This window comes from Littorina saxatilis, linkage group LG7 (genome assembly GCF_037325665.1).
Source record: "Littorina saxatilis isolate snail1 linkage group LG7, US_GU_Lsax_2.0, whole genome shotgun sequence".
NCBI classification, from domain to species: domain Eukaryota; kingdom Metazoa; phylum Mollusca; class Gastropoda; order Littorinimorpha; family Littorinidae; genus Littorina; species Littorina saxatilis.
Window position 1 is genome coordinate 37,273,025 of NC_090251.1, and position 123,882 is coordinate 37,396,906.

The 123,882-nt window shown below is 41.9% G+C and overlaps 8 protein-coding genes, 2 long non-coding RNA genes and 1 other non-coding gene across 14 annotated transcripts in view; 3 read left to right on the top strand and 8 right to left on the bottom strand.

The window, feature by feature from the left end:
• LOC138971373 (uncharacterized) overlaps positions 1-702 on the bottom strand; it is a 24,773-nt gene extending 24,071 nt beyond the window's left edge. For both annotated transcript variants that reach the window (XM_070344104.1, XM_070344103.1), the window contains exon 1: positions 612-702. The gene's annotated coding sequence lies outside the window, so the exon portion shown is untranslated. The remainder of the gene's footprint in view (positions 1-611) is intronic.
• A 364-nt stretch (positions 703-1,066) lies between these two features.
• On the top strand, positions 1,067-9,581 carry LOC138971349 (uncharacterized protein F35H12.5-like). Of its 2 annotated transcripts, XM_070344070.1 has the most exons (7): positions 1,067-1,779; positions 2,254-2,362; positions 3,112-3,228; positions 3,693-3,799; positions 4,509-4,582; positions 7,067-7,262; positions 7,756-9,581. In XM_070344070.1, the coding sequence occupies exons 1-7, from the start codon at positions 1,425-1,427 to the stop codon at positions 7,887-7,889; spliced, it is 1,092 nt and encodes a 363-aa protein (XP_070200171.1). In that variant the 5' UTR covers positions 1,067-1,424; the 3' UTR covers positions 7,890-9,581. The 2 variants fall into 2 exon arrangements, with proteins under 2 accessions (XP_070200171.1, XP_070200172.1); XM_070344071.1 differs by lacking the exons at positions 1,067-1,779; positions 2,254-2,362 and adding an exon at positions 2,407-2,521.
• Positions 9,582-9,804: 223 nt separating this feature from the next.
• On the bottom strand, positions 9,805-36,477 carry LOC138971385 (uncharacterized). Its single transcript, XR_011457234.1, has 2 exons — positions 36,259-36,477; positions 9,805-10,809 (listed from the first exon to the last, which is right to left on the bottom strand). It is a non-coding gene; the product is annotated as an uncharacterized lncRNA (long non-coding RNA).
• LOC138971362 (glutamic acid-rich protein-like) lies at positions 14,958-28,333 on the bottom strand. Its single transcript, XM_070344088.1, has 3 exons — positions 28,183-28,333; positions 19,631-20,543; positions 14,958-18,511 (listed from the first exon to the last, which is right to left on the bottom strand). The coding sequence occupies exons 2-3, from the start codon at positions 20,391-20,393 to the stop codon at positions 16,122-16,124; spliced, it is 3,153 nt and encodes a 1,050-aa protein (XP_070200189.1). The 5' UTR covers positions 20,394-20,543; positions 28,183-28,333; the 3' UTR covers positions 14,958-16,121.
• LOC138971376 (testis-expressed protein 52-like) lies at positions 28,349-31,154 on the top strand. The gene is made up of 3 exons (XM_070344108.1): positions 28,349-28,429; positions 29,212-29,785; positions 30,573-31,154. Exons 2-3 carry the CDS (start codon positions 29,233-29,235, stop codon positions 30,869-30,871), a joined length of 852 nt encoding a protein of 283 aa, XP_070200209.1. The 5' UTR covers positions 28,349-28,429; positions 29,212-29,232; the 3' UTR covers positions 30,872-31,154.
• A 4,556-nt stretch (positions 36,478-41,033) lies between the features above and the next one.
• LOC138971377 (syntaxin-7-like) lies at positions 41,034-52,050 on the bottom strand. The gene is made up of 11 exons (XM_070344109.1): positions 51,934-52,050; positions 51,147-51,331; positions 50,523-50,588; positions 50,129-50,198; positions 49,413-49,497; positions 47,966-48,040; positions 47,166-47,252; positions 45,855-45,980; positions 45,485-45,557; positions 44,483-44,565; positions 41,034-43,507 (listed from the first exon to the last, which is right to left on the bottom strand). Exons 2-11 carry the CDS (start codon positions 51,223-51,225, stop codon positions 43,412-43,414), a joined length of 840 nt encoding a protein of 279 aa, XP_070200210.1. The 5' UTR covers positions 51,226-51,331; positions 51,934-52,050; the 3' UTR covers positions 41,034-43,411.
• An 11,251-nt stretch (positions 52,051-63,301) lies between these two features.
• LOC138972072 (5S ribosomal RNA) lies at positions 63,302-63,420 on the bottom strand. Its single transcript, XR_011457450.1, has one exon. It is a non-coding gene; the product is annotated as a 5S ribosomal RNA (ribosomal RNA).
• Positions 63,421-64,416: 996 nt separating this feature from the next.
• Positions 64,417-80,450, bottom strand: LOC138971365 (glycogen [starch] synthase-like). The gene is made up of 15 exons (XM_070344091.1): positions 80,273-80,450; positions 76,562-76,743; positions 75,892-76,083; positions 74,973-75,158; positions 74,423-74,567; positions 74,003-74,120; positions 72,728-72,848; positions 72,123-72,289; positions 71,073-71,151; positions 70,611-70,724; positions 69,886-70,012; positions 69,323-69,480; positions 68,626-68,727; positions 66,663-66,737; positions 64,417-65,721 (listed from the first exon to the last, which is right to left on the bottom strand). Exons 1-15 carry the CDS (start codon positions 80,415-80,417, stop codon positions 65,554-65,556), a joined length of 2,079 nt encoding a protein of 692 aa, XP_070200192.1. The 5' UTR covers positions 80,418-80,450; the 3' UTR covers positions 64,417-65,553.
• A 1,886-nt stretch (positions 80,451-82,336) lies between these two features.
• LOC138971352 (uncharacterized) lies at positions 82,337-84,163 on the bottom strand. Its single transcript, XR_011457227.1, has 2 exons — positions 83,516-84,163; positions 82,337-82,964 (listed from the first exon to the last, which is right to left on the bottom strand). It is a non-coding gene; the product is annotated as an uncharacterized lncRNA (long non-coding RNA).
• Positions 84,164-85,687: 1,524 nt separating this feature from the next.
• On the bottom strand, positions 85,688-103,197 carry LOC138971351 (SPRY domain-containing protein 3-like). 2 transcript variants are annotated; one of them, XR_011457226.1, is made up of 12 exons: positions 103,059-103,197; positions 102,352-102,608; positions 101,844-101,959; positions 99,245-99,332; positions 97,893-98,028; positions 96,283-96,468; positions 95,777-95,926; positions 94,863-94,920; positions 93,794-93,856; positions 89,674-89,912; positions 87,745-88,324; positions 85,688-87,671 (listed from the first exon to the last, which is right to left on the bottom strand). XR_011457226.1 is itself a non-coding variant. In XM_070344072.1 (11 exons), the coding sequence occupies exons 2-11, from the start codon at positions 102,516-102,518 to the stop codon at positions 88,190-88,192; spliced, it is 1,338 nt and encodes a 445-aa protein (XP_070200173.1). In that variant the 5' UTR covers positions 102,519-102,608; positions 103,059-103,197; the 3' UTR covers positions 85,688-88,189. The 2 variants fall into 2 exon arrangements, 1 of the variants encoding a protein (XP_070200173.1); XM_070344072.1 differs by having other exon boundaries at positions 85,688-88,324.
• Positions 103,198-104,916: 1,719 nt separating this feature from the next.
• Positions 104,917-121,393, top strand: LOC138971353 (neuroligin-4, X-linked-like). Its single transcript, XM_070344073.1, has 10 exons — positions 104,917-105,517; positions 106,285-106,451; positions 107,288-107,438; positions 108,746-108,931; positions 111,430-111,635; positions 113,946-114,117; positions 116,050-116,231; positions 117,781-117,913; positions 119,496-119,646; positions 121,122-121,393. The coding sequence occupies exons 1-10, from the start codon at positions 105,325-105,327 to the stop codon at positions 121,303-121,305; spliced, it is 1,725 nt and encodes a 574-aa protein (XP_070200174.1). The 5' UTR covers positions 104,917-105,324; the 3' UTR covers positions 121,306-121,393.
• The last annotated feature ends 2,489 nt before the right edge of the window (positions 121,394-123,882 follow it).

Below are 123,882 nucleotides of genomic sequence, written 5' to 3' on the forward strand. Positions count from 1 at the left end.
GGTTGGGTTCTTCATAGCATTAGCACAAGACTTTCGTGAGAAACAAAAGATAGCCGATAACACAGCATGTCTAGTCTGTAAGTTTTGCTGCATGCCAAATAACACAGTTAGTTTAATACGGAAACTCACAGAAACTTTCGTGGCCTTGACAGCAATTTGAGCAAAACTGTAATTTTTCCACTTCGTCAGCTGATATGTGTTTGCACTGCTGACCGATCTTTGAAACGGGCTTTGTTGAGGTCCAACTCCAAGGTGCACCGCTGAATTCTTACGTTTTCTTTCGGGCAGCCCCAAAAATAAAAGTCGACAATCTACACGGAACGCTTAATTTTATTCATCAGAACAAAAATAACAATGACTTTGTGTGCTTTCTAAAAATAAGTTGCCGGTCCCAGTTTTATGCCCGATTTCTCCAGCGACACAACGTAATTTACGGATTTCTGTCAACCTCCACCAAAACACAGGAAACACTGAAACGCACTTAGAGCAATGTGTCCGGGCATACAGTTACACAAGCATATCATTCCAAAAGCACGCAATATAGCATGTGAGTCAACACAAAAATTGAACAATAACATAACCTAGAATTATCACTTATCAGTCGCCTTTACCTTGTCTTTCGAGCACCTGAATCTGAATGGCTGAAAATCTCGGTCACATAGTCATGTGACTTTCAGTCCAACCTTGGTTATTTCTCTGATTATAATAAAAAAATATTTGGGGAAAAAGAAACGACAGTCGTGGTAAGTATTGCAAGACGGTGGCACTTAATTTATCGTGCTTATTGATGTACTGTTCAGAAATAAGAGCAACTCAATTCGCTATAAGTTCGAAACTAATGATAAAAACCGAAAGTAGGATTCTTTGTGCCAGGAACTTTAATCTTTTGATTGGTCATTATGTAAGAATAAAAGCATGAAATAAATCTGTTTGTAAGAAAACTAACTAAAATTAGCACTGTTATGCTGACGAGGCACAGAGTTTATGGTAACAACTGAAAAGGGCAAATCCCAAATGAATAAATTAATAGTCTTGGCCAACCCACAAAATAGCACGAGATCTTGACAGAGTCGTCTGCTATAGCCAAGATGTCTGCGCCCATGGGAGAGTGCGCTCCTTGATCAAAGGTCACATTGTTCTGTCGTCGAAGAGTGCCAGTTGCGTTGAACCACATCGTATGATGCATAGTTCTCAGCTGAAATATCGTACATTGATTGAATTGTGTTTTTTTCCGGCTGACGCTTGCTACGAAGAGCAGATGTGACGTTATATTATATAAGAACTTTGTTGCACAGGTTTGTTGACTTGAGAGCTTATAATTAAAAACGAAAGAAACACTTGGTACTAAAGTGAGACGGTGCTCCATTACAAATTACTTTGTGTGTTTTTTGTCGGCTGACATTCTTTCGTATTTTTTCCATAATATGACCACTGTCGTACCTGTTGCGTCGAAATGTTTTCATCTTTCTTTGAGAAATCCAAGACTCTTTCCACAAAGAAGTGGTAGACCTTTGTTGAAGGAAAAATTGCAACATCATGCTCTTGGTGTTGCAAACCTATCACATACTTTACACAGAGTGAGGACAACTCAGGAAAGCATAAAAAATCCCGGACAGACAGTTGACTTGGAACTGTCCGTTATCGATACTCATCCAAATGACAAGGATCGACCCACAGTGGTAGGCATTCACGGAAACCCTGGCTCTTCGGTTGATTTTGAACCCCTCATTCAACAGTTATCCGAGAAAAATATTCGTTTTGTCTCTCCGACATTTCCTGGTAAGCTTACAGTATAAATTCTTTCTCTCTGTCTCTTTTTGTCTTTGTGTCTCTCTTGTATTTAAATTTTAATAGAAAAATATAATAGCAGCACCATATATTATATAAGTAAGGGATGAATTATCATAGTGGGTAATGGCATTTTCTCAATTTCTCCTCTCTAAAACAAACAATATACATAAAATAGTGGGTTTTTTTAAATGTTGGGATGAGCTTCTCCCAATTTCCCCTTTGCATGTTCCTTTTATTCGCCTCCCATCCTTGTTGTTGTCGGAGAAGACAAGCTCAGGGCCTGATTTTGTGGTTATCAGAGTGACATTCATTCTTCTGACAGCGACAACTAATAATTGTCTTCTTTTTTCTGTTTGTGTGTGTGTGTGTGTGTGGGGGGGGGGTTGTGAATCATGCACATGGCCGTCTCTCTTTGAGGGCTTCATTTTGTTTCAATAATTTTATGTTTGTTTTTAATGTCAGGATTTGAATCCAGTGAAGTGGAGCCATGGAAGTTATATCATCTAGATTATACAACAAGTGCACGGATGTCCCTGTTGGAGCAAGTTCTGCAACAAAGACAAGTCAACAGGTGAAAATGGAAATTAATAAGGGCATTTACTTGATACTTTTTTCATGGACTTTGGAGAAGCATGAGATGATAGTTCTTGAACAGTGGTTCCTGCGATGATAGGACACCCTTTGGACCAGCCGAAAGTGTCCATACATTGCAGGTGGCCTGTCATGACAGGTATGTTTTAGTCAAGATAATGAGGATAAATATAAGGTGTCAGTACCCTCATAGAAAGTTTGGATGCTTTCTCCCTGTGGAAAGCGAGCTGCCATACGGTTGGGCACTACCCATTATTTTTTCTGTTTACTGCATGCGTGTGTTCATTTTTGAAAGCAATGAGACTTTCGCTGTGAACTTGTGATTTTTTTTATATATGCGCATGGGTGCACACATGGGTCGTGGGACACCGAAGAGAGTCTGCACAAAGTTGACTCAGGGAAATAACTCCCTCGCCGAATCCGGGATTCGAACCTACACCGAAAGGGACAACTGCATGGTTTTGAAGCCACCGCTGCTACCTACTTATAGCTATCTCGATCCCTGGACAAAGGAACTACAGAAGGTGCATGCCCTTTATTGGGAGGTTCCCTCTAATCACAGGGTTTTCACATTGCAGGTATCGCGCTGTAGTGCAAATCAGTCTTGCACATTTGAATGAAAATAACATGAGTGTTATAACTTATATATAACTGACCCTGTATGTGCTAATTTCTCAGCAGTTTGGAGTGCTTGTAAAAATGGTTTGTATTTTTACTGACATGTTTCAGAGTCAGTGTGTTGATGTGCCACAGTGCAGGCAGCTGGGTTGGTTACAAGATGGCAGCTGAATCTGAGCTGGTCAATTCACTGTGTCTACTCAACCCAACATGTGCTCGACCTCACAAGTACGACCAAGCTGAGCTGAATACTCATTTCAGCTCCTAATTTTTTTCTGATGGGTGGGGGGAGGGGGGGTTATATGTTTGATGTTTGTGTTTGATGTGGATATTATATGACCTGGTATTTCTTGGTGCAGTTTTATATGTGTGTCTGAACGATTTCAACACAACTGGAAATCTTTAACTGGATATAACTATTACAAAGAAAAAGTTTGAGACCATGATTGTCTACAGGTATAAATGCATGTGCACACGCAACCACACAGACAGGCACACACACACACATACACACACACACACACACACACACTCACACACACAACACACGTCTCATTTTGCTTTTATAGAAAATCAACTTTCAGTGTGCATTTTGTTTCTACAGGGAATAGAAAAGAACGTAAATACATGAATTGCAATTTAATATTTCGGGCGCTCATAACATGTCAGATTAATTATGACTGTTGTTGCAGATCCGTACGACCACAGTTTGTGATACATTTTGTTGCATGGCTAATGCGTCAACAAAGCCTTCATTTTGCACTCATGCCCTTATTGGAGAAAGCGTATGCTCAGATTGGTCAGTATTTTTTTTTAATGTAATCAAATATAACCGTTTGCTAGCTGTGCTCTTGCCTCGCTTATCTTTGCTGATTTGATGCTGTGATTAATTAAGAGTTCTGTCTTGGGTAGTTGGATAATACAAAAGATCTTATTTTTAATACATATAACTATGTGGATGATGACAGAAGGGAGGCAACTCTTCTTTAGTTCATTCAATCTTAAAGTATATCTGTACCCTCCCTTGGACTGAAATCCCAATGGAGAGGAGAGACATTTTTAAGTTTTGATGGGGGTAGAGTTGAGGGAACAGGGTGTTTTCTTGAGCTTCTTACATAATGCTTTGCGAGTCTAAGGGGTGGGGAGGGGGTCGGGACAACAGAGTGGATGCCGATGAGGAATCCAGAGATAATAAAAGCTATATATTATTTTGATTCATGACAGATATGGTGATTTTGGACTAGCTGCAATGAACACTTTTTCATAAAGCTTTTTTTTTTAGTTATCAAAACCTATAGATAGTCAATGAGTTAAACAGCGAATGTTTTCCCTTTTTCTTTGAACTTATTTCTCTCTTTTTTTCTTTTCTTTCTTTTTTGTTCCTTCTGTGAAAAGGGTAAGATGAATGACTAAAGTGAGTGAATTCAAAGATTACACATACCACTCTTTGACAGTCACAAAGTTTTTTTTAATTGTTAATACAAATATTGATTTCATTTTTTGGGCAGGCTTCAGTGGTGTAAAAGCAGGCGATCATCTCATGGTGGCACAACAGATTATATCCAACCAGAATTTTGAAGATGTAAGTCAGCTTTTCAATCAATCAATCAATATGAGGCTTATATCGCGCGTATTCCGTGGGTACAGTTCGAAGCGCAGTGATTTTTTTTAAAAAAAATTTTTTAATGCAATGTATATCGCGCACATATTCAAGGCGCAGGGATTTATTTATGCCGTGTGAGATGGATTTTTTTTACACAATACATCACGCATTCACATCGGCCAGCAGATCGCAGCCATTTCGGCGCATATCCTACTTTTCACGGCCTATTATTCCAAGTCACACGGGTATTTTGGTGGACATTTTTATCTATGCCTATACAATTTTGCCAGGAAAGACCCTTTTGTCAATCGTGGGATCTTTAACGTGCACACCCCCAATGTAGTGTACACAAAGGGACCTCGGTTTTTTGTCTCATCCGAAAGACTAGCACTTGAACCCACCACCTAAGGTTAGGAAAGGGGGGAGAAAATTGCTAACGCCCTGACCCAGGGTCGAACTCGCAACCTCTCGCTTCCGAGCACAAGTGCGTTACCACTCGGCCACCCAGGTTGTCACAACCTAACGTGTAGGTGAAAGGGCTAGCTATGCTGGAATGAATCCTTAAAGGCGGTCCTTCATTGAGCTCCAAGTCAACCTCACAAAGACTTCGCAAAGTCTTTTTTACCAAAAACCAGTGCTAAAACTTTGTGTGGCCAGCTTCTCCAAGTATACTTCGCTAAGTTAACTTCACCCAGTTAAGGACAGGCTTTATGGATCTTCATTTTTTATCTCTCGTATTTTCTTTCTTTTCTTTCAACAGAATTCTACACACTAAAAATTTCTCTTTGAGACCCCCCTATTTAACACTATTGTGACCAGCATTGCCACGGCGTTAACGTCCTGCCTGCCCAAGCTTGCCACCAAGAAACGTCCCAAAAAACAGTAACTGTAAAGAAATCTGTCTAGCAAGCTTGAATTAAGTCCAATCACCACCAAATTTTGTGTACTAATTAAAAAATGGATGCCCAGTTCAGTCGTGCTATTTATAAGTTTGTCACGCGATTTGTTTTAGCAAAGGGGGGGTGAAAGGGGGATAATTTGTGTTTTTTAACGGTTTTTTGTGTGTGTTTTCTTTTCTACTGCTTTTTTAAAAGTTATTTTTTAACAGAAAGTATTATAAATAATTTTATAACCAAACAAGGTGTAAAACCTATGAATTAGCTGAAATATTGTTAAAATTCTACACAGAAATAAGGAGACAGTACAAAGAAAAAAACAAGCAAATCCCGCATTCACTCACAGCATCCTGACTCAAATGAAACAAAACTGTGACACTCACCAAATGATGTCTAGGTAATCCATATTGAATATAAGTCACATTTTCACAACAAAGTCCCAACTGTACACCTATGAACATTTCCAAAAGGATTAGGAGGCTCCAGCCATCCATTGTTATCAGTGCTGCCACGCCCCCCTTGCAACTACACGGTTCCAAGATCCATGCAGTACCACCCTACCACGTGTAGTTTGCCGACTCATACTAGCAACAACAGGACTGTTTCTTCCTCAATATCACTGCTATTATCGCTTTCTTGAGGCGAAAACAACACGTCGGAATCATGATCTACAGGATCCTCAAGATCCAACATCCGGAGAATCTCCTCCCGTGACAAGGCTCGCCTTCGATTCATTTTTTTTGTTCGAAAAAACCACTCAAATCTTCTCTAATTTGCACATGGCGGAAGAGCAAGTCACGTGTATCAAGGGAAACAACTCAATTTATTGCAAGCTTCAAAAACCGGGAAGCAATCACGAGTCGTGTACCTTGTATGTCTGTTACTCAAATAGTCACTTCCCGTCCGTGGGCGTGTCAGCGCTGTTACTAATTTAGTCACCTCCCGTCGCGAAAGTGTTAAGACTTTCCCACATTCTGATGCTACCGAAGGTGCCCCTGGAGCAATTTTTTGATTAGTGCTTTTGTGAACAAGAAACAATTAACAAGTGGCTCTATCCCTTCTCCCCCCCTTTCCCCGTCACGATATAACCTTCGTGGTTGAAAACGACGTTAAACACCAAATAAAGAAAGAAAGAATGCTACCGAAGGTCAGTGCAGTCCCAGAATGGTGATGTGGGATGGGGTGGTTTCCCTGGAATAAAGCAGCTGCTAGCTAGGGTTCTTCATTCAACTAAGACAGGAAAAATGTTTGCTTTGATCTTCTTTCAGGTCATTACAGATGTTTCTTTCAGACTATAGTGTTGTTGTTACTGTAGTAGTGGTGCTGCTGTCCTGCTGCCTTTGTCATCTATCATCTGTCATCTATCATCTGTTATCTATCATCTATTATCTGCATCACACCTCACAAAACACAAATGGGAGATACATGAAAGACATGCAGCTGCATTCTTCAAGATAAAATACATACATGTATTTACTTTCTGAGATTGTGTTCACTGCACCAGATATCTCCAAGGAGATATTTTCTTATGTCTTATGCATGTCTTTTTATTCATTATTTTTTTTAGACTGCACAACATGCAAAACAGATCCTTGAAAAGCAGTTACCATTGCTGTTTGCCTACGCACTGAATGACAAGATCATCGAGGCCCCTGTATCAGAGGACATGCTGTTTGACCATCTGTGTGTGCCCAAAGACTCTGTCATGGCTGTGGACACGGAGGGAAACCAGACACCACTCTCCACTGTACCATCAGGTCAAGGTAAATGTACTGGATATTTGAGAAAGATAGACAAGACAAGCTGTAAATTAAGCCACACGCATACATACACACACACGCACACACACACACACACACACACACACACACACACACACACACACACACGTGCAAATACACACGCACACACACAACGCATGCACATATGTTCACACACACACTCGTGCAAACACACACACACACACGCAAATGCGCGCACATAATTATGCTCACACAGATGCTATGCTGTTGCTTTACAAGGTACATGTTGAAAGTCTCCTTAGTGGGGTGATGCTCATCAGTTGCTTGTCAGACACAAGACTTAATAAATTAGTACGTTCCATTGAAAAGTGCTTGTTTATATCAGACTTTTTATTTCAAAGTACAGCATGGTGAAAATGAGCACAAGAATTAAAGATGCAAGACAGGATAATGTATCTGCAGTAATTCATGGATGGGACTCCTTAATTTGTCATGTTCAAACTTATTTTTTCAGATGATGAGAACAGAAGATTTGCCCAAGGCTTGCAGTTTGCACGAGGCGGCCATATTGTGCACAAACCACACTCTCACATCATTCTTGACCGTGTTCTGAAACTTCTAGCGCATGTTGAGGGAACACATGTTTGATGACATAATGACAAGTTGACAAATTTAATTTGGTACACAGACTTTAGATGCTTGATTTTATACAGTAAAACCTGTCTCTAAAGGACACCCTTGGGGTATGGTAATGGTGTCCCTATTAGACAGGTGTCCTTTCTTCACAGGTGGAGGGGCCGGGGCAATATTTTACAAAGAGCACGTAAAATGTACCAGACACTTTTTTGTCAATCCTGGAGTATGTATTTATTTTTCAACACAAAACACAAGATAAAACCTTAAATAAAATTACTTAAATAAAATAAACTTAAATAAAATTACCAGATCATTGTACAAGGCACAGATTGAGGGCGGTGACAGGAAGAGAGAGAGAGAGAGAGAGAGAATTGAGCTATTGAATACATTTGGGCCAACAGCCCCTTTCAATGTGAACATGAGACTCACTGAAAATGTGAGTAAACAAATGATACATGTAGCAAACAACAACAACAACATCCCCCCCCCCCCACCCTCCACCTACCCCGTTCACTACACACACTGTGCATTCAAACTTACGCAAGTCGGACGTCACAAAGCTAAAAAAAATACCTGACTCTTCATCGGTTGTTCAATGGGAAATTAATTTTTTCAAGGCAGCGACACGCTGCTCTAAAGTCAACGCTTTTCTTTTTCCTGCTGGAGATTCCATTTTCAAACACAGTACTGTTGCTTTTGGTTGTGACTGTATCCACAATGCGGAAAAGCGAAAGTGAGCGAAGCGAAAGTGAACGAAGCGAAAGTGAGTCTCCATCTAAACAAGCCACTGATTGGTCAGAGAAGGGACAGGACAACCAATCAACAACCATTTGTTGAGTAACAGTCGAGTTTTCGAAGTTGCGTTTTCATGTACGTAGTGTCCGTTTGTGACAGTGTTTACACTTCCTACGGTCCGAAAAATCGTGTCCGCGTCCGTAAGTGGCAGGTGTCCGTCCGTTAATGGTTAGTTATTGTTGAAATCGTGTTCGTTCCATGATAATCTGTCCGTATGTAGCAGGTGGCCGTTAAAACATTAAGGGTCCGCTAGACTCAGGTTTTACTGTATTGTACAAGAATGCGTCCATGTAGCATTCACTAAATATGATCTTGTTTAGATCTGTATCCACCATTAAACATTTTATTTTGTTGGGAATGCTTTACAATAGTTTTCGTGTATTGGTATTTTCAATAGTATCTTTACTTGCTGGAATAAGGTGAGAACTAGCACAAAATAAAGCATGTGCCTGATTCATCATAAAATTCATGTATTTGTCCAGTCCATTCCACTGTTTACTGGTATGTCAGAGTTTTAATGATTCGCTTGACCAAGTGCCAAATTACATTACTCTGGTCGATATACCCTTATTAATATTTGCCACATTTTTGGTCTTGTTGTGTATGTGTTTGTTCCTTGTTTTGCGTTTTGCAGGTATCAAAATCATCTGTGATAAACATTTAGTTACTTTCACGTCAGCTCAGTGATTTTGTTGTTGTTGCAGATGTCAAATCTCAGACTGTTTCCGGTGTCTTTGTGTTTTTATTGCATGTGTATGCATTTGTCAACTAATGCAGCTCAGGATTTTAGCTTGGTCAGACTGTCAACTTTGACATTTTTTGTTATTGTTTTTTCTCTCTTTTAAGTGAAGGAATGAGTGAATGAAGAATGGACTTACTGAATAAAATGATTTTTATTGCAGAAAAGCATTGAAGTATACTTTGTTATTAAAGGGTGAGAATGCACTTGTTGATCTGATCCAGCTCTCATCATACACATGTACACACACACACACACACACACACACTTGCACACACACACATGCATTTTCACACATACATTCAACAAACACACACACACACTATTAACACACACACACACACACACACACACGTATGGAGTAGAGTACTTAAACAAAACAAATTCTCAACAGTAAGTCATAATATTTATTCAAATATAATGACAATAAAATTGCACAGGTTTCTAACCCATGCAAGAACTATAACCTAATAAAAGAATAACCAATACAAAAAAAGAATAGCATAACTATCTTATACAATTGCAACGCACTGAATTAATTTGCACTTGTTTATGTGTGTTACATCAAAACATATTGTGTTCCATGTACATGTTGTAAACTTTTGAGAATAATTTCATTCTAAATTAAAAACAGACCCTACCAAGAAAGGCATGACATTCATTGTTTTCTTAACGAATACTGTTAGTCTAGTTAGTCTATCAACAGATTTAATGGGAGAAGTAGCTACATACATAAGTTCCAACTAGTTATTCTAAACATTAACCATATGCGAATTTTAGTTTACTTGACGCTACTCAAAAAATACTTTCTTTCTTTCTTTATTTGGTGTTTAACGTCGTTTTCAACCGTTCAAGGTTATATCGCGACGGGGAAAGGGGGGGGATGGGATAGAGCCACTTGCTTTCCCAAAAACCCGCCCTGATATGGCCCTTCGTGGTCGGCTGGGCGTTAAGCAAACAAACAAACAAACAAGCTTTCCCATAAAAGTACCGAGTAATAAAACCTAAATAAGGATAGTAGTTCTTATAGGTTTTTTTAAATTGCAAACATGCAGTTATAAAGGCAGACTCCTTCTCGTGTTCACAATGAGACTCACCATCTTTGTCTGGCCAGCGCTTTTACATGCGGTAATTAAGACCATTAATCCCTCCACTTGGTCACATACCAAAAATCAACAGCCTGCGCGGTTGTTTTCTGTGCACAGTGAGAATGTAAATCATGAATTAAGAAATCCTTCTTTATTTGGTGTTTAACGTCGTTTTCAACCACGAAGGTTATATCGCGACGGGGAAAGGGGGGAGATGGGATAGAGCCACTTGTCAATTGTTTCTTGTTCACAAAAGCACTAATGAAAAATTTGCTCCAGGGGCTTGCAACAACGTAGTACAATATATTATCTTACTGGGAGACTGCAAGTTTCCAGTACAAATTGACTATATTCTATACAAGAAACACTTAACAAGGGTAAAAGGAGAAACAGAATCCGTTAGTCGCCTCTTACAACATGCTGGGCAGCATCGGGTAAATTCTTCCCCCTAACCCGCGGGGGGTTGCAGTGAGAATGTAAATCATGAATTAAGAAATGAATTCATAAAAAAAAATGCCATCTCATTACAGGAAGCAGTCATGGTGTTGATTTTTGGTATGTGTCCAAGTGAAGTGACATGATATTATCTCATTTATTAAACCTTGCCTGATCAGAGACTGTGAGTTGAACTCACATTTACATGGAAAGTGTGCCTTAAATATCAAAAACAACAAAATGTATTTTCACACAGATATCACACCTTCTACATGACAAACACATCTGCTCACAATAAAACATCATCACAATAAAATGCATGCAAAAGCGCAATCACATTTGTGCACATTATTTGTATCTTTACAGGCATTCACAAACATCAATTTTGATAAACAGCTTCCATACATATAAGAACAAAATGTACAGCTTGTTGAAGAGATCAAGTTTCAGTATCAGAGACACAAGTCTGATAAAAGTGGACGGATAACAACTATCACAATTTAAGGGAAATACTTGGTACGGAATATAGGGACAAAATATGAGAATTCATAAGAACTAGTATCATCTTCAATATGACGCCTATAAATCTACATGGGTTTTTAAGAATACATATATGATACAAAACATTCATCATCAGGGGCCAGTTTCATAAGATACCAGTGAACCGACTGACCGACTGTGGTTGATCGCCGGGTCACCGAAAAGCGCGTTTCATGAGCGAATCACCGTCACCTGCGGACAACCGCAGTCGACCGACTGTACAGTAATCCGAATGGCCAAGTCGAAGGCTAAATTTAGCAACATTACCACTTCCGTTTGCTCATTCGCATGTGGAAATGGCCGATTTCGAAGAAAAAACTAGTCTCGGCCCGCTCAAAATAACAATGACCGAGACTTTCAGTAATTCCTTCGCGTGACGTCTAACCCTCTTACGCCATAATGTGACGTCTTCAAGACATAACCCTGACTTGTCTCCTGGATTACTGCGTCATGATATAAATATATTTCGAAGAACAATCACAATCCAAAAAAGTGTGAGCATTCTGCCATTGACCGTGTGGATAATTACATTTATTTTCGGTTTACCGCAGTAAACCGAACACAGTGTTGGGGGGAGAGCATCACCGTTTGGCCGACTTCCGGTGAGACGACCCGCAGTCGGCCGACTGAAATTTTGTTCGTGAAACCCGATAACGTCGGATTACTGTGGTTCTCTCGGACAACTGCAGTTGGTCGACTGTGTTTCTGGCTTATGAAACTGGTCCCTGGACTTCAGCCTACAAAAAACACTACCTGCCATCAACTGTATTTAAACTAAAAAATACCCTCTAGTCAACATTTTATTGAGATAATTATTCAACGCAGCTCTGAACAGCTTTTTACTAGTCTGATGATGTAACAGCAAAGAAAAATTAAGATGCAAGATCAACACAGTTAAGTCAGACAATAAAGATTAACTACACACATGCGCAAAACTTACTTGAAACAAGATTCATCTCAGTCATAGTCAAATGCACACAAAAAAGAACCATGTCAAAATCATGATCTGCAGGCTACAGAAGGCAGAGGCTATGAAACTATGTTTTGTTTCGTTGCAAAAGGAATTATTAGTCAAATATAAATGGGAAGGGAACTTATACAAACAAACAAACAAACAAACAAAACATCAATTAAGAGCACCTGATACCAACTACAAGAAGTCAATGAAAATTTAAACCTATACTGCATGAATTTTACGAACAATGTGTATCTCATTAATATACAATAAAACTCTCCTGAATACATGTACTCAAGTGAGTAAAAAAAATAATGACAGGTTTAAATTAAGGTACTGAACTTGTCAAATCCAGGTGCACGGAGCCCCTGGGGCTTTTAGTCATACCTCAGGCAGCTATCCGTTAGAAGAACTACCAAGTTAAGTTTCATGGACTTGCACCCAAAGAGTCAAGAACTGCGATTTTTTTACGAATTAATTTCGTACTCGGACCCTGCTGGTCTTGACCTATTTTTAGATCTAAATTTAGATCAGGTAGATCACATCATCATGCTCAAAAAGACACGTCACTGGCAAACTATGTCAGACGTCATCATGAGTTTGTGTAAAACAAAATGGAGGCCGGAATCACTCAGTTGAATCGAACTCCGACCAAACACCACGTAATAACAAGAAACGTGAACAAGAAACTGTCGAGCTTCACAGATGTCGTCGTTGGGTAGTTTTGGGTTTGTTTTACTACCATAGGAGGATTTTTGAACTGTAAATGCACTCAGCTGCAACAAAAACTCAAAACGAAGGCTGTGAGCTGTGCCTTTAAATGTATGCAATACAAAAATCACATTACATTTGAGTGTCAAAAAGAAACTTTAAATACCAGCAACAATTAAATTGTTATACTACACCCATCAGCTGAGTTATCACAACGGTTTCAAAAATCTCAAAGATAATTGACAAAAGTTCAGGCAAATGTATATGCCCCTGCCAGAAACAAATACAATAAAAGCAAGCAAGGGAGTTAAAATCTGTTATTCTCCTCTTAATGGGGAACATGAAACATGTCGGTGACACCACAGCTGTAAAACAGAATCATTCCTATAGTGATTCAACTTACTGGTACAGAAAATGTAGTCACCACATTCACTTTGAAAAACAAAACAGAAACAACAAATAACACAACCTAGCTCTCTACTATTCTCAATAATAATTTTTTTGGTCCATATTTTCATGTTCAATTATAGAGTTTAGCATTTACAAGTCAACTGTAAGGTTTGGCTTGTTAAATCAAATAATAGAAGGCACTAATGACGCTTTGTAAACTTAACCTACCCAACAAATAAAACCTAACATTTTCACACACTGAGATTCTGAATCCAATCTTTGGGTGCATTTTGAAACCGCAGCTCCATGAGTTTGTATTTTTCTTTCAATCACAAAGAGTGCTCATCAGAAACCAGGAGCTTGCAAAGTAACAGAGCAAGACAAATTCAATTGAGGAAAAACAAGTCGCGTAAGGCGAAAATACAACATTTAGTCAAGCTGTCGAACTCACAGAATGAAACTGAACGCAATGCAATTTTTCAGCAAGACCGTATACTCGTAGCATCGTCAGTCCACCGCTCGTGGCAAAGGCAGTGAAATTGACAAGAAGAGTGGAGTAGTAGATGCGCTGAGAAGGATAGCACGCTTGTCTGTACCTCTCTTCGTTTTAACTTTCTGAGCGTGTTTTTCATCCAAACATATCATATCTATATATTTTTGGAATCAGGAACCGACAAGGACTAAGATGAAAGTGTTTTTAAATTGATTTCAAAAATTTAATTTTGATCATAATTTTTATATTTTTAATTTGCAATAATGTATCACATAATGAAGAGAAAAATTCATGTGTGCATAACATGATACAGTACCATATCACATATCATAAACAGAACATAGTGTGTGTATAACATGCAATATCACGTCACATGATAAACAGAACAATTTGTGTATAACGTTCTAAAATATGGCATCACATATATAATAAACAGAACATAATACACAAAACAAAGTATGCAAAACATATACCAGCTAGGTCACATAATAAACAGAACAAATAATTTGTGTAAAACATCTTACATTGCCCCAAAAAGAAATGATTTGACGAACATTTGTTAAGTGTAGTATAATTATTCAGTAATGAAAAATAGTACATTGTATTGTTCTTATCATCAAAATAATTTATTAGCATCTGAGGAAAGGCAGTGCGAAACCTTATGGTGAGGCAGTATAAATGTAATACTGGTGCAATCCCATGCCAATAGCTAGATCAAACTGAATTCATGCTTCTTCTTCTTTCTTTAGACTGCCGCCTTCATCAAAGTGAAGATTCTGCAGACTTTGGAGAGAGTTGCGAAGATGATTTGCAGCTGGTGTTATCAGATCTGCCCGGGGGTTCAGTGATAGCTAGTGGGGGGTAGAAATAGAGGAGGGAGGTGGGGAGGATCAGGGGCTGGGGGCTGGGGGGGGTGGGGGTGGGGGTGGGGAGGGGTGGCTAGATCCGGGATTTGAAGGCTTCCAGAGAACAGGACAGGCAAAGAATAGAACGTACAATCAGAGCCCTGAAAATATGAAATAACAGTTCAAACTACAAAGCTTAATTGCGAGCACGGTTCAAATACTTTCATTCTGAGATTCAAGAGGATGCTCATGCATTTAGCCATTATTTTCACACCCTATTTGCAACCCACAAACCACCAGGCAATATTATTCTATTAAGCATACTTTTTTTTATTATATTAGCGAGGGGAGACATTTTGTCCTTTTATGATTAAAAATGTCACATACAAGTACAGGGGACAACCCACACACTATTACTGAAAAGGTTGCTGTTGGTTCATTAATGTGTTTTGTTCAAGTTACGCAAACAGTGCATTTGAAAAGTGATCAGAAAATAAAAATTGTTTGATGATGAACACAGGAATTGCGAGTGTGTAGGATTAAATGATTTCAACATCTTGAAGACATTCTGAAAAACGTAGATGTTGCAATATCCATGCCAATCTTCATCTTTTCCATTCAACAAAAATTATCTGGATTTCACATGCACAAAGATCTCACTCTCTTTAGATACAGAAAAACAATAACGTTTTTCAAGACAGTATAAAATGGCAAAATGTGTGATTTATACTATTTGCCAGAATTCAGTCATTAAACAAGTCGCTAATATAATTGAGAGATTTAATAAGAACAACATTTAGATTGTTCAGCATTTAAAAATAATTGTCTGTGGTTTTGGTTTTTAGCAACATTTTCATTATCCCACAATGAAGTAACTATATATGCAACTTGCAAGAATAGTGTTTACATATATCTTCAAATATGAGCTGAGAACGTTTCTAGTTCCCGAGCACATCATTTCAGTCAGTCAATATTGATTAACTATCAAAAATGTGAACTAAGACTCTCAGGTTTGTCAGAGGAGAGTCAGAAACAATTTAACATGCATATACACATTAACAAGGAAACAGACAGAAAAAAACAAAAATTATTGTTCTTGGTTTCTCTTTTGACAGAACCTTAAGATTTAGAGCAAGACATTTATTGCAAACTCACTATCAAAAGGGAATAGTCCTTTTCTCAAAACCATTTCGTGAAAGAGAAGGCACAAGTGAGAGAAAGTAGAGAATTCCTGTTAGTCTTTTATACATTTATCAGGGTTCCGGAGCATCATCTAAGGACACGTACTCTGATTCGCCTTGCGTCTCATCGTCCCCCCTTTCATCTTCAAAGTTGGAGGAATTTTCCACCGAAACAGACTCAAAGACCTCTGTCAGATCGGCAGAAAAAGATACGCGCTTCAAAGACCGTCTAGGGGTGTCGTCTGCTTCAGTTTCCTGACCTTCCTTTTCTGCTGCTGCATCCTCTCCAGCATTTTCATTGTCCTCTGGCTGAGAGGAACTCTTTTCTTCTGCTCCGCCTTCGTCAGGCGCCTGTGCGATTTCTGCATGACTTTCAACCACTTGTTCCTCTGCAGTGACAGACTCTGGTTCAGGTTCTTCTTCTTGGTTTGAACCTTCTCCTGCTCGTTCACTTCTGCCATCTTCATCTTTTTCCTCGCCTTCTTTTTCTTCTTGCTGTTCCTCTTGTTGGTTTTCTACCTCTTCATTTTGATCTTGCACCTCCTCCTGCACTTCTTCTTCTATCTCCTCTTCAGCTTCCTCTTCTTCCATCTCTTCTTCTTCTCCAGCCTCCTTTTCCTCTTGCTCCTCTTCTTTCTGCTCGTCATCAGCATCGTCTGTTTTTTCCTCTGCTTCCATTGCTCCATCAGCCTTTTGTTCTGTGTTGTCCACCTGCTCTTCAGCACGTTGTTCGGGTTCCTCTTTGCCTTCGTCAGTCCCTGCAGCAGGTGCTTCTTCAGCGGAGGCATCTCCTGATTCTTTGATTGCGTTTAGCGCTGCCTGCTCCGCTTCTTGCACAGCTGCTGCTTCAATCTCCTGCAGGAGAGCCATGCTGGCACGAGGGTTTGCGTTGGACTTAGAAGAAGCGTCTACACCTTTTGGGCAGGATGCAATCTCCATGGAGGCACAGCCCTGAGGTTCTGGACGTTCGCTGTCGTTGTCGGACTGTGTGGTCAAGTCGTTGGAGAAGATTCTTTCCTGAACTCGTCTTATGTGGTCGGGGCAGCCTTTGTCGTCAGGGAAAGGCAGCTTGAAGGGGTTGGGTTCTGTGGATCGGTCGACGTCCATGACCTCCCTGACCTTGGGGCTCTTAGATCTGGCTTTGGCAGACTGGGGTCGTCTGGGGGAGAACGCTTTCTGCGGGATGGGCATGCGAGCCTTGGCCGTGGCTGGTCTGGAGCGTGAGTTCAGCTCCACCAAGGTGGCGCCCTCTCCTGTGATCTCTAGGTTGTAGGATGAAGGTTTTGGTGTCTGACCTTGACCTTGCTCCCCGTTTTGCTGACCCTCTCCCTCCTCGCCAAACTCTCCACCCCCAAAGCTGTTGTTGGCGCTTCTGTCGATCTGACTGATGCCCGTGTCGATGCTCTTCTTGCCGTTCTTGATCCTATCGATCCTGCGTTTTGCTAACTCTGGGATGATCCTCTCCATCTCGGGGTCCGACTTGGCCAGCTCTTTCTGTCGCTTGGACTCCTTTCGCTTCTCGATGTCCTCCTTTCTCTTGGTTAGCAGCCAGGCATCGTACGACGTCCTTGCCTTCTGCTCCTTCTCTTCTGCTGTCAGCTCTTCCGTTCTTTTCTGTTCCGCTTCCCGTACCTGGGAGTTGCGGACACTCTGCAGCTTCATCAGACGGACTCTTCCTGACACTGGTCGTTTGTAGACAAATTTCGTGTCGGGAGGTTTCGGGGCAGAGCCATCTCCAGGGTCGAGCCTGGATCTCGCTTCCACTGCTGAATCAGGACGCTGGACCGGAATGTATTTTTTAGTATCACGAGGTGGTGCTGACTGAGGTCTGCCGACACCGCTTCCACTGACCCCAGATTGGCTTCTGGCTCGCAGTTTGGCCTCTTCCTGAGCGTCCTGTTTCCTCCGCTTGCGTTCCTCCTTCTCTCTCCGGGCCGCTTCTTTACGCTTGACGTCCATCCACTGCTTGACCCTTTCGGAGGATTTCTCCCTGCGTGCAATTTTCAGCTCCTGCTCCACCATCTTGTCGTTGCGTTCCTCTCGTTTCTTGGTCCTCTCCGCCTTACGGGCTCGGCGGTGCTCAGCATTTTTGCGTTTGAGCCAATCCTTCAGCTTGGGGTTGTCCGAGTTTTTGATGTGCATGTCTGTCTGTTTGACTTTGCGTGGAGTGTCGTCATCATCTTTACCCTCCTCCTCGTCACTGCTGAAATAGCGATGAAAACCGTTCTCTTTGCGATCACTACCACTTTCATTTTTGTGCTGAGATGCCCCTGAACTGCTAGTGGGGGAGCTGTCTACGGATCCTTTGCGGCGTCGTGGCATAGGGGGCTTGGCTGTGATTCTGGAGTTCCTGGGCGATCTGCCTTGTGCGCCGTTTTCGTAAGAGACCTGCATCTGAACGCTGGGCCCGGCCACCTGCAGTACACGGATGGCGGAGTAGGCCTGGCTTTCTTCTCGCCCTTCTGCAAACAAAAAAGGAATTATTTAGAACACTTAGCTGGAAAATAAATTTAGGACTGATCTACAGAGATCTCCATGATTCATCCATCCCAAATCCTTACTGTGAATACAGAGTCATACTGGCTTTAGGTCTCGCTTAAAAATATTTCAGGAAAAGACCTCTATACTGAAAATAAAAATAGTCTGAAAATGGAATAGCATTATACAGTCTGCATAAACCAGCATGCTAGCTCTGAATCACCAATATCCTTGACAGAAAGAAAAGAAAGATTCGGTCATTACCTTGCAGTTAGTGTACACTTTACAATGTTGTTGGTCCTGTATAGTTTTCAAATTCTCCAGCAACACCTGATATATGCAGGGGCGGATCCGGGGGGTGGGGGGGGGGGGGCCCGGGGCCCGGGGGGGGGGGGGGGGGGGGGCCCGGTCCCATGCCTAAAACATTAGGTTTTTTTAAAAAATTAAATAGAAAAAACAAAATAGAAGAAATAATACAAATTTGAGAATAAAGAAAAACTGATGCTCAGATTGCACCAGATTGCTCCATTTTCCATGATTTTTATCGACATTTTCCGGACCCCCTAGGAGCCCCCATGTAACCCACATGTAGCTACAGGGATCCTGCTGATATGCAAAGCAACATCACTGAAATTCTTGGGTGTGGGGAACAAATTGTACAATTTACATTCAAAATGGTATCCTTTGGTCCAAATCTCTGCACATTTATAGGCTGCTCATATTGTACATTTCTCAAAAATCCACGGAAAAGAGGGATCTATCAGAAAACTTCTTCCTTGTTCATGTTTTTGTACAAGTGGTTTTTTTTTACGCATATGACCGTTTTTACTTCGCCATTTAAGCAGCCATACGCAGTTTTCGGAGAATGCATGGTTGGTACGTTCGTGTTTATATAACCTACCAAACTCTGACATGAATTACAGGATCTTTTCCGTGCACACTTGGTATTGTGCGTGCATGTACACACGAAGGGAGATAAGGCACTAGCAGGTGTGCACATGAGTTGACCTGGGCGATCGAAAAAAATCTCCACCCTTAACCCACCAGGCGTGGGCCGGGATTCAAACCCATAGCAGAAAACAGAAACATATCTCATGACCCACCTTCTTCTTGCACTGTGCCCTCCATCCAGGCTCCCACCCTGCGTCGAGACGAGCTGACCTCCCCGTGACCTAACTCGCCATGCTGGTGATGCAGAGTAACCATCTTCTGCAGCCGCTTGTGAGGGATTTTCACCCCCCTGGTGTCCGTCAGCGGTCGGGCCATAAGATCCTCCAGTTCCTCAAACTTCTGTTCCAGACGGTCGCGCCCAGCTTCTTCGATGGCTTGCTCCATGGAGTGGTACTTCTTCATCTGAGTGCGGCGGTTTAGTTTCCGGCCCCTGCGTCTCCCCATCTCCTGGTCGCTCATGGTGTCGTGGGAAGGCCGCACTCTGGGTCGGGAATTGTTGAGTCTCTCTCTGACGTGGTCCTGGTACAGGTTGAGTGGGGGAGGTTTTGTGTTCGGGTGGTGCGTCTTTGGTTTTTTGCTTTTCTTTTTCTTTGACTTTTTACTTGACTCTGCCTGGCTCAGATTTTCTGTGGAGTCGTGTCTACCCTGTGAAGTTTCTGTGTTTTCGCTTTTCCCGTGTGAATTTTGGATTGACATTTCCTCAGACTTGTCTTGCACAGTTTCTGTCCCCTCTTCCTCAGAACCTTCAAAATCATCTTCGTAGGTTGCTCCATTTCCTGTTTTGGTCGACTTCTCCTGCTCCCCATTCTCCTGTTGCTTTTCCTTGTCATCACCATAAAAGTCTTTCCATGGATCAGCTCCGTCGGAACCCTGAGTCCGCAGGCCCTCGAGGGCGGTGATTTTAAGCCCTGACATTGCAAAATATATGAGTGCGAATCCAGTGAATGGCTGATGGCAGAGGCTTGAGTACACATGTACTTCACACTGATTTCCCCACAGTCCAGCAATTGCCGTTGTGATGAAGACTGACAGCTGCTCTGGTCCTGGGAAACACCCAGTTGCTGTCTGGAGAAGAAAAGAAAAACATTCAGTCATTTGCACTGAATAGATAAATCATTTTACGATTTCTTGAAACAGTAGTTTTCATGTGTTTTTACAGACTTTGATTTTTTTTTTATAAATACACCAGGTTTTTTTCTTCTTTTCAACATGAATACCGAGAACAATGTTGCCAACACTAATCCACTCCTTTCCTTGTGAATTCTAATTCAAAACAGCATGCGCGAGTTGTATTTGCCCTAAACGGTTCGGCTTTCAGGCAAATCAGAATAATATATGATCTGATATACCTGTACTAAAGTTTAGTTTAAAAAGTGCGATGCAGACTGTTCAACCTACCAATATTCATCACTTCGAGCCTAATTAATCTCTCCATCCTACATCGTAGTACAATGATCAGCTTCTACAGTTTTGTCATATCTATAAATAATTTAATCCAGTCCGGTCATTTTCCCTTGCATACATGTGCTAATGTAACTCTCCTGAACCGCCTTACACTTCAGCCACAGTGGTTATTGATAATCAATCACAGTCATTCAGAGTCTCAACCACGCACCCACCAAACACAGAAACGGTTTCATTACACTTTCGCTCCGACACGGGCCGCGCAATTAACACGTCAGAACCCTCTGGCATTAAGGATTCTCCTTTCTGCCACACATGAGCGGGTGTTGATTAGAGAGGTGCATGCTGCCTGGTGCAGGTAATGCCAGGACAATCGCTCCCCTCGGCAGCCAATAGCGTCAGGATTATCCTATCAATCATGTATCAAGATCTCTGTCTATAGGCACCCATTAGCAAACGCTCTCTATTCTGCCTCCTATACCTCCCTGCTGCATGCAACGCCAAGAGTGCATCATGTAGGTTGGAGAAAGGAAAGCTTGGGAGTTTATCTCCAACACTGAACTATGAAATGTGTACATTTAAGACTCACTGTGTGTGTGTGTGTGTGTGTGTGTGTGTGTGTGTGTGTGTGTGTGTGTGTGTGTGTGTGTGTGTGTGTGTGTGTGTGTGTGTGTGTGTGTGTGTGTGTGTACTCAACAAAGCGAAGACGATCAGTGGGATTACTGTCAAACTCGAAGGTTGATGAACGCATCAACACGGCTTTCCCACGTGGCTGCGCGCGCACTCGTAATCCAGCGTCAAGTTGATTTGAGTGATTAAAAACTAGTGTGTGTGTGTGCTTGAGTATGTATATGTGTGTATCAGTTCTTGTTTTTTCTTTTCTTTATACATTGATGATTTTTAAATTCGCAGGACTCTTGAGACGTTCGCAAGAACCCAGTCCTCTACGGAAGTCAGAAGAAGAAGAATTAAGAAGAAGTCCCACACGTTTCCGATTTAAACCCCCACTTGTTTCCCACCTGAATCCCACTCGCTTCCTACCTGAATCCCACTCGTTTTCCACCCACGAATCCCACTCGTTTTCCACCCGTGAATCCCACTCGTTTCCCACCCTGATCCCACTCGTGCCCCACCCGTGTCCCATTTACTTCCCACTGGGCTCCCACTGGAAGCTGTAATCAAATCCCACATGGCGCCCATGTGGGACTTCCCACAACGTCACCATGTGGGATCCCACTTGGGGCCCACATGGGATCCATGTGGGAAGGTTACTTGGGACACACACACACACACAAGTCGTATATATATCTATATATATATATACGACTTGTATCTGTCTGTCTGTCTGTCTGTCTGTGTGTGTGTGTGAGTGTTGGCGATGCACGGCCAAAGTTCTCGATGGATCTGCTTCAAATTTGGTGGGCATATTCAGGTACACCCGGGACAGGACACAACCTGGTCGATATTTCAACACGTGCTCTCAGCGCGCAGCGCTGAACCGATTTTGGTTCCACCTCAGCTACCCGGGCCCCCATACCGACACACCAAAGCCAAAGTTCTCGGTGGATCTTTTTCAAATTTGGACACCGTATTCAGCTACACCCCGGACACAATATCATCGATGAGATATTTCAACACGTGCTCTCAGCGCGCAGCGCTGAACCGATTTTGGTTTTTCTGTTCATTTCACCATTCCCAGTAACTCTTCCTTATCTTCTCCATGTTTTCAGCGTTTACCTCCCTTCCTTCGTATGGTGCACTATAGTATGAGGGGGCATCTTCGGATATTCCCGGCGTTCTGTTACTATTTTTAGAAGGTCACCGCAGTGTCCAGAACGTCAATTGGACCCGTAAATTATCCTCACTGTAAAAGTGCAAAGGTCGAATCAATTTATAGCCACGCGAAAAATACACTGTCATCTATCTCTCTATATATACGGCTTCTCTGTGTTTGTGTGTGTGTGTGTGTGTGTGTGTGTCTCTCTATGTGGGCAACACCTGTGGATTGTTCAGTTCTGTTTGTGATGTGGTCTGGCGGCTTTTGTGTATTTGTATGTACTGGCCTTCCTTTGAGAAGCCATAACAGTTCAAAAGGGCTTAGAGATAAGCTCTAAATTGTTCAATCCTGTTTGAGTGGAGTTCGCCTCCAAAGGTGATTAACACGGTTACATTCGTCGACAAGGATGGGACTCGATATGGTCAGGAATGGCATTATGGCCACTGAATCATTTTCGTGCTGTTCCCATTCCACGAATCTGGGAGGGACCTAAGCTTGGCGGGTCCATTGTTCGGACCCGGCGAAGCCGACGTACGGCTCTAAGTACTTCTTCCCGGCGAAGCCGGCTACCCGGCGAAGCGGGTATTCATCTAGTATAGATATATATATATATATGTGTGTGTCTGTGTGTAACATTCCTTTGCCAGCGGATGCTTTTTATTCAATGGTTTGCCAGCATTCAGAATGTTTTACTTTGATTAAATATTGTAACTGAAATCTAGACATTAATAAGTAAAGCCCATACTTTTGATTGACCTTGGTAACTGAAATCTTAACTTTAATCAGAAATTAAATTACATACGTTTGACTGACCATCATAACTCAACCCTCTTACTTTAAACAGTGCAGTGCATTTGTTACAGTCTTAATTTAGGAATGGTACTATCAGTTCATAAAATGTCATCACTATGGAGCCTAAAGCAGAGACTGTAATATATATATATCTGCTGTGGCTTCTCACATGCCAGAACATACAGACAGACAAAAGCCGCTAGACCACATCACAAACAGAACTCTACAATACACAGGTTTTTGCCCACACACACACACAAACACACACACACACACAGAGACGCCGTATATATATATATATGCATATCTGTATCTATAAATATATAGAGATAGGTGAGAGTGTATTTTTCGCGTGGCTATAAATTGATTCGACCTTTTCACTTTGACAGTAAGAACAACTTACGGGTGCAAGGGAAGCGTTGTGGACAGCGCAGTGGACAGCGCAGTGACATTCTAAAAATAGTAATAGTAACTTACAAACGGGAAAGCCACACGAAGGAAGGGAGATAAACGCCAAACACTGGAGAAGATAAGGAAGAGTTACTTATAATGGTGAAATGAACACAAAAACCAAAATCAGTTCAGCGCTGCGCGCTGAGAGCACGTGTTGAAATATCTCATCGATGATATTGTGTCCGGGGTGTAGCTGAATACGGTGTCCAAATTTGAAAAAGATCCACCGAGAACTTTGGCGTTGTGATGTGGTGTAGCGGCTATGGTGTGTCGGTATGGGGGCCCGGGTAGCTGAGGTGGAACCAAAATAGCTGAGGTGGAACCAAAATCGGTTCAGCGCTGCGCGCTGAGAGCACGTGTTGAAATATCTCATCGATGAGGTTGTGTCCGGGGTCTCTCTGAATAAGCCCACCAAATTTGAAGCAGATCCATCGAGAACTTTGGCCGTGCATGGCGAATACACAAATACACAGATACACAGACACACACACAGACACAAGTCGTATATATATAGATAGATATATATATCTCTCTGTCTGCCATATATTTGTTTCTTTTCTCAAATGTTTCACATTTTGCCATGAAAAAAGTTTGCACAGCTTTGGTGAAAATATTCCCTTAAACAGCTGTATATTTTGTAACATTACATATATATACGACTAGTGTCTGTCTGTCTGTCTGTCTGTTCGCGATGCACGGCCAAAGTTCTCGGTGGATCTTTTTCAAATTTGGACACCGTATTCAGCTACACCCCGGACACAACCTCATCGATGAGATATTTCAACACGTGCTCTCAGCGCGCAGCGCTGTGCGCGCTGAACCGATTTTTGTTTTTTTGTTGTTGTCGGGATCCACTACCAGTAACTCTTCCTTATCTTCTCCAGTGTTTTCAGCCGCGATTATCTCCCTTCCTCCGTGTGGCGTCAATCCATATTCCCGTTACTACGTACGTTACTATTTTTAGAAGGTCACTGCACGTTACTATTTTTAGAAGGTCTCCAGTGTTTTGCGCGTTTATCTCCTTTCTTTCGTGCGCCGGCAAAGCCGGCGTACACCCGGCAAAGCCGGGTCCCAGGCGCAGCCTGGTATTCGGCTCTACTTCTTCCCGGCGAAGCCGGTACCCGGCGAAGCGGGTAATCATCTAGTTATCTATATATATATATACTCCCAAGTGGTTATGCTCAAGCACACAATTGTGTTGCAAAAACAAACAAACAAACAAACAAACAAACAGGTAAACGCATAGATACAAGGCCAGATCTTTTTGTATGACGAAGTGCTTTTCCTTTCAAACTACACAATCACTGCATGGTATTGGTAATATTATGTTAAGGCCCTACAGCAGTTATATGCCATTAACAAATTGCTTTTCTATTCAAACCACACAATCAGCACATATTAGTACTCCAAAATGCACTGCCGAATGCGCTTCCATTTCAATGAGCAGAATTAAGTCTCGGCAACACCAAAGGCACCGCCAAATATACTTCAGTGAACATGTTAGGTGTTCCATTCACCAGCAACGTCTTTGTACAGAAGAGGTTTCATGCAAGCGAACACTTCAGCTATTGTACACACATTTATTATGACAACTTATAGGACCATGAAGTGACAAAAGAGTCAACAGGCATGCATGCAAATCTCTTTACAGTCAAGAGCTATAGTACATCACATCATGCTGACAGGAACTTGTCAGACCTGTTCTCAACCCACGACTTTCTAGCATTGAGCAAAATAAACAAAGAATGAAAGAAGGTACATGTATGTATTAGCTTATCCTTGGCCTGAGACCAAATTACCCAAATTACCCAAGCTAGCAGTCGGCACTCTGCAAATCCCTGGAATATGGCTGATTGTGATATATATTGTATTCAGCCAAAGTTTTCATAGCTGTGCGATACAGTTATCCCTCCAGGGATTAGGCAAGAGCTGCTGTGTTGGTGCTAATTGGGTTGGCTAATACTTTAACCGCTATGGCTTCCCTGGCATATTCTGCTATTTTAACTAAAAATTACAGTAATCATCAATAAACGAGAAAGATTAGTTTGTGGAAGATGTAATTGTAGACAAAAGGACAAAATTGGCTGTACGTTAAATATTCCATAGACTAACCTAGCTTACTTGTTTTCTAGACTTTTAATTCATTGTTTTGTTTCGTCTATGATTAACTGTTTCATGAACTAACCTTTCCAGCGTTGTATTTTTAAATGGAAGCAAGTCTGTCCATAATTCCATTCAGGATTGTATTTTAAATAAAAGTAATTAGAAATGGTTGGCATGCTTGACTGAATGGAGATACAGTCAAACCTGTCTATAACGACCACCCAAAGGACCAACCAAATAATGGTCTTTATGGACAGGTGGTTGCTATGGAAAAGTGAATTATCTGGGGGAAAAAAACTTGTCCGGGATCTCTTTGGGTGGTCATAATGGACAGGTCGTCGCTAACCAGAGGTGGTCCCCAGGGCAGGTGTGACTGTTTAGGCCAACAAAAAAAAGAGGTCTGTTTATGGTAACATAGGCCAAAAAAAGAGGGTCGGTAGGTCGGGAATTTTTTTTTTTTTTTCCCAAAAAAACCATATTTTTACGTTATTTTGCACACACAAAAAAAAAGATTTATTTTATTTATTTATTTATATTTTTTCCCCCCAAATGCCCCCAAAAAGTCTAGGGTCGCGCGAAAAAAATAGGGTCGGTCGGGTTACCGTAAACAGACTATTTTTTTTTTTTGCCTTATGGGACTTGGGTGCAAGGTGGGGTTGGATCGAGGGACGAAAGCGCCATATAATGTTCTTCCAAGATAAAAAAAGAAAAAGAAGTCAACGCGGGTTTGTGTTTGTGTGCATTTGTGTTTGAGTGTGTTCGTGGACACACTGGAAATGATGCCAGTTTTCTCTGACAGACTTCGACCCTAACCCAAAAGCTTGAATTCTGCCATGCATACTTGTTCCAGTGATGGCGCTAGTATTTTTTCAAACCAGTACGCAAACTTTTATGATGCAAAAAAAACGGTAGGCTGGTCATTGGAACCAGTAAGAGTCCAACTCAGAGTACTGGTTTTATTGTTTTACCAGCACATAAAAAAGGTAGTTCTAAAAATCAACCGGTAGGTCATACCGGCAGCCAATTTTGTTCTGGTATTTTCTCATTAAATTACCGGTTATTACCAGTTAACGCCAATACTGTTGTTTTGAGGCTGAAGGTGCCTATGCACTGCAGTGGGACTTCCATTAAAAAAAAAATTTTAAATTAAATTCTATATCAATCTGGAAGAGATGATTACTTAGGCCAAAAAAAAAAAATTGTCTGTTTAGGGTAACCCGACCGACCCTATCGATTTGGCGCCGACCCAAAAACTTTTTTTTGATTTCAAAAAAAAAGAAAGAAAAAAAAAAGAGGTAAAAATGCTAAAAAGAGACATTTGGCGTTTCTTTCTCTCCCTTTCTCTCTGTTTTATTTATACGTTAGTTTTGAAACATGTATTCATCAAATATAAGAAGTGAATGTTCAGCCAACATAGCATTTACACACACACACACACACACACAAAAAAAACAAAAACAAAAAATTTACCTACCTACCGACCCTACTTTTTTGGGTCATGTTACCCTAAACAGACAAATTTTTTTTTTTGGCCTTAGCAAGATTATAGTAATTACTGCTATGCTAAATACAGTGAAACCCTGCTTTTTTAGACCTTCAATAATCTGAGAAAATCAGGTCTTAAAAATGAGTGAGTCTTAAAATGGGGGCAAATTTACAGAGGTTATGAAAAGACGATCTGAGAAAACAGGGTCTTAACAATCAACCTCTGTAAATTTGTCTTAAATTGGGGGAGGGGGGTAAAAGAGGGGTTCCACTGTACCAAACGCTTCATTGGGCTAATAATAATACTTTAAATAGCGCTATTAATGGTCATTCTATCTTAGCTAGGGAAGTGTATGAATTGGTGGACATAATGGGAGAGGTAGCCTGGGGTGGGGAGTTAATTGTACAAGTGACAAGTGTACATCATGAAGAACAACAAACCCCGTTGAGTTACTGTTAGATTTGGTTACATTTGTGTCACACAAAAACAGACAAGTGCGCTAAAGTGGCCTAGTAAAAATGCAGCAACATCATATTTGACTGCAAAATCCGTTACACTTGCGGTATCGGCGCGGTTCCTAGTGTAAACAGGTAACAACAGAACAAAACACACGTGCAGGTTTAGACTATACACATACACATTTCCACCCCGTAAGCAGCACCATTTCTTCAAGCAAACATAGTACCCACCTTTCGGATTGTAATCCTTATGACACTCCAGCTGCCTGATCCATTTTGACACGAGATGCCGGCGCAAAACACCACAAACAACGTTCACAAGGCCGAATTCGCACTCTTCTCTTTCCCTCTCGTCTAACTCAAAGTGGCGTCCATAGAAGCGCGCCAACTCCCGCGAGAGTCCTGGCGTCTCCGTGGCGACGGCTTCCAAAATGGCGGCGGGGCACTGACGAGTTCGGCGAGGTGCTCGACTGGCCAGGTATGAAGTGTGTTAAACGGGCACTGATTTATCTTAAAGTACAGGATTTTGATCGGGCGTCTCAAAGAAATATTGATTAGAGAGTCGCTTTTTTTGATGGAGTATATAGGAAGTTTCTTTGCACCCCAAAGAAGGAAATTGTGTAGTGAGATGCATGGAAATGAGATAACAGCTAGTACCAATGTAAACTATTCGTCTTGAGTCGTTGCCGTTTTGAGCAAGTATATACAATGATAAGCACATATACATAAAGCACACCGCAGCAACGGAGCCACATGGGTAGATATGCACGGTTACAACCCATCCCAACCACACACACACAGTCACACACACACACACACACAGAGTGACACACACACAGAGTGACACACACACACACACAGTGACATACACACACACACACACAGACTTTCTTTCTTTCTTTCTTTATTTGGTGTTTAACGTCGTTTTTAACACACACACACACACACACCCACACACACACCCACACACACACACACAGAGTGACACACACACACACACACACACAGTGACATACACACACACACACACACACACACACACACACACACACAGAGTGACACACACACAGAGTGACACACACACACACGCACATACATATATAAATATATATGCCCCTAAACACTAAGCTAACTGTAGTTCCCTCAAACACACACATTTTCTGACAAACTACTGGTTTTGTTTTTTACAGCAGGGATAAACTGATATTTAAGCCACGGCAATGGGTAAGCATCCAATGCCAGTATCATTTTTGTGTGCAGAACATTTCTTTGAAAGACAGTATGACAACAAGCATTGCCAACATGCCTACTGTAGAAGAACGCGATTTCCTGATGAACGATGCCTCACCTCACATGTCCGGGTTCACTCCTCGACAGGCCGAACAGCTGGCCACGCGCAGACGGCCCAACGAAATGCTGGACATTGAATGTCGTCACTTTCTCCGCAGCTCGTCCGACACATTCACCCATCAACATCCCACGGTCGAGTACCGTCTGTGGTTAGAGGCCGGTAAACATAAACCCCCATTTCCTGTGCGGCCCGACCCCAGCTACAACAGCAACGTGTGGCGGAACTTCCGCCGCCATTATGGTTTCAAAACCACCGCAGACGGCAGAAAAATGACAGATGTTATTGCATCCATGTACCCCCTGAATGTTCCCTGCGCATCTAATGTAGGTCACCACACGTTTGAGAAGTACATCAGAGAGACTTCCCTCTTCAGGGACAACAAGCACAAGGCCATGGCTATCAAGCAGAGCAAGGCCGACAGTGAGGAATTTCGACGACTCAAGTACAGGACAGAGGCTCGCAACCCACCCCTTGATAAGTCAGGTTGGTACCATTTAATACAGTGGAACCCCCCTTTTAAGACCTTCAAAAATCTGTGAAAATCAGGTCTTGAAAAGTAGGGAGTCTTAAAATGGGGGGTAAATTTACAGATGTTATGAACAAAAAGTCTGAGAAAACAAGGTCTTAAAACAGAGGAAGTCTTAAATTGGGGGGTCTTAAAAGGGGGTTCCACTGTATCATGTTTGTTATCCTGATTGCTTTATGATATCTTCTTCTAATTTGATGGAAGAAAATATTTGTCTTTTTCTTCTGGCTTGTTTGGTGATGCTTTAAGACCGAGGTACATGATAGTAAATAAAACTCTTTTTTTTTAAACAGCAATAAAAAATAGCTTTACTTAGAGTTTCTGGTCATGGGCCATGGCATTGGGTATTTGTGGAGCCTCACAGACTTAAACTTCTTATTTTACTCTCTGTAATAATAACAACCCTTCTTAGATGACCCACCACGCGAGTGTCAAAATTTTTTCTTTCTATTGTCAGCCTTTGATAGTTTGTTTTATAGCTTTTTCTTTTCTTTCTTTTTTGTTGAGGGGGGTGGGGGGGAGGGGTGGGGGTGGGGGGAGTGTTTCTTAAATCTCTACCTATTGCCATCAAGACTATTTATTCTTATCTATGACATCAACATTCCTTATTCCAATCATGCGTCTTGCTTGATTTTTCTTTTTTACCCCACAGTTGTTTTCTTTTTATATCCCTACCAATGTGTGTTCTTATATTCCCATACCTATTTCTACAGATCTATAGCAGTCTGGCCATTTATGTTGTAGGTACAATCCTACCACCTGACAACTACAAGCATTACGCTCACCGCTTCGTGCCTGTTGCATCTCCCCCTCCCACCCCTCCACCCCCAGGTCAAAAGACGGACATGTTTGGCCAGCGCTACACTCCTCGCTCTCAGCCCCACTTGTGGAAGCTGTCATACAAGCTGAACCACCCAGAATACCGCAGGCTGCAGGAAGAGGTCGTCAAGAAACGAAAAATGGTAGAAGAACGACAGAAGCATAAATTATACTCCCGAGTTTTGCCATCGCCTGTGAGTTTTGAGGGCCTGCATGGGAACTAGGATTAAGGGAAAGAGTTAAGATACAGTAAGGAAAAGTAAGAAAGAATTTTCTGAACCATTTTTTTTCTCCGAAAAAAGAGTTCAAATAAGTAGCATTTTTTTGTAAGATATACTGGACAATGTATGAGGGTAAGGTGCAGTAAAGAATCCCGTACGAAACGTTCTTATAAGAAATTGGACCCAATTTCATATAAGATTCTTATAAGAGTCTTGTATGACAATTTCATATATGTGGCTTATAGGTATTTTAAATGCAAATGAGGTAAATTCTTATAAGAAACTTATATGATTCATATATGAACCTATAACCTGAGCTCATATAGGTCTCTTATATGAATCTTATATTCTCTTATAAGAAAGCTATAGGTCTCTTATATGAAATGTTCATATATGAGACTTATAAGAATCTTATATGAAACCTACATCTCCCTTATAGGATTCTTATATGTCTCATATATGATATTTATATGTCTCATACTAGACACACGACCTTGACCTACATTTGTGTTTACAAGGGATAACACCTGCTTAACCCAATTTAACTGTCTTGACTTTGAATCATAATGAATCCAACTGCAAAAGACCTTTTGGTTCAGTATATATACATATCTTTACTGAAGTTGTGTTTATTTTGAGGGCAAAAACAAACAGATCTCTAAATCACTGGTCACAAGAAGAGGAGTAAGACATGCATTGTCCTCTTCAAATCCAATACTTTGAAACTTGAAATTATGAACAAGAAACAACAAACAAGTTACAGCCACAAATAATTTTCTTGAATATGCACAGCTGTCACAGTTTCTTGTTGCTTGAACCAAAGTACATGTAGTGCTGGTAAACATGATTTGATCACCTGATGCAGAACCAGAACTGTAAAGTAAAACAAATAATGGAGGGAAATTCTGGATTTTGAATAAAAACACAAACCTGTCAGTGTCAAGCTGTTGGGTTGGTTGGGCTGCCAGCCACCCACAAACATCAGCATGACATAAACATTCTCTTCACATATTCATACATCAAGTCCAATTATTTCTGTAAGAACTTTGCATGTTAGCCCTGCTCTTTCACTGATTTTCTGCTAAACATCCTCACAGAGCTGCTGTCACAAAGATGGCCGTTCAGTCAGGGGGAGATAATGCTCAAGGCAAACCATCCACTTCCTGTTCATATATGAAACATATATGAAAGCCAGTATTGCCAGTAATTCAGCATTGTCCAATATTTTTCTAAGTCCTGAATTCTCCTGTGCAGAAACTAAGTGATGCAGATTCATATAAGAGTCATATAAGATTCATATAAGAAACATATAAGAGAACTATAGGTTTCTGGAAGTGCAGGTTCTCATATATGATTCATATATGATTCTTATATGAATTGGGGTCTTTTTCATATAAGAGACTTATAAGAAACCTATTCCTACAACTGACATACATAGCTTTTTACTTGTCATATATGAAACTTATATGTTTCTTATAAGAAACTTATAGGTTTCTTATATGTCTCTTATATGTTCATATATGTTCATTTCGTACGGGATGTTTGCAAAGACTTCACAAGAAAAGGTACAACTAGATTTCGAGTTAAATCGAGCCTCCCAGACTCATGATCCATAAGCGACCCTTCACAGCATTGGCAGACATATCTGATTTCTCATGTGTAAAGGGTGGGGGGTTGGAGAGCTGTTGTGCATGTGTTTGTTTGGGTGCATGTGTGGTTCTGTCAGTTCGACTACACTGTGTTTGGGTTTTGGTGTTTTGGGGAGAGGGAGTGTTGAAGACGAACCAATAAATCATGTTTTCATCTAGAAATTGTATGTTAAACAGATCAGTCATGTAAGTTTACAGGTACGGCAGGCCTGAAAGTGCCAAGTATTTTAGAAACATGTAACTGGCGAGTAGAAATGTTTATCTACTCGCCAAATGCAAGTAAAGTTGCTGAAACAAATTGTTGGTAAATTGGCTATTAAAGTTTGCTCTCTGGCAAGTGAATTTTCAGAATCACTAGCCAAAGGCGAGTACACCATTTGTTTAACATTCAGGGCTGTACTGTATGTTATTTTGTCCAAGGCCTGTCTTGCTGTTGCTTTGTGTACGAGCGCTTGTTTTTCAGAGGCCTAATTGGCTGTTGATTTGTTCAGTTGACTCTGAAATACTTTTTGGGGTTGAGTTAAAAGTCTGATATATTTTGAATGCAGATTCTCTATGTCACTTTTTCTTATTTTTGTTATTGTATATCGTATCTGATTTTCAAAAATAATGTGTGTGTGCATGTGTATATATAATTATGTGCGTGTTTGTGTATGCATGTGTCACAGTGCATGGGTGGGTGTGTCTGTGTTTGTGTGTCCATGGGTGTGTCTGTATATGTGCTAACATACATATGTGATACATCCATCCTCATCCCACTTGCACCCTGTCATTATTTGACACACAGTCACAACCCTCCCTTTTTACATTTAGTCAAGTTTTGACTAAATATTTTAACATCGAGGGGGAATCGAAACGAGGGTCGTGGTGTATGTGCGTGTGTGTGTGTGTGTGTGTGTGTGTGTAGAGCGATTCAGAGTAAACTACTGGACCGATCTTTATGAAATTTTACATGAGAGTTCCTGGGTATGATATCCCCAGATGTTTTTTTCTTTTTTTTGATAAATGTCTTTCATGACGTCATATCTGGCTTTTTGTGAAAGTTGAGGCGGCACTGTCACGCTCTCATTTTTCAACCAAATTGGTTGAAATTTTGGTCAAGTAATCTTCGATGAAGCCCGGACTTTGGTATTGCATTTCAGCTTGGAGGCTTAAAATTTAATTAATGAGTTTGCTCATTAAAGTTGTCATTAAAATCGATTTTTTGCAAACAGATTTAAAATTGACTTACTTGACTTATTCCTGTAGACTCCCTGTGGAGCATAGGGCCGCGATTTAAAATTGATTGCATCGTATTCTTCATCACATTCTGAATCTAAAAATATATACATATGTCATGTTTACTCTTAAAATGTGATCACAATTAACGAAAATAGAATAATTAGTCTTACGATTAAAATGTAAGAAATCGATCCAAAAATGATGTCATCTTATTTGTGATCATTTCCTGATTCCAAAAACATATAGATATGATAGGTTGTATTCAAAACAAGCTCAGAAAGTTAACAAGAATACAGAAAAGCGCGCTTTCCTGCTTAGCACAATACGCTACAGCGCTAATCTGGCGTGTCAATATCACTACGTTTTGCATGTGGAAGGTGAGCGATTTCCTTCACGCGGGGATTGACGAAGCTGTACTGTCTTAGTGAATAAATACAGTGCGTTTAGTTTCATCCCGTGAGTTCGACAGCTTGACTAAATGTAGTAATTTCGCCTTACGCGACTTGTTTTTTCTTTTCTTCGACTCATTTTGCAGTTTTGTATATCTACACCTTGATGAAACCCCGGAACAGAAAGTATACCAAGATACCAAGGAACTGTACGTGTCTTCCTTTCAGACTCAGTGATCAAATTCTATTTACATGTGCCTTTAGACATGATTATCTAGACGTCCACAACGAAACTCTGTGAAAATGTGCGCTTAACACTATTTGGGAAGAAAACTTTCGCCAGTTCACACAAAAAAGTTTCTGCATCTGAATGTTGCATAATAATTCAGGATCATTACATTATGTGTTTCTATATTGCTTCTTCCATGAACAATTTGCATGTTACAGAGTATAACTTTGAAATATTCAGACAGTTTATCACAAGGAAGCATCAACTCGCAGCACAATATCTGCTTACAATTTCTATAACCCATGTACATTTTGTTGTCTGCTACTTTAACCTATATTCAATTCTGGTGCTATTGGTGGCGATGTTCAGTTGTTGTGTCAGCTATATGTTCATGCTTATGGTTAGTTTAATTGTTGGTTCGTTTGATTGTTGTTTTGTTGGTCTGTCTTAATCAGTTACAATTACTGTTACTTAAATTTACCTTTACTTGCTCTATTGACATTAGTTTAAGTCGTATTTGTCCTGTTGTTTACATACAAGTCGGGTGAAAAAAATATATAAAGAAAACATAGTAATAAGAATTCCCTATTGGGAAAAGTTCATTCTGCTTTATCTCGTATAACTTACTTATATAGAAGTAGAAGACCGTAAATGTGTACAATAGATGTATAAAATAATTGAATAATTCACTCATGGTTTTCTGTGTAGTCATCTTGTATTTAACTTGTGTCTGTGTGTATTTAACCAGCTGTTCTCTTCTATTTTACTTACTGTACTTTTCGGACTATAAGGCGCTGCCGTGTATAGTGCGCACCCCCTACTTTTAAAAATAAAACTGAAAAAATCCTAGAATAAGGCGATGTCATGGATAAGGCGATGGTGTCGTGCATAAGGCGATGGCATGAAAGAAAAAAAAGAAAGGAAAAAAATGAGGAAAAACATCGTACGTAGGAAAAAAACAAAAAAACAACATCAATGATCAAACATGGCGACCGCTCAAAATCGGCACGAAACACTGTTTCAAACTGAAAGTCAGGGAATAAGATCAGCGGTACCTCAATCGTCACTCTCACTCCCAGAAAATCCAGAGAAATCTGAACCCTCAGAGTCTGAACAAAAGAAGTTCATGAAAGCCGCTGCTGACATGGTACCCGAGCGGTCCCGCAACTATTGTTCAGGTAATTTTTTCGGCGATCAACATTGCTCACTTAAATGGTTGTTAGTCAATTGCTCATTGATTTCAAGTTCACAGTGCTCGTGAAACCTATTTTATCCGAGAATAAGGTGACGTCGTGTATAAGGCGACCCCACGATTTTAAGTGAAAAAAATGAAAAAAAGTATCACCTTATAGTCAGAAAAGTACGGTACTCAATTATTAATTATCAAATTTAAGCTGCACTTCTTTAAATTTATATTACCATTACCACATTTCTGGTTTGTATACATACATATACACTCACACATTTTATAGATGTGCAAATGTCATGTCATTCTGCTAAACAAGTAGATTATCAGTTCTACGTTGAAGTAAATACATGTTGTAGATTATGAATTATACTTTGAAGTAAACACTTCAAATATTGATTGACTGCAGTAAGGAAATATGTGCACTCAGGTAGACAGCTTCCTCTCACTCTCAAGCAGAACAGGCGTACAGAGGACCCGCCCTTCCCATTTAAGGCTGTTAAAAATCAGAGAAATCAGATCTTTCTTTCTTTCTTTATTTGGTGTTTAACATCGTTTTCAACCATTCAAGGTTATATCGCGACGAGGGAAAGGGGGGAGATGGGATAGGGGAAAGGGGGGAGATGGGATAGAGCCACTTGTTAATTGTTTCTTGTTCACAAAAGCACTAATCAAAAAATTGCTCCAGGGGCTTGCAACGTAGTACAATGTATTACCTTACTGGGAGAATGCAAGTTTCCAGTACAAAGGACTTAACATTTCTTACATACTGCTTGACTAAAATCTTTACAAACATTGACTATATTCTATACAAGAAACACTTAACAAGGGTAAAAGGAGAAACAGAACCTGTTAGTCACCTCTTACGACATGCTGGTTAGCATCGGGTAAATTCTTTCTCGTCCCAACCAATATGGGACTCCCCCTAACCCGCGGGGGGTGAGAAATCAGATCCGAAAGTCTTAAAATGGGTGTGCTAGCTTAGTTTTGCATGAGATAAGTACCTGTAGGAGACAGACCAGCAGAATAATTAAAGACCAGAGATAATTAAAAGCTCTTAGTATACACTTTCTGAGAAAAATGACCACTTCATTCTTTCTGGTTAATTGTATAGCTTTGTTGCTCTAGTGAATGATAGCAAGATTGATTCACTGATGTGTTTAGTTTTAAACTGTATGGCTTGCGTTTTTTGTTGTGGACCGTGGTAAAAAGTCAACCACTGTTTAATTACTCCTAATCAAATACAACGACTGCTGAGTGACAATCAGGGAATTATTTTCACAAAGAAAATGAATGTATACATACATGTATGTAGATCAGATGTATCTGGTATTCATAGTTTGTCTTAAATTTTAACAAGCATGCTGTGATATTTCATATTACATAAAAATAAACAAATTTATATCGCGATCAGTGTAAACGTGTTGTAACTATTTTTGGTGTGTGCTTGTTTTGTCTTCTCAATCCCTGTTTGCACTTAAACAATTTAATCAAATGTGTCTTATTTAATTCCTCTTGCAATTGTCTTCCCACTATGTATAAGACGTACAACAACAACGAAATGTAAACTAATTGCAAGAGACTATTTTACTATTCAAAATTTGATCAGTGTGCACTTTACTCTGATTGACCTACTTTGTACATTCTTAAATGAATATTTCTATGTTGTATACATGTTCTCATACACTCTCAGAGTCTAATAAACCTGTGAAAAGTAATGCCAGAGTCCTAATGTGATTTATTGTGTTTTTGTTCTGTGTTCTTGTGCTCCTTTACATGTTTTCTGGTTCAGAATGATAATGGGCTAGCGATATTATTCAGTTCAATTTTCCAGTCAAAGGCAACCACACTGCACTTTTGTTTGATTCTGATTCATCGCAACAATAACATCGCTGGTCAGACAAAAACATTGACCCACATTCACTGCCCTTGTTATGTGCACCAATCAAAACAGAAAACGCACTAAAACATCAAACAATCAAATGACCAAACATGCAAGCAAACCCACAAAAGAAAAACAATTGAGACAAAGAACAAACAGACTTTCAAAACTAAACATAAATATAACACTGAACACACTGTCATTTTCTCTACTTTTATGAACAAAATGTACATTCTTCCTGCAACTGAGGATAATTTCCTGAAAAGATGGGAACAACACCAGCACTTCAAGCCATGGCTCATGAATGGGTGATAATTATTACAATTAGGTACTAATGTCTTCAATGAACTACTTCATGATTCCATTTGTCTGCGCAAAATATGGTGCAAGTATAACTGTTATTGTATTCAGTATAAGCGGGAAGTTGGTATACTGTATTATACGCGGCTGTTCACATGAAAAAGAAAAATGACCCAAACATGTTTTTCAGGCTTTCAGGTACATGTACATTTAAAAGTAACATAGTTTTTTTTTTTAATCTGTGAAGTGTGAAAATGTCAAAACTCATAGTTATGGGCCTCCGTGAAATCAAAAATGATGAATTGATCTGGGTTTTGACACATTTAAAATATAAAAAGGATATCTAATGGAGCACAGAATGACAGAAACATGACGTAACTTGTAGCACTGCACTGAAACACACAATTTGAACAAAGCTTCAAACAAATACCGGTAATCAATAAATATTTCCCGTTGAAAAAAAAAACTTTTTTCTTGCTGTCTTTTTTGCAACATGACAGTAAATTTCACCGGGAGTGCCCTATAACAATTCAACAAGGACAATTATTACAAACAAAACCAAATCATTTTGTGATCGGAGCGAGATGATAACTGATCTGTACCATGTGGTGAATATCTGCATCTACCTGTGCGTACATGAATAACTGAAGTGTAAAAATATAAAAAGGAAACATCTCAGGAGCAAAACAAAAGGTTACAGCTACCTGTCTTTCTATGATGTTGATCAGTTAAGCAATGTCCAGACTACCATCTTCACACACACACACACACACACACACACACACACACACACAAAGGTTACTAACCTGAAACAGAAAGATTTTGCTAAGTTTTACACCAATGTGATATGGAATGTCGACATGACTAAAACTAGTCTACCACACTGCAGTGCAGTCTGAACTTACAAACACTGGTTTTGACAAATGAACTGTTTCAATATTGCATATTTAACTAAAGCAATTTGCTTGCTGTGACTGAGGGGACCAGGTAGCTCAGTTGGTAGAGCACTTGACTTGTGATCCTAAGGTCACTGGTTTGAATCCCGGCAGGGACGAACACAGGTCAACTTTATGTGGAGACTCAGAGATGGTATCCATATCCCATCCCCGTGTCACCACAGTGGCACATAAAAGACCTCGATCATTCTGCCATAAGTGCAGGTGGCTGATTACACCTAAACACACACACACCTGGGTAGCACCACTCTTGTTGCTGCTAGCTTTCCACTGGGAGGAAGCGACCTGAATTTCCCAGCATTGGGATAGTAGAGTAAATGAAATGAAAGAAAAGGAAATGATATGACAAATTTTGCAAAACAAAACATGTTGATGAAGGAAAATTCCAACATGCTAGCTAGGCAGTAATCTAAAAGTTTATTGACAAAATGAATGTTGACTTCAAAATCAAACTTGTTTGCATGTGTGTGGATGTCTATTTGTAAATGGTGTGTGTGTGTGTGTGTGTGTGTGTGTGTGTGTGTGTGTGTGTGTGCGTGTGTGTGTGTGTGTGTATCTGTTGTGTGTGTGTATCTGTTGTGTGTGTGTGTGTGTATCTGTTGTGTGTGTGTGTGTACGTATGTCTGTCTACGTCTGTGTCTGTGTGTGTTACATGCCTAAAAACAAAAGCAAAAAACAAATTTTCAACAAGAAGGGCAAAGCCCATACGACTCACATGCTTTACACATTTTTCCTACCAAAATACATGTGACCTTGACCCAAGGTCAAGGTCATCCAAGGTCTTGCAACATAAAGCTGTTAATTCAAGACATAGGAAGTACAATGGTGCTTATTGGCTCTTTCTACCATGAGATATGGTCACTTTTAGTGGTTCACTACCTTATTTTGGTCACATTTCATAAGGGTCAAAGTGACCTTGACCATGATCATATGTGACCAAATGTGTCTCATGATGAAAGCATAACATGTGCCCCACATAATTTTTAAGTTTGAAACAGTTATCTTCCATAGTTCAGGGTCAAGGTCACTTCAAAATATGTATACAATCCAACTTTGAAGAGCTCCTGTGACCTTGACCTTGAAGCAAGGTAAACCAAACTGGTATCAAAAGATGGGGCTTACTTTGCCCTATATATCATATATAGGTGAGGTATTCAATCTCAAAAACTTCAGAGAAAATGGGAAAAATGTGAAAAATAGCTGTTTTTTAGGCAACATTTATGGCCCCTGCGACCTTGACTTTGAAGCAAGGTCAAGATGCTATGTATGTTTTTTGGGGCCTTGTCATCATACACCATCTTGCCAAATTTGGTACTGATAAACTGAATAGTGTCCAAGAAATATCCAACGTTAAAGTTTTCCGGACGGACGGACGTCCGGACGGACGTCCGGACGGACGTCCGGACGGACGGACGGACGGACGACTCGGGTGAGTACATAGACTCACTTTTGCTTCGCATGTGAGTCAAAAAGGTAGACTGCCATCTTTAAAGTTTATTTGTGCACTCTTACAAAAAGAGTTTTGTAGACTATGAATCAGTTATTGGGCAGGATCTTTCTCGTGACAGCTTTTGATGTGGTCTCACAGTGTATTTTGTGATATCATCATCCTTCACAACCATGTGGCAGGTTCTCAAAACAAATAATAACTAAGAACAAAAAAAGTCCATAATTATGAAATACACTGTGATACATGCAACAAGTAAGCACTTTATAAAACACACTATCTGACTTTAACAGAAAGAGTATCATAAATGTAATCAACTATTAAATGAGTTAAAAATCATTTAAAGAAAATTTTAAAAAAACAAAAAACTTTTTTACTTGTCTTGACTTGATGTTAACTTTGTTTTTTTAAGGGTTGGGGGAGGGTGGCGGAGGGAAGGAAGGAGGGAATAGACTTAACGCTTACACTAGAGCCACGAGGCAAAATATTTCCAACAAAAATCAGATGTGTGAACTCCAGATACTCTCTCCTTGCCTACTTGCTCATTGCAATTCTATATGTCTGCAAACAAACACAGAGTAAATGTGAATCAAGTGCACACACATATTTGAGCTTTACTTGATGATTCAGTTATTCAAAGGAAGTAAATACTCTGCTAATGTGGAGGACAAACAAATTACATGGCTAAAAATGTATGTATTTTTCTGAACCATGCAGATGTGATATTAATTCAGACCTGTTTACCCCCAAAAGTGTTTTAGAGTAATGCTCAGCCCAAAAATAGTAATCCTGGCACAAAAATAGTAATCATCCAGCATTCGTCGCCAATTACAACGCACATGACAACTGTGTCTGCGAAACGCAATCATGCACATATATCCATCATTCACAAACAAAACACATCAGTTTTTGTAGTCATCATAATTTCAAAAAAGATCACATCAAAAGCACATGCATCACTGATTCTTTTTCTTTTGCTCGTAGTAGGCCTTTTTCAGTGTGTCAAGCGCTTCTCTACTGTACTTGCGCTTGCCGAATGAGTGAGGGCGAGACTTCACCACTAGAAGGCTCTCCAGCGTCTCATCAGACAGACATGATCTCTGGTCAGTCCTGTGCTTTTTCACCCCATTTTGCCATTGAAAAAAACAATGCCAAACATGTGAATTAATAACAAAAATATATATATATATATTATTTTTTTTTACTTTTTATTTATTTATGAAAATCGTAGTCTTGACACGGATAGCGGAATGGCATATTTTTTGCAGAAAATCGTAATAAATTACGCCAAAATCGTAAGGGTAAACAGGTCTGTATTATACTTGCTAAAAATTAATTTGTCTGAACCATGCATATGTGATACACAAACAGGCACACAAACAATATTGAACAATCTTGCAAATTAACTGTGCCCTGTGTTTTCATGATCGTCAAGCATATATAAATAAATATGCCACCAAATATTAACACACTCTCTCTCTTTCTTTTAGTCTTTCTCAAAAGAAGCCCTGACCTTGCAAATCTTAACATGACAGATGGATACATCAAATGTTTTGTTCTTTAAAATAACATAGCTGATATCACGAATAGTCAACAACAACGTACACAATACAGAAAGGCCGTGAAGAATTCTTTGATTGCACCATTATTCACATGATAAAGCAATACATAAAGTTTAGCGATGGTAGTTGCTTGACAATGCAGAAGCATTCACATATTACACTAGGACTTCATTAGCAAGGTCATTTGTGACCCTCCACCACGAAATGAGTCGTATGTCACCTCGCGCAGTTCTGCGTAAGGCTTAATGTAAGTCCGGGGAGTGTCTGGTAACAGTGTAAGGGTCACCTTAGTCACAGGCTTATAACTCAAACAGTTTTCGCTCTTTTCTAAAACGGGTTTCACCACAGGATAGAGCATAACAAACTCTTTAGGAAAATGTAAAAAATGAAAATTATGCGAAGGTGACATGTGACTCATTCCGTGGTGGAGGGTCACATTTCATCTTTAATACATCAAATGTTGCACAAATCAACATGGGACAAATATAGACAGGAAACGCCAGCAAGAAAGAAAGAGAGAGAGTGAGAGGACAGCAATACAAGTACACTCCACACTGCAATGATGACCCCCTCTCAATAACAACCATCTTCTCACAAAGAACATTCTTTCTTTCTTTCTTTATTTGGTGTTTAACGTCGTTTTCAACCACGAAGGTTATATCGCGACGGGGAAAGGGGGGAGATGGGATAGAGCCACTTGTTAATTGTTTCTTGTTCACAAAAGCACTAATCAAAAAATTGCTCCAGGGGCTTGCAACGTAGTACAATATATGACCTTACTGGGAGAATGCAAGTTTCCAGTACAAAGGACTTAACATTTCTTACATACTGCTTGACTAAAATCTTTACAAACATTGACTATATTCTATACAAGAAACACTTAACAAGGGTAAAAGGAGAAACAGAATCCGTTAGTCGCCTCTTACGACATGCTGGGGAGCATCGGGTAAATTCTTCCCCCTAACCCGCGGGGGGTAAAGAACATTCCAAAAGTTACCTGACAAGTTGTTTTCAATATACATGTAATTCACCTTTCCATAGCGACTATCTGTCCATAAAAGAACACTTTGGTCAGTCCCTCAGGCGGTTGCTATTGGCAGGTTCTACTGTATCATGAAAACTTCACATATAAATACCTGAACTGTTGGAATGGTAGTTCTGGTCTCTTAAACAGAAGACCCTCTTTTATGCTTTTCTTAAAATTCTGCCTCAAAAATACACAAAAAAATACAGCGTAAAATACTTTCATAATTTGAAACGATGCTTCCAATCCCATGAAAGTTTTCAGTTAAACCGTAGCGTCTGGAAAAGTCGAGCAAAAGTACTAAATAATCTCAAACCATTATCTATGCAACACTCAATCTCATGGAAAAATGATGAGTTGGCATAAAATCTATGACTATAAGCCCAGAAATCCAAAAACAAAGAGACTGCCAACGTTCCAAAATTCAGAATAAAAAACCAAGAAAGGTATGTTGTTGGAACGTTTAATTATCGACAAAACGTAACTATTTATTCATTAACGTTTAAATATTGATAAAACGTGAACGTAACATTTTCTTTTGTCAATAATTAAACGTTCCCACAACATACCTTTCTTGTTATAAGCCTAGACAAAAATCACAGTAGGCAGTGGTGGGTCCTTGTTGTTATCGAGCCCTTGGCGTTGTTCCATGAATGCTGGAACCTTCACACGTTTCTCTAACAAGCTGGACGGTTTCTTTAAGACTTGACGGCAACGACGATGATGACAGTGATAACCACAGCGACGACAAGGAAAATCACAAGCAGGCAGCACATTTTCTTTCGAGATTTTCTCTGGAACATAGGCAGAAAACAAGTGTAAAGGATGAGATTTTTGTCAACAGCGGAAGAAAGCGAGGGCAACATCCTGAATCATGCATGAAACTAAGTCCACTGGCTGTCTGTTAGAAGTGTATACCAAGCGGAATCAGAGACAGAGGCGCTGCAGAGCAACAAGATAAGAATCTGCCAATTCAACTGTTCCAGACTACTCAGAATTCCATGCCAACATTTTGAAAAGAAGAAAAGCAAATGCTCATTATCGACTCACCTTTGTTCTTCTTCTTCTTCTTCGCTCATGGGCTTAGACTCCCACGTTCACTCATGTTTTTAGCACGAGTGGATTTTTATGTGTATGCATGACCGTTTTGACCCTGCCATTCAGGCAGCTTACGCTGATTTCGGGGGAGGCATGCTGGGTATTTTTGTGTTTCTATAACCCACCGAACTCCGACATGGATTACAGGATCTTCTCCGTGCGCACTTGGTCTTGTGCTTGCGTGTACACACGAAGGGGGTTAAGTCACTAGTAGGTCTGCACATAAGTTGACCTGGGAGATCGAAAAAATCTCCACTCTGAACCCACCAGGCGGCAGCGACCGGGATTCGAACTCACGACCTCCCGATTAGGAGGCCGACGTCTTACCAACTCGCCACTGCGCCCGTCAACTCACCTTTGTCATACACAATATAAATCAGAAACACATCATCTGCTGTAATATGTGCATAAACAAAAAACTCTCAACGCTACACTAAAGCTTCAAAAACATTCAACAAAATAAAAGTGACTGCTATTTTACTCTTCACCTTATATAAAAATTTGACTCGAGTCAACCAAACATGAGATACATGAGGAGGTCATAAAACCCTGGCCTGGCCATACAGATGAACACTGTTGAATATTATCACTCACTGGTTAAACATGTGATTCCCCAAAAAGCTCAACACATCGAAAGATTAACCAAAGCTGAAGTGACAAATGAACTGTACCTGATATTCAGCAGCTTTCACTAACTGTTCATTGCCACCTTCCACATTGGAGTATGCTCGCTCAACATTGGCCTCTATGTCATCTGTAACACAATAAAAAATTTTTATAGAGTTAAAAAACAAAAACGTATAAAACAAAAAATGATCAAACCCAAGAAAAAAATAGGCCTTAGAAGGGTACTTATTGATTTCCCAGTAAATCAAAATAATCAATGTGTCATCCTTATAAAACTAAGCTGGTCCAATTGATTAACTCTCAATATTCCGTCCATGCACAGAGTGTGTTGAGAGAGCAAAATGAACGCTTGTTGAACTTTGGAGGTGTTACGACTTCCGGTTACGAGTTTTTGTAGCCGTTTTCTATCATACAGGAAAAGTCTATTGTAACTCAGAAAGGGGAGTTATGGGGCGGGCACAGAAATCACTATCAACCCCAAAGGAATTCCAAGGATTACTTGACAAACATTGTTGAAGGACTGTTCACCAAAATTTTCATGTGTCATCGAATGGCAAATGATGCCTGGGATAAACTCTATTGTTCCAGTGTAATGGCTTCAAATTAATTCATTTTACTTTATTAATTTCATTATTTCTTCACTCCACAATTTCATTGGCTTTTCCAAACAGTAAATCACCTGTAACTCTATTTCTCTTTTACCTTGCTCAAACATCTTACTACCTCCAGGCATAAAAAGAATTGCTGGCTTGATATTGCAGTCAAGAAAGATGTATTTCTGTCTGAGGTGCTTGAATATGTTTCTCAGTTTAGTGAAGAAGTGAATGATGGTTCAGGACAGATGAAAGTAACATAAAAGATTCCTCGTGGTAAGATAATATTTTCCCCCAAAATGGGGAAACTGGTAAATAACAGTATTGCTGTTGCAAATATCAGTATAAAATATCAGCCTCCTGTTTCCTTACTTGTGACCTGACAACCATACCTGTCAATATTCGATTAAAACAGTGTATACATTTTTTAAATTTTTTTTTAAAATCACTTACTTAGCACTTCACCCTGCTCTGATATCATAGCTCCAAGGTCTCTGAAAATTTCGTTGACGTCCAGTACATCGGACTGAAAACACATATACATATTATATATATATAGACAGGTAGATGCACACACACACACACACACACACACACACACACACACACACACACATGCATGCATGCATGCACACACACACACACACACACACACACACACACACACACACACACTCACAGAGTTGAATCCAAAATATACAAATCCAAATTGCTCAGGAAGAAACTATAAGACACTGATCAGAGAATCACAACACCAACAACAGCCCATAACTAAGAATTTTAGGATCAAATTCAGCCCCAAGATTCAAGATTCCAAACACACCTCAAGTTGACGTATCCTCTCCTCGCGTTCACGAAGAAGAGAAAGGTCATCCTCGATGACTACTTCCTGCGCTTGAAGCTGTGCCGCACGGTCATCATCCACAAGGTGACGACGATCATCGGTGTCCTGAACAACAAGTAGGTTCACAAAATACTGTATCTCAAACCACACCTTCTTCTTCTTTGTTCATGGGCTGAAACTCCCATGTTCACTCACGTTTTTGCATGAGTGTGTTTTTACGTGTATGACCGTTTTTACCCCGCCATTCAGGCAGCATACGCCGATTTCAGGGGAGAACCTCAGCAAGTCTGGGTCTTCAAAAGATGTGTATTGTCAATCCATGAAAAGAGGTGGGTCCGTAATTCAGTTCACTCACAGTGCTATTATTTCAAGTATTTTCTATGGTGCTTATGGACAGATCATAGCAGTAAGTATATCTGCTTTTAGTGTTAAAACTGTCATCCTAGGAAAATCAGAGAAAGAGTCTGTATGTTCTTCTTCTCCAATGGTTGCTATGACAGTGGACATGTATCTAATAAAACTCACCTCTTCTTGTTCTGGGCTACAAGTCCCATCAAGGCTACACTCAAATTCATTATGAGTGGAATTTTACATCTATAGTATATATATCACCATGTTATGCCCTGCAAATATGCATTCATACTCTATTTCCTGGAGTGGCCCATGCTGTCATGTTGCGTGTTCATGGCCAGCCAAACTTTGACACTTCTTCTTCTTCTTCTGGGTTCGTGGGCTGAAACTCCCATGTACACTCGTGTGGTTTTTTGCACGAGTGGAATTTTACGTGTATGACTGTTTTTTACCCCGCCATTTAGGCAGCCATACGCCGTTTTCGGAGGAAGCATGCTGGGTATTTTCGTGTTTCTATAACCCACCGAACTCAGACATGGATTACAGGATCTTTTTCGTGCGCACTTGGTCTTGTGCTTGCGTGTACACACGGGGGTGTTCGGACACCGAGGAGAGTCTGCACACAAAGTTGACTCTGAGAAATAAATCTCTCGCCGAACATGGGGACGAACTCACGCTGACAGCGGCCAACTGGATACAAATCCAGCGCGCTACCGACTGAGATACATCCCCGCCCACTTTGACACAGATCACAGAATCTTTAGCACAGATATTTGATCACCTGCATGCATACACAAGAAGGGTGCTCAAGCTCAGCTAATCTGCACGTGTTGACACACCAGGCATGCAAACTCTGACACCATTCTTTACCGACCAGATGCTGTCAGTGGGATTCGAACCACAGACTATCAGAGAGCTAATGAGCGCGACAAAACTCACCTCATATCCTGCAATGGCCACAAGTGGCTTGGCCTGTTGGTTCTGAGAGCCTAGCTTTACAGCTGTCTTCGCCTTTTCTGTTGCTTTCTAAAAGATCAAAAGAAATGTTTTTTAGCAGTTCAGCATAGAAAATACTGATACAAAAATTGAATACTCTTACATATATATCGTATATATATAGACTAGTATGCATATCTGCACACATACACATGGACATACTAATATATGCCAGGTAGGTACTATAAAACTACAAACTTCCACTGAATCATTCACTCTCAAAGACATTATGTTGTTTGTGTGCAAAATGTCGACTGATTGAGACTTTTCATGGCAGATTAAAGGTGTCCCATGACTGGATTAACAGTGATCAACACACACATGTCAATTCCTGTTACAGAGGGAAAATATGCACATGTCCGCAAAAGCAAAGCAAAATGCAGGTAATAAGAGAATAAGTATCATTGTAGTCATTGTCATCATAATCATTAGGCCAAAAAAAAATAGGTCTGTTTACGGTAACATAGGCCAAAAAAATAGGGTCGGTAGGTCGGGATTTTTTGTTGTTTTTTTTTTCTCAAAAAAACCATATTTTTACGTTATTTTGCCAAAAAAACCAAGATTTTTTTTTCTTTGTTTTTCCCCAAATGCCAAAAAAAAGTCTAGGGTCGCGCGAAAAAAATAGGGTCGGTCGGGTTACCGTAAACAGACTATTTTTTGGGGGGGGCCTTATCAATATCATCATCATGCACACCATCATTATTTGAATGTAACAGATAAGTACGAAAACAACAACTACTTACTTTCTGGAGGGATTGAAACCGTGATATAGCATCCTGGAAGTCACTGGTCAAACGTCCAATCTGCATTTTCTGTGTCTGCAAATACACTCACACATACAGATCTACATACAATGGTTCATGTGATGTGAGGCTCCTATGAGCTATGTGGGCACCTCTAAGAATGAGATACTTTATACTGTTGATTACCTTCTCAATCAAACCACACTATCTTTGTCATGGAAGAATATCTACAATTTTTTAAACTACAGTATCTTTGTCATCTACAATGACGGGCCACTTTTGGCTTGTCCCGAATGAAGCTATTCTCTTGTGGTATTGCTTTAAGTTTGAATGACAAATTAAACGCAATCATTCATTAAGAGAATCATGTCTTTAGACATTCTGTGTGCTTGCCTGTGCTCACACTGATGTGCGCTAGAGGTTAATCGGGAAAAGCATAATTTACTTCCACTAGCAAATGAGTTTGTCAGAGGCTGATTCACAAAAGTACATCATATCAGCGCTATTCTTTCTTTATTTGGTGTTTAACGTCGTTTTCAACCACGAAGGTTATATCGCAACGGGGAAAGGGGGGAGAGGGGATAGAGCCACTTGTCAATTGTTTCTTGTTCACAAAAGCACTAATCAAAAATTTGCTCCAGGGGCTTGCAACGTAGTAAAATGTATTACCTTACTGGGAGAATGCAAGTTTCCAGTACAAAGGACTTAACATTTCTTACATACTGCTTGACTAAAATCTTTACAAAAATTGACTATATTCTATACAAGAAACACTTAACAAGGGTAAAAAGAGAAACAGAATCCGTTAGTCGCCTCTTACGACATGCTGGGGAGCATCAGGTAAATTCTTCCCCCTATCCCGCGGGGGGTTATCAGCACTATTAATGGAATGAAGGAGTCTATATCATTGATGGGATTGTCACCACTGAAGACAGTATACACAACAATTTGGGCGACCCGGTTGCACATGTAATATTCATTCATGTAGTTATAATATATAGGTGGCTTTTTTTATTCCCCTGCAACACCATGACATACTGAGACAAGGAAATAATCTAAGTCTTTGCAACAGGATCAGTTGACAAGGTGTCATGTCTATTAGTTTGTGAGATTTCAAATGTACATTCAAGACAGTGACTGGCGTACTATCAGTAACACATTACGGCCAAACCTGTCTATACCGACACCCCCAAGGGACCGATCAAAAGTGGTCATTTTAGACATGTGGTTGTTTTTTAATTATATCCAGGGATCCTTTGGGATGATTGTCATTGGCAGGGGGTCATTATCAAGAGGTTGTCGCTAAAGTAGGTTCAACTGTACTACCTTTTGTTCAGCACTGAATGTATGGCATACATACGGCATACTGAAAATATATGTACAATGTAATACCACTGTCACAAAAAGTATAACACCTTGCATGTAATGTACAAAACGAAACCCTTACCCTGTCACTTCGCAAAGCATTGGCATCGCGCAGAAGCTTTGTGGTGGCTTTCACCGTCTTGTTTGTGTTCTGGGATGTCTCATGACTGAAAATCAAAGATACATGATTTAGACTTGAAACTGTAGATCCAAGAAAATTAAGCTCAGATGCACCTGCACTCTAAATATGGCAGAGAGAGAGAGAGAGAGACACACACACACACACACACACACAGATAGACAGACAAAGCGACTGAGACACAAAGAGAGAAAGAGATAGAGGGAGAGAGAAAGAGAGGGGCAGACAGACGGACAGGCAGACAGACGGACAGGCAGACAGACAAAGAAAGGGAGAAAGACACACACACACTGGCATTTGGACATCAGTTTATGTTTCCAAAACTTTATCGGAAAACACATGAACTTCACTCTATATTTTGTTTCATTTTGCGTTTATTTTGTTTGTTTGCTTTCCACATGTTTGTCTGTATTTGGCACATCTAAGCAAAAAACACTAAACCATTAGTCACTTTATTTCTGCAATTAAAATTCATAGAAAGCCTAAATTATGCTAAAGCGAGGTACAATACACACTGGTTCATTGTTTGAAGTTTTTGTCACTCTGTCCATCTGTCAGTGTCAGTGTGCTTGTTTGCCTGCTTCAGTGCTTGTTTGTTTGGTAGTCTGTATTAACCACTGAACAAATCAGCCAAGTAAAGAAGTCTCCACTAAACTTACATTTTATCTCTGACTAAAGGGGTGTCCCTCTCTGTCCCAATGGCCTTTAGAGCTCTGTCAATTGTGTTTGCTGCAATCATACATTGACAATGAATACATACATTTCTAAAATGCTCCTCTAAAGCTGGACGCTGTAGTCTGACACAGATAGACACTTGCACGCAGACAAATAAAAGAACATACACATGTACATGACACACCAGTTTATAAAATGAGAATATAACACTGATCAAAAAAAGTGGCATGAGTAACATACAAATAATGTCAGCATCAACACACACACACACAAAAGCTTCTTTAAGTTCTTAATGATAAAATGAGTGCATGTGTGTCAGGGGTGGGGGAGGGTTGAGGCATGCCAGTACAGAGTGCTGGAACATGGAAAGCCATTTACCTCCATTGTTGATCTGAAAGATGTTGCTGCGAATCTGATTGCACAAGTCATCGAGAGAAGCTGGTCCTGAAACGAAGAGCAGACAATTAATATAATACTAGAAGATGACTTGCTACCAAGGAACATTTTTTACATTCTTCTGCCATGAAATGTGTGTGTGTGTGTGTATGTCCTTGCATGTGTGTGTGTCACCGTGAGTAAACTGTCACTTTATTAGTATATTACTTATTATCAGTGAATTGAATACTTGTATGTCATTGTGTGTGTGTGTGTGTGTGTGCATGTGTGTGTTTGTGTGTGTGTGTGTGTGTGTGTGTGTGTGTGTGTGTGTGTGTGTGTGTGTGTGTGTGTGTGTTTACAGGCTACAGTCTGTCAGCAAGTACGTAATAAACAGGCCTGAAAGTGGCGAGTAAAAACAATGGCGAGTAGAAATGTTCATCCTCTCGCCAAATGCGAGTAAAGTTGCTGAAACAAATTTTCGGTTTGGCTAGTAAAGTTTGCTCTCTGGCTAGTAAATTTTCAGAATCACTAGTTTTTGGCTAGTTCACAATTCTTTGGACTTTCAGGGCTGAATAAAGAAAAATACTGATGAAGGTTAAACTAAGGCGTGAATGTGAGTCTTACCTGCTGTCTGATAGCCACCGCGGCTTTGTGGAGCAAAAGGGTCGTCCCGATACTCTCGGACTGATCCGTAACCTGACATCTTATTTCTTTCGGTTTAGTCTGCTTATAAATGCAGGTAATTATTGTTCAGAACAGTGTGGGTTGCAATGGTACTGGTAGTGTGGCAAGAACTGATGCTACTAAACCTGAAATACAGATAAAATTCAAAAATGACTATAAATTCTGACCAGTATGCAAATTGTGATACAAAACTGCTTATGCTGTATAATTTTTCTAGACCTGTATCATCACTATCAGTATAATTAAAAGCATCACTCTTGCATAAACATATTGATATATACCACAGACACGGACTAGCAGTAGTACTCACAATAGTATTTGGTATTTTCTGTTGCTGAACTGAGTTTCAGTATAATAACTATCATTGTATCAATTTTAAAATGTAAAGTGCAAGTTAAATTCATATTTCTGTACATAAGTTACTACACTACCACAGGAACAGCTGGGAACATTAACAACAACATATACCTATATTATTATCATCCAATACCTGCGTATGTTTTAAGCCTAGGAAGAATTAAGCACCATGTCGCAATTCAAAGTCGCAACTGGCTTATCACAACAAAGAAAAATCACTAGAAATAAGAATAATTTGTGACGATTAAAATTATGTGGACCAAGCAGATGCCTGAAGTTTCTTGGACTTTCACCAAAATCACTCGCTCACGGTATCCAAAATGTACGGTACAATCATAAGTAAGACACCAACAACAACCGTTTAATTTACCTCGACAATCAAAGCCGCAATGGGAGTAGGAGTAGCTTTCGCTTTTACCCGAACAGAGAACTTATAATTTTGTTTTCATTCTCACATGACCCTCCCAACTTCCTTGACGAGAGTGACGTCCCTTGAGTAAAGGGCGTTTTTTTACCCCACTCTCACCAAACATTACATGAGGTAAGCAATATTGTTTTATTCTTCCGCGTTTTTGCATTGTTTGTTTGATTACTCATTTCATTGTGTAAGTCTTTACACATTTGCAATTTTTGTAATTTATGTGTCGGTTTTTACATAACTAATTATATTAATTACACATCGTATCTCTGGTTCGTTGTGTGGAGCATTATGTCGCCTTGTCGGAATAGTGTTTGACACTCAGTTGAATGTTAGTTGTTACTGACAGTCAGTTCTGGCTGTAGCGATGCAGTGCAAGTAACCTGCTTTCACTTTTTATCAGGCCGGTTCTTATATCTCTCGGGTTTGCGTTCAATATTGGCTAGAAGTTATTCCCACAGACATTGCAATAAGAATGGCATAGCCTACTTGTATGTATAATGTCAAATTTCATGCAAACTGACGAAGAAACACCTGAGTTATCAGGGATGAAAAGTGTAAGGGACAGAAAGACAGAGGCCTTTTCTAGATGTGAATTGCCTTTTTTTTTTATTCAATTACTTGAATGCATCTCTCAGCTTGACATCCTGGTGAACCATGTCATTGGCATATCACACACGCACACACACACACACACACACACACACACACACACACATTCACACACACACAGGGAACCACCCACACACATGCATAAAAAAGAACCAAATTCTGTTTTACAGTTTTAATAATGCAAAATGCTTTTCATTTCATATACATATGCATACTAACCAAACCACTGTTTAAATACAGGGAATACACCATTCTGACAGCATATGAACAGCAAAGACATACACTGGGGAAGAACTATACAAACACCAAGTCAAACCCATAATTAACATGCAATAAAAGCAAAGGTAGACATAACCATACAAAAGTTTTACCAAGGTATACATGTATTATCATTAACAATACTCCTTGTTATCCTAAGTCGATTAAATCTTGAAGATTAAGTTGATGGCTAGGTGTAAATCTAATAGGAAAATTCCAGGTTCAAAAAAACCTGATTACAAACCAATAACCGTGCATATATACATGTCTATTAGTTGGTGCAGAATGTGGCTACCAACCTATATTGATTTTAGATGACCCGCTAAATGCTATTGCAGTCTGGCAGAGACCCTTTTTGTTTATCACTCTGAAAATAAGGAAGACAATGTGAAATTTTGAATATAAACTATCAGGGTGACTTCTAAAGGATGGCACGATTTATTTTGAACAAGAATACACTTAATCATGTTAAAACACGGAAAAGCCGATTTTGTCGGTGAAATGGGTTCACAAAATGACAAGGCACCACCAACCTTCTCAAAATGCAATGCTGAGCTCAAATCCTTTGAAAATTGCACGGTTATATTTCTGAAGAATCAATTAAATTGTCCGTCACTCAATGTATGTCAAATATAGTCTTACGTCATTTCCTTACCACTTGATGTTGATTCTCAATCTGTCCCTCTCTCTTGGACAAGAAAAAATAATAAAAATGTATTGTTGTGTGAGAACATTTCAGCTGGTTAAGCAATATTCGTCAGGTCAGGTGAGTGAATGACGGTTCTTTCTTTATTTGGTGTTTAACGTCGTTTTCAACCACGAAGGGTTATATCGCGACGGGGAAAGGGGGGAGATGGAAGTGAATGACGGTATCAGATGAGGTCGCGTGGAATGAGGTCATGCCAGCCTTGGATAAGACCAGTCTCAATTCGTCTGTTCCATCTTATTTGATGGATGCTTCGATAATTATTTTTGTTGCAATTAGCCGGTAATATTCTTCTTCTTCGGCGTTCCAGGATCGCCGGTAATAAAACTGTTATTTCTAATATGCTCACTGTTAGCAAATGATAACAACCATGTCTTAAAAATTAAATGAACATTCGCCTGCCGGCTCATGTTGATATCCATTTCCTTGTCATGTCTGTTATCATTAGCTAACAGTCAGCATTATCAGAAATAACTCATAATAAGTGTGTATTGGTCACAACATATTAATTTTTCAAAGTACTTGAATTGGGTGTGAATATATTTCTTCTGCTACACCACAAAAACACAGAAGACACATCGCATATAGGACCTACATGATCCAGTCTGTTACACACTGTCATAGAGAGTACATTTTACGCACAGTATTAATACTTTTAGCATACAAATAACACCAAAAAGCATCTACACAAAAGTAGGCTGACTGAAAAGCACACTGACATGTGCAAGGTACAAATGCAAAGCAAACAAATACTGGCTGTTACAAAACGCTCACTCAACAATAATATTCCCCATCCCTCCCCCTCCAAGCTGTAAGAGGGATTGAATCCCATCTTTAAAGTCATTCAGACTTACTATGGCTTGTAAATAAACTCTGCAAATAACATATATGGAAGCAGGGACCTATATTAATATCTAATATAGGTCTATGATGGAAGCAAATGGTTTGAAAAAGCAAAATTGTGAGAAAAACACACACAAATAAATCACACACAGAAACCAATTGGCAAAGCAACATAAACTGTAAACAGCATTCATCAACAAGCAAAGCCAGTGTCACACAAGGGGTTGTTAAAATCACAAAATCAACAGCTGCACCAAGAAAAGACAAAAGCCAGGATAAGAACTCAACTGGGGAGGAAGAAGGTGGGTGTTTGGGAAGGGGTGCATAGATATTGTTGGGGGGTGGGGGTAGAGGGAGGTTAATATATCACCCTTTCATCACAAGATACACTCTCACACAGAAAGGTAAATGATGGCTACAAAGAAAAATATAGGAATGACAGGAAAATGCAAGATATTGTGCTCCCCTATTACCTCAATCAAGACCGAAATATATAATTCTGACATTGAAAAGATAATTGTAAGTTTAAAGCAATTATGTATCTGTCTAAGGGAAAATTATAAGAGCATGTTCAAAATGGAAGCATGATACGTACAGGACAAGTTATGATGAAAAGATGAACACACTGACAGAATCTACCCACTTCCACTTCAAACAGTGTCTGCATGTGTACATGTGTGTATGTGTGTGTGAACTGAGCAGTTCGAAGCAACTCAAATAAAATATGCTTGTTAACTAAATCTGATAAGCACACTAGCATCTGTACGTGATTGTCCACACAAAAATAAATGCAATTTCACCTCAGGCAAAATACACACATTTCAAGGATACAAAAAGTCGGAAATAGCACAGAAAAAAACTGCAGTGATATGCATATTTGTATGTCACAAGAGAACCACCTGGGGACCACCCAAAAATGTCCCTTCAGTGAAGATGTCCTTTCATATCAGGTTTTCTTCGATCAGAAAAACTCTGATTATTTTAATGTCAGATTATTCTCCGATCAGGGGAAGTTAGTAGACCAAAGGACAAAATGATTGGAGAAATCTATTTATCGCATCATGAGTTAATGTCCCTAAGAGGTTTTGAGGCGTACGAGGACGTAATGAATCATTTTTCCCTTGAAAGGTATACTCATCAGCAAAATCTCACATTTCAATATAATTTTTTCTTCTGGCAAACTCTAACATTATAGATAACCAAGAACATCAAAACCCACAAATAACTTAAGCAAATAAGTCCAGAACAGACAACTCTAGGGCGGGGATGTAGCTCAGTCGGTAGCGCGCTGGATTTGTATCCAGTTGGCCGCTGTCAGCGTGAGTTCGTCCCCACGTTCGGCGAGAGATTTATTTCTCAGAGTCAACTTTGTGTGCAGACTCTCCTCGGTGTCCGAACACCCCCGTGTGTACACGCAAGCACAAGACCAAGTGTGCACGAAAAAGATCCTGTAATCCATGTCAGAGTTCGGTGTGTTATAAAAACACGAAAATACCCAGCATGCTTCCTCCGAAAGCGGCGTATGACTGCCTAAATGGCGGGGTAAAAACGGTCATACACGTAAAAGCCGTGGGAGTTTCAGCCCATGAACGAACAAACAAACAAAGACAACTCTTAATTAAAACCGCCTTTCAAATGTACAGTTTTTTGACAGTTATCTCTTCTCTTTTGAACAAAACACCTAATTTATACCGGTGCAATGATTCCCCAGTTTTTGTAGACTTTTGCTCAGGAGAATTCGAAAGGTAGGGTCAAAAAGAGGGACCAATCCGTAACAAGTGCTTTAGAGGCCTCTACAGTCCATTTTTCAGTGTGTGTGTGTGTGCATGCGTGCATGTGACTTGTCTGCATCTGTCTGTAGATATAGACACGCGTACACCTTCATTTATTTGAAGCAGTGCCACGGGAAGCCATACAATTGGAAAAACTGTCCCAAACTCATGTCAACCAAACGTAAGATATAGAAATACACCATGGAAAAAGAACTTTGCACAATATTATTTGTCCCAAATAGATGGCAGATGTACCTGCAGAAGAAAAGGCCCACACACACAAAATATACTTATTCGCTATTCGGTAAACAAAACCCCCCAAAAAAGAGAAAAAAATAACCCTGTGCTGCCAATAGTAAAATTATGAGGTAATATAATAAGTTTGATACAGTGGAACCCCCTTTTAAGACCTTGTTTCTTGTTTGTTTTTTTCAGATTTGTCTATCAAAATCTCAGTAAATTTACATCAATTTTAAAGAAACACTCCTTCCCGTGTAAACAGTTCAGCTCACCATCTCAGATCTGGCTAGGCTTTTACATGGAATAAGACCATCCCTCCACTTGGTCACATACCAAAAATGAACATCCTGGGTGGTTTCCGTGCACAGTGAACATTTTTTTATCAATTAATTTAGAAAAAGGCACCATGCAGCGGCTTTTTAAGAAATAAATTCACACAATAATTCGAACTCACAGTAAGCAGTCAGGGTGTTGAATTTTTTGATAACTGTGACCAAGTGGAGGGATGGTCTTGTCACATATGAATGCCTGGCCAGATCGGAAATGGTGAGCTAAATGCGAAGGAGCCTGCCCTTGAGACTGCCTCCTTTTTTAAGTCACGATTTTTTCAGATTTGTCAAAGTCTTAAAAGGGCCGTTCCACTGCACTACACAACCTAACACTGGTGTAAACAGACAACATGGTTATTATGAGCAGACTAGGAAGACCACGAATAAATCTGTCCAGTAAATTAAAATCTGTACGTTCAGTCACTTGCAATCACAAAGCCGGAAAGCAAGTACATGTACCTAGGCGTTCAAACACTACATGAGCATTTAACATTCACAGACAGCTTAAGCTGCTCACTACAATATAACACTGACATTTTAAACACGGAACCTTAAAAAGCTGGAATTCACTTTTGGCAATGCTGCTGCTGGTGACAGCCTAGTCTTTGAGTGCAGTTGTAAGGCTTCTTTTTAAGCCTACTGTCTATATGATACTTACCGAGACAGTACTATTCTTGCACATTATCTATTATAGGCCGAAAAAATTGGACAAAACGCTGAGTGGGTACAATTATCTCCCATAACCATGCGCCACCGTGGATCCCAAGCACTGTCCGAGTGCTTCCCCCTTACAGGATGTAGGTGGCGCGTCCTCTTTCTTTATGAGCTGCAGACCCTCAAAAAGCCCATAACATATCAAGAGGGGAGGCGGGAGGGAAACTCTAATAGTACTGTCTCGGTAAGTATCATATAGACAGTAGGCTTAAAAAGAAGCCTTACAGTCAATATAACACTTACCTCGACAGTACTATTCTTGCACAGAATACCAGAGTGGTGTGAGGGTGATATGTAGAGTATTAAACTCCTTAATCAAAATCACTTAAATCCAAGGATTAAGATACCCAGGCAATTTTCGAACAGTACTACCGTAAAAGAAAATATACCCAAGAAACATACCTTAGACTGACGTGACCATGCTAGCAACCACTGCTGTGTGGTGAACTCAATGTCAAAGTCCAGGCCACTCAAAGCTTGAATACCACTGAGTCTACGGCAAGTGGCTAAAGCGATGAGGAACAATTAGTCTTAAAAATCAGCAACTTGATACTGATGCCTGCCAGGGGTTCAAACTCATTGCTACGCAGGAGTTTGAGGACCAGAAAGACATCCCCCTTGGGAAATGAAACCAGAGGTTTAGACACCGCTGCATTGCTAATACCCGAAAGGACATTAGCGATGAGGGAGGACCTGATCAAGTGTTCAGTTCTGCGACCAGTAGCGGCCGCAATCGTGGAAGCGATGGCAGATCTGTATCCAAGAAGAGTCTTAGAAGAAAGACTCTTCTTTTGATACACTTCCACCAGGAAGTTGGCCAAGTCCTGTGTTGAGGGATAAAGCGGCTTTATCCCCTTGGACAAGGCGAAGGTGGCCCAAGCTCTCCAGCGTAAGTCGTAGAGCTGATTAGTTGATCGCCTCTTAGCGTTCAAGGAAAACTCTACTGAACTCTTGTGCAATCCTAGTGCAAGCAGTTTGGAGCGCACAAGAGCCATGCGGTCAAGCACAGACTCTCTGGACGTGGATGAGGGAGGCATGATCGAGGCTGGAGCAGACCTCCCCCGTCCAGATCCAGAGGTAGAGGGTCTACGTGGGTGAGACCGCGAAGATCTGGAAACCACGGAGCTGTTGGCCAGTAAGGCGCGACCAAAATCAGTCTTGGTCGTTCCTGCAGATATTTTGCCAGCACCCTCGGAATCAGAGATGTCGGGGGATAGGCGTAAGCATCGAGGAGCCTCCACAAGAGAGTGAATGCGTCCAAGTGGAACGCATTCATGTCTCGAAAGGGGCTGACGTACCTGGGAAGCCGAGCGCTGAATCGAGTTACGAACAGATCGATCAGAGGACGGTCCCACCTTGCCCACAGACGCTGTAGAACGTTGTGAGCGATGGTCCATTCTGTGGAGAGAACCTGATCGCCCCGACTGAGAATGTCGGCCAGGGCGTTCAGTTTCCCCGGAACGAACTGGACTGACATCCGGACCTGATTGGTCTGGCACCAGAGCAGAATCTCCTCCGCCAACAGGGAGAGGGACCGAGAATTGGTGCCCCCCTGGTGGCGAAGGTAAGCTAAGCATGTGGTGTTGTTGTCCCCGTTGAAAATCAGAGGGGCCAAGGACAGGCCGAATGGGAGGGCCCGAAACTCGAACACCGTGCCCTCCCAAACGAACCGGAGCAGATGTCGGTACCCCGGGGCCACCAGGATGTGGAAGTAAGCATCCTGGAGGTCCCAGACATGGCCCAATCGTTTGGCCGGATGGCCAACCGGACCGACGAAGGGGTTTCCATCTTGAACTTGCACCTGTGAAGGTACAAGTTCAAGGTGGAGAGGTCCAACACCGGCCTGAACCGGCCGTCCTTTTTGGGGACGGTGAACAGGCGGGAGCAGAACCCCAGAGAAGGCTGAGAAAGGGGGTAGACCGCCTTCTTCTCGACCAACGAGTTCACCTCGTCCTGAAGAGCCTGCCATCTGGCAGGCTCTCGAGGAGGGGGGAACGTCCAAGGTAGAGCGGACAATGGAGGTTGTGACGACAGCGGTAGAGAAAACCCCGACCACACCACCCTCAAGAAAAACTGGTTGGAGACCAGTCTGCCCCACATGCCGCGGGCCCGAAAAAAGGGAACCGCCGGACGAAAGAGGGGCAACTTGAGGGGGCGTCAACGTAGGGCCGGGACTCACTGAAAATTCTGCTGGCGGGCAGGCGCAGGCTTGCGACCACCCCCCCTGGTGGTGCTGCTTCCCCTTACCTGTCTGAGCACCCTTCGTCTTGCTTGGGAACGCAACAGGCGCCTAAGAGGAGGAAGAAGGAGGCAGTGAAACTGGCTTCTTCTTCTTCTTCTGAGGCTGGGAGCTGGAGGTGACTGTAGCACTTCTCTTACTCCCCGCCGCCGTCGCCGAAGCAGCGAGGCCAACCATCAGAGAATCAGTGTTCCTCTGGCGTGTGGACTCCACCACAGAACGAACAGTGTCCGGATGAAAGAGGGAAGAAGGCTGAGGAAGCGTGTTCCTCAGACTCTTCCTCATATCCGGAGGCACTATAGAAGTAGGCAGAAAATGATCACGGAACAGGGCCAATAAAGTGGACCCGTGTTCCAATGGCCAATTCTGCCGCAGACGTCACGCACGATCGCACGGCATGCAAAGCCCGATCCACTCGAACCGTGTCAAGGACCCGAGTGGAATCGGACTCTGCCCGATTGGGAGGGTCCAACAGTGTGGACAGCGTGCTCATCCATGTCAAGGCCTGTGATTGGGCCTCGACTGTGGACGAAACGGTGGCCTCAAGATTGTGGAACGAAGCAGAGCTCAGTTCCACCTTCTTGACCGAAGGCACCTCCCCAACGAACACATCACCGTCAGCCCCACCCTAAACACTCGAAGTCTGGAAAGGGAGAGTTCGAGAGTCAAAGGGAAAAGGGAGGGACGAAACAGATTGGACACGAGGAAACAGTGGAGGTGCGCCTCCCAAAGGAAAGCATGGCACTGAACCCGCGTCCTCCCGAGGAACATAGGTCGCGTTTGCACGTGAATCTGTACTCCTCAGGCGATGTGCTGCCGCTTCCACCGTGGCACTTAGACTAGGGTGGAACGCGAATTGCCGGCGGCCGGATCGTTCATAAAACGAGCCGCCGGCAGACGCGGCGTGAGCCTCCCGCGCCCGGGCCGAAGCGGACTCAAAGGACGAGAGGGCGTCTCAGGGAAGGACGTCCTGAAACTGTTCAAACGTCCTTCTAGCTGTGCGAGGACGAGCCTCCTGCCTCTCGTCCTCAGACCCCGGGTCCACGTCCTGTGTGTCAACACTAGACGACAGACGCTTAAGAGAGGCATCCGTGACGTCAAGACGCCGCGTGATGTCTGTCATGTACTGTTGGAAAGTACGAAGCATAGCTTCGGAAGTTCCATCAGAAACCGGCAAGGGTAGAGGTTCAGTGTTAACCTCAGGGCGACCCTGATCCTCCTCCCTATCGTCCTCCGACTCACTCTCCTCTTCACTTCCCGACAACTCCTCAAAAGCAGGAGTGTAGGGAGCTTGAGGGGGAAGAGCCGAAAGCGATGAAGCATGCTGTGAAGAAACGCCCACAGAAGCAAGAGGCCGCGAAGACCCCTGCCCCAAAGACGAAACGTCTCCAGCAGCCGAAGGGGGAGAAAAACAACAACCCTGCGACTGTTGGGTCAGCCCAGCCAACGAACCCCCGCCATTTATAGACTGAACAGGAACCCATGGGGTCTGATCAGAAAAGAAATGGTCCGGTCCGGTCGGGGGTGCCGATCCGGTCCGGTAGGGTGGTCCGGTCCGGTGCCGTACCATCCGGAGGTCCCGTTCAGCACCGAACCATCGTACCCAACGAAGTGTTCGGGTGGTTAGGTCCGGACGTGGACATACCGTACCATCCGGACCCGTAGGTCCGGTGGTCCGGTATGGTCCGGTTCGGTGCCAGACCATCCAGACCAACAGAGGTGGTCGGGTGGTCCCGCACCGGACCATCCGGACCCGTAGGTCCGGACCCGTAGGTCCGGTACCATCCGGAGGTCCTGTTCGGCACCGAACCATCCGTACGCACAGAAGTGTTCGGGTGGTTCGGTCCGGGCGTGGACGTACGTACCGTACCATCCGGACCCGTAGGTCCGGTTCGGTGCCAGACCATCCGGACCAACAGAGGTGGTCGGGTGGTCCGGACCGGTCCGGTAGGGTGGTCCGGTGTTCCGGTCCGGTGTTCCGGTCCGGTCCCGTACCATCCGGAGGTCCCGTTCGGTACCGAACCATCCGTACCCACAGAAGTGTTCGGGTGGCTCGGTCCGGACGTGGACACACCGTACCATCCGGACCCGTAAGTCCGGTATGGTCCGGTTCGGTGCCAGACCATCCGGACCAACAGAGGTGGTCGGGTGGTCCGGTCCGGACCGGACCACCGGTCCAGCACCGGACCATCCGGACCCGTAGGTCCGGTCCGGTCCCGCACCATCCGGAGGTCCCGTTCGGCACCGAACCACCCGTACCCACAGAAGTGTTCGGGTGGCTCGGTCCGGACGTGGACATACCGTACCATCCGGACCCGTAGGTCCGGTTCGGTGCCAGACCATCCGGACCAACAGAGGTGGTCGGGTGGTCCGGACCGATCCGGTAGGGTGGTCCGGTGTTCCGGTCCTGTCCCATACCATCCGGAGGTCCCGTACGGCACCGAACCATCCGTACCCACTGAAGTGTTCGGTCCGGACGTGGACCTACCGTACCATCCGGACCCGTAGGTCCGGTGGTCCGGTATGGTCCGGTTCGGTGACAGACCATCCGGACCAACAGAGGTGGTCGGGTGGTCCGGTACCGGACCATCCGAACCCGTAGATTCGGTCCGGTCCCGTACCATCCGGAGGTCCCGTTCGGTACCGAACCATCCGTACCCACAGAAGTGTTCGGGTGGCTCGGTCCGGACGTGGACATACCGTACCATCCGGACCCGTAGGTCCGGCATGGTCCGGTTCGGTGCCAGACCACCCGGACCAACAGAGGTGGTCGAGTGGTCCGGTCCCGACCGGACCACTGGTCCGGTACCGTACCCTCCGGACCCGTAGGTCCGGTGTGTTCCGGTTCGGTGCCAGACCACCCAGACCAACAGAGGTGGTCGGGTGGTCCGGTCCCGACCGAAACACTGGTCCCGTACCGTACCATCCGGACCCGTAGGTCCGGGGGGTCCGGCAAGGGCCAGAGGTACTGTCCCGCACCGGACCCTAAGGTCCGGTACGGTCCCGTACCATGGGTCCCGTCCGGACCAAACCCGGAGGTCAAGTCCAGTCGGGACCCGTGGGTCCGGTTCGATCCCGACCCGTAAGCCTGGAACGTTCCGGACCCTTGGTCCGGACCATCCGTCACCCGAACACCAGACGCTAAGGAATGGCGTGGGGTCAAGACGGTCCGGTCGGAGGTGTCGGTCTGAGCAACAGAAACAATGTTCCCGTCGCCCTGACCATTCGACAGAAGTACCACGTTCTGTCGAACACCTCCACGTCCAGTAACTAGTCGGCCGGAGCGTTTCAAGAGGGACAGCCACCAGTCACACGGACGTCAGAGGGAACCGTAGTAGCAGTGGTCGTAGGCACGAAGCCTGAAACCCCTGCCCCCACAGGACCGCCCTGAACGGGGTCAATTCGCATCCCAACCCCAGCGGGGAGGGAATTCAGAGACCCCGTCATCTCCTCCGATCTCCCCCCCCAGGAGGCCGAAACTACTGTCAAAACAGCAGCAGACGACCCAGCGAGGGAGTTCAGAGGAGGACCCGTGTCCCTCCTGGCTTCCACAGCGGTGGAAACCGAGGAGGGCACAGGAGAGGCACCGGAAAAAGAAAGATTTTAATGCCAACTGCACCCGGTGTTCCCAGGCGGTCACCCATCCAAGTACTAACCGGGCCCGACGTTGCTTAACTTCGGTGGTCGGACGAGAACCGGTGTTATCAACGTGGTATGGCCGTTGGCTGTCAAAACCTGAGTCTCTCCAGTAGCCCCTAGATCGGATTCACCAACCCCCAAAGAGGGTTGGGAATCGACCTGCCCCCGGATTCGAGCCAGGGGGGAGAAGGAAACCTTCCCCCCAGGCTCGAAACCGGGAGGAGCTGAAGCCTGAGACTGAGGGCCGGACAACGGCGTCGAAGGGGGGGAAGCCTGTTCCACTGAAGGAGAAGGAGAAAGAAGCTTTTTCTTTCCCCTCGAACTTCCCCGAACCTTCGACGGCGCAGCCCCGCCCGAAGTCCCAGGCTCAAGCCCAGCCTGTTTGAGCAAGCTCGCATTGAGCTTGCTCAAACAGGCTTTCTCCGCCCTCCCTCGCCGCAAACGCAAAGCGTTTGGGGAGGGAGAGTCGGAGCGCCGAAAGATCCCCTTCTCCGTGCGTAAAACATGACGCTGGGCGCCCGGAGAAGGGTTGCCCCCGGCAGACTCTGGTTCCGTAGAACCAGAGCCCAAAACAGGACGAGACATCCTACCTCGCCCTGTACGTACCCTTAAAGACCGAGAATTAACAAAATTCAAAGAAAATTTAGGTCAATACTCAAGTGAATGCGGCGAAACGAGAAGCAGACGACCGGTCACCACGAAGTAGGACGGGAGGCACGCCGAGTCCGCCACACAAAAACGGAGGCACAAGTTGAAGGAAACACAACGTAGCCTCAAGCCAGAAGTGGAATAACACACAATAATCCAACAGGTGATAGTCCACACAGAAAAGGAGCCTCTTAGTCCAAAATAATCCGGGAGCGTAGCAGAAACACAGCCGGTCTGACACGCGCGAAAAAAGAAAGAGGACGCGCCACCTACATCCTGTAAGGGGGAAGCACTCGGACAGTGCTTGGGATCCACGGTGGCGCATGGTTATGGGAGATAATTGTACCCACTCAGCGTTTTGTCCAATTTTTTCGGCCTATAATAGATAATGTGCAAGAATAGTACTGTCGAGGTAAGTGTTATATTGACTGTTCTTGTTCAACGCCTCATCCGTCCACAGTACATACCTTTATATCAACTATTTCATCTATTTCAAGGTGTCACTTTCCTCTCTGTATAACAAGTATACATGTACTGTAACAAATAAATGCACGATTAGACAAATTCAATTGCTGACATTTAGGTAAGTTTGTACATTTTGAAGTAATCTTAGTCCACTCAACTCAAATTTTACATTAATGGTACATGTAAAAAGAACAACAAACTTTAAAAAATATTAAATCCCAGAGCAGAAACAGTTCAACAAACGTAAGTTTAGGAGAAGCAAACCTTGGAAAAATGAAAGAAGAGTTAAAAGCAAATTGTATACAAAAACACACTGGTAGCAGCCAAACACTTTATAATAACAGATTTTCAAGATTGGCAAGGGACTTGTATTTTGACAATTAAAAAAAAAGATGAAAAGGTTCCTCCCCTTGAATATCCATCCACAAGTTTTCAAGCAAATTTGTAATGTTTGCTGATATGGGGTGTTGGAATCAGCCCTACTTGTTCAAATTATCATTAATCAAGGGGAACAGAGCACACAAGAAAACAAGGGGGGTGGGGAAATATACATCATCAAACACTGACAGTAGCATGTTGTTCAAAGACAATCTGCAGGTACACCAGTGTGAACCTTGGGCAAGAAATTCATGTTCCTTTTGTTGCTCAGCATTTCCATGGCCACCTAATAGCAAACTGCAGACGGCCACCACAGTCCAAAAAAGGCGGATTCAATATGCACCATCTCTGCTACAAACAAAATGTCCACATGTAGAACTAGTTTCTCCATACATTATAAGAAAACCCATAATGAATTCCTCTCCCCCAAAGTCAAAAAGGTCCATCCAATGAAAACCATCTCAGCTCAACAAACAACAACAAACAAATGGCAACAAAGCATGTCTACCACAGTGATGGCAGAAGATGAGGAGCCAGTGATAAAGGAAACACGTCAAGAATTCATGGCTACCCGATAGCAATTCTCTTCCATATTCAATGGACCAGTACACCATGTCGGCTCACAATAAAACACACAAAAAACACAACAAATGCCACAAAAAGCGTGTCTACCACACTGATAGCAGAAGATGTGGAGCCAGCGTCTCTCCACGTTGTGAAAGAAACCCATCAAGAATTCTTTGCCAGTTCCTCCCTCTCTGCCGCCTCCTCGTCCTCATCTTCGTCGTAAAGGTGTGATTCATCGTCTTCGTTGTCAGAGGGCAGGGGGGTGGAAGAGCGTGACTGGGAGGGAGAAGGGGGTGCTGACGCTGGCTTGGTGTACTTGAAGCTCTTCACCTGTGAGAGAGAGAGAGAGAACAATGCCAGAGATTTGTAAAGGTAGAGTCGTACATGTTGAAAGTGACGACCCAAGGGACTGACCAAAAGTGGTTGTTTTGGAAAGGTTCCCACTCGGCCAGCCAGGCTGTTGAGTTTGAGTATGTGACTAAGCAGAGGATGGTCTAACCCCACACAAAAGCAACTGATGGCTTAAACGAGTCTGAAGTTATACCTGTAAGTATGAGTATGAGTATGAAGACAAAGAATGTAAGACATGCACATAGAAACTTAACACTTTTCTGCAACATAAAATCAAAAACAAAACAACCTAAGTTGGTTAAAAAAAAAATGGTAATAAGAGTTACACTTTATAATAATACACAACAGCAACAACAACAACAACAACAAAATGGTCATTTGGGTTCCTGCCATCTTAGAAGAAGCTTCACACACAGATACACTACATCGTGTACACTACATTGGGGTGTGCACGTTCAAGATCCCACGATTGACAAAAGGGTCTTTCCTGGCAAAATTGTATAGGCATAGATAAAAATTGTCCACCAAATACCCGTGTGACTTGGAATAACAGGCCGTAAAAAGTAAATATTCGCCGTAATGGCTTGAGATTTACTGGCCGATGTGAATGCGTGATGTATTGTGTAAAAAATTCCATCTCACACGGCAGAAATTAATATGTAAATCGCCGTGAGCTCTTGTGAGAAGGGGCGATTAATAAATGTCCATTATTATTATTATTATTAGATAAGTGACCATCGATCAATTATTATTTGTCTGTGGTTTTTCTTGTTTGTCCACTTTAAAAACTGATAGGTTGAAAATACAGGTGAATGTTTGCTTTTGTCTATATCTACTCAATTAGATGTTCCATAAAATTAACCTTACTCGGTTTTTTTAATAATATTTAAAGACAAAAAAGAGCAAGAGAGTTTACTTACAGACACATTGTCGTCATTCATATCATCCTCCGGATGAGTAAGATTCATTGCAAGGTTGCGAGCCTTCCGGTAGTACTGTGAAATACGAACAAAACACATCTTCAACCAGTGAACACACACATCACTAGACACTAAAATAACACCAAAAAGATGTCATATAAGAACAAGAGGCGAAGCCTTCAAGGCTCACGTAAGAAATCGACAAACAGTAACATAACCTCAATCACTCTGTCATACATGCACACACACAGTAATCATAGGTGACACGGTGCAAGAGTGCGAGACACTAGATCTAGATCTGTCTGTCTGTACGGCCTACTTACTGGGACACGACTGCCAGATGGACAGATCGACACTGCGCTTTCGACAGCGCTTCCTCGCGCAGACACTGGAAACACGCTGTGCAGATTAACCAGTGTAGGAAATCTCCTTTGGTATCTTCCTTATCTATTTTTCTGGAGCTACGAAACCAAACAATGTGAAATCATCTTCTCCGATCGGCGCCTGAACTGCAGCTCGGTGATAACTGTATCTATACCACAATCCTTCACGCGATCTGACCTAACCTTGACCCCTGACCTGGTCTACATACCACACACGACACAAACCAGTCACCTGCTTTTACCCCCTTAAAACCCCCCACCACCCGTTTTCTTTGGATACACACTTTAACTACATACGTGCCGACGAAATGTTGATCATTGCTTCAATACTTTGAAGCTGTTGCTTGAATAATAACCAGGTAAAATTAGTATTTCGGTGTTCAGTCAAATGTTAAAGTTTCTACCACAGACATACATACATACATACATACATACATACGCACGCACGCACAGACAGACAAAAGTTAGCATCGCATAGGCTACACTTACGTGAGCCAAAAACCTGGAATGCTAGAGAGTAGGATAACACTATTTTTTATTGCATTGATGAGAAATGTTTCCAATGACTTGTCTTATCAAACACACACTCATCACTCGACTCTAAAAGGACACCAAAAATAGGTCATATAAGAAACGTGGAATGTTAGAGAATGAGAAAACACACCAAAAAAATGTCACAGATGAGAAATGTTTCCAATGACTGGTTTTATCAAACACACACGTCACTACACTCTAAAATAACACCAAAACTAGATCATATAAGAAATACCTGGAATGTTATGGAGTAAGATAACACTATTTCTTATGGCGTAGATTAGAAATGTTTCCAATGACTTGTCTTATCAAACACACACTCATCACTCGACTCTAAAAGGACACCAAAAATAGGTCATATAAGAAACGTGGAATGTTAGAGAATGAGAAAACACACACAAAAAATGTCACAGATGAGAAATGTTTCCAATGACTGGTTTTATCAAACACACACGTCACTACACTCTAAAATAACACCAAAACTAGATCATATAAGGAATACCTGGAATGCTATGGAGTAAGATAACACTATTTCTTATGGCGTAGATTAGAAATGTTTCCAATGACTGGTCTTATCATTCTCCTTATGTTTCACCACATTTCAATCAATCAATCAATATGAGGCTTATATCGCGCGTATTCCGTGGGTACAGTTCTAAGCACAGGGATTTTTTTTATTTATTTTTTTTAAAAAAAAATTTTTTATGCAATTTATAACTCCCAGCCCTGAGCAATGCACCAAACTCTCCAAACAGTACTACAGTGGTACCCCCCTTTTACAAACGCCAAAAAGGTCTAAAAAGAGAGAAGGTCTTAAAAATAGAGGTAAAATGAAGATAACCTTACACTGTTACAGAACAGAAAAAAAAAGGAAAAAAAAGACTGAAAACAGTGTGTGTGTGCGTGTATGTGTGTTTGTGCGTGTGTCAGTGTGGGTGCGTGCGTGCATCATTGAGTGTTTGTGTGTGTGTGTGTCAGTGCATATCTTAAGGGGTTCCACTGTAGCAAAACACACCTAAAACCGACACAAGAGATGCACAACTCACAATGCCCAGGTTTTTCCAGTCCAGCAGTTCGCTCAGACGCTCCGTTCTGTTCCTCTGGATGATGCGTTGTCGTCGCGACAGACACGTGAAGTCAAACATGTACTGCAAAGAGAACAATAGGTAAAGAGCGCCTTTCACAACATGCACACCTGAACAGAGGACACCAGATTCCCTCCCAATAATCAAGTGAAATAACAATGTCGATCCAATCTACTGCTGTACCATTACTGCTAGCAAATTATCCCCCCCTCCCCCCCCCCCCCCCCCAAAAAAAAAAGAAAAGACATTATGCATCCTTTCTACCTCTCTCTTTGACACACAAATATAAAACCTCTCCTTCCCTCTTTCAATAACACACTCACACACACACATAAAATAAAATAAATCTCTTTGTCACACACACAATCTCTGTCTGTCTCTGTCTGTCTCTGTCTGTATCTCTCTGTCTCTCTGTCTCTCTCTGTCTGTCTGTCTGTGTCTGTCTGTCTCCGTCTGTCTGTGTGTCTGTCTGTGTGTCTGTCTGTCTGTCTGTGTGTGTCTGTCTGTGTGTCTGTCTGTGTGTGTGTGTGTGTGTCTCTCTCTCTCTCTCTCCCTCTCCCTCTCTCTCTCTCTCTCTCTCTCTCTCTCTCTCTCTCTCTCTCTCTCTCTCTCTCTCTCCCTCTCCCTCTCTCTCTCTCTCTCTCTCTCAATCAGCCACCTGTGCCAGCTCCTTGATGGAGTCCTCGGACCCCTTGTGGTGCCTGTCCACAATGTAGATGCCGTAGGACTTAGGGTCTTGGATGTGGTCTTTCATGAAGCAGCCGAAGCCCGACAGGTTGGTAGTTATGCTGGGAATGCCCATCACTGTACACTCCGCTGAACAGTTAAGATCGGAATGTGAAGTGAAAGCAAAACCATCAAAAATATGCAAAAAGTCTGCAAGTGGTTGTAAGTACATATGCTGAAACATGCACACTGCTTGCATAATCAATGTGTACCTTGACATAGATGCAAGTCTGCATACAGACATATGTTCACAAATCTGCACTGCAACATCCTTCCTCTCTCTCTCTTATATTTCTCTCAAACGCCTATCTTTCAAACAAACCCACTTTACATGCTGACCTTGCTAGATACAGCACAAAGCTTGCACACGCAGAAACACACACACACACACACACTCTTAGAAAGACGAATACACTGTACAAGTCTGCATACTAAACAAACACACACAGCCTCTACACCAGTGCAGCTGAATCTATCAGGCAATGCTTATCTTACCAGGAGTGTATCCCCAGGGTTCGTAGTACGAAGGGAAGACTCCTAGATGGCAGCCACGTACGAAATCCTCGTAGTCTAGACCGAACAGAGGGTTGGTGGAGTTCAAAAACTCTGGATGGAAGACCACCTGTAAAAATAGGATGCAGCATTCTAACCCCTTGCTTGAAAAGCTCACAAAAGTGGGAGACACAGAAGAAAAAAATTAAAAATGGCAGTTTATTTTTCACAGAGAGAAAGTTACCCAAATGTCCATGTGCGAAACTTGACAAGACTAACTTACTTAACCTTTTACTTGATTGCAAGTTTCAAGTGGATTTATACAAACGTGCATACATAAACTCTTTGACTCCCACACAGAATCATAGTATCCAATGCAGTTCCCTTGAGATTTAGCAGAACTGTCAAATAAAAGAAGGCTTGCTCCCATTTGCTCAAGCAGCGCCATCTCTTCGTACAAAAGAGGAAAGCATTTTTGCAGATGATTGATGCAGCGGTTACAGGAAGTGGGTATAAAATTATTTAGCAGGTGATATCAGGCACTCTGTGAGGCATTGGGTTAAGCCTGTCCTTACCTGGGCGAAGTTGACTACGCGAAGAATACCTCGTGAACTGGTCGCACAAAGCTTTAGCAATGAGTTTTCGGTAAAAAGACTTTGCGAAGTTGACTTTGGGTTCAATCAAGGACCGCCTTGACTCAAGCTTAAAAAATAAAACCAATCCCTTACCTTGACACGGTCATGCCTGTTGTTGAAAAGCTGGCACCGTCGCAGGGCGTTCAAAACTTGGTCATGTTGGTCTTCAACTACATTGTGGGTGCAGATGGGGGGAAGACTGTGGCGCTAAAACCATACACAACGTCACAGTCTAATCAAATGTTATAACAATATTCATAATAGTACTTATATTAATAACAATACTACTATCAATAATAATGATAATAAAATTATTTCTATGGTGCTAATCCGACTAGAGTTTTGAGTGCCTTACAATTCTGAAAAAAAAATAAACAGATAAATAAAAAATTACTTGCATGCAAGGCAAATTTGAATTCAGAGTAAACTATCAATCTAAAAATCCTTAACTTTACAAATCACACACAACACAACACAACACAACACAACACAACACAACACACACTAACACTTCAAAATCTGAGCAATTCTATTGCATTAGTGTAAATAAGTTACCTGCGCTGTGAATATACATCTCTTCAGTTTGACCATGTCCTCTTGTTGCAAAATGTCATCTCCGTTGGGAAGACTACCTCTGATTAGTGGGAAATACAAAAATAACAAGTTGAACACTAATAATACTGGAGTATGCTAGACATCTACCACTGCTACAAATGCACTGACATTTGATAATTTCTGATGCGTTCATTTCTCTATAATTATTGTTTATTAAATATTGGGAAAGGAGCAAAGGTAAGACTCTTCCTCACAGTCACAACATCCCAGCCTCAAAAAGTTTTCAGAAAAAACACAAAAAGAGACTATTAGTGTTATGCAGTCACAACATAATCGCCCAAAGAAGATTTTATTATTATTATTATTATTATGGTGAGCTTATATAGCGCGAACCACAATTAACTGTGCTCTCCGCGCTTTACATATTAATTTCTGCCGTGTGAAATGGAATTTTTTTACAGACAGACAGACAGACAAACATTTGTGTGTTTTTTAGTACCCACTGCAATGGTAGTAGTTGCTTACCAGTCATGGTTGAAGCAGGCCGGTTTCTTTCATATTTAAGTGAGTTTCCCGCCACCTTTTGTAGCAATCTGCTATTTATGTGAGTTGGAGTAAGAATATGTGATTTACTTACCCAACTCACATAGTAAATGCCCTCCCAACCTACCCAGCAATCGTTTTTAATGGTTGAAGGTGGTGTTTCATTGGGAATGAGTATACCGGCGATATGTGCCGCGCATGCGCGGGCGGCCGGTGAGGGGAGGTAACTACCAGGACCTTGTTGTCAAGGTTTTGTTTTGGGAGTTACCTCCCCCTGTCTCCAGGGTTAGTACTTCAATGTCTTACGCATCAAACTGAAGTTAATGCAATAACAAAGTCTGCTAGAAAACTGAACTAGGGGTCCTTAACGTCCTCACATGAAATTTTCCTTTTAGGGACATGAGTTGATGCAAGGCTAAGATCTGCTAGAAAAACATAAACAGAGATTTTTATGCAGAGCTACAACAGCTGTCACTGCCAGAAAAAAAAAGCATCAATCATGAGTACCTGAGGCAGATTTCAAAGATGCGCTTTCCGATCTGGTTCTGTACATGGTTCACTGTTTCCTTGAGCTGTTTGGCAATGGCCTGGCCTCTCAACGACTCCACGTTGAAGTTGTTGGTCCGTGCAGGGAAAATCAAGAAAGCCACAACCGTCATGTCACTGCCGGCCGTCTGAAGGGAAAGAAAAAGTTGATGTCATTACCTGTCAAGGCCAAAAAGATGAGAGCTTACATGTTACACTGAGGCATGAGTGGCAGGGTATGAACGGCCATACAAATCGTGAGTGTACGTAAGTGTTGTAGCCCATGAACACGTAAGAAAAAGAAGAAGTAGGCTTGAACATGAAAAAATCCATCCCTATTGTCAGAAGAAAAACTTATGATCAGGTGTTTTTTACAATACTTTACTGCAAAAGGCTTGAGAAACACATTTTATAGTTGTACAATGTACATACTTTCTCAATATAGATATCATGAATACGAGCCATCACTGGTAGTATAACCTATGGGTATTAAAGGTGTAACCAGTCAAACAATACAACTGTCATCTCCTTCACCTGTATCAAGTACCTACACATATCATCCAAACCCCAACTCACACAAGGTTTACCTTCATGTAATGGTTGAGTCGAGCTAAAGATTCAATGAACATGTCAGCTCCCTTGTTGGAGAACTCGTAGCGTCCAGCCGTGAAGAAGTACAGCGTCTTGTCAAGGTCAAAGTCGTAGTGACTGTAACGCAAATTGATAATGATGACAAATCTATATGTCACACGCTTTCCTTCTTTGTCATTACTAAAGCAAACGTGTGCCAGATTGTATGTTACACGCTTTGGAGCATGTGCAAGAACGGATTCTAACTCAAAATCATTCCCTCCAAAAGCCCCAAAATGCACACACGACTTTTATTTCTCCTGCTGTTATCGTTTCTTCTCTTTACAAATTCTTGAACGCTGAGAACACTGAGAACGGCATCCAAGACAACAGTACTGTTTCCATTCGCGAATTTAGCTGCCCTTGGAAAGTGGCTCGCTCAGGAGGCCTGTTAGTCTGAAACTAGAAGGACAGAGTTCTGAACATAGATGACAAAGACCCCGAAAAGAACAAACATTTCGCGGATGCAGACACAGAAAGATGTCATGAAGAATGCGATGCTTCAAAAGATACAGACTGTGACGATGACTGTGACGTCATTCACATATACCGAGACGTCATTCATAGTTGTTGTTCACTTCCGTCAAAAAGTAGATCTCTCCACAATGGCTGCTCCTGTGTTTAGGTTTGTCAAGCTTGAGTACGCAAAACGTGTTTGTTCTCTCCTCTGTTGAAGCTGTGAGACATAAATGCTATTCCGACTTGGTCGTGTGACAGAGTTTTCTTCCACACTCGATTAGCTGATGTCTAACTCAGCCTGACGGCTTCGTTAGACAATCAACGTAATCTTGTGTGGAAGAAAACGTCTGTCACACGACCAAGTCGGAATAGCAGGTAATATCCCATGTATCACTCTTAACACAAGGGTATTGATACCATGAAGTTTTTATTTGTTAAAAGATAGGTAAAATCAGCTGTAATAAACTGTTGAACATTCAGGAACTAATCGCTTGATTTCATAACAATTCTAGTCAAACTGGGATTCAATGACAACACACTCTTTGTCTTCCCAATTCAAGAAAAACACACACACACACACACACACACACACCCTGTGTCCAGGCCAGCTCAAATGTTCTATCTCAGTGATGTCAAACTGCCACATGCAAGCACACAAACTCTTTTCCCTCTGAAACAGTCCCACTTATAAATCAAATGGTTTGAAACACAAAAGAAAGAAAAAAATGCTGTCACATGCACAGTATACAACAACAAAAACATCAGATGCTTACCCATAGAAGTGTCCCCTGACAAAGTCGTTGAGTTTATCCTTGTTGATGGCATGGAGGTTCTGGAATTCATGGAGGGCACTGAACTTGACTACATTCAGACCATTTGGAGTGATCACGTCTGAAACAGAGACCCATTTTTAAACTCATTTGTTGTCAAGTAGTCAACCACCTTGTCGGGGATTGCGTGCGCGCACGCACGCACGCATGCACACACACGCACACAACCAGAAAGACTCAAAACTGCAAACGGCTTTTTCAGCAGTCCACATTTTCAATAAAAGCTCCAACCGACCTTTTGTCATCTGAGCTTGGGAACAACACTGTGTTTAAAGACCAACATTTTGGACTTGCTCAAAAACATGGTGACAGAGGTCCAAGTCTGGCAACCAAGACAACCCACAACTACCACCAGCCACTCACCTGGCTTGCGTTTCAGCAGATGCTCCGCCTCTGTGCCAGTGATTTCTGACACAGTGGTGAACACATGCGCGCAGTGTACAGCCGCTCTCTCCATGCAATAGCGGTGATAAATCTGTCGGTCACCGGCTTCTTTGTCCAGGTTGAACTGCAAGATATAAAACGGTCATCCGTGTGTAAAAGAATCACTGCCTCATTTCATATCATCACACAAAGCAGTGACTAACTGTGCCATAACCAATGTCTGGACTTTGTAACTAATGAGATAATAAATCCTCAGAAATCCTTGGTGTGCTGAATACAGAAAGAGAACAACAATAAGAACAAGGGTAACACCATATTGCCTTTACTATCACATAACTGTGCCTAATAAACTCTAGCTGATAATATGAACAAATGCATTACGGATAAATAATCCCAAACAAATGTTCCCAGAAAAAGAATGTCAGCCTGCAACAATCTACAACAGAACTTTTTTAATGTTGTTATATTTTTGGAGGTCCTAAAAGGGGGGTTCCACTGTAGAGAAATAAATGTGCGTGGAAAGCCATACAGTGTCCAGGTTGTTGTAGAAGTCAGCACTGCCAGCACACAGGTAGCGCCCCAGCAAGGTGGCGTGCGTGGTAAACATCGTGGTCACGTTCATCTGCCGCAGCCGTGTCATGATCAGACCCGCCCCCGCCAGCCACTCGTGAAAATGGTTGATGACGATAGGATCCCCTTGCAGATTCTTCAGGAACTGGAATGAGTTTGTGAAGATTATAATGAAAGACATGAATATTATAAAGCGCAGAAATCCAGAGAGATCTGCTTGAAGCGCTATACAATCAGGGTTAAAACATAAGTAGTAACAACAATATAAACAGAGCATTCACACACATACACGCACAATGAAACATACACACACAGACACCCTCAAGACAATCAACAACACATTGAACCATAATGCATCGTGAGACACAAACACACATACATATGTCAAAGTTTATGTTCAATGGAAAAAATGCAGTCCCAAATAACCAAGAATAGTTGAAGTAAAACAATATTAATCAGCAAAAAGAAACGAAAGATACATTTCATGAAAAGTCAGTAGTTACAAGAGAGTTATCCCTGGCAGTCAAAGGAATGTTTAAGTTTTTAACCATTAAAAATGCTTTACTAAACCAACCATGACATCCCTTCCCTGCCCCCGCACCCTGTTATTAGCTGTTATCAGTCTAATCATGTGTCAATTGCTCTAACCGTTCACATCATTAATATGCATAAGCTCCCTCTGCATTAATTCATAAGCTTAAGTTAATGATACAAAAGTCATCAGTTGACATTCACAGAAAAAATACATTCCTGGAGGTGGGTTTTTTCAAATGCAAGAATTCGTTCTGATTCTCCCCGTTACATTTAACTGATGCGATAGATCCCATAGCTGAAGACAAAAATGTATCAACCTGAACTACAACGACAGCCATTCTCACCTCTGCCATGAACCAACAGACAAGTGCGCCGAAGATGACCGCATCGTTGGACTCTCTGTCATGCCAGGGAATACCAATTCCGGCCGATTCCCAGAGTTCGTGTTTAAACTCGTCCAGTTTCCATGCTGCTGAACCGATGTCAAACAAAACCACCTTGGGATACCCATCAATCAGCCAGCGGCCGAAAAACACCTGCACAAAACAAGCACAAAGTTATCTATGAGTGCCTAGAATTTTACCTGACGGTGCATCAGAAACAAAATCACACCAAAAAAGAAAGCAAACTGAAATAGACAGTTTTTGAAAATAACTCTGTCGGGTTTGTATGGGTTGTGAAAGAGTGAATACCCTTGCTTTTCCTCTGACAAATAACTTCAATTGTGCTCCTGTCCACGTGTTTCAGACACCCCTCGCCAGTGGTAGGCTGCTCCAATGTTTGTCCAATTTAAAAGCAAGGGCATTCACTCTTTCACAACCCATACAAACCCAACAGAGTTACTTTTCGAATTTGTCTACCATTGTAGTTTTCTGCTTAAAATCAGCCTGGCGGCTTCGTTCGACAATCAATCTCATGTGGAAGAAAACGTCTGATTAGCAGGTAAATGGTAATTAGTATGCTTTGCCTTCGTAATACACGTTGCATTCAACATTTTCTTGAACCAGCTCTCACCTTCAGTCCTGCTTGCCTCATGGTTGAGATGGTCTCCCTGTAGGCGTAATGATGAGGTTCCAGAATCTCCACCTCTGTGCGCACGCAGGCCTCGTTGTAAGGGCCCATCAGACAGTACTGTTCCCCCCATTCTTCTACGGTGATGGGAGCCTTTGTCTTGATCACAGTGTAGATTCCTCCCACTGAACACACACAGACAGTTCAATAATTTCTAAGAACTGACACTCATTTTCAAGCATTGAAATAAAGTTCCAGGGCCTAAAGGAAAAGTTAATAGTTTGCTCGTCTGTTTGTTTGTTTGGGCGGATAGAGTACACAGTCCATCAATGTAAACAATCATGGCAACTTGAAAGTTTAATGCAAGTACATTTGTCTGAAGGGCAAACATGTCTGAAAACAAGAAAGTGGGAGTTGGGAACAATGTATGACTTTTTTCCCCCTCTGACAATTTTTCCAAATTTTCTGTTAAAAATATCAACTTTCTTTTTTTCTTCTTCTTCTTCTGCGTTCCCAGCCTTTACTTCTTTTATTTGTTCAATATCCACTTGATGGTTTATAGATTTAAGATTCAACAAGAAAAGCAAATGCTTTATACGACTCTCCTTCGTCATGTCCATTGTAGGTCTTAACAAGTCGCGTAAGGCGAAATAACTACATTTAGTCAAGCTGTCAAACTCACGCAATGAAACGGGAGACATTACAGCTTCGCCAATCCTCGCGACAAGGTATTCGCTCATTTTTCATGTGCAAAACGAAGAGAAATTGACAAGCCAGTAAAGCGAGGTAGCGTCTTTTGCGCAAAGCAGGAAAGCACGCTTTTCTGTATTCTTTTTAATTTTCTGAGCTTGTTTTGTATCCAAACATAACATATCTATATGTTTTTGGAATCAGGAAACAATAGAGAATAAGATGAAATCTTTTGTGGATCGATTACCTAAATTTAAATTTTAATTAGCATTTTGATATTTTTAATGACCAAACTTTTTATTCAATTTTTACGCTTCGAAGCTGAAATGCAATCCAATAGTCCGGGCTTCGTCGAAGATTGCTTGGCTAAAGTGTCAATCAATTTGATCTAAAAATGAGGGTGTGACAGTGCGGCCTCAACTTTTACAAAAAGCTGGATATGACGTCATCATAGAGATTTATGGAGAAAATGAAAAAAACCTCTGGGGATATCATACTCAGGAACCCTCACGAAAAGTTTCATGAAGATCGATCCAGTAGTTTTCTCTGAATCGCTCTACACATACACACAGACACACACCACGACTCTCGTTTAGATTTCCCATCTATGTTAAAACATTCAGTCAAAACTTGACTAAATGTAAAAAGAGGATTCCCCCCCATAAAAAAATTCAAAAGTTGTTCGAACTTCATAAAATAATGTTCAACTCCAAGAGAAAATTCCTGTCTAACTGATTGACACAAACTTGATCCTCATCGGCTCATGTGACCTGTATCGACCCATTCAACCATGAGAATATTTCACATATTCAAACCAACCTCCTTCCCACCACCATCACTTATACTGACATTCTCATCAACAAATTATTTTTGAAAAAAGAGATTTTTTTTTTAACAAGAATCATAATAATTACTCATTTTCTTTGAGTTTTGGCTAGCCCAGACAAAATATGTACATGCTCAGACACTTGAGTGACCTCATTTCTGACACTATGACATCATAACATGATGTCATAACCAAGAGTCTAGACAAGACTGTGATCAAATCAAACAAATGACATTATGAAATCAAGACTTCATTATATCCTTGATAGCTCAGTGGACATTCTCAGGGGTGAAAATCTTTTCCAGCAAACATTTTCATGCTGGGACTCTATAAAGTTTGATGAAAACAAGCCAAATTTTGGTCATGACAGCTGCATGATTACCAACACCTACACTTGTATAAAATTTGGAGGCTTTTGCTCTGACAATAACTGAGAAAACCTCAATGTAAAGCCTTTAAAATCATGACCCTGCTGTGACCCCAAAATGTGACAGGGGTCAACCAAACTAGGGTCATGTCAGTAGATTATCAAACCCTTGAACTGAAATGTTCAAAGTTTCAAAATGTGTGTGTGTGTGTGTGTGTGTGTGTGTGTGTGTGTGTGAGTGAGTGTGCGTGTGTACGCATAGTCTCCATCACTTTGTCACTATTTCTTTCTCTTTGCATATTATTTTGTGTCTAAAGTGCCTTCTCTCTCTTTTACTCTCTCTCTGAGCCTATGTTGCCTTTCTGAAAGGGGTGTGTGTTTGTGTGTGTGTGTGTGTGGGAGGGATGTATGTATCATGTACATGTTTGTGTGCGTGCGTCTGCGTGTGTGCACGTCGGTGTGTATCATGTGTGAGTGTGGGGGTGTGTGTGTGTGTGAGAGAAAGAGAGAGAGAGAAAGAGAGAGAGAGAGAGAAAGAGAGAGAGAGAGAGAGAAAGAGAGAGAGAGAAAGAGAGAGTTAGGCGATTTGTCCTTCGCTGGGGGTATGCAGTGCCTTGGCATTGCACATCTACTTAATTAATTAATTGTTAAGCTTCGAAGCTGAAATGCAATCCCATAGTCCGGGCTTTGTCGAAGATTGCTTGGCTAAAGTGTCAATCAATTTGATCAAAAGATGAGGGTGTGACAGAGCGGCCTTAACTTTCACAAAAAACGGATATGACGTCATCAAAGACATTTATAAAAAAAAAAAAAGACAAATATGTCTGGAGATATCATACTAAGGAACTCTCATATAGAGTTTCATGAAGATCGGTCCAGTAGTGTTCTCTGAATGAGTGAATCGCTCTACACATCACACACATAGTGACATACACCACGACCCTCATTTCGATTCCCCAACTACATGTATGTTAAAACATTTAGACAACACTTGACTAAATTTTTATGTAAAAAGAAGGAAAAGCTTGAAGTTGCTTCAAGAGCCACATATTCTTGTGGAACCAGCAAGCTGCAAGTCTAACATCATACAAACATTTGTGGGTTGCCTTCTAAACATAAACTTGTTTTCCCAATTAAACCTTTGTTTTAAACTGCTGACTTGTCTTTCTCTCTTGAGTACATGTAACACTATATATATATCCCATTCCCTGTCTACATGGTATGTGAACAAAAATCTGTGCAGCACATGTTATCACACATGTGTAGGTTGCCTGCAGTTAGCACTGTGACCTAAAATGAGGTCTCTGGGCTTTACTGCTTGAACAAACAAGGGAAGTAGCTGTCTGCTTGTGGGTCATAGTCATACCCAGATTATCTACTGGAGTTGGTTTCAGTCTCACCTAATTTTCTTCCTTTTACTTTAAGTACAAATTTGCAGACAAAAATTGTGATCATTATCATAACTCAAATATGAAATTCATAACATGAAATTCAGTAAACTGTTATTTTTCCCGAAAGAATGTGTGATTTATTCGACGTAAAGAAGCCCTGTGTAACTTCACACGTCAGTCACAAATCAGACCACATTCAGACATTCTTGCACACTGGCGATCACAGACAGAAAAATTACCAGAAAGCAAGATAAACACATGAACTATATCACAAACAAAATTCTTGCGAATGTTTTCATCCATATTATTTGTACCCCACAGTTTTGTGGCCGCATTTAACATCAGAACTGAATGGTCAGCAACAAACAGTGCAACAATCAACTTTCATGAAGGTTACACGACAGACAAGCTATGTTTTATGAAAATGTCCGCATACTTGCCTTTGTTTGCAACTTCCCAAGCAATTTCGAAAAGCCATTTGTTTCCTGCTGCTGCCGAAGCCCCTCTGTCTAGATAATAGTCTTCTAAATCAGGTTCACAGTTTTTTAACGTTCGGAAAAAGCTGCCTCTCCTCCGCAGCGCCATGTCTGCTGTGTCGATGTGATCGGGTCAGGGTGAAGGACGTTGTCGGTCGGCGGCGGGGTTTCCTGACCTTGAGAAGCATGGTGATGACGCAAAGTCGGTTACGATTGGCCCAAAGAGTTTTGACGTCACACATGGGGAAAAAAAAGGGGGGGGGGGTTGTGGAGCTCCGTTCTTGAACTTCTGGCCTCAAAATGACTTAATAAGGGTTTGGTGTTTACATTCAGTCACGGACGTTTTTAACTAAGTGCCAATTGCTCCGACTGTAGTTGGTTACGGAGCCCCCAGGCTCGAGGACCGTAGCCAGTAAATCAACTAGCTGAACGGGGGTTAGAGATTTGGGTAATGTTGAACTTCGGCGTTGTAAATTCATAGCTCACAATCCAGTGGCATTATTGACTTCTTTTTCATACAAGTCCCTTTAATCAAACCAAAGAACACTCATCGTGAAATTAATTGACTGATTGAGCTCCAATTAACTTGAGCATAATTAATTAATTTGGTCATTTGATCGCCGCGACACCAAAATGACGAGCATAATATGTATTATATCCCTATTGTCCACCTGTACCTAAATATCTGTAAAATCATAGTAAACCCCAAAACACACACACACGCACCAACCAGAGTAGGGAAAGATTATGGTCACACAATACAAAAAAGGTCGAGGATTAAAAAACATAATTTTCTGTTCCGGTGTGAGTTAAGTTCAATTGTTTGATTGCTTGAAGAAAACGCTGCTTTGTGTGTATATTGTGTATGTTATAAATGTTGTGTTCTACTTTAGTAATTCAGAACAGTGTTCTATACTCACAGTGCCTTGAGTGATGAGTGTTTGTGTTCACGGAAGCGTGGTGTGGTCAACGATGAACACAGCTTGATACTCAACAGATTGTTTGGTGAAACATTACACTGATACGCTAAAAGCTTGAGTTTTTCTTTTATTTTTGTTCCATATTTAAACTTTAAAAGCATTTCCAAGCGAAGAGAAAGTGAAATTCGGACAGGGACACAGAAACAGAATGGTGCTCTGCAAAAAATGAAATTGAATAGGCACTCGAACCACCAGAATTGTCTTCATGAATGGACAATAAAAATGAAATCGAAATTTTCAATCCTCAAACTTTTTTCAATCCTCGACCTGTTTCAATCCTTGACCTTTTGTCCCTTGGACGTTTTGCTGTTGACCTTTTGTCACCCTCGACCTTTTGTCGCACTCGACCTGTTGACTCTTGACCAAATGTCCTCGACCTTTTGGATGTCACCCGATACAGGGGCGGATTAGGGGGGTGGTTACAGGGGTTCCGGAACCCCCCCCTCGGCTGTTTAAAAAATAAAAAAATAAAAAGTTTGTTAATGTTGTTGTTGTTTCTGTCTGTAAAGCCGGGGGAAGTGTTATTTGTTTAATCAGTAGCATTTTTGTACAGTTTTAACTGCCAATTCTATGCAACATGTCTTTCTTCTAACCATACTATATGATGTCGGGAGCAGATATCATGGAAGATAAATTGCCATTATTTAATACTAACTTTAAAAGAAATAATGATTGGCTGCTGACACCAGTTGATCATGTTTAAAATCACGGATAAGCCACAAATTTATAAGATAGCTAAAATTCTTCAGCTTTAGGGGGGCTTTGCCCCCCAGACCCCCCAACGGGGCGTTGCCACGGTATCCCACCTCTACCGACCCCTGGACCCCAGGTTGTAACCCCCCCGCCCCCCTCAAGCTTATCTGCTCCGCCCATGGGATATGCACGGGTAGATGGAGAAAGATGAGGTCCCACAGACACATTCCATCAGACAGACAGACAAACAGTGACACAGACACACACACTTTGACACACACAAACACTGTGACACACAGACACAGGCACACTCTCACAGATTGCATTCACTGTAAAATCAAATATGAAACATAGCCATTTTCACTTTCATCTTTATAATTTTCTCTTCAGGACAATTAAGTTGCAAATAACAGTGAAATTAATGTTAGATGATGGTATCACAGACCCATTTGCACGTGTACACACCTAATGTACACATGAATCAACATCAAGTCCAAACAGCACTTTTCCATTTCACCAAAAAGCAGCCATTGCACACTGTACAGCTTAATTGTAATAAATGCAGCACTCAAAAAAGCAACAGGCATGGGAACTATTAAGTCAGCAATAAAACATCTGATAATCTTAAGGCTAAGGGGTTAGAAAAGAATTCCATCCCATTCCCGTCTCCCATGAGAAATCACGTACACAGTAGTGGAACCCCACAGATGCTTTACCTAGAGGGTCCTGGGACCCCCAGTTTTAATTTATAGGGGGTCCAAGGACACCCTCAGCATAACTTTAGGGGGTCCCAAGACCAGTAGGACTTTTGGAAGTTCTGTGAGACCTTTGCAAAAATTGTATTTGTAATATCGGTTTGGTTTACTTAATAACTTTGTACATGTACATGGTCTGGCAGAAATGTTTGTCTTTGTAATCTAGCCTTCTTGTTAATTTTGTATGAAAATTGTCTCTGCAAATTATCCACTACATCTTTAAAATACCTCAGGCATGGGAATTGAAAATTGTAAAAAAGGCGGAAAATTTATAACTGAAGACGCGAAGCGTCAAGTCGACGGCGCGAAGCGCCTAGCCTTACTAGGGGGGTCCGGGGGCATGCCCCCCCGGACATTTTTTTTATTCAAAGAACCCTGGTGTCATCTGAGCTCCAAGTTTGCCATTAAATTCTGTTTTTAGAATCAGAGTTTTTAGTACAAAAATGTACCAAATTTTGCTTACATGTATTATATATGGTTTAAATTTGTAAAAAAATTTATCTGTTGAGACAAACAGGAAAATGTAACTTGTAACACAATCTGTGCAATCTGGTTTACTTTCAAACATAATAGTTCAATAACTGAGGCGGGCGGTAGCAGTGCGTGAACAAAGTACGGAAAGTTTTCGCGGGCTTTTGCGCAAAGGCCAAAGTAACCGGTGCTTTTTTTGTGTGCCTCCCCCCTTTATTTTTTCGGCGGACACTTTTGCATTTTCGGCGGAACAAAAAAAAAATTCGGCGGAAATCCGCCATTCGGCGGACAATTCCCATGCCTGATACCTATTGACGCAGACTTCCCATGCCTGAAACTACTAACACTTGCTCATGTTATGATAGAGCTACAACTGTCATTTGCCCAGAGCATTCCACACTATCCACTTACTACGAGTATGCTGTAGAGACACTGGACAAAAACAGACACAAACTAAGAATTCTAAGAGAGAACCGTGTGCAAAATGTTGACACGGTGTGTGAGGCACCCTCATTCAGCAAGATGTCAGTTAATGTTGCGATATATTCAAAGTCTGAAGAATAATCAGCATATATAATCTTTTCACCACATTGTCTGCATCAACTCTTTCTCTCGGAATAAGCACTATTTCTTCCACAACACACAGTAATCACTTCCACAACACATGAGTAAAACAACTTCCCAATCCCACCCCAATTCCTCCAAATAGACCAGCCGTCTGTTCGATTTGTCAACAGCACTATTTCATGATATACTGAAACTTATTAACCTTATTTGACCCATCCATTTTACTTCTCCAGATTTTAAAGAATTTTTGAACCATCACCAGCACCACAAAGTTATAGTTTTAGTCTTCAACTGCTGATATTTATTTTACTAGTGGACCAATTTGACAGATAAAATACGCTGTCAGTAAATTGCAAATTTTAGCTGAAAGGGTTAAACCCCCCCCCCCCCCCCCCCCCCCCCCATGATTCTTCCAATTGAAAGGAGCAACATCAACCTAAAATGAGAATGGCTGAATCACTTGGCGTCCTAATCTGATCACCAGTTTTTGTGATGACAAGGAAATCTTAGAAAATGTAACTTACAGTGACAGGGGGAAAGACCCACACAAACAGCAAGTATAAGAATAAGAACACCACCAACAGGAACAACACAAAACAGGTTAAGGTACCAAAAGTATCTGTTGCATATTAACAAATTCTGCACAAAAATTGCGAGGGCTTGCAATATCTGTCATATTTCTTGCAAGACTATTGTACAGTGTGTTAAAAAATTTTAACGATCTAGGGCAGCTTTTTGTGTAGATAAATAAAAAATAAAAATGTCATAACAAAGTCCATCAACAAAAACAACAACTAAAACAACTGCAAATGTATATGAACCAAAAATGTTTTCAAGTGGACAAATGAGCCATTCAAATACTATGTGTCTTGCTGGTCTACTATACAGATTTTACATCATTTATCCGATAAATGTAGTGTCTTTTGTTCCAAAAACAATTATTGTTGTAATAAAAAAATAAAAAACCAAGTACATGTATAAAAGAACAACAGAAGTACATGTACTGTAATATTACAGGCAGAGAATATTAAGAGGTTCTTTCTTTCTTTCTTTATTTGGTGTTTAATGTCGTTTTCAACCATTCAAGGTTATATCGCGACAGATATTAAGAGGTACTAATCTTACATTACTTCTGCATGTACCTACCTTTCTTCTGTAAGAACTCATTACGTACACCACCACAGATTGGTCTAAGCCTTTACATTTGATAAGAGCATCCTTCCTTACCACTTGGACCCTGACCAAGTATGCGTGTACTAATGCGCTTTATCCACAGTGGTAAAACCCAAACCATGTGTAGTTTATTGATGTAAATCTATTCCGTATTATTACACTTCCGTAGCGATGAGGCCTGATCTCCGAAATAGAGCTGTGTGAGGCTATCCAATCACAACCCCCGAATTCCCCCACCTGTCTATCAAAATTGCAATACAAAAGCCTGGACATATCAGTGGTGTGGTAAAAAGAAGAGATTGTCTCAGAAAATCAAGAGTTAATTTAGAGGGAGTCTTTCACTGTACTTCACATCTGACAAAAACTTGTGACTGGCCCATTCTGTCTGAACATGACCCTTTAATTCTCTGGTAAATTGGCAAAACAAGCTATTCTGTTGTGATCCTCAGTACATCAGAGGATCAAGGTTAAATCTCTGAAACAGTACCATTGGGCATTGCTCTGTTGGATCTCCAGGGATACAAGCCTAAATTTCTTTGAGGAAATTTCCCAGGCGTTAAACTTAATGTACAGCACAACCCCAACCCCCCTTTTAAGACCACCAAAAATCTGCGAAAATCCGGCTTTAAAAGGGAGGGAGCCTTAAAATGCAGATAAACGTACAGACCTCATAAACAGAAAATCAAAGAAAACGGGGTCTTAAAAAGGGGGAAAGTCTAATAACTCCGTTTTTTTGTTAAAGAGATCCGCTGTACACAAAATTAAGCAAAAGAAAACTTATTATTATTCAGAATTCCATATAAATGCTCAAGCTATTACACCTCAAAACATCCTATGGCAACTTTATTGTCTTCTTGTCACAGGGGGGAGGGGGTGTTCTTTCTTTCTTTCTTTCTTTATTTGGTGTTAAACGTCGTTTTCAACCATTCAAGGTTATATCGCGACGGGGAAAGGGGGGTATGGGAAAGAGCCACTTGTCAATTGTTTCTTGTTCACAAAAGTACTAATCAAAAATTGGCTCCAGGGGCTTGCAACGTAGTACAATATATTACCTTACTGGGAGAATGCAAGTTTCCAGTACAAAGGACTTAACATTTCTTACATACTGCTTGACTAAAATCTTTACAAAAATTAACTATATTCTATACAAAAAACACTTAACAAGGGTAAAAGGAGAAACAGAATCCGTTAGTCGCCTCTTACAACATGCTGGGGAGCATCGGGTAAATTCTTCCCATTAACCCGCGGGGGGTGGAGGGAGTCTTAAAATGTCTCAAAATTAAGCAAAAGAAAACTTATTATTATTCAGAATTCCATATAAATGCTCAAGCTATTACACCTCAAAACATCCTATGGCAACTTTATTGTCTTCTTGTCACAGGGGGAGGAAGGGTGGGGTGGGCAGGGGGCGAGAAAGAGCATACATAAACAATGTTAAACACAGATTCATTTTGTAATCTGGGAGAAGAATTTCATTAGACGGCAAAGCACTTGCAGCCATGGAATCATACTTCAGTAACTATATCATTTTTCCACTATCAGTGTATACAAAATATAAACTTAACTATTCAGGCTATGCAGCAAATACTCACGCCCATGCAACATTACACTCTGTTCATCTCTCTCGCAAACCTTGCCATACACTCCAACCACTCAGCTCCTGATCAAAACGCAGAAGATGACACATCTTTAAAGCAATGACAACAAGTAAAATAATGTACACATGTACAATACAGGTGATGAGTTATTTACAGATACATACATATGAGATCGCCATGAGAAAAAAAACCAGAGAACAGCAATGTGAAAATTTTCGCTCCGAAAGGCACACAAATCATTTGAGTGTAGTTTACTGGCTTATTTAGACATTCTGTTTCAGTCAATTCATTCTGCAAGAAAGAAGGATTAAAAGAAGAAAGAAAGAAAAAAAAACCTTGAACTGGTGTTACTGTTAGGCAGGCAATACCCCCCCCTCCCCCCAATCATATGTGACCAAGCTGTAAGCTTTTTTCTGACCTATAAGCTTTTTCACATTAAAACTTTTTAAAGGAAGGTAAAGACCAGTCATTTTTTCTTCAAAACACTCATTACACTGCAGTTATCTTTGTCTGTACACAAAAAGAAGAAAACTTCAAGTGCTGTTGAAGACTGGGACATTTTCCTAACTGTATATGACCTAGTGGTAAGCTTTTTTCTAACCTTTCAACTTTTCAAATCATAAGAAAAGTATTACTGCAAAAGCAAGAAGGCAAACTTCTCAGGTAAATGCGTCATCCTTGTCAGTAACAGTCTAGTTTTCAGATTCTCTCATAGCCTACAGATGCCAATGAAATTGAAGAGCGAGTGACAAATAAATTATGATCAATCATTATGCTTTTAGTCGTTTTACTTTCACAGCAAACTGGTAGTGGGTTAATACTGAAAAAATAAACAAATATCCACAGTAAATACAAACAGCAACTCAATCGTAAAATAGGTGATAACGGATCAGATAACAAAAAGAGAGGAACAAAACCAGAGAAAAAAAGAGAGCAATCTTGCTCACCAATTGAAACAAAATTGACAATACTTGAGTGCTCGAGAGCCTTTTTTCTTAACGGTGATCTCTTTGTTCTGGAAGGCATTTGGATTCTCTGCAGGTAACGTTTACTTCATTCATAATCAAAACATTAAACATCAGGATTCCAAAACGCACTGAACACAAAAGTTCATTGGTAGCGCAAACTCAGCCCCCTGGCCTGCTCTCTCAGTCTTATTATATATAGGCACAGTTATTTATACAAACAATGATGAAAACATCATTGTTTTCATGTTCTTCTTCAGTGCAGATTTCTTTGGAGGGAAAAACAATATTCAAACACATTTCACTGGAACGAAAGAAGACAGGAACTAAACACAAGAGGAGACGTATTACCCTTCCGACTGATAGAAAGACTGTCACAATTACACATCCAGAATGGCACAGAAAACGCAGTCCTGTGGTCCCTCTTCCAAACATCTGTTTTCTTCTTTAAAAGTACAGGTCCACAGTAGAAAGAATACATCCATCACTGAGTATCACAAAATCCATTAATAAATAACAAGTGGTTCTCTCCTCTTACACGTCGGATGAAACACACTGTCCAACACCGAATCAACAATGAGCCAATCCACCGGGCTACCACGCCATGCGGCTGAGAATCAAACTGCGCACTACCAACCAATACTGACACACAGATGACAACTAGCAGCGGAGGTCAAGGTCATCCCGTGACAGGGTGAAGGTCGACCCTCACGCGTTCACAGCTGCTGAGCATCCCCACCGTGGGATAGAACCCTCCCTTGGGTATGGGCATGTTGCGTTTTCCCACCATCTTTCCGTTGCGTGTGAAAAAAACCTGAGACAGAAAAGATGAAAGTGGATTTACAGGCGTTTGTTAACAGAATCTTAGCCGACTGTAATTACACCTCACAATGTTCTACTTTTTTGCACATGAGAGTGGGTGAAACTTGCAATCTTTTGCTAGATTACAGATTTGCTAGCATTATTGACAATTGTAAGCAATGAAAAAATATGTTGATGAAGAAAATTAAAAAAAGAAGAGTCTGCCAACAGAAATCAATCTCCTCCTTACATTGATTTAATTCATTAGAATAGTTACGGACTATTTTTACTCCTTGCAGGTGATGTGTGTCTAAACAGATGAATTCCGAAATGAACCCTGTCGGTTGTGTACGGGTGGTGCAAGAGTGAATACACGTGCTTTTAGGTAGACAAACAATCCACAGGCAAATCACTCGCAAGGGCTGAGTCTCCAACACATGGACAAGGAGCCGGTGGGGATTATTTTGTCTCCTTAAAAGCAAGGGTATTCACTCTGTCACAATCCATACAAACCCGACAGAGTTTTTTCCCCTGAATATCGTCTATTACAGCACTGCAAATGTCTGGTGGACTTGTCAATGCCATAGAAGGTTGTTGACTTGTACAGTGGATTAACCTTTTTAAGACCTCCAATAATCTGAGAAAACTGACTCTTAAAAAAGAGGGGGTCTTAAAATGGGGGTAATTTTACAGAGGATATGAACAGAATAAAAACACCTTTTAAGACCTCCAATAATCTAAAAAAAAAAAAATAAGGTCTTAAAGGTGGTCGTCTACATTTTTGCTTTTTTTTCAATAATCTTATGGTTAGATTTCGCTAAAAAGTTATGTCAGATGATGAATGAACCATGGGGAAAAAAGTTACAGAAAAAAAAATATATGTAAAAAAAGATTTTATTTTTGGGTAGCGTGACTCACGCTTCCAATATTTTGTTTTCTGTTTGCTGAGAACATGTGCTTTGCCTAAAAATACTGACCAATCAAATTCATGTCACTATGCTTATAGCCACGCCCAAACAAGTGCAGCAACAGTTTGACACTGGAGCGCTGTCCACACTTTTTTTTAAACGCACGAAATGCACGGGATTTGAGAGGAGTTTTGGGCTTGGCATTTTCCAAATAAGGATATCCTACTATGAGTACTACGCTGGAATACTACAATGAATTTTCAAACGGCTACACTGGCTTTGTCTTTCCTGATTGAAAGGGGGTGTATTGTTGATATTTGTAGATAATAGACTCTGCATTTTAATGGTCAAATGGCGATTTGGGTATGAAAATGTAGACAAGGACCTTTAACAAGGAGGAGGTCTTAAAAGGGGGGGTTCCACTGTATAACTTGACTAAAAAAGACCATCTCACCTCTACCATGAGCCCTTTCTGGTCCTGTACTCGCGCCTGTCGAGGCTGGATCTCTAGGTACTCTTCGTCGTCATCATCTCCAACCTCCTCTTCCTCATCCTCGTCTTCGTCATTGGAACCCGCAGAGTCGTTGTTGACTGGGTCCTCTTCATCCTCATCCTCCTCCTCCGAGGTCTGCCGCAACATCTGCTGCTCTTCGAAATCCACCGGGAAGAAGATGCCGCAGCCCATCGTGTCCCCTGAGACAGGCAAAAGTGCAGGTGATAACAATAATAATAATAATGATAATGAAGACTTATCAACACACACTTATCAATCACCCCTTCTCGCAATAGCTGGCGGGGAAACAGCTCGGTCGGTAATGGCACTGGTTTCGAAACTAGAAGTCGCTATTGGCGTGGGTTCGATCCCTACTTTTAACCAGGGATTTATTTCCCAGAGTCAACTTTGTACAGACTCTCCTTGGTGTCCGAACAGCCCTGTGTGCACGCATGTTCACAGCGAGAGTCTCAGGGCTTGGAAACATATAATATACATGCATGCAGGAAAAAGACAAAAATGGGTAGCGCCGAACTGTAAAGCAACTCGCTTTCCCCAGAGAGAGAGCAGCCGGAATTTCCATGAGGGTAACCTCACAGGACTATATAAAATCTGATCCTGATCCTGAATAGCTCTCGGCAATGATCAATAGCAAGTAGCAGCGTCCTTCATGTGTTAATGATTCAGCTCACCGTCAAAGATCTGGGCAGGCTTTTAATGGCATGAGACCACACACAAGATATGAGTGAGGCAACATTGTACAGCAGTCCCTCTCATGAACGGACACCCTTGGGCCATAGCAAAACTGTCCGTACATTGCAGGTGTCCGGTCACGGGAGGGGTGACCACACCACCCCCTCCCCCATACACTCACACAGAGACACACAAACAACAGGATTGAGTCTATGCTAATCACTTCTTGTGGCTACTAAACAATAACAATAAACTCCTAATACTTCTTTAAACGTTCTGTAAAAATGATTTGTATGAAAAGTGTTGAAAAGAAGAGATAAAATAAATCCTCAAGGCAGAACACACTCACCATGCTCTGACATACGAAAGCAGCCACACAAACACAGCACAGAGGAGCGTGTGCAGATGCTTTACAAGAATAAGCTTGAAAACCAGTTTGAATAAATAGCAGCAGATAGAGCTGCATGTCATAATCAAGTAATTTATTTGTTTCTTGTCTGGCTTTATTGACTGCATGCCGATCATGTGGCATGGCAGTGACTTTTCACTCTTCAGTCGGAAATATACTGTACATAACACAGCTCCCACTCTCCCTCACTAATGCCTACCCCAAGCCGTGACAACTGATGCTTGGAAATTGTGTGGAAGAGTACACCTCTCTATTTCTCTCCAATGCTCTTCCTGCTGACATGCGGTGACACCGGACATCGACACCCCACAGAGTTTAGCCAGCTAACCCTCCACCCCCCCCCCCCCTTTCTCTCTCTCACTCCCTCCAGCCATGTACTGTTGGGGGCTGTGGGCAGAGAGACCAGCTGCACTGTTCACTCAGAGCAAAACCAGTTGACTGTGTCGTAACTTTTGACAAAGCAAGACAACTGAAGGGTTCATAGATTAGGCAACCGACTCACTGGTCAAGGCTGAGGGGAAACAAGAGTATCTTGTCAATGAAAGAGGTTACACACAGACACACGATGGGTACACGTGCACTCAAGTTATCAGTGACTGTCATCACACCATTGCGGCTGTGATCTTTGTACCAAGAGCCGGACTGCTCTGTTATTCCAGCGTCGCGGACGACGCTGGTATCTGCGGTCGGGAAGACTTTCCACGAATTTGCCTGCAGGGCGCCGCCATGTTTTCTGTGCTCGACTGCGAGCAGACCACAGGCACATTACACCCAAAATTCTTGTAGGCATACACAGACGCAACATAGCATATACAGACAATAACACCCACAACACTTCAACTGCATATGAAAGGAATAAAAATAAATCCGCAAATCAGTCGCGCACAATACACCAGAAAGAAAAACAAGGAGTACCAAAGCGGCGTGCAGAAACTAAACTGACTCGGAGACTGAGAAGAAACATTTATCACACGATGTGGATAGCAAACATTAAAATAAAACAGATAAGTCAAGCAAAAAATAAACACAAATATCGAAAACACAATAAACAAAGGTAAAGAAAGCAAAAAGAGATGCTTGCCGACAGTCAGTGTGTGTGTGCGTGGTTTGCCGTGTGCGTCAGCGGGGTGTGTGTGTGTGTGTGTGCGTGCGCGTGCGTAGGCTACGTTCTTGCGTGTGTGCGTTCGAATGAGAAAGAAGAGAGAGAGAGGATTGAACAATGAGGTCACGTTCTCTGTCACATGAATACATATACACACACTGAAGGCTACTTCGGACACGAACACTTGCCAACAACTGTGGTTGGACATGCTTTTGAAATGTAATATTTTTTCGACATGATTTCTGGACATACGAATCCCGCTGTGTTGCCTACTGATGTTGCGAATGATGAAGGTTTTGAGTTGACTGACCTTGAGGAGGGATTGCATCAGGCGTTTATCGTCTCAAATTATATCCTTGCTACTTTTCAGGAGTCAACTATTGCCATTCATGGTAACTTGGATAGTCAATGTTTTTATTTGTTTGATTCCCATCAAAGAAACAGAAATGGTAACCATTCTTCAAATGGCGCTGCAGTTTTGATGTCATCAAGTTAATTCCTTTGCAGAATTGATTGATTTTCTCAAAAGCCATTATCAATGTGTTTATCAATTAACACCTGTTCATTTCTGTCCAACTGCAATGCAAACTCAATGTGGAGGAAACAAGGATTCATTACAAACAAGTCATCCCTGTACATCAACAGATTTATGTACCTCAATCAATACTGCTAGTATGAGTGACAGGAATCTAAAAGAAAAAACAACCAAACGCAAATGTACTACTACTTCTACGACTCGTTTGAATGTAAAACAGAAATGTAACACTATCTGTGACAATGACGGTTCTACGACTCGTTTGAAGGACAGTATAGATCGAACCTTAACCCACAACTACGACAATTTGTGTCAGACTTTTTTGAACAGGAAAATATGCCTCTGTTCAACAGTAACCAAAACATGGAAGATGTTTTTGAAACTTTACAGAAATGTAACACTAGCCTATCTGTGACAATGTTGCTTTTGAATTGAACCCACATTTGTTGAACAGGAGAGAATGTTCCTGTTCAACAGTGCCCAAAACACTGAATCTGACGTTTTTGAATCTTTTCTGTCATCTAACTGAATCTGACGTTTTTGAATCTTTTCTGTCATCTAACCCAATTGCTCATGACTTCATCGATCTTGAACATGCCTACTTTTCAAAGAAAGACAGACAAAAGCGAAATCTGCATGTTAGCCATCTGCCTGAAATGGTCAATGCACTTTTGTAAAATTGTCACAGCTGTAATGCACTTTTGTGAAATGGTCAGTGCTGTTGTGCACTTATGCAAAACTTGGTGCTGTGCTGTTAACATTTGAACAAAATGCATTTTGTTCAAATGTTTAGTGCAACTTGCTACTATATAATCGCTGTATGCGCTTTGTGGTAATAATGCACTGTTGTGAAAAGTTTGCGCTAAATGTTGGCACTATGCATCATTGTTGGAGCACCCTCCTGTAGATGCACCATGCTGAAAAATGTACTTATGAATCAAGCATTGACTGAAATAAACAATTTATATATCCAGCACAACATGCAATTCATTAACTTTTGACCCTAACCTTTAACACTTCCCAAAATAAATCTTTGGTGGACATTGCATCGACGCTGTTCATTTTGAATGAACATTTTTCTTGTCTATTTTGTTGTGGTGAAAATTTGACGATGGTCTGTCCGTACATTGGAGGTATGACCTGCTTTTGGGACCGAAAATGAGTGTCCGCGTCCACGTTTTGCAGGTGTCCGTTTAAGGGGGGGCAAATATAGAAGGAAAACACTCCGTGCCGAGCAAATGTGTCCGTACATGTCAGGTGTCCGCTCACGCCGGGGGCCGTACATTGCAGGGACTGCTGTACCATAATCATTTCAATTAATGTTAAACACACTGAAATTTACCTTTGTAACAGCGAGGACCAAAAGGATCTCCAATACCCGATCCCATGAACACTTTACCATCATCTGAAAAATATACAAAACAAATATTTTAAGAAGACTGAATGCTCAAAAGCAGTCTCAAAGCAACCAAAACACATGGACAAGAAGTGTGTGCATGTGTTTGTGTGTATGCATATGAGTGTAGCACAACACAGAAGACTTTTCTTGAACAAGACTCTCTCTTCTTAATCTACAAGTATAATAAAACCCAAAGTTTCTTAGTCTTACTTTTATATTTACATACTACGTACATACTAACATTTACTGCAATCACAAACTGAGTTGGGAGAATCCTTGTATTAAGAAACAGGGCCGGGGTCAGGCTATCTCCAATTAGGTGGCGGGGCGACCATCCCCAACCCGGTGGGTCCCCAGGCGGCGGCCCTTAGATATAAAGGATTGCAGCGATATAAGTCGGGCTTGCCCGGACGAATAAGCTGTCCTGGACCAACTGGCGGTGTTCCTATCAGAGCGGGGTGGTTAACAGGTGGCACTGTTGACTAGTAAATACCCTATGTGCTCATACGGGTTCATCACGCGGGTAAGAGGCGCGTTAAAACCTCTGCTACCTGTGCTCCCAGGTAAGGTCCCTGACCAGGAGCTAAGGGTGGGGTAACCCCGACAGAAACCTCTAGTGCTGAAGTCGGCGGTACTGAGCGAGACAGCGCACTTTAACGGATCACAGTACCACGCACACCATCGCCATGAATACACGCAGAGACCATAGCGGCAACAAGAAGAAGAAACAAGGCTACCCCTGAAGAAAAGCAAAAATCCCTGAAACTACGGATGGGTCCAGAAAAATGTTGAAATTTATATTCAAAATGGTTCCATCTGACGCACATTTGAACACATTTATAGGTTTCACCAGTTTACTTCTCATGAAAATGCGCAACTTCACGGTAAAGTGGAAGCACTGAAGAAAATGAACACAACTACATCCTGTCAATAACAAGGGCAGACACATTCACAGTACACACAAATTATGCAACCTCTTTCAAACGAAAGATCATGTCAAAACACAACTCACCTGCATGGTATGCTATGGAGCCTTTATTCCAACCAGGATGCCGGTGCTTAGGATAATCCTGTGTTAGACAAACAGTTTGTTTAGTAAAAAAAAGCAGTGTATAATGTTTTCAGAACTACAATATAAAAAATAATAACAAAACGGTTTACCTCTCGCTATTCACCGCCAAGCAGCAGTCTAAGGGCACTTTACAATTATCACAAAAACAGCACTAATCAATTAATTGAATGTTAAACCTTCATTCTCTTCGGCGTTCCCAGAAATAACAAGAAATTCCTACGAGGTAGGAAAAACACCCCCGTCAAAGGGAAATAACCTTCTCAGTTGGTGGCAGTGACTGAGTGAGAATGGTTATTTCCCTTTGACCATTAAGATGTTCCTCTATAAGTCCTTGTATAATTTTAATCCACCAATAACTCCCTAACCGTGTGTTTGACTGGTCCCAATTTTTGTAAGGACCGTCTCAGGAATGTATAGAACCTGTTCACCAAGTTTGGTGACGATCGGTCCGTTCATTCTTGAGATCTATATGCGAACACAAACACACACACAAACAAACACATCGAGCGAAACCTATACACACCCCTATACCGGGGGTTTAATAAACCAAAATCCCTCTATACGGCTCACAGCCTAATTGACAATTAGTGGTGGTACAGTCAAACCTGTCTACAACAAACACCCGAGGGACAGACCAAAAGTGGTCTTTTTAGACAGAAAATAATAATTTTAAGCGTAAGTCCTGTCAAAGCAATACACAGAACCTAACACATGTTCGTTAAGAAGGCACACACAAGGATGTTGACAAACGAGGAATTCCTTCAAAGTGAATTAGTGCTTACAAAATTTTGAAACCCACACTGCATACTCCTTAGTTCAAGTTCCACATAAATTCACCAAGTAATGTTGCAGACCTTTTTTGCTACACCCAGTGCGATGTAGCAGCTTTCTCCCGGATCAACGATTTCCACTTCAAAGTAGTGATTGGCGGTGGTGAGGGGTTGTGCTGCCTGAGCCAGACCCACGTCGTGTATCGTCTTGCCTCTGCCTGTGTACTCCAGCGCCTATGGACACACAACACAGTTAGATAAATCACGCATCAGTATTTTGACACAGTGATGAAAGGCCTTGATTACTGAAATCTAATGATGCAACAAAATGATCAGATGTTGAGATGAGAATGGAAGTGAAAACCGACTTTAATTCGTATTCAATATCTTCTGCAAATACAGAACAAAATATCAAGCTGCTAACTAACTGCACCAATTGCTGTTCAGCAAAAGCTGTGTTGCCAGCACCTCGAACAGTCCAGTCAGAGCACGGTAGTACATACCTTCAGCCCTGCCTGCCCACATAATAGGAAATACTTATCTTTTCAATGGTCAAAATGACCTGAAAACACACACACACACAGACTTACCTGGCCACACAATCGGACGTCGTGCAGACGTTTCCACTCGTCTTCACAGTGGTCGACAGCCATCAGCATGGACTCTTCACTGACCCAATCAGCATCCAGGTGCAGCTGCACCTCTTCCCCCTCTGAGTGCATGCCCACTGCAGGGTGCAGGCCGCCTGCTGGAATCTTCACTCTGCATTTACCCACCTGGTCAATGGAGCAGAAAAAAAATTGCATCATGGCAGATTGACAACAGAAATGTCTTTACTGCTTTTAATTCTTTTGCGTGAAGTGCTCGTGCAACAGTACAACTCACACACACTTGAATGACTTACAAGTTAACTTTTATGTGTACAGTGGAATCCCCCTTTCAAAACCCCCTGATCTAAGTCTTCCCCCTTCTGAGTCCTTCCTTTTTTATTTAGTCAAGTTTTGACTAAATATTTTAACATTGAGGGGGAATCGAAACGAGGGTCGTGGTGTATGTGCGTGTGTGTGTGCGTGTGTGTGTGTGTGTGTGTGTCTGTGTGTGTGTGTAGAGCGATTCAGACTAAACTACTGGACCGATCTTTATGAAATTTGACATGAGAGTTCCTGGGTATGAAATCCCCGAACGTTTTTTTCATTTTTTTGATAAATGTCTTTGATGACGTCATATCCGGCTTTTCGTGAAAGTTGAGGCGGCACTGTCACGCCCTCATTTTTCAACCAAATTGGTTGAAATTTTGGTCAAGTAATCTTCGACGAAGCCCGGACTTCGGTATTGCATTTCAGCTTGGTGGCTTAAAAATTAATTAATGACTTTGGTCATTAAAAATCTGAAAATTGTAAAAAAAAATAAAAATTTATAAAACGATCCAAATTTACGTTTATCTTATTTTCCATCATTTGCTGATTCCAAAAACATATAAATATGTTACATTCGGATTAAAAACAAGCTCTGAAAATTAAATATATAAAAATTATTATCAAAATTAAATTGTCCAAATCAATTTAAAAACACTTTCACCTTATTCCTTGTCGGTTTCTGATTCCAAAAACATATAGATATGATATGTTTGGATTAAAAACACGCTCAGAAAGTTAAAACAAAAAGAGGTACAGAAAAGCGTGCTATCCTTCTTAGCGCAACTACTACCCCGCTCTTCTTGTCAATTTCACTGCCTTTGCCATGAGCGGTGGACTGACGATGCTACGAGTATACGGTCTTGCTGAAAAATGGCATTGCGTTCAGTTTCATTCTGTGAGTTCGACAGCTACTTGACTAAATATTGTATTTTCGCCTTACGCGACTTGTTTTTGTGTCCATAAACTCCCTAAATTAACCCCTGTTTAAGATTTTCTGAAGTCTTAAAAGGGGGGTTCCACTGTGTGACCATTTTTTTCCCCTCCCCAGGAAGGCAGCAATACTCCATTTTGGCTGACGCCGTTGTGTCGGGATAATATCAATATCGGTATTTGATGGCATTCAATCGGAATCAACAGAGGCAGGAATCTCATCAAACATCTGTGGTGTATGGAACACACACGTGCTTCAGGCAGAACCTTTCTCACTCACACTCTCTTCATTAATACACTTAACATACCTCTAAAAAATGTAGTTTGTTTCATTTACAGTAACTTTTCCTTACCTCTGTGCCATTGCGGGTGAAGAATGCAATGGCCCACTGATCATGACTCTGATTAAAACGGATTCCGCAGCCAATACGATCCCCCGTACGACATTTGGGCCCAAACGGTGACCCGTGGCCTGCTCCTTTGTATATCCTGTAACAGAAACAAGTATTAAAATACAAAACAGACAACATCACACACTCTCTATAAAAGCGCTAAACTATATACCTATACAGTGTTGTTCCCCCGACTCAGAAAACAATAGTTCCGTTTGGTCCAATTTCCTGGCTACAAAAACAGTGTTCTGTCAGAAACACCCCCACATATCAATGCTATCACTATCAGTATCACACGGTCAACTGGTCAGAGGTTAGAATAATGTGTCAGATCAAAAAAGAATGTGTACTGTTGGTCTCCACTGTGCACAAAAGCATAGTTCATAAGTTATTCATACTTGGGTTGCAAATGCAAACCTCACCTGCTGTATGTGCATCTAAATTTATAAGGCTCTAAATAATAAATATTGCAGCCCAAATTAACAACACAACAGAATAAACAAACATGTGCAACCTAAGATTTCACTCTGTGACTGGGTGATAGCACTGATACAGAAGTTAACAGTAACTAATAAAAGCCAACTGTCAGTGTCATTCTTGACATGAAACTTGAGACACATGTATGAAATAAAATAATCCCTAAGCCGAGTGAAACTAAAAGGAACACTCAACTGCCAAGGAACACTCATGGCTGTCATAGTGATACACTGTGTGCATGGAAAAGGGAAATGTTGTGTTCCTTGTCTGCATGGGTGTGTGTTGATGTGTTTGGCATTCAGACACACATGCTTGAAACGGGAGTAGGTTCGAAACACGTCTTTACTGTCCAAGCTGTCCAGACCAAAGGGGAACCACTCTCCCAACATAGTCACGTTGTACACAACATATTTGTGACATAGTACACAATGTAATAGTGACGTAGTACACAATATAACAGGAAAGAAAGAAGACAGGGAAGAAGAACAGGAGACAGAATTTTAACCGGCTATTATCAGCGAAGAACACTCATAGCTGTCATAGTGATACACTGTATGCATAGAAAAGGGAAAGAAAGAAGACAGGGAAGAAGAACAGGAGACAGAATTTTAACCGGCCATCATCAGCGAAGAACACTCATGGCTGTCATAGTGATACACTGTATGCATGGAAAAGGGACAGAAAGAAGACAGGGAAGAAGAACAGGAGACAGAATTTTAACCGGCCATCATCTGCGAAGAACACTCATGACTGTCAGTGTCACACTGGTAGTAGTTCAAGCATGGAAAAAAGGAAAGACAGAAGACAGGAAAGAAGAACAGGAAACACAATTTTACCTGCCGTCATCTGCGTGGTAGCCTACACTGTTGGCTTTCCATCCAGGTTGAGCATTAAGGGGGTAGTGGTAAGGAACAAGTCCCACAGCTGCAAAATACATGCAACAGAGACATTGTGAGGAAAAAAAATACAGAAACAAAGACAGACTAGAAGGAAAAGAAAACGACAAAACATGTGATCACCAAGAAAAGGTACAACTTAAAAATGTGGACAAGAGAAACAAAGTATGTTCATATAATATATATATATATATGTGCACGTCCTAGATACTGGGAAATACTATGGGTTGTCAACTTTGAATGACTGTCACAATATCTCTGAGCAATGGATGACAAAGGGGATGCTTTGATGTCAAAGGGGATGGATTTGACTTACTGTAACAACCAAGTTTGGGTTTCCAAACATTGCTGTGGGTTTTAAACGATTTAATTTTTAGCCAAAATGCCCCCAAAACAGCACCTAAAACTGGGACAAAAATACACCAGTCTGTGTTGCAGCTGTACATAATGGAGAACAAAGCTCTGTGAATTTTATTGTGATGTTTATGGGTCAGCTGAAGGATTATTCTCGACATACACACTCAAGAATTACATCCATTTTTCTTCTTCTGGGAGTTTGATCGGTGAAGAAAACGCGTTATCGTGCGTTACATTGGTTTCCAGTTTCGACGTCAGTACGAAGTATGATCCCCCCTACACGGGAACCCTTCAAATAGTTCACTTTTAGGATTTAATCATTTCAAAGACATTTTCTTTTCATAACACAACACGGCGTTATGAAACCCTTTCATCTGAGCTTTTAATCACAGATGTTGGTAACCTACTCCTCTTTCGTTTTTTTCAGTAACGCACGACAACGCAGCCAGCGTTAACATGTAGTCTCGGTTGTCCCGTGAAAGTCGTGCGTTGGACCAAAACAGCCCAGTGGAAATTTCCACTGATGACGTTTTGACACGGGTCACGTGAATACTAACTGAGAATTTTGCTACAAACACGCGTCGGTTTCCGGTTTTTGGAATGAAACGCACGCTCGATGTCATCGTATCCTCACTGTTCGAACGCCGATTTCGAATCACAGTAGGCCTTCCCAACTGTTTGATGGTAACTGAAGTCTTCCCTAATGATTTTGATACGTAGTCATTGTTACTGTTTCCAATATTTATAAGAATAAAGCAAGATACAATGCATATTTCAAGCCACAAGCATGCTCACAAGTGGCGCCATTTTGAAATGTTCGTTTCTTCTGTAACATACGATCGACGATCGGACAATGCACTTATTTAACAACCGTTTTAAGAGCATGTTAAAAACTATTTTGCATTCTCTTTTATATGCTTTTTGAAAGAACTGAGTGCTTTGTTTCACTTTTATTGGGTTTTACTAAATGATGTTATTCCTGTTGTGCGCTACGAAGAACCGGAAGTTTACAGCGAAAGCAAGGTCAGATCGTTTCCTGTGAAACGCACACAAGCTTCGCTCGATGTTTTAGTATGAGACAAGCACAAAAACACACAAAATATGCGCCTAAAGCAACATTGCCTTACTTATTGTTACTCACTGTATTTAATTTTAGGGATTCTTGATTAACTGATCTTTTGTGTAGCTTGATTTCTTAACATTATGTGTTATGGTTTCCATGTAACTCACGCCAATATTCTCTCTGCATACTTACTATCAGTGAGCACACTACCAAAATTTTTTACTTGCTAAAAAGTATCTATCTCATCTCAAAACAGAAAGGGGTAACATGAATGCAAATGGCTTGCTATGACTGACAAATGAAACTTTTGTCCCTGGAAATTGCGTGGGTTACGGTTTCCACTTTAGTCTCATATCTGGCCACCTTATACTTACCAATAATTTTAAACTTTTCTGCACAAAGCAGTTATATATTAATATTGTCTACATGCCATAAGCAATCAGTGAAATAAAATTCCTTTTGTTGGAGATAAAAGCCCAAAGTGGAAACCATGTAACCCACGACATCAAACGTACTACACGCATATACATGCCGTTTCTAGAATAATGCTTAAACATAAGGCCTTCTCATTGATGAATTAATTTGAAGGACAGTCTGTTGTACGTGAAAAGGTGTTTTTTACTCCATTTAGTCATGCTTTTTTTTCTGGTGTCCATGTCCCATAGTTGTGACCCAGTATCTAGGATGTGCACATATATATATATATATATATATATATATTCAAAAAACAACCAAGAAAACACTGGCTGTTTCTAATCTTGCCAAAAATTCATTATCAAAATGATTTTCCTATGATGAACAAACTGCAAAATATTAGCTAAGAGAAGACATAAGTACATAATAAAGTGTCTCTTACACTCAAGTTACTTACAGTAACAAGTCTAACAGAGCAATTGGATGAATATTTTTTTTGTTACTTTGAGTTTGACATTATACAAAAGCCCCTGACTGGGACTAAATGTTGGTTTACTTCCATAAGCAATGCTTTCTGGGCACTTCACTGTCAGTGTCATATTGTTCATTTCATGTTCATTAGTTATAGGTACTGATCACAATGATCCACATGATAAGTTTCATTGTGCGTAGTCTGCACACATACAGAGAGAGCTTAATACTCACCAATACATCTGTTAGCACCATGATCTAGGATCTCCACCTCAAAATAACTCTGTTCTTCACTCAAAGGGGAAGGGGCTATGTAGACGCCAACTCGATAGTGTCTATCAGGCATGTAACTGGAGGAGAGAAAAAAATGCATGTCAATTGTATTGCAAAGAAGCTAGCAAAGTTTTACAGTTACACTTACACACTGAAAACAAAAACACATGCAGACAAACACACCTCACACCACTCCCTTGTCTTTTGACTGTGAATTAAAACAAAGAGGATCACACGAACACAAAGAGTAACATTTCTGGCACACGTCTACAGGCTTCTTCATTTTACAGTTATGGATATGGACCTAAATGTAAATAACTTCAAACACAGACTATAGCTTCTGTGTAAACTAATAAAAGAAAACAAACTTGCATGGTCCCGCATATATTTATCAGATGAAGGGACATTAAAATAAAAACAATTAACCAGCCAATCACAATCTTAGTGTTTCTGTCATCTCCAACTCTACCTGATAACATTCTGGCTGAATGTCTGGATACGCTCAAAGCGCTGAGGGAAGACAACAACTCCATGTCTCTTTTCTTCGTCATCACGCTTCACAATCCGGGGATTCCTCATGCGAAACACATCCAGCATGTGATTGCGTCGCACATTGGAAAATATGTGTTCATCCATCTTGATTTGAACAGTAACCACTAGTATCAGTGCGACTTGATGACAGCCAAATTCAACACATCATTTGCTGTCATTTTTATGTCTCCAACACTGCAACACAGAGACGAAAATGTGAAACTTAGGATTATTATACAAGAACCATAACTACCTACAATTTTACTCATAAGAAAACAATATAGACACGCAGATCAGAAGTGACGATGAATGAAAAAGAGTCTGATTAATTCACATTTTTTGTTCAAATTGTTGACATCGCTTTAGCAGACCTGTCTCCCACCAAAAATACCTGTCAAATACGAGATTCTCCACAAAAGAAAGGGTTATTTAAAACGGTCCTATCTGAAACAAATCTGCACACATTTTAATGTATCCAACTTTTCTCTAGAAAATCAGCAAATTCGCGCAAAAGTTGGAGCCCTGTCGGCATCATTGGCATCATGTCCAAAAATTAATAGACATGGGTCTGCTTTGGCTGCCACTGCCAGTGCCAGAGAAAGGGTTGCAATGTTCTCAAAAGGTCGTACAAAAAAAAACTGTCACCTTGAGTATTTGAAGATATTCTCAGTCGTTCAATTTTTCAATCCTTGACTTTAGTATAGTCTGACTGAGGTCCAAACAATTTGTAAACACGGAACACAAATTCTCCGAACTGTCAGTCGATTTCACCAAAATGGCGCAAGCTCCTGAAGTAGCGTCCCTTGCGTGCGATAAGCTTAAGAGTTGGCCCCCTTACACAAAGGTAGAGCACTGAGGAAGGCGGAGCGGATGAACAACGCCGCGCCTGACACGATTCAAGGCACACTTTGTCTGGATTATATAAAACTAACTTGTCTTGTCTTTTTTCCCCTTTTTACATTTAGTCAAGTTTTGACTAAATGTTTTAGCATAGAGGGGGAATCGAGACGAGGGTCGTGGTGTATGTGTGTGTGTGTGCCTGTCTGTCTGTGTGCGTGTGTGTGTGTAGAGCGATTCAGAGTAAACTACTGGACCGATCTTTATGAAATTTTACATGAGAGTTCCTGGGTATGATATCCCCAGACGTTTTTTTCTTTTTTTCGATAAATGTCTTTCATGACGTCATATCCGGCTTTTTGAAAAAGTTGAGGCGGCACTGTCACACCTTCATTTTTAGAAAGATAAAGATAGATAAAATAAATTTGCAGATGTCTAAGGCCGCAAGGCCTATATCTGATCTTTTGACCAGTACTATTAACTTTCCTAACTTTGAGATGGCCTAGTGTAACGATCTTTTGATCGTGCTTTATTGTCTAGACTTTCTTCCTGTGTCGTATATATTTGGCTGAGAGTGGCATGCGTGGCTTTCGTGGCAATCAAATTGATTGAAATTTTGGCCAAGCAATCTTCGACGAAGGCCGGACTTCGGTATTGCATTTCAGCATGAAGGCTTAAAAATTAATTAATGACTTTGGTCATTAAAAATCTGAAAATTGTAATTAAAATTATTTTTTTATAAAATGATCCAAAATTACTTTTATTTTATTCTTTATCATGTTCTGATTCCAAAAACATATAGATATGTTATATTCGGATTAAAAACAAGCTCTGAAAATTAAAAATATAAAAATTATGATTAAAATTAAATTTCCGAAATCGTTTTAAAAACAATTTCATCTTATTCCTTGTCGGTTCCTGATTCCAAAAACATATAGATATGATATGTTTGGATTAAAAACACGCTCAGAAAGTTAAAACGAAGAGAGGTACAGTAAAGCGTGCTATGCAGCGCAGCGCAACCGCTACTGCGCTGAACAGGCTCGTCACTTTCACTGCCTTTTGCACTAGCGGCGGACTACGGTCATTGTGAAAAAATGCAGTGCGTTCAGTTTCATTCTGTGAGTTCCACAGCTTGACTAAATGTAGTAATTTCGCCTTACGCGACTTGTTGAATCTTGATGTTAGAACTATTGCTATGACCAATGTATCCGAGTCCATATCTGGGTCGAATTTCCAGTATCAATAGTTTTATGGAGCACAGATGACATGACTCGGATTAAAAATTAGGTAAACGCTCTGTATTGTTCCACTTCAAGCAACGATGTACAGCATGGAAACAGTGAGTGCTCGCAAACTGATAAGGAGGTCGTTCTCCGTACAAGTATAGGTGTTCAAGTTCCGAGCAATGCTAAAAAGAGTCCCAAAGGCACAGTCCTTCCGGCGCCGTTGTCACGAACTGAAACCTCTGCTGAACAATCCTTCTCATTGCGGTCAATGCGCATGCGCCAATCTTGGACTTAAAAAATGCGACCCTTTGACCGAACGAACTATGGGTTAGGGTTAGGGTCAGGGTTTGGGTAAGGGTAAGGGTTAGGGTTAGGTTGTTCACGACCTGATTAATCTCCCCATGTTAGCGCATGCGTATTGACCGCAATGAGAAGGATTGTTCACGGGCAGAGTTTTCAGTTCGTGACACCGTGTCAACGACAAATTCGGCCCAACACCGACTCAGATCTGGCCAGGATTTTACATGGGATTAGGCCAACCCTCTACTTGGACACACACCAACCATCAACAGCCGGACTGCTTTCTGTGCAGAGCAGGTCTTTTTTTTTTAATGAATTATCCAGTACGGTACTGTGAAAGTCAGGGCAGATTTGAAATATATCTATAGTGAGCAGAACTGTTTTAAAGGAATGTGCCTTTAACTAAATACACAACTAGAAGTGTACAGACATGTATGCAAATGGTATACTCTTGTATGTGAATCAGAGATAGCTTTGACCATTCTACACTGAGGTGCGCACCTGAAGTTGTAGGCTTACGCGCTTAGCATTGGGCAGCGGTGACAATGGTGTGGTCAGTGCTGTGTTCGATGGTCTGTGTGGTGGTGGTGGCGGTGCCGGTGGTCAGCGGCGTGACCGGACAGCAGACAGTGCAGGTCAACACGCCCCACGGAGCACTGAAGGGTGTCAGGACTACTGTAGGTCCTCACTCATACGTGGACACTTACTACAGCATCCCGTATGCCCAGCCGCCTGTCGGTAAGTGCTGGAGGGGAGAGAGAGGGAGATGGAGAGAGAGAGAGAGAGAGAGAGAGAGAGAAAGAAAGACAGACAGACAGACAGACAGACAGACAGACAGACAGTCAGGTACGCTTGCTATCACTTTGGCGGAAGGCTGGGTGTGTGTGTGTGTGTGTGTGAGTACGTGCGGGGTCATGGGGTGTGGTGTTTCTTGAGGTCCCAGTTTTTTTGATTTTCTATTCAATAAGGTCTAAACAAATTACCTATGTTTTAAGATTTCCTCTCTTTAAAGACCAGACTGATCCCCACCCCCTCGATTGAGGACTCATCCTCTTTTAGGTCTCTTGTTTTAGATTTTCTTTTCATGACCTCCACTTTAAGTCTACCTTATTTTTAAAATTAAATTTCCTGGGTTGTGGTGTCCGGCTAATTAGCTGACTGTGAGTATGCCTGCCTGTCACCTCGGCTGCGACTCCCTCACCCCCCCCCCCCCCAGCCCAGCCCCCCCCCCATCCCCCATCCCGCCGACCCTTTCTCAGTCTCTCTATTCATTCAAAAACTCAGACGATGCCAGAGTTGGTGTGTCTGGAGGAGGGAAGGAGGGAGGGAGGGGGGCGGCGATGTGGGGTGTGGGGATGGTGGTTTGCCTGTGCGTCTGTCTATTTCTGTCACCATACCCCCCCCCTCTCCACACTTTTCTCCCTCTCGATTCATTTTAAAGTGCACCGCATGGTGACGTCCCTCGAAAACGTTTTGAGTGCAAACTGATGTTCCTGTGTGCACAGGACCGCTGAGGTTCCACGGACCAGTACCCAACCACGCGTGGACTGGAACCCGCGACGCCACAGTGCCCGGTCCCATGTGTCCGCAGCGTCCCCTGTACCATACGTCAGCCAACGATACCTCCGTGGGAACCGAGGACTGTCTGTACCTCAACGTCTACACGCCTAAAGTGGGTTCTCGCTTGACGTACAGTTCATGCATGGGACCCCCACCCCGTTTTAAAACTCCCCCTTCTTGAGATACAAGTTTATCTGATTTTCCATCAATAAGGTCCATTTACCTCCATTTAAAAAAAATCATCTCTTTTAAGACCAGACTGATACCCACCCCCTCGATTGAGGACTCCCCCTCTTTTAAGACCAGACTGATACCCACCCCCTCCATTGAGGACTCATCCTCTTTTAAGACCAGACTGATATCCACCCCCTCCATTGAGGACTCCCCCTCTTTTAAGACCAGACTGATACCCACCCCCTCGATTGAGGACTCACCCTCTTTTAAGACCAGACTGATACCCACCCCCTCGATTGAGGACTCCCCCTCTTTTAAGACCAGACTGATACCCACCCCCTCGATTGAGGACTCCCCCTCTTTTAAGACTCATTTTTGATTTTCTTTTCATGACATCCACTTTGTCTACCTCATTTTTAAAACCAAATTTTCTCAGATTTTTTTAGTTTTTTGTATTAGTGACATATTAGCGTTTATCGCTTCAATTGTGAATTGAGTTACAGAACTAAAACTTGAATGATGTTTTTCCTTTGACAGGTGTGTTGGTATGACTATCTGTGAGTAATAGTAATAACCCAAGGACATAAGTCCCCTTCCCGTGATGGTGAAAAAATAGTTTTTTAATGTTGAGTGTGTAAGCTGTTTGGGGAGACACTTCTGTGTGTAGACTTGAACATCAAGTTGACCTGAAGTACATGCATTAGCTTTTCCAAAAGGCCTTACGTTACACTTTAACTGCAAATTAAAACGATGCCGGATTTGTTTGACTGACAGGTTTCTTCCGCCAACAGTGGCCCCCTTCCTGTGATGGTGTGGATCCACGGTGGCGGATATTACCTGGGCGGGGCTAACTTTTTCAACGGAACCCAGCTGGCATCGAAGGGGGTGGTACTCGTTACCATCAACTACCGACTCGGCGCTTTGGGTGAGATATAAACAGAGTCAGCGTTTAACAGAGTGTCTTAGCATATAACCACGTTATGTCCCAAAATAGTCGCTATAGTACTGGGGACAGAAATAGCAAGTTAGCAAGCGGTAACAGAGAGTTCCAACACTCGTATCACCACTGGAGCCTCTTCAAAGGCAGCCAGATTGATTAAACAACTTCTCCGCCGTTTAACTTTTTTTTGTTGTTGTTGTTGCGAGAGTATTCGTTGCAAGTGGTCTTCGCCTTTAAAATCGTTCTCAGGCGTGATTTAAAAACTGAAAATACACAACTGAATTTCAGTCAAATATCATATTGCTTGCGGCAAAAATGAGCACGTATACGGTCATCCTGAACTAAGGTCAAAATGAGTTCGGCTCATTCTCTCCCTGACCGGACGCTACAGTCCTACGCGAATCTATCAAAACAAAAATACAGAGTTATCTCCCATATGGTTTTCGCGAGCACTGATCTAAATTTGAGATCAGTGTTCGCGAGACGAAAATGATTGCAGATTGGCCGACTTCCACAGTGATCTCCGTTCCGTTCTTCACAGTTATGATAAAGACATCGTTCTAAGGTCAAAACAAGTCGAAATTTTGGGACTGCTGCCAGAAGGAGACCGTAATATATGGTTTCATCACTGTCAACTGGTTACAGAAAAAATCGTCTGCTCCAGTTAGCGCCGAAACCAAACGGTTGATTATCACGTGACACTTTTGCCATATTTAGAGTTGTTTGCACAGTAAATACAGCCGCGAAAAATAGCTTACAAAAAGCTCTAAATATGTATAAAAAAATTTTTTAAAAAAAATCGGTTTCCTTGTCAGACAAGGAAACTCAAGGCATCCTGTCAGGGAGAGAATGAGCCAAACTCATTTTGACCTGAGTTCAGGATGGTATACGGTTTGCTTGTTGTGCTTTATTTATTAATTTGATTGTATGCGGCAATGTTATCTGTAACTTTCTGAATAAAATTGTTTAAACTAACTGAATTTCAAATCGGAACACGAGAACACGTACTGCACGAAACACACTACAATTAATAACCAACCACCCATCTAACCATACCAAAAAATGTCTCGATCAAATTATACAAAATGGATCCGCCCGCATTGCACGAACCTCGAAAGGAATATATCTTTATATAATTGAATAACAGTAAAACATTGTTTTCAAACTGATTTTATTATTTTAGATAAATAAAAGCTTAATAATTCTCCAGCCATGCAGAAGTGTTACAACATAATGAAAAGAAATACACATTTATACTTATTAATACACACATCTATTTTTTGGCTGCACAGGCTTTCTAAGCACAGAAGATGGCGCAAGTATTGGAAATTACGGACTGCTGGATCAGCTTCGGGCATTGCGGTGGGTGCGTGACACCATTTCCTCTTTCAACGGCGACCCCAATGACGTCACCATCTTCGGTGAGAGCGCTGGCAGCAGCTGTGTGTCGCTGCTAGTTATCACCAGGGCTGCTCGAGGTGAGAAAATACCCCAGAGTTTGTTTTCTCAACAACGACTTTTGCTGTTGTTTTGTTTAAATATTATTTAATCCGTTGTCGAGCTCTTCAATGGTGAACCCTTTAGTAGTCCACTCTATTCCAGGCACTAAATAACCGATGGGTATTATGGTAACGTCACGACCGTGTCAAGCAGCTTTAATTGTAACGTTTTTTTTTAAGGCGTTTTCCATTATTCCTTTAGACCTAACGATCTTCTCAACAAAGCCCTTATTGAAAAAGGGTTGTCAGTAATGTATTTCGACCTCTTATATACTGTTCAAAAAAAGAAACGCATAGTTGCTACTTGCCAAATTTGTTTTATTTGTCGAAAAAATTAACAGAAAATCCAATATTTAGATTATTTGTTTGAAATTTGGTATGGACACAGTTGAATGCACACACAGTTCATTTGCATCTTCAAATCAATCAGTCAATCAATACGATTGGGTGCCGAGGCTGTCAAGTGAGTAGGGGGTGTGACTGCCTTGAGCAGCAACAACTGCCCGGCACCTTCTGGGCATGGACTGGATCAGATGCCGGATATCTTGCTGTGGGATGGTGTCCCACTCCTCCTGAAGTGCCTGCAATAGATCGCGGTGATTTGCCGGCGCTTCTTCTCGCCTGCGCACACGTCTGTCCAATTCATCCCAGAGGTGTTCTATCGGGTTCATGTCTGGCGACATGGATGGCCAGGGAAGCACCTGGACATGGTGGTCGGTGAGGAACTGGGTGGTGAGTCGTGCTGTGTGCGGGCGAGCGTTGTCCTGCTGGAATATGGCATCCTGGTCAGCCAGAAGAGGAAGGGCGTGTGGGCGCAGAATTTCCTCCACGTATCGCTGGGCAGTTATGCGTCCTTGGACGTGCACCAGGGTGCTCCTTCCAGCGGTATTGATCGCCCCCCACACCATGACGCCTCCACCACCATGAACGGGTGCCTCATCCACACAGTTGGGCGCGTAACGTTCGTTTACTCTCCGGTAGACCCTCCTCCGACCATCATGTCGCTGGAGCAGGAAGTAGGACTCGTCGCTAAACCACACGTGTCTCCAGTGATTCCGGACGGTCCAGCGAAGGTGCTGGTTGCCCCACTGCACTCGGTTCTGGCGATGGCGGCGGGTGAGGACAGCTCCTCTGTGAGGTCTGCGAGCTCTCAAACCAGCTTCATGCAGGCGGTTCCGCACGGTCTGGTCCGATAATCGGTGTGGCCCGGGGAGAGCCTGGACAGAAGATGAGGCCGACAGGAAACGATTCCGGAGGTGGCGGAGCCGTATGAAGCGGTCGTGAGCAGCAGTTGTCGCCCTTGGTCTTCCCGCTTGTGGCAAGTCAGCAACGGAGCCAGTGGCTTGAAACCTGACCCACAGTCTACTGATGGTGCTCTGGGACACGTGGAAGTGCCTGGCGATTGCACTTGGACTTTGGCCTGCTTGTAAACGACCCAATGCAATTTGGCGGTCTTCTCTGCTCAATCGGGCCATCTTTCGTCGCTGAATTGTCGTCTGATTTCTTTGTGGCGAACAATCCGCTTTTATGGGTTTTTGATGACATGGTGAGAGCTCAATATTCCCCGAGTTTCACGAGATTACACTGAAGCATGACGAGTGGTCATGCCAAATGAGCAATTTTGACATTGTAGCCACTGATAACGCATGCGTCACGTGCAGAGCTCACTTGTGGCAATGGACGAAAGGTCGACGACCAGATAAACATTTTCTGCAGTTTGGTGGATATCCTTGTAGCCATATAACTAAATTAACCAAATATTACAAGCTATGCGTTTCTTTTTTTGAACAGTATATGTTGAGTAATTATGTTCCAGAGCACTGAATTATCTCGACAACGGGACTTACTGTTCTACTTTGTAAACCACCAACTTAGTCAATTATTTTTGTTTGCAATTTGTCTCAAAGACCCAAGGTCCTCATTGAAGGCGGGTTGTTTGTCATTTCGACTTCTTGTATGATGAGTTATCATAATCCGGCATACTCATTTCTCTCGACAACGAACGGCCTGCCGAGTGTTGTACTCAGTCACACAGGCACTCGACACTTGACGAGGTGGGCGGGGTTATGTGGTTGGATGTCACGTGGTTAGGTGATGGAAGGTTTTCTGATGATGGTTCCTGTCCCACAGGTACTTCCCCGAAAGCGGAGTATGGCTGCCTAAATGGCGGGGTAAAAACGGTCATACACGTAAAATTCCACTTGTGCAAAAAACACGTAGTGTACGTGGGAGTTTCAGCCCACGAACGCAGAAGAAGAAGAAGAAGTCCCACAGGTACAATACCGATTAGTGACTGTCTTTGGTATTTCGCTAGCAGGAAGGTCTTCTTTCCTAGTATTTCTATTATATAATAGTAGTAGTCTTGAGAGCATCATCCAACCCGCAGTCCCCGCCCACTTTGATCCCGCCCACCTCGTGTCGAGTGCCTGTGCTCAGTCAGTCAAAGATCGATTTTTTTTATTCCTTTTGTCGTCAAGGCCTGTTCACTAAAGCTATCCAGGAGAGCGGATCATCCCTGGGCCCGTGGGCCATACGTCTGCTCGGCACAGAGCCGGAGCCCAAGACGCAGGCGCACACTCTGGCGTCACGACTCGGGTGCCACGTGACCGATTCCATCCGCCTGGTGGCGTGCCTGAGAACTAAGGACCCCAGAGTTATCGTGGAAACCCAGTCCAAGATGGAGGTGCGATTCGACATTAATTGCTGAGAGAGAGAGAGAGAGAGAGAGAGAGAGAGAGAGAGAGAGAGAGAGAGAGAGAGAGAGAGGGGGGGGTGTTAAGACCAACAGGGTTACAGGTGGGCGGTTGCAAGAGAACAAGGCTTTCCATTGAATTTGCTTCACGGCTGATTACAAACAAATTGCACGTATTCTGTCAGAACGCGTATTTGTCGTAAGGTGTGGCCGTGAAATGAAGAGGCTGGTTGGTTGGTTATCACTGTTTATCGTCTCTTCAGCACCGTGAAAAGAAGAATTAAGAGGAAAAATAGGTGGAAGGAGAGACTCGAAGGTTTGGTTGCGTTTCAATTCATAACTGTAACTGAACTAACAGCCACTAAGCTCTCGAAAGACACGTTAGTAGAGGTCAAGGCCAAGCAAACCTGGCTTTGTCGTTCAAGTTCTCGGCTGCATGGCGGAAGCAACACACAGAAACACGACACGTTAGTAGAGGTCAAGGCCAAGCAAGCCTCGCTTTGTCGTTCAAGTTCTCGGCTGCATGGCGGAAGCAACACACAGAAACACGACACGTTAGTAGAGGTCAAGGCCAAGCAAGCCTGGCTTTGTCGTTCAAGTTGTCGGCTGCGTGGCGGAAGCGACACACAGAAACACGACACGTTAGTAGAGGTCAAGGCCAAGCAAGCCTGGCTTTGTCGTTCAAGTTGTCGGCTGCGTGGCGGAAGCGACACACAGAAACACGACACGTTAGTAGAGGTCAAGGCCAAGCAAACCTGGCTTTGTCGTTCAAGTTGTCGGCTGCGTGGCGGAAGCGACACACAGACACACGACACGTTAGTAGAGGTCAAGGCCAAGCAAACCTGGCTTTGTCGTTCAAGTTGTCGGCTGCGTGGCGGAAGCGACACACAGACACACGACACGTTAGTAGAGGTCAAGGCCAAGCAAACCTGGCTTTGTCGTTCAAGTTCTCGGCTGCATGGCGGAAGCAACACACAGAAACACGACACGTTAGTAGAGGTCAAGGCCAAGCAAGCCTCGCTTTGTCGTTCAAGTTGTCGGCTGCGTGGCGGAAGCGACACACAGAAACACGACACGTTAGTAGAGGTCAAGGCCAAGCAAACCTGGCTTTGTCGTTCAAGTTGTCGGCTGCGTGGCGGAAGCGACACACAGAAACACGACACGTTAGTAGAGGTCAAGGCCAAGCAAACCTGGCTTTGTCGTTCAAGTTGTCGGCTGCGTGGCGGAAGCGACACACAGAAACACGACACGTTAGTAGAGGTCAAGGCCAAGCAAACCTGGCTTTGTCGTTCAAGTTGTCGGCTGCGTGGCGGAAGCGACACACAGAAACACGACACGTTAGTAGAGGTCAAGGCCAAGTAAACCTGGCTTTGTCGTTCAAGTTGTCGGCTGCATGGCGGAAGCAACACACAGAAACACGACACGTTAGTAGAGGTCAAGGCCAAGCAAGCCTCGCTTTGTCGTTCAAGTTGTCGGCTGCGTGGCGGAAGCGACACACAGAAACACGACACGTTAGTAGAGGTCAAGGCCAAGCAAACCTGGCTTTGTCGTTCAAGTTCTCGGCTGCATGGCGGAAGCAACACACAGAAACACGACACGTTAGTAGAGGTCAAGGCCAAGCAAACCTGGCTTTGTCGTTCAAGTTGTCGGCTGCGTGGCGGAAGCGACACACAGAAACACGACACGTTAGTAGAGGTCAAGGCCAAGCAAACCTGGCTTTGTCGTTCAAGTTGTCGGCTGCGTGGCGGAAGCGACACACAGAAACACGACACGTTAGTAGAGGTCAAGGCCAAGCAAACCTGGCTTTGTCGTTCAAGTTGTCGGCTGCGTGGCGGAAGCGACACACAGAAACACGACACGTTAGTAGAGGTCAAGGCCAAGCAAACCTGGCTTTGTCGTTCAAGTTGTCGGCTGCGTGGCGGAAGCGACACACAGAAACACGACACGTTAGTGGAGGTCAAGGCCAAGAAAACCTGGCTTTGTCGTTCAAGTTGTCGGCTGCGTGGCGGAAGCGACACACAGAAACACGACACGTTAGTAGAGGTCAAGGCCAAGCAAACCTGGCTTTGTCGTTCAAGTTGTCGGCTGCGTGGCGGAAGCGACACACAGACACACGACACGTTAGTAGAGGTCAAGGCCAAGCAAGCCTCGCTTTGTCGTTCAAGTTGTCGGCCAACCAGGCAGAGGCTGCATGTCCAGATGGCGGAAGCGACACACAGAAACAAGAAGGGATAAAGGGCATCCTTAATCCGTCTGCAGTAGTGTAGCTATACCAACTCCTTGTCTTTTTTTTTCTTCCAGCTCGAAAACGACAACCGACTGACGTTCGCTCCAATACCAGAGGTGAATTTTGGCAAAGTCGGGCTGTTCACTGCAACCCCCGACGTGATTCTGCGTGATGGTTGGTTCAACAACGTCACCGTCATCAGAGGATTCAACAAGGACGAACTGGCCTTGGGCCAACAAGTTTTGGGTATGAGGGTACTTTTTGTTTAAACTTTGCTCCGGATATAAAATAGTGATGACACATGCACATTAAGAAGACAAATTAATATGCCCACGAAACGTACTTTTCTATTTATGCAGTGATTATGACATGATGTACATTTAAAAAAATTTTTTTTTTAATATTTCATTATCAATCGGTTATCATCAGTTCAATGAAAGACTTCTATCGCTTAACGTGACTATCTTTAATTATACATTCTATGCATACTGGAAGTCCGAATACTGTATTGCATAGGTCAAGGTAAGCATGCATGTGTCCAAAATCTGATTCGAGATCTGTAAGAAAACAGTTATCCGAGCGGCCTGGCCTCTATGGTGTCCGACTCACCTAAGCAATCAGGATCGAGAGTCTCAGTAACGAGCGTTGTTAGACCGCCCGTTGACCAAAAAAAACACCATCCACTTAACGTTGAGTTTTCCTCTCATGTGTTTGGAGCTCAGCTGGCGCGTTGAGACTTTACACACTCCCACCACAAGCAGATTAAGAGTTATCTGCTCGTGCTTCCAAAGTTTAATGACCACTGGACATGCCATAACCCGAATCTTGTTGATCTTGATCAAATTTCAAGGTCAAAGTAGAAAATCATCGTTTTCTCGAACGTTCATGGAGCTAGAGCAGAAGGTAATGTGTTTATGGTCCATACATGCAGTAGGGGAAGGGCTGCTAATATGGACCACTTTTTGTTTCATGCCGATAACTAGCTTGCTTTCTTGCGAAAAAGTTTCATTTTGTGTTTGGTAGTCATTCTCTCTTAGGTTAACCGTTAGGCCTAATTAGAGTGAAATAGCTCTGATAGACATTCAGCAAAAATTAAATACAGAAAAATTCACAAATGGTCCATATTAGGAGCCTGGGCGCCCAATATGGACCAGTGAAGCGGCCTTCACGAATCACTGTAAAAAGCCCCCTACACTTCAAAATAGCATGATTCAACTTGGTGGGCAAGTCAGACTAATCAACATATGATTTAGATTTATCTGTTTCGGGTTGATGAGAGCATTATTTGAAGAACACCAGGAAACTAAAGAAGCTTATTAAAAACTGAGTGAAAATAAGTGAAATTATCAACTTCTACGAAAAGAAGACTATTTGTTATATTTTTTGGAAATCCCGAGGGCTAGTTATAGGTTATTTTCAGCAAGCTTCTTAATGAATTAATGAAAATAGCCTTTAGCTTTTATTTTCTTCGATTTGTTGAAGGTGGTCCATATTAGGGGACTCACACATACTTTGAGATTTTGCTATTATTTTTTGTTTGCAGCAGAAAATCGGGGTCAACACTGCTTAAATGTAACAAATACGGTCTGAGCTGTCATATATAGCAATTTTTGTGTGATAAAAGCTTTGGCTGTGGACAGAAACGAGTCCTTTTTAGGCGGCAAATTTAGAGTGAACGCTGCCAAAAGTGAAAAAAAGAGAAAAAGCCTAACGGTTTTGAGGTTTGTGTATCTGCAACTGTTTTAACATGTGCACGTTATCCAGAGAGGGTGAATACAGCGAATGAAATTGTTTTGAGCGCTCTAGCGCCGTTAGTTTGTCAGAACAGGAGGTGGTCCATATAAGGAGCCGGTCCATATTAGGAGCCTTTCCCCTACGTATGACAAAGGAGAGTCGTAGGAGCATTCGCTTTGGTTGTTTGTCAATAAATATGAAATCTATTTTCTTGAACGTCCATGGAGCTAGAACGACTGGAAATTATAATTTGCTTCTGATTAATTTTATGATACGTATGACGAAAATGAGTCGAAGGAGCATTCGCTCCTTTTGGTGTTTGTTTGTTTCTTAGTTTCTTTGCCCGTCTTTGCCCTCGTTTGCACACGTACAGAGCATAACTAAGTCCTTAGTAGCCCGCCCAAAGCCAGCCAGACGTTCGCACCTGAGTCGATTTCATGTCAGATCCCGATGACGATGGTTTTACGATGAATGAAGTGAAGAACCTGACGAGGGCCTTCGTGCACAACGCAGTCCTGAGGCAGTACAAGCTGAACGAGGACAAGGCGTTTGACCTGGTGATGGAGACCTACGTCACCAGGCCTGGCCTTGTGGGCCCCAAGCAGCTGCGAGCTGCTTATTTCCAGGTATGGTCCCTTATTTGTGTTGGATAGGTTATCTTGTAACAAGCTCGTCGCTATCGGGGAAATGTGTGTTGAAGGGTACCCAATTTTAATAACACCTGCTATACCAACCGATTTTACCATAGGCCTACATTTAACGGCTCTGCATTAAGCCCAAACAGATTTAAAATACCCAAATGAAGTTGTAATCCCTGTATTTCTGAAAAGCATCGTTCAGTGCAAAGTCTAAGCGGACGGAATCGTACCACTTTTGTACGCAAATGCAGAATAATAATAAGAATTAGGATAAGTGCAAATCCTACAACAGTTCTAAGCGCCTCAAAAAAAACCATACATACATGAATTATTCTGTACACAATTGCATGCACAAAGACCGATCCGAACGGTAAAGATTCTGAGTTTCCAGAGAAAGTCGAGGGGCTTAGAAACACATATATACAGATGCATTAGCACCACGTTCACCCTCGAGTACGGAGTCATGCTGCCCAAATGATAGGGTGAAAAATCAACGTGGGACGTACAACTCCATGAGGGGACCGTGATATTTAATTAAAAGCACAGGAACGCAAAAGAAGATAGGGTACATTCTAGTCACCTGGACAACACTATTCCCATGTGGCCGCAGAATTTGGAAATGTAGAGGGAAAAAACTTTGAAACACACAGACACACAAATATAACAGCGATAACAACAAAACAAAACAAAAACACAAACACACCAAATCTTCGTTTGAGAGGCCAGAGAATGGGTGTCGTATCCGTGGCCTGAGCGTACAAGGTTCTGTACGATGGGTGTTGACACATCAGATGAATTCAGAAACAGCAGTATTAGCCGGACCGTCATAACTGTTGTAATGTCCTCTCACAACTTAATTGTTCTGTGTTTCTGTTATTTCTTCGCGTATTATAATCCCTGCGTGGTTACTAGTTGTCACACGTTTTTGTCGCGAATTGTCGATGTATCTGAGTGACCGGATTCCAAGGCCTGTCCTTAATTAGGCGAAGTATACGTTGCGAAACTGGCGGTTCGGAGCTTTAGCACCGAGTTTTCGGCAAGATAATTTCGCATTGTCGACTTCGAGCTCTGTTATGGACCGCCTTTAGGGTGCCAGGGATAGTGTAAACCGGGAGAAAGTGCTCAACCAGATGGGAACCAAGCGCTGGATCGGACTGGTTGAAACTGAGATTTGTTTGAGATTTCAGCCACTCCGGCCGGGATTGGTTCCCACCCAGTTGAACACTTTCTTGTGCATACCATCCCACGACTCTCGCTTGTGGTCAGATACCGGTTTGTAATATGGACTAGCGCGACCACATACTGATCATGTGAGTCTCGAACTAGATACGCTTGTCATAAACTTGACCAACTGTGTTTGTGACTTCCTAGCAAGCGGCCGAACATTCCGTCAAGCTAAGTTCTTGTTACTAATTGTTTGTCTGTGCACTATAAAGACCGTTGGGTCGATATATATGTATGTGACAGTAACGTATTGTTTTGTTAATAACAAACGTTCCAACAACATTGTTTTTTTAGCTTGACCAACTGTGTGCAGATGGTGACGGACTTTGACTTCATTGCAAGCATCTACGAGGAGCAGAAGCTGTACTTCAACGCCCACGGCAAAACGGAGTATCTCTACCGCTTCTCTTTCCGATCTGCGAACAGGTTGAACAAGGACTGGCAAGGTAAGCAAATCCTGTCAGATACCTCTTCTTCTTTCTGCTCGGTATATATATGTGCGCTACCATTGTCGTCGTCGTTGTAATTATCGTCGTTGTTATCATAGTCATGATCATCATCGTAGTCGTTACGTGCGCGTGTCCGTACCTTGGAATGCTTGTGTTTGTTTGTTTGCTTAACGCCCAGCCGACCACGAAGGGCCATATCAGGGCGGTGCTGCTTTGACATATAACGTGCGCCACACACAAGACAGAAGTCGCAGCACAGGCTTCATGTCTCACCCAGTCACATTATTCTGACACCGGACCAACCAGTCCTAGCACTAACCCCATAATGCCAGACGCCAGGCGGAGCAGCCATGCACTAGATTGCCAATTTTAAAGTCTTAGGTATGACCCGGCCGGGGTTCGAACCCACGACCTCCCGATCACGGGGCGGACGCCTTACCACTAGGCCAACCGTGCCCGGCCTTTGGAATGCTCAGCTGGAGCATCTGTGAAGATGTGCAACACAAGTTCACACACAATTTATAGAGAAGAAGCCTGCGAGCAAAAGCTATTATAAACAGGAAATTAAACTCCGAAAAATGATGATTACACATAATCAGGGGTGCAGTCTCTTGTTTTCATCTTATGAACATTCTAAATGTTAGACTAACTTATTGTCTTGTACAGAATAACAACTGTGTGAATGGTGCTATACTGAATGAAAGAGTGTGACATGAAGTTCTTGTACATCATTGTAAAGAGTGTGAATGACGTTTTAGTTTAGATGTCAAGCGCTTAGAGCAAGCCTTTTTAACGAAAGTTTTTGATTTAGCGCTATATAAATGTTCTTCTTATTATTATTATTGAGTCACTTGAGAAAATGTGACTCTATGTAATCGGTCAGTGTTAGTCTGTCCGGCCGGCCGTCCGGCCGGCCGGCCGTCCGTAGACACCACCTTAACGTTGGACTTTTCTCGGAAACTATCAAAGCGATCGGGCTCATATTTTGTTTAGTCGTGACCTCCAATGACCTCTACACTTTAACGATGGTTTCGTTGACCTTTGACCTTTTTCAAGGTCACAGGTCAGCGTCAAAGGAAAAATTAGACATTTTATATCTTTGACAAAGTTCATCGGATGTGATTGAAACTTTGTAGGATTATTCTTTACATCAAAGTATTTACATCTGTAGCCTTTTACGAACGTTATCAGAAAAACAAGGGAGATAACTAGCCTTTTCTGTTCGGCAACACACAACTTAACGTTGGGCTTTTCTCGGAAACTATAAAAGTGACCGGGCTCAAATTTTATGTGAACGTGACTCATTGTGTTGTGAATAGCAATTTCTTCCTGTCCATCTGATGCCTCATATAATATTCAGAACTGCGAAAGTGACTCGATCGAGCGTTTGCTCTTCTTGTTATTATTATAATCGAGGATTCCTGGATTCGGCTTAGAAATTAATCCATGAGTTTGGTCATTTTTACAGAAACCCACAATACCCCTTTTATGTGCTTAATTTCACATCTGGTTAGAAGACCTCTACCCAGCACCATCGGACTATGATTCTCAGGACATGTTCTTTCTGTCTTTCTTTCAGGGACCGTTCACGCTGACGAACTGTCTTACGTCTTCGGGTACCCTTTAGCCGACACTCAGATTGTCCATTCTTTTGTGTCAAGCTGGACCAGTGACGACAAACGCATAGCACAAGAAATGATGACGCTGTGGAGCAATTTTGCCAAATATGGGTATGTGTTAATGGCCAGCCCTGAGCAGCGTTACTAAGTATGAGTAAATGGTCAGGGCCAACCAAATATGGGTTAACAATCACATGCGCGCTCAGTAACAAGTAATAAAACTGACGCACGCACGCACAACACATACAAAGAAACCACCAACGTTTGCTTCACAAAAATGATGATGGAAGTAAGATAAGGACCCACTTAATTTTTGATTAAAACAAAATCCATGCAATGTAACAGTAAATGGAAATGCTGGACCCAACTGCATGAGAAGAAAAGATAGTTTCGTAATGGTTATGCTGAACTTATTAAGGGAGTAGACCTACCTAGAGTTTGAAAAAAATGCTTTTTTTGAGAACCTACTAGTGTGTGGCATCATTAGAAAGCTAAATCTATCTATTTTCATTTACACTTTGAGTTTTCAATCAATTCCAATCCAAAGTGGAGAATAAGTCTGATATGAGTGTTCTAAGCAGGTGTGTATCACCCTAAAAACCCAAAATCTGGTCCCATTTTACTCTTTATTTTAATTGCACACTAAAACTAACGAATTTTAGCATGCAGATTTTCTCCGAAAACGCCACTTTTCAGTTTTCTCAGTTTTCATGCTAGAGCCTTGTAATTTGTACTGAAAATAGATTTTACCCATAGCTGGATCCTAAACTAGCCAAACTGTAATCAAACAGACAGATACAAAATATCATCATTTAAACTAAGGAGAGATTAATTATGTTTTAAATGAAATTGTGTACATGGCGTTTACTGGTAATAAGCCACATACCTGCTTTTCTCTAGTTCAGGCTCCAGGTAAACTTGTTTTCATCACTTTTCCAAAGTACAGCTTTCAGTGATAAAAAAGTGTAAGAAATATTATGTAAAAAGTGATACCAACATTTATTTTTTTCTCATGTTTGTGAAAATCTATCAGGTAACCAATTATTTTCCTGAAAAGCTACATAACTGACATAGATGCCCACCAAATCCCATCAAAATCCACTGAGATGTTACTATGTAGCAAAAATAAACAACAATACACCCAACGCTAGGTAGGTCTACCTCCTTAAGCGTTTTGAATTCAGGCTTTTATCTTACAACACACGTAAGGCAACAGTGTCCGCAAATTGTGCCTGATATCATCATAAAACGCACATAATTTGTTCCTTAAAATTTTGTTTTCTTTTACTGCATCATTGCGCGGTTCTTGGTCAGATTTTAGTTCTAAGAAACTATTCAAGGACGGTGTCCCACATTAACCCTCTCCGTGTTGTTCTATCTTTGGCACAAGGTGACAAAGTTTACGGAATGAATCAAATTTTAAAATCAAAACTATTGCTTTCAATGACGATTGTACCTCAGATTCAACACTCTTCCACAGTTCTCTTTGTCTGTAAAGTTTGGTAAGACTTAAGCCTTCCTTGCAACGACTTCTTTTAATTTGGGACATTGCTCTTGAATTTATCAAACCCTTCTTTTCCGTCCAGGAACCCGACACCAAATGGCGTAAGCAGCTTTCAGTGGTTGCCATGGACAACAGCAACGCCAAGATATCTTGATATTAACGTTCAGTCCGTGATGACAAGTGCCCCTGACACTCCTGGAGTTAAACTCTGGAATGACGTCATCCCCAAACTCGCCAGAGCCGGTCAAAATGGCATTATTGGTTGACATGAAATGATTTAGAATATTTGAGATGTTTTTTCTCATGTGATTATAGTTTGATTTATTGAGGAATAAAAAGTGTGTAGCTTATAAACCGTGTTGACCGATGGGACCTTGTGTGGTGATTCTAATCAGATTTACAAACATCTTTACCACCCCCCCCCCCCCCCCCTCGACCTCATCCTCTTCCTCTTCAAAAACACACTACAAAAACACGTCCACTCTCTTCCGTGTGTGTCAAAGTTCTCTCTTCCTCTCTAGCATGAACAGTAGGCGGCAAAAGAAACGCAACTCCTTCGCGCCCACTGTTGCAAGTGAGTTTTCGTCATTTTCAAATCGTCGTAAAATCAGTATGAATCTATGAACCAGATAAGGTACACCAAAAAGAAAGACAGATTCGTGGAGACTATTTTACTGGCTGTACGATTAGTGCATAGTATTTAATCGTTTTTGTGGGGTTTGTTTGTTTGTTTGTTTGCTTAACGCCCAGCCGACCACGAAGGGCCATATCAGGGCGGTGCTGCTTTGACATATATGACATAACGTGCGCCACACACAAGACACAAGTCGCAGCACCAGTCCTAGCACTAACCCGATAATGCCAGACGCCAGGCGGAGCAGCCACTAGATTGCCAATTTTAAAGTCTTAGGTATGACCCGGACGGGGTTCGAACCCACGACCTCCCGATCACAGGGCGGACGCCTTACCACCAGGCCACCGTGCCGGTGTTTTTGTGGGTTTTTTGTTTACCTTTTCACAAAACTGTGTTATACAGGGTAGGGGTCAAGCGAGTCGTATAGCTGCCCAGTGTGCCATGAAGATTTAAAGGAACCCAAGATATTACCTTGCACGCACCTGAGGTGCGTTGCATAGAGCAAACGATCTGTTCGCGAAGAGACAAAAAGTTTTCATGTTGTAGGAAACGCTATGTTCGCGGCGAACTGTTCGCGCCGAACTCAATTCTACCCTCTCTACCTATTTTCAAGTAAATGGACCCATCTCTTCGCTGACAGCCGAGTCAATGCATGTATATTGGGGGCGATCATCCGAACAGTCGCTTTGTACTTGGAACAGCCCTCCCTACCCGCACTGACAAAAGTAGACGAGTCCAATCGCTTACAGCTCAGTCCATGAGTACATTTTAGGGGTGACGGTATGCAGTGGCCCTCAGGATATCTGTGGGTGTTTGAGTTTCGTACCCCACGTGGAGAAGCAGGGCCTTTCCTTTTCTTTTTTTTTTTTGTGGTCAGATTTGACAGTTAGATTTCTTGTCGAGTCCGTGGAAAAGCGTTGTGGTCTTCATTTCATTCAATAAAGGTGAATGTTTAGGAGTAAAAAGCCCGTTTGCGCGGGCTCTCTCTCTCTCTCTCTCTCTCTCTCTCTCTCTCTCTCTCTCTCTCCGTGTCTCTGTCTTTCTCTCTCTGTTTGTCTGTCTGTTTCTCCCTCCCTTTCTTTTTCTTTCTCGATCTCTCTACCTGTCTCTCTTTCTCTCTGTGTCGCTCTCTCTTTCTCTTTCTCTCTCTCTCTTTCTCTTTCTCTCTCTGTTCGTCTGTCTGTCTCTTCCTCCCTTTCTTTCTCGATCTCGATCTCTCTATCTGTCTCTCTCTCGCCCCCCTCGCCCTTCCGCACACACGCGCGCGTATATACACACACACACACACAAACAAACACATACACACACACACAAACACACACACATATATATATGTTTACATACACACATACACACGCGTGCACTCACTCACTCACACACATTAACATAAACCAACAGTGATACACACATAAACACAAACAAGCACGCACACACACACACACACACACACACACACACACACACACACACACAGCCATTGCCATACGCACACGCAAATACACCCACACTCTTCATTGCACGCAGATATGAAGGTGGGGGAGGGCAGAGAGAGAGAAAGAGAGAGAGAGAGAGAGAGAGAGCTCTTTTCCTCTTTATGCCTCATCACAATAACACGCAAGTGTCTCTGCACACATTCTTCTCGCTCTGACTTTTTGTGGACATCAGCCTTTTAAAACTTGACTCGGTCCGATCTCGTGAACAAGTCGCGTAAGGCGAAAATACAACATTTAGTCAAGTAGCTGTCGAACTCACAGAATGAAACTGAACGCAATGCAACGCAGCAAGACCGTATACTCGTAGCATCGTCAGTCCACCGCTCATGGCAAAGGCAGTGAAATTGACAAGAAGAGCGGGGTAGTAGTTGCGCTGAGAAGGATAGCACGCTTTTCTGTACCTCTCTTCGTTTTAACTTTCTGAGCGTGTTTTCAATCCAAACATATCATATCTATATGTTTTTGGAATCAGGAACCGACAAGGATGAAAGTGTTTTTAAATTGATTTCGACAATTTAATTTTGATAATAATTTTTATATTTTTAATTTTCAGAGCTTGTTTTTAATCCAAATATAACATATTTATATGTTTTTGGAATCAGAAAATGATGGAGAATAAGATGAACGTAAATTTGGATAGTTTTATAAAAAAAATTTTTTTTTAACAATTTTCAGATTTTTAATGACCAAAGTCATTAATTAATTTTTAAGCCACC

Bases quoted from the DNA above. Each gene is read 5' to 3' on its own strand.
- LOC138971349 (XM_070344070.1), top strand. From the start codon at position 1,425: ATGACCACTGTCGTACCTGTTGCGTCGAAATGTTTTCATCTTTCTTTG. The intron at 1,780-2,253 runs GTAAGCTTACAG...TTTTAATGTCAG, and splicing joins TGTCTCTCCGACATTTCCTG to GATTTGAATCCAGTGAAGTG. The intron at 7,263-7,755 runs GTAAATGTACTG...TTATTTTTTCAG, and splicing joins CACTGTACCATCAGGTCAAG to ATGATGAGAACAGAAGATTT.
- LOC138971362 (XM_070344088.1), bottom strand. From the start codon at position 20,393: ATGTCAGGGCTTAAAATCACCGCCCTCGAGGGCCTGCGGACTCAGGGT. The intron at 18,512-19,630 runs GTGGGTCATGAG...TTTTGTTTGCAG, and splicing joins GGGCACAGTGCAAGAAGAAG to AAGGGCGAGAAGAAAGCCAG.
- LOC138971376 (XM_070344108.1), top strand. From the start codon at position 29,233: ATGACAACAAGCATTGCCAACATGCCTACTGTAGAAGAACGCGATTTC. The intron at 29,786-30,572 runs GTTGGTACCATT...TTTATGTTGTAG, and splicing joins CCCACCCCTTGATAAGTCAG to GTACAATCCTACCACCTGAC.
- LOC138971377 (XM_070344109.1), bottom strand. From the start codon at position 51,225: ATGTCAGGTTACGGATCAGTCCGAGAGTATCGGGACGACCCTTTTGCT. The intron at 50,589-51,146 runs GTAAGACTCACA...TCTTCGTTTCAG, and splicing joins CGGTGGCTATCAGACAGCAG to GACCAGCTTCTCTCGATGAC. The intron at 43,508-44,482 runs GTACAGTTCATT...CCTATGTTCCAG, and splicing joins TGAAAGCTGCTGAATATCAG to AGAAAATCTCGAAAGAAAAT.
- LOC138971365 (XM_070344091.1), bottom strand. From the start codon at position 80,417: ATGGCGCTGCGGAGGAGAGGCAGCTTTTTCCGAACGTTAAAAAACTGT. The intron at 74,121-74,422 runs GTGAGTGGCTGG...TCTCTGTTTCAG, and splicing joins TCTGCTGAAACGCAAGCCAG to ACGTGATCACTCCAAATGGT. The intron at 68,728-69,322 runs GTGGCTGATTGA...TTCTCTTTGCAG, and splicing joins CCATCAAGGAGCTGGCACAG to TACATGTTTGACTTCACGTG.
- LOC138971351 (XM_070344072.1), bottom strand. From the start codon at position 102,518: ATGGATGAACACATATTTTCCAATGTGCGACGCAATCACATGCTGGAT. The intron at 98,029-99,244 runs GTAAAATTGTGT...TTTCTGTTACAG, and splicing joins TACCACGCAGATGACGGCAG to GATATACAAAGGAGCAGGCC. The intron at 88,325-89,673 runs GTGAGATGGTCT...TTTCTGTCTCAG, and splicing joins AGAAAGGGCTCATGGTAGAG to GTTTTTTTCACACGCAACGG.
- LOC138971353 (XM_070344073.1), top strand. From the start codon at position 105,325: ATGGTGTGGTCAGTGCTGTGTTCGATGGTCTGTGTGGTGGTGGTGGCG. The intron at 106,452-107,287 runs GTGGGTTCTCGC...TTTGACTGACAG, and splicing joins TCAACGTCTACACGCCTAAA to GTTTCTTCCGCCAACAGTGG. The intron at 107,439-108,745 runs GTGAGATATAAA...TTGGCTGCACAG, and splicing joins CTACCGACTCGGCGCTTTGG to GCTTTCTAAGCACAGAAGAT.